Source organism: Neolamprologus multifasciatus, chromosome 5, assembly GCF_963576455.1.
Source record: "Neolamprologus multifasciatus chromosome 5, fNeoMul1.2, whole genome shotgun sequence".
NCBI lineage: Eukaryota > Metazoa > Chordata > Actinopteri > Cichliformes > Cichlidae > Neolamprologus > Neolamprologus multifasciatus.
The window spans coordinates 21,941,843-22,059,429 of record NC_140443.1 but is presented as its reverse complement, the minus strand read 5'-3'; the positions used below and the strand labels follow the sequence as shown (position 1 = coordinate 22,059,429).

The 117,587-nt window shown below is 41.0% G+C and overlaps 7 protein-coding genes, 3 long non-coding RNA genes and 1 pseudogene across 14 annotated transcripts; 9 read left to right on the top strand and 2 right to left on the bottom strand.

Annotated features, from left to right (window-relative positions):
• Positions 1-15,647: 15,647 nt before the first annotated feature.
• LOC146518630 (uncharacterized) lies at positions 15,648-18,694 on the top strand. Its single transcript, XM_085159348.1, has 7 exons — positions 15,648-15,659; positions 16,742-16,798; positions 16,895-17,088; positions 17,211-17,378; positions 17,613-17,708; positions 18,157-18,466; positions 18,663-18,694. Exons 3-7 carry the CDS (start codon positions 16,987-16,989, stop codon positions 18,692-18,694), a joined length of 708 nt encoding a protein of 235 aa, XP_085015474.1. The 5' UTR covers positions 15,648-15,659; positions 16,742-16,798; positions 16,895-16,986.
• A 3,404-nt stretch (positions 18,695-22,098) lies between these two features.
• On the top strand, positions 22,099-25,756 carry LOC146518629 (uncharacterized). Its single transcript, XR_014874180.1, has 3 exons — positions 22,099-22,204; positions 23,167-23,221; positions 25,095-25,756. It is a non-coding gene; the product is annotated as an uncharacterized LOC146518629 (long non-coding RNA).
• A 2,279-nt stretch (positions 25,757-28,035) lies between these two features.
• LOC146518628 (uncharacterized) lies at positions 28,036-33,177 on the bottom strand. Its single transcript, XM_085159347.1, has 3 exons — positions 33,018-33,177; positions 28,180-32,932; positions 28,036-28,130 (listed from the first exon to the last, which is right to left on the bottom strand). Exons 2-3 carry the CDS (start codon positions 32,498-32,500, stop codon positions 28,036-28,038), a joined length of 4,416 nt encoding a protein of 1,471 aa, XP_085015473.1. The 5' UTR covers positions 32,501-32,932; positions 33,018-33,177.
• A 4,291-nt stretch (positions 33,178-37,468) lies between these two features.
• Positions 37,469-44,644, top strand: LOC146518627 (uncharacterized). The gene is made up of 2 exons (XM_085159345.1): positions 37,469-37,864; positions 38,087-44,644. The coding sequence occupies exon 2, from the start codon at positions 38,741-38,743 to the stop codon at positions 44,642-44,644; it is 5,904 nt and encodes a 1,967-aa protein (XP_085015471.1). The 5' UTR covers positions 37,469-37,864; positions 38,087-38,740.
• A 90-nt stretch (positions 44,645-44,734) lies between these two features.
• Positions 44,735-45,540, top strand: LOC146518626 (uncharacterized). The gene is made up of 2 exons (XR_014874193.1): positions 44,735-45,202; positions 45,425-45,540. It is a non-coding gene; the product is annotated as an uncharacterized LOC146518626 (long non-coding RNA).
• A 1,003-nt stretch (positions 45,541-46,543) lies between these two features.
• Positions 46,544-49,770, top strand: LOC146518625 (uncharacterized). 4 transcript variants are annotated; one of them, XM_085160303.1, is made up of 6 exons: positions 46,544-46,617; positions 47,686-47,742; positions 47,844-48,032; positions 48,155-48,322; positions 48,557-48,652; positions 49,101-49,770. In XM_085160303.1, the coding sequence occupies exons 3-6, from the start codon at positions 47,931-47,933 to the stop codon at positions 49,413-49,415; spliced, it is 681 nt and encodes a 226-aa protein (XP_085016429.1). In that variant the 5' UTR covers positions 46,544-46,617; positions 47,686-47,742; positions 47,844-47,930; the 3' UTR covers positions 49,416-49,770. The 4 variants fall into 4 exon arrangements, with proteins under 4 accessions (XP_085016429.1, XP_085016427.1, XP_085016426.1 ...); XM_085160301.1 differs by having other exon boundaries at positions 47,839-48,032; XM_085160300.1 differs by lacking the exon at positions 46,544-46,617 and having other exon boundaries at positions 46,958-47,742; positions 47,839-48,032.
• Positions 49,771-51,314: 1,544 nt separating this feature from the next.
• On the bottom strand, positions 51,315-66,314 carry LOC146518624 (uncharacterized). The gene is made up of 2 exons (XR_014874170.1): positions 66,223-66,314; positions 51,315-61,549 (listed from the first exon to the last, which is right to left on the bottom strand). It is a non-coding gene; the product is annotated as an uncharacterized LOC146518624 (long non-coding RNA).
• endou (endonuclease, polyU-specific) lies at positions 59,534-67,234 on the top strand. Its single transcript, XM_085160174.1, has 7 exons — positions 59,534-59,665; positions 61,059-61,218; positions 61,304-61,509; positions 66,292-66,405; positions 66,496-66,602; positions 66,686-66,828; positions 66,908-67,234. The coding sequence occupies exons 1-7, from the start codon at positions 59,617-59,619 to the stop codon at positions 67,020-67,022; spliced, it is 894 nt and encodes a 297-aa protein (XP_085016300.1). The 5' UTR covers positions 59,534-59,616; the 3' UTR covers positions 67,023-67,234.
• Positions 67,235-71,076: 3,842 nt separating this feature from the next.
• LOC146518622 (neurogenic differentiation factor 4-like) lies at positions 71,077-74,861 on the top strand. Its single transcript, XM_085160173.1, has 2 exons — positions 71,077-71,237; positions 73,064-74,861. Exon 2 carries the CDS (start codon positions 73,070-73,072, stop codon positions 74,057-74,059), a length of 990 nt encoding a protein of 329 aa, XP_085016299.1. The 5' UTR covers positions 71,077-71,237; positions 73,064-73,069; the 3' UTR covers positions 74,060-74,861.
• A 6,425-nt stretch (positions 74,862-81,286) lies between these two features.
• Positions 81,287-111,017, top strand: LOC146518621 (zinc finger protein 385A-like). Of its 2 annotated transcripts, none has more exons than XM_085160095.1 (8): positions 81,287-82,162; positions 96,962-97,107; positions 102,602-102,712; positions 107,634-107,814; positions 107,995-108,324; positions 108,798-108,985; positions 109,076-109,162; positions 109,277-111,017. In XM_085160095.1, the coding sequence occupies exons 1-8, from the start codon at positions 82,150-82,152 to the stop codon at positions 109,508-109,510; spliced, it is 1,290 nt and encodes a 429-aa protein (XP_085016221.1). In that variant the 5' UTR covers positions 81,287-82,149; the 3' UTR covers positions 109,511-111,017. The 2 variants fall into 2 exon arrangements, with proteins under 2 accessions (XP_085016221.1, XP_085016222.1); XM_085160096.1 differs by lacking the exon at positions 81,287-82,162 and adding an exon at positions 82,171-86,220.
• A 448-nt stretch (positions 111,018-111,465) lies between these two features.
• Positions 111,466-113,340, top strand: LOC146518620 (G-protein coupled receptor 84-like; annotated as a pseudogene).
• The last annotated feature ends 4,247 nt before the right edge of the window (positions 113,341-117,587 follow it).

Sequence of the window (117,587 nt, the reverse complement as noted above, 5' to 3'; positions counted from 1 at the left end):
AAAGTCCCCCCATCAAGCAAAGATTTATCAGTAAAACCTGGCTTTTGGCAGCATTTGGGAAAACAATTCATCCAAAATTAAATCAAAGTATTAAGCATGCAAGCAAGCAATTTATTTATATAGCACTTTCAGAAAAACACAGCTGAACACAAAGTGCTGTACACTTGGCATGCCAAAAATGATACATGAATAAGTAAAAAAAAAAAAAAAAAAAAGATTTACCCAAAATAAATAAATAAGAATAAATAATAATAAAATGAGAACAAATAGCGCAAAATAAAAATGTATAAAATGATAATTAGAATTAAAAACAATAAAATCTGTGTCATACAGAGTCATATGCCAAGGATTAGAAATTTTCTCACAATCTCATAAAGAATAGTGTCATTTATAGTACCTCTACTCTCTGCGTTTATGTGGTCATTTATATGGCGTGTCATACAAAACCTAAACTGTTTTAGGTTTTCTACCATCACTTCTGATGCTTTCAATCATTGTTTCCACACAAATTTTGCTTAAATGAATGCATGTGCGCGTCACACTCCTGGTGTTAATGCACAAAACGAGCAGTTCCAGTACTTGCAGATGTTGACTTGTAATACACAACACCCCCAATGGGTTAAATAAAGAAGCATAAGCAGATATTTACTTGATAAACTGTCTCAGCCATGAACAGAGCTCAACAAATGTTGTGTTTGTGAACACTCGAAACATCGTGCACTCTATATATGAAGACGTAGATTCTCTTTTTCACATGTTAGCATGTTGTTTGGCCCACAGCTGTGGCTTACATTACCGCAGCTGTGATAAAATGATCAGGAGTAGTTCTATGTGCACATTAAGCATCTCCTGTAAGTTTCCTTGTACTTCCTTGCAGGTCTATGTGGGAGGAGGCAAATATGTTCACCTTTGTGTTTACGAGAAACTCCCGGCTTATGGAGGAACGCTCAAGCTGACCAGGCTGCAGCATCCCAACAGTCAACATGACAATACTGAGTACTTCTAATGGGACAATGAACCAGCCAAAGAATTAAAGCTATAGCCTGTATTCTCATATTACGTTCAGGGAGTGAGAACGTGTTGCGTTTACATATAATAACATACTGCAGATAATGGAAGTAAGACAAAGTGGATCATGTTTTATACAAAGTGCATAAATAAATGAAGCAGATTTTTTTTCTGAGTTGTGAAATGTCTGCAGCCCCGGGAGTGGACTGTATTTGATTTGTCACATTGAAAGAGGACCAGAAAATTACATAATCGGTGAAGCCAAACACATGTCTCTTTCCTAATATGGGCAATGTCTTTAATAAAACTCAGCTGTAAGCATGTCTCCAGGCTTTGAATTGAAGGATTTTAGCACACAATGTTATGTGTTTTCAAACTCACAAAATCATATTTTACGTTCTTGTAGCAATAACCACGTGAGACTGAAGTTTAAATACAATTCTTCCCCACATCCCGTGTGCAAGAGTCAATTATAGCATCATTTGGAGAGTTATATTTCATTTAGCATGTTATCCTTTTTGAACGCATATCTGAAGGTGACTTAAAATAAAGCACCTTTCAGTCAGAGGGTCTCTTATTGATTGAAATCTACTTTTCCAGCTTTTAGGAGATAACTGAAAGCACACATGAAAGGTGGTCAGTAGGTTGTCAGCATTATTTTATTAGCAAATTTGACCATTAGTCAGTGTTTCTTTTATCTTGTTACTGACACTTGTCTTTTTTAATTACATCAATGTGAATTTTGTGGTTTGTTTTGTTCAACAAAGTATTGAGTCAGGTGTTGTACTTAGTTTTTTATAGGACAGCACAGAGTTCTGTGAAAAGTTTCTTTTTCACATGAGCTAGAGCTAAAGCAAAAATGTCAGCTTCATATATGTTTTAAAAAGTGAATAAATAATATTATACAATAGTCAGGATGAATTGTAGCACATAAGCAGTTGATGATAGACTTTAAATATTTGACTTTTAGTTGATGATTATTATGTTTACCATATAGATCAGACATACTTTGTCATTTGAATGACAAACTAAGGAAAAATAAGAAAGAAGTACTGTGTCAGACTAAAAGAGTTGACTTTAGACTTAACTTGCTGTTGTCTGATCTTCAAGCTTACTGTATACCCATGAGGGTGGTATTTATGTTTTTAATTACATTAAAAACAACAACAAAAATAAATTAAACCACACCACCATATCACACAGTACTCTTCATTGCCCTTAATGATATAAGCAGTAAATGACACTATAAACTGAGTTGATCTTACTTACTGGATATAATATGTGTTGATCATGAGTCATGCTCTGAGTGCGTGCACCGTGATGTCATTAAGAGTGCAAGCCTGGGAATGCTGGGCACCCCGTGACTGGAATAAGACAGCTGCACACTGAAGTGGGAAATGGCAGATATATGCTGTGATGGTGGTGAGGAAAGTCCAGGACTGCCAGTGTGTGTTCATATACCTGTAAGTATATTGATTACTGCAGTGTCAAAGGAGCTTGCAAAGAAAATTACTGCAGTGTGTGTTATTGATGGTAAGAGTTCTGGTGATGTTGATTATGAACGCAACTGCATCTTGGATTTATTTAATCAGTGTTTTGCGTTTATCTTATAAATGTGAACGCATTGTGACATGTACAGCATTTTGGATAAAGTCGCTGCTCTTTGGATGGCCTCAGTGCTGCGTGTGTATAATGTAATTACCGCCATAGCGCTGCGTGCACCAGAATAGTTGCAGCTGTCAACCTTACGGTAAGTTGGTGGCAGAGCAGTGGGGAAGGCTAAAGTAACTGTGCTTGTGTGTGTGTGTATAGATTATATAATTCATATGTTCATTTATATAAACTGTATAATCTATTAACCAATTAATGTATTATTTTAAAATTCCCCTCTCGCCCCTGCGGACTGTCTATCCTTCCAGCTCAGGTCCTCCACCAGAGGCCTGGGATCTTGAGGATCCTGTGCAGTATCCTGCTGTTCAGGACAGAGATCTCGGATGTTGTTCCAGGATTTCCTGGATCCACTCGCCTAGCTTGGGAGTCATTGCACCTAGTGCTCTGATTACAACTGGGACCACTGTTACCTTCACCCTCCACATTTCTCGAGCTCTTCTCTGAGCCCTTGGTACTTCTCAAGCTTCTCGTGTTCCCAGTCATTACAGGATCTAATCTCGATATCTTTCTGCAAAGGGACAAACTCTGCAAAAGCTGTCCTATTGATGCATCAATCAGCATAGCATCTGTGTCTTTTCCAGACTTTGATCCTACAGTCCAGCTGCTGAAGGCAGAGCCTGCATTCATTGCTAAACATAAAATTTCTCCTCAGGCTCATGCTTAGTGCGCATATCGCTGATGTCAGTGCTAACGGGCCTGATGGATTGTCTGGACAGAGCACCATTGGCAAAATCATCCTGCAAACTTTGACTGCAAATCTGTAGCACACTGCTTTCTAAATGCAGACAGTGTGTGGAAACGGTCTTCTTGTAGTGTCATGTTCCTCTGGTGTCAAGTTTGAAGTTGCCCTATAGCACAGGCTCTATCCACATCAGTTAAATGTAGCATGCTTGGAGCATATGATCACTGCACCAGGGTCCATGCTCACAAAGATACTAAGTGGGCACCAATCAGGCACTGAATTGTCAGTACCTGGGGTACCTGAAGCTCAAACAAGAGTCAATAGCAGAATAAGCGATTTGGCTTTGGGAGAGAAGATCTGGCAATTTATTATGGGCATAATCCACATACTCACCTCTGCTGCTCAACGCAGGAATATATTTTCCTTACAAACATGGCCCCATTTAAGGGAAAATAAAGAGACTTTCCAATAACATAAGATTTATTGCCAAGAAGTGTGACAGCAAAGAAATGATTGCTCAAATATAAGTTACCTTACTTTTTCTATGAAGTTTATATGTTTGTAAAAAATAAAGTAAATCATCTGCTCTAAACAGGTTTAAATAGACTCAAGTTTCCTTTTATAATTTTCTTGAAAACATGTTTTTGGGGTGTTTTGCAAAACTGTGAGTTTCCTCAGTTACCCACTTTTTCACTTCACTTAAAAAAACTTGCAGATCTGGCATATTGATCTCAGGTTTGATAGCGTATCTGTGGACAGTCAGCTTAAAGAAGAATTTGCAAAGTTCATTGTATTTATTTAAGATAATTTTTGACAGTCACAGCTGTGGCACATAAATTATTTTTATAAGACATTTATCAGAGACTATAGACTGACAGGACTACGAGAAACACCTTTTAGTTATTGTTCCTTTTTAGTCGTCTAAAAAAATGTTAATATAAAAGCATAGGTTTATCTGTTTTAAAGACACAGATAATTTAAGACACAATTACACAAGTATATTTCAAGAAGACATTGTAAGCAAACATTTAGGGGCTGTCGTTTCACATGTTGCTCCTCCTATCAAGCGTTAGAGTCACCTTCCAGGTTTCCAGGTCACTTACTCAGTATATGTACTTGGACTGTACAATACATTACATTACAATACATTAAAAATCTTTATTTCTAGACATATAGCACTGACTGGAGTTCATAATTTGAAGCATTAAAAGTCGGATTCTGTAACAAAAAAATAAATGATTGTGATTGTTGATTTCTTGCTAGTTATTAACTTTTACCATTGCATTTACAATCATTGCAGCTTCTGATGATTTCTTTGATTTTAATATTTGTCCAGAGCTTCATCTATAATAACTGTAAGGTTAACAGTACTCTTGTCTGAATTATCTCTGTGTTTATGTGTGTGTGAGGGAAGACTCTCTAACAGAGTCCCAAAAGTCCAACACACGTTATCCTGTTTTTAGAGACATAATTTGTGCAGCATATACAGAATCTAACCAAACATTAAAGGATTATTCAGGCTTCTAATCTCTCTAATTTATTGTGTTTTACAATAATGGACATGGTCGTCCATACAGAAGATAATCAGTATTAAGACATCAGTCACAGATGAATTTCTTTTTAATCTTGCATTAGTCCCACTTGTCCAGCAGATGTCCTTGTTATGTCTTTTGCACATCTTGCTTGTTTGTACGTCTCAACCATGCTTTGACCAGATCATTCAGCCTTCCTTCTTTTATTTAAAACTATGAACCATTTAATCCAGTAGACCATCTTGTAGTGGCGTTATTGCAGCCTTCAACGTGTCATTTTCAGATGGTTGTTTGTTCTGCTTTTTTTTCCCCCTTTAGCTTGTGTCACTTTGTGGCTGTATCTTCATCTCCCTGTTTTAATTTTGATGCTGTTTGCAGTCATTAAAATCTCCTTTTTGTTTTTTTTGTTTTTTAAATTTTTTTTTGCATCTAACATTTCCAGCTCTAAATGTTAACTAGAAAAGAGTAATAATTAGGCAGAACCCCTTGAAACTCACTTAAAAGTATGTGAAGACAAGATTCCCCCTGGTGGAAAAAAAACAAAACGAAAAAACAAACAAAAAAAACAACAACAATTAGGGAACAGTAAAATCCAATCTCTACAGCCTTAAACAACAAATAATAGTAATAAAATAATATCTAAACCACAGAGAGGAGTATACACTAGAGCAGGAGTGTCGAACTCCAGACCTTGAGGGCCGGTGTCCTGCAAGTTTTAAATATCACCCTGTGTATCACCAACACACCTGAAACAAATGATTAGTTCATTATCAGGCTTCTGGAGAACTTCAAGACATGTTGGCTGTATCCCAATTCAGGGTCTGCAGCCTTAAAGTACGCAGCCTTAACGGTCCACAAGTGCCGCGTACTCAAAGACCACTAAGGCCGGAAGTGAGAGGCTTGTGAAATGGGACGTCTAGCCTCCGTTGCTAGGCAACCCGATTGCTAGGCAACCCGGTTGCTAGGCGGTTGCTAGGCGGTTGCTAGGCGGTTGCCAGGCTAGGCGGTTGCCAGGCTAGGCGGTTGCCAGGCAACCCGGTCGCTAGGCAACCCGGTTGCTAGGCAACGTTTCATACAGCTTTGTTTGACAGAAATGAAGGACAAAATCTTTTGTTCATTTGTGACTGTGAAATCATGATTATTGGGCTTCACTTCTGTACTGAACAGTCATTTAATGAATAACTGGCTTGGTTCAGAATTAATTGTGCGTGCGTACACTGTAAACCCGAATGTTCAAAGTAATTAAATAGATTAAGTAGTGTATACTCAAAGTCTTTAAAAAGTTCTGTTAACTTAAATATGTCAAGTTCGTGTAACATGTTCTTCTTTTTGAGTAAATGAAACTAATAATTTTTGATTGAATTGAACTATTTCTATATTAAGTAAGCATCACTTAAAATCATAACTTAAGCACAACGTAACACAGTTAAGTTAGGACATATAAGAATGGTAAAGTTCTGTTATTTTTGTTGTTTCAAGTAGGTAGGATTTAATAATAAACTTAATTTATGTAGCACATGCTAAAATACAATAAAATCTCAAAGTGTTTCACCAAATAAGTAAAATCAAATAGTCTTAAATGCATTAGTGGAAGACAAAATGTATTTATTTTAATATTCATTGTCTTATCAATGTATCCTATATATACTTTTTTAATTTTTTCCGTAAGTGTTGAGCAGCTGCAGGAATCAATTTTTATTCCGAGTTAATCTCTGATTCACCCTCCGAAGCGGAAGGCGGCGCTAATGAGCATTATACACTGATCGTTTACCGCTATTTGGAAAAAAATACGAAACACAGAAGTAGTAAAGGTATATGGGCGGGAAACAGCACCAAAGAGGCAACACGGACGACTGGAGAAAGTTGGACCTAACGGCAGTGTTGTGAAAGTTTTCCACTTAAAAAAAGCCTGCAGACGAGCGGTGAGCGGTAGGTAACATTCTTTAATTCAAGCACACAAAGACAACATACAACCAAGCTTGATGAAGTCCCCTATGACCACGGGACAGACGGTCAGCAGAGTTCTCACTGAGCCTAGCATGGCTCTCAGTTAAATACCTTCTCCAGGAACAAAAGGCAGTACACAGCTGTTTCACACCTTAAGGTTCACACTCCCTTGCTACCTCCCAGAGTCCTCGAAGAGACAAAAGACTCTTCCTGTGGAGTTCCTGTTTCCCCCAACAGCCTTACTACACCCCCTACCATTTGTCTTACAGTATGAGTGTCAGACATGTTAATACAATAAAATAATGTCATTAATATCTAGGTGAAAGAAATTCCTATACAATCCCACCCTTTGATTCTAAAATCAAGAATCACATTAAAACCAGAATTTCTTTCCTGACATTCTGTATATCACATCAATATTATTGTACACTTAAAGGAGTTTCACACTGTGTATCCTCACTTCACTGTTCTCCCACCACCCTTTGTTCATCTTTAATCTTCCCCACAATCTAAGCTCTCACATGCAAATGGAAACACCAATGATACAGAGGAAAGGTCTTCTCCAGGGTGTCAAAGTACTTTGCATGGCAAAGTGAAACAGCATTAGGTGGTCATTCTCTGTCACAGTCATGGCTCCTGGTGTCTGTGCCATTTACAGAGTCATAATTCCAATGCTGATCTTCCTTGCGCTGTCACTTTTGGAGCTTAGCACGCTCTCTCCATCCCTCGATTTCTGTTCCAATGCGGCTGTAGATTTAAGGCAGAGCACGTCGTACACCTTAGTTGTCTTCCTCAGCGTCAACGTCGAAATCTCTTTCATTTTATTTTAAGATTTTGCTGTTCAAAATCTCCTCGTGACAATCCTTTGGAAGCCCAGTGGCACGGTCCACTGTCGTTTGTCAGTTGTCCTGGAGATGGTTCCTGCTTCTCACTGGTCCTCTTGAAGCGTTGTCTCCCAGGCATGGTCTGCATCTGCGCTTCAGTCAATCCTTCCATATCCCTCATGTCATGGTTCCTGCGATTTAAAAATGAAAACTTCCTCGGAAAAACCCTCTTTTGCCCTATGTCAGCTTATCACCATTAGACATACACAATAAAGTTGTGCATTGTCTTAAAAATTCTCAGGGCTTCTCCCCTGAAGTAGCTTTACTCCAGGCCCTGTCGTAAGGAAAAACATTAGCCAGTGGTGTGTCCTGCTGTAAATCATGTGATTAGATCATATGATTAACCCTTTGCTGTGGAATAAGTGATGTAGATGTTAGCGCAGCGCATCTGTATGCACACTTTCTCACAGTGACCTCTGCACTGTAAACAATACAAGGTCATGAATAACACACCCCTGGTAAATTCACAAAGACACAGAAAGTGGCAATTAAAAGGTTAAGTCAGCATGGCTCAAAAGCCCATGCAACCTGCTGCTGTCATCTTTCTGCTCCTGTAAAAAGAAACATACATACACCTCCATACTCTGGGTGGAGGTGCAATCTTGCATACTGGTGTCAACTTAGTCAAAGCTTTTGTCAGTCCAGTCAGTCCCCATTTTTATTTGCTGACAGTAGAACCTCTCGTGACGCAATAAGTTTCTACTGCCAGCAATGACGTCATTTCAAAAAAGGAAAAAAAAAAGAATTTAGACTGGATTACCTCGCTGAATCCTTTTTGGCAGGGACTTGTTTTCTGATTGTCCCAAATAAGTGGCTTTCTCCCGAGCCCATTTTAATTTTGGAGAAGCTCACTTGCGATTGATCAACATGTTGTGTAGCGCTTTCGATTCCGATCTTGCAGGCCTGCTTGAAAAAGAGAAAATTGCCAAACAAAAATCTCAGTGCACTGTTAAAAATCAAAAAATATGAAGGCCTCTTTTAGAAGTTGTCCAAGCATACTCCCTTAGAATGATAGATCAAAACAACTAATTGGCAGGTTCAAAGTGGTACCAAAAGAAAATGCATCAGTAAATCTCCAAAACTTTCATCCACCAGTCACACCTCACACAACAGCAATATTCTATCAGATAATGAGTTTTGTTTTCCCCATGTACCCAGATGTGTGTCATGATAAGACCTCCCTCACACATCAGAAACCAGAAACTCAATAATCTATTAGTCCCCACTCATCTGACCCTCCCGCAGCATTCTATTCACCGCTGATTCAATCATCCTTCCCCAAAAATAATACTAGTTCACTAGTCTATGTATCACTTCTTAACCTACTAAGCTAACTGGACAAGATGATGGTAACAGAAATGCATGCTTAAAATGCTATTTGGTCTTCATGAGCTTCATTGCATGTGTGTTTGTGTTAGTAGGATTAATGCATTTTCTGTTTGTGTAATTTTTTGTGTACCTCTCCTCTTTGCAGTGCTCCAGACACTTCTCAATTCTCCACGCAAGGCAGTCGTTTTTTCCTTCCCAGTTTCCTAAACCCAAATTTCATTCCCACACTACAACAGCCTTCCTCCATGTTGTCCCCTTCTCCTTTGACTGTGGTCTCATCTGATCTCTCCCCCTTGCAGCAGTCCAGTGAGAGTCAGTTGTCTTTCAGCTTTGTCCTGTGTCTTTAACACTCTCATTTTGCCATTTTGCACCGAAAGTGGCAAATGTCCAACTCAAGCAGTCTTTTCAAAAGTCCATTCACACACAGTGAAGGTGCAGCTCGTTGGAAATGCACATCCATCCATCCAGTCATGATGATGCCATTTTTCTCCTTGCTGTCGCTGTCTTGCACAGCTGTTGCTGCTGGACCTTTTCTTCACTGCTCAGGATACTGCTGTGAGCTCTCGAGATCCATCTCGTTGTTCTGAAACTGCATTTCTAGTCTTCAGGGAGAGATTTTGGAGCTTGTGTTCTCAGGGTGACAAACACATGGAAGTTAAGCTGTAAAATAATTCAGCCAAAACTTGGCTTGAGTGTTTCTAATCATGTTAACCTATAATTTTCTTCCGACTGCTGCACGTGGAAAATTGATCCAGGTCTGCTCTTCACCTGCAAGTGACACACTGAGACATTTTGATCATTCTTCTCATTGCTTAAAACAAGACATCTCCCCTCTCTGGTTCTGAACTCCCCTTTCTTAAAAACCCAGAGAGATTGTAGTTGTTCTACGTTGAAAAACACCAAACCCTCTTCCTATTTTTTGCTTATTTTTATCAACAATTCTGCTAAAACAGAAATTTTCGTGTGTCCACCCTAGGGGAGCTGGTGGCCTGCAGTACCACCTTCTCCCTCTAGTTGGAAACAACTGTTACACACATTTCTACACTCCTCTCTCTTTTTTTTTTTTTTCTTGTTTTTGTTCCCCATTTCAACATTTTGTAACCCAATTTTTCACTGTTTTTACACACACATCAACGTTTCCCACACAACCATTCTCTGCAATCTTACACACTACACATTTACTCAATTCTTACCATACAGTCACGTATTGAGTTTTGTCTCTGGCCGCCTGGTGAAACGTCCGCTGCTACTGGATCTAGATCCCATATTTGGGACACTTGGTGTTCGCTCGCTCTGTGGTATAGTATCGCTTCCTGTTCCTGCTCAAACACAGTGGTGTTTCTGAGTAGCTTATTTGCTTAGCAGTTTAATTAACAACTTTTAAATACATTCTTTTTTCACAGTATAATCTTCACGTGCTTCATCCGAAGCACACTTTCTCTGTACTCACTACCTAATTTATAGCCAAAGTATTCACTCACTGTCTCTGTACTGTTTCGCTAGCTTAGCTCGTAGCCGACCCGTTAGCACAATGGCTACTTCACCTGTCGCTTCTGCACTTTCTTGCTCATTGTGTCAGATGTTTAGTTACTCCTCGGCCTCCTTTAGCAGTAATGATATCTGTAACAAATGTAGCATATTTGCAGCTCTGGAGGCCAGGATTACTGATCTGGAGACTCGGCTTTGCACCCTGCTCTCACCCTTAGCTAGCCAGGCCCCTGTAGCTGGTGCAGCCGAAGATAGCGTAGGCCCCGCTAGCTGTTCCCCGGCAGACCCCAAGCAGCTGGGGAAAGATGGCTGGGTAACGGTGAGGAGGAAGCGTAGTCCTAAACAGAAGCCCCAGGTACACCACCAACCCGTTCATGTGTCTAACCGTTTTTCCCCACTCGGTGACACACCCGCTGGGGGTCAAACTCTGGTAATTGGTGATTCTGTTCTCAGACATGTGAAGCTAGAGACACCGGCAACCTGAGTGGTGTCCCAGAAATGATGTGGGCTTCATAGATAATTGGCAAACCTTCTGGAGGAAACCTGGTCTTGTTAGGAGAGATGGCATCCATCCCACTTTGGATGGAGCAGCTCTCATTTCTAGAAATATGGACAAATTTATTAAACCCCTCAAAACATGACTATCCAGAGTTGGGACCAGGAAGCAGAGTTGCAGTCTTACACGCCTCTCTGCAGCTTCTCTCCTCCTGCTACCCCCCCAAAAACCCATCTCCATAGAGACTGTGTCTGCTTCCAAAAAGACAAAAAACAAACTAAAAACCAGCAACAAACAACTTAAACATTTACAAAGAAAGAACAATACAGTATCCACATCTGAACCAAAGAGTAAAACAGTGAAATGTGGATTATTAAATATTAGGTCTCTCTCCTCCAAGTCTCTGTTAGTACATGACTTAATAATTGATCAACAAATTGATTTACTCTGCCTTACAGAAACCTGGTTGCAGCAGGATGATTATGTTAGTTTAAATGAATCAACACCCCCGAGTCATTCTAACTACCAGAAATCTCGAAGCACAGGTCGAGGGGGCGGTGTGGCAGCAATTTTTCACACCAGTCTATTAATTAATGAAAGACCAAGACAGACTTTTAATTCATTTGAAAGCCTGATGCTTAGCCTCGTCCACCCCAGCTGTGAAACTCAGAAACCAGTCTTACTTGTTATCATCTATCGTCCACCTGGGCCTTACACAGAGTTTCTGTCTGATTTCTCAGACTTTATATCTAATTTAGTTCTGAGCTCAGATAAAATAATTATTGTGGGTGATTTTAACATCCATGTTGATGCTAAAAATGACAGCCTCAACATGGCATTTAATCTGTTGTTAGACTCAATTGGTTTCTCTCAAAATGTAAAAGAACCCACCCACCACTTTAATCACACTCTAGATCTTGTTTTAACATATGGCATAGAAACTGAACATTTAACAGTGTTTCCTGAAAACCCTCTCCTGTCTGATCATTTCTTGATAACATTTACATTTACAATAATTGATTACGCAGCAGTGGAGAGTGGACTTTATCAAAGTAGATGTCTTTCTGAAAGCGCTGTAACTAAGTTTAAGAATATAATCCAGCCACTGTTATCATCGTCAATGCCCTGTACCAACACAGAGCAGAGCAGCTATCTGAACGCTACCCCAACAGAGGTCGATTATCTTGTTAATAATTTCACCTCCTCACTACGTACGACTCTGGATACTGTAGCTCCTGTGAAAACTAAGGTCTCTAATCAGAAGTACCTGACCCCGTGGTATAATTCTCAAACACGTACCCTAAAGCAGATGACTCGTAATCTGGAGAGGAAATGGCGTGTCACAAATTTAGAGGATCATCATTTAGCCTGGAGAAATAGTTTGTTGCTTTATAAGAAAGCCCTCCGCAAAGCAAGAACAGCTTACTACTCATCACTGATTGAAGAAAATAAGAACAACCCCAGGTTTCTCTTCAGCACTGTAGCCAGGCTGACAAAAAGTCAGAGCTCTTTTGAGCCAACCATCCCTTTAACGTTAACTAGTGATGACTTCATGAACTTCTTCACAAATAAAATTTTTATCATTAGAGAAAAAATTACCAATAATCATCCCACAGATGTAATATTATCTACAGCTACTCTTAGTTTCATTGATGTTAAGTTAGACTCTTTTTCTCCAATTGATCTTTCTGAGTTAACTTCAATAATTACTTCCTCCAAACCATCAACATGTCTTTTAGACCCCATTCCTACAAAACTGCTCAAAGAAGTCCTGCCATTGATTAATTCTCCGATCTTATATATGATCAACCTATCTCTAATAATCGGCTATGTACCACAGGCCTTCAAGGTGGCTGCAGTTAAACCTTTACTCAAAAAGTCATCTCTAGACCCAGCAGTCTTAGCTAATTATAGGCCAATCTCCAACCTTCCTTTCATATCAAAAATCCTTGAAAGAGTAGTTGTCAAACAGCTAACAGATCATCTGCAGAGGAATGGTTTATTTGAAGAGTTTCAGTCAGGTTTCAGAGTTCATCACAGCACAGAAACAGCTTTAGTGAAGGTTACAAATGATCTTCTTATGGCCTCTGACAGTGGACTCATCTCTGTGCTTGTCCTTCTTGACCTTAGTGCAGCATTCGATACTGTTGACCATAATATCCTATTAGAGCGATTAGAACATGCTGTAGGTATTACAGGTATTGCACTGCAGTGGTTTGTATCATATCTATCTAATAGACTCCAATTTGTGCATGTAAATGGAGAGTCCTCTTCACACACTGAGGTTAATTATGGAGTTCCACAGGGTTCAGTGCTAGGACCAATTCTGTTTACATTATACATGCTTCCCCTAGGCAGCATCATTAGAAGACATAGCATACATTTTCACTGCTATGCAGATGACACCCAGCTCTATCTGTCCATGAAGCCAGATAACACACACCAATTAGTTAAACTGCAGGAATGTCTTAAAGACATAAAGACTTGGATGGCCACTAACTTTCTGCTTCTTAACTCAGATAAAACTGAGGTCATTGTACTCGGCGCTGAAAAGCTTAGAAATATGGTATCTAACCAGATTCTTACTCTGGATGGCATTACCTTGGCCTCCAGTAACACTGTGAGGAACCTTGGAGTCATTTTTGACCAGGATATGTCCTTCAACGCACATATTAAACAAATATGTAAGACTGCGTTCTTCCATTTGCGCAACATCTCTAAAATTAGAAATATCCTGTCTCAGAGTGACGCTGAAAAACTAGTTCATGCATTTATTACTTCCAGGCTGGACTACTGCAATTCATTATTATCAGGATGTCCAAAAAACTCACTGAAAAGCCTTCAGTTAATCCAAAATGCTGCAGCAAGAGTACTGACAGGGACTAGAAAGAGAGAGCATATTTCTCCTGTTTTGGCTTCCCTTCATTGGCTTCCTGTTAAATCCAGAATTGAATTCAAAATCCTGCTCCTCACATACAAGGTCTTAAATAATCAGGCCCCATCTTATCTTAATGACCTTGTAGTACCATATCACCCTATTAGAGCACTTCGCTCTCGCTCTGCAGGCCTACTTGTTGTTCCTAGAGTATTTAAAAGTAGAATGGGAGGGAGAGCCTTCAGTTTTCAGGCCCCTCTTCTGTGGAACCAGCTTCCAGTTTGGATTCGGGAGACAGACACTATCTCTACTTTTAAGATTAGGCTTAAAACTTTCCTTTTTGCTAAAGCATATAGTTAGGGCTGGACCAGGTGACCCTGAATCCTCCCTTAGTTATGCTGCAATAGATGTAGGCTGCCGGGGAATCCCATGATGCATTGAGTTTTTCCTTTCCAGTCACCTTTCTCACTCACTATGTGTTAACAGACCTCTCTGTATTGAATCGTATCTGTTATTAATCTCTGTCTCTCTTCCACAGCATGTCTTTTATCCTGTCTTCCTTCTCTCACCCCAACCGGTCGCAGCAGATGGCCGCCCCTCCCTGAGCCTGGTTCTGCCGGAGGTTTCTTCCTGTTAAAAGGGAGTTTTTCCTTCCCACTGTCGCCAAAGTGCTTGCTCATAGGGGGTCATATGATTGTTGGGCTTTTCTCTGTATCTATGAAGCGCCTTGAGGCGACATTTGTTGTGATTTGGCGCTATATAAATAAAATTGAATTGAATTGAATTGAATTGAATATTTACATTCAGAGTGTCCCCTGCAATGGCCTTCTTCCCTTACCGGCAGAAAAGTGCTAAAATACCGTCACTCCACACACTGTATTGTGCAGACGTGATTATCAACAGTGGACTCGAACCACCGTTCCCTGTGATGGGCCGGTGTTTTTGCAATTACTCTGGCAGACGACTGCTTTTCTTTTGCACAACACCGGAACCGAACACAAGCCTAGGGACTCTAACCCCAGGATTTTCCCTCCGGCGACTCGAACTCCGGAGCAGCAAGCACTTCACCACTCGGCCAGACAAAAAACTCCTCATAACTGCATACAAAGTTAGCTACAACTCACCCATCTGCAGCGGTCCCCTCAAAATCGATGATCTCGGTGGTGACTGAAACACACGGCTACGTGAATCCTCCATTTCCTTTGCTTCAAAAGCTGGTAGGACAAAGGTACCTTTTCCCTCAGGGGTGATCAGCCCGTCCACGTAACCGTTGTTCAGCGACCACACGGACCACCCTGCTCACAGCGCCATTTTGTTGTGGAAGTTTTCCACTTAAATAAAGCCTGCAGACGAGCGGTGAGCGGTAGCTAACATTCTTTAATTCAAGCACACAAAGACAACATACAACCAAGCTTGATGAAGTCCCCCATGACCGCGGGAGAGACGGTCAGCAGAGTTCTCACTGAGCCTAGCATGGCTCTCAGTTAAATACCTTCTCCAGGAACAAAAGGCAGTACACAGCTGTTTCACACCTTAAGGTTCACACTCCCTTGCTACCTCCCAGAGTCCTCGAAGAGACAAAAGACTCTTCCTGTGGAGTTCCTGTTTCCCCCAAAAGCCTTACTACACCCCCTACCATTTGTCTTACAGTATGAGTGTCAGACATGTTAATACAATAAAATAATGTCATTAATATCTAGGTGAAAGAAATTCCTATACAGCAGCAACCAGCATCACTGGACTTACAGTAAGTTTTCAATGTTGATATTAGTTTATTGTTAAAATATGAATATTTAGTTGTATTTTGGGTGCGTGTCAAAAAGAATAGCAGAAATGTCCGGTCGGTGTTTTTTATGTGCTTTGCTGCTCTCCCCGAAGGAAACTTTGCGCTTGCAGAGCTAGCATTAAGTTGTTGTAATGAGGGTCGCAGGCTGTTTAAAAAGTTAGATACTACTTGTTCTAGAGGTTGCGCCCGGTGGCCTAGTATGAAACAAAGTGTTTTAATCTCTCTAAATTTTTAAACCCCCTCTCATGACTCAGAATAGTTGGGTCCAAACAAGCCCGTTGTCCCTGCAGTTACACAGCGGAGATACTTGTCTGCAGTGAGAGTGCTTTCAAGCCACTATATTTTAAACTATATGTGCGAATAAGTGGTGCAGGTGTATTAGGCGTTTGAGCGACGGTCTCGATAGGTGTTTTTTTACATATATATCAGTCACTTTACGCAGTAGAATGATCGGGAAACTCATCCTTCTAATACACCTGCTCTGACGAGCCACATTGTTCACAAGCCAGAGTTAGAGGGCCAATGAAAGAGCACTGCACACGCATCGTCTCCTCTCACTTTGCCTAGTTAGTGGAATCACTTGTCAATCAACTTCTGCCAACCAATTGGCACTCTTGGATCACTAAGGTCCTAAAAAACAAACCTGTCAATCAAAACAACCAGAATCGTTCGGAGAGAGAAGCAGTGATGAGGAGCCTGACATTTTTGACATTAACTGTGTATGCACATTAAATAATTTCAAATAACATATGTTTGGGGGAACCTCTCATCAGTAAGGCTTTAGTTTGTAGAAATGGCGTTGTTGTTAATTTAACCATGCCGTTAAAGTTCAAGTGCTGCTGCTTGTCTTCAGTATTGTAATATTTGCTCGATGGCTTTAGTATCTTGACTAGAGATGCATTCACACTTTGGGGATTAAATGAAAAGATCATTAACAGGGAAAAATTATAAATGTATAATTATAATAAGTATTTATAATTTGTCACCGTTTGGATGCTTTTTAATTGTTCATCAGTTTATGCCTTTGGATCTCTCTGTTCCAGCTTCAAGAATTAAGACCGAGTCAAGGAAGAGAACTGGGGATGTGATAAAGATACCAGGTAATTCATTTTGTTTGTGAATTCTTCTACCAATCACCGCTCTCGCTCTCTCTCGAGTTGTCTTAAAAACCCCTAAAAAACCAAACTTTCCCCAAGGAAAGGATCCTTCAAGCCTTGACCAGTTGAGGCAAGCAATTGTTGAAGAAGTCAAGAAGGCTGAGAAGAACCTGCCCCTCATTAGAAAGTTGATGGAGACCACATTTCCCCTGCGCAGACAAACCATAGTGATGTCCTGCCCGCCACTGAAGGAGCTCTTGGACCTCTGGCCTGCTCTAAAAATGGAGTCTGAGGTAATATGGATCAGCTCTCTTTAAAATGAAAATTGTAATTCTTACTCATGTGGCAGCTTTTTGCTGCTTTATAAAGGTGTGCGAGATTCTTCAAATTGAACTGTATTGTCCTTCTGCTGTAGTTGTATGCAGAGTTTCAGCGGATTACAAATCAGAACCTGCCCAATACATTCTACGCTGGACTTGACCGCCATCTTCCTCGACTGATGACCTTATTCAGACAGAATGCATCAAAAACTGGGAAGACAGCAGATGCCCTGGCTGAAATTCTAAGAATTCACGATGAACAGGTAATAATAGATTGTTACACATTTCATAGGTTGAACCAGTGGAACATTGGACAGGTTTAATGATTTAAATGAGCTTTTTGAATTTTGCTATTAGTCCACTTTGTGTTTGCTATTTGTCTGACTGTATTAAAGGTGTGAACAGGTTATTTGTGGACATATGTTCTGATTTGACTGTTGTTGTTGTTGTTGAGTAAACTCACCAGTATATACAATTCTGTTTTTATCTGGCAATAGGAAATCCATGATATCCACACCAAGCACACTACCGTTCTCCACGCCCTTCCTGTCTATCTGCGTGAGGATGTCTCTGGATTTTTCAGAACCTGCACTGTGAGTGTCCTTAAGTATCTAACAGATACTACTGTGTATATAAACAGTGCATCAAAGTACAAACATGTATTTGGATGCACTGTTTGGACTTACCTTTGTTTAGTCTACCCATATGGTTTCCATGTATGGTCTTTTCTGTCTCCTCACTACGAATGAACTGAATTGGTGTTTTGTTGAAAGTGATAAGATGTTTAGTAAAACATTTTCCTGTGTATTTCCTTTAGCTTAGTTTCAGTCTATCTCACACCACTTGATTCTCTGGTGAATTAGCTGATTTATGTGTGCAGAACATGGATCTTCTGTTTTTCACCTCTTACAGTGAGACCCAGGTCTCCCTTGTAAAAGAGGTATTGGATCTCAACGGGAGTTGGTAAAATGAGAAATTATATGTCGTTTGTTGTATTTCTTGGGTTAGATTGTGATTAGTATCTCTTTTTCATTCATTCAGGACGAATCTGATGAGTTGGAGCTTGATGGTGTTGAAGTGGCCCTCTTCACTGTCATCAGTGACCATGACACGACAATTCCAGTTCACTACCAACCTGTGAAAATCTCTGTCGTCATTGAAAGTGATGCCATGGTCAGTCTCCCCAGATTTGGTGAAGCCTTCCTGGTAATGTTTGGACTGATCTATGCACTTCACCTCAGCTACCTCAAAGCCCTGACCAACACTTTAGAATTTACTCAAAAGATTTTACTTGGTCTAGAAAGTGGTAAACTGTCACCCAGGTTACAGACCCTCAAGAATGACGTACAACGTGCCTTTGTTCTCATTAACATAATGCAAAGCAACACTAATGTTTTGTATTTGTATGTTTTAATGTTTTTCGTAATACTATTTCTAAAACATTGTGGGCTGCGCAAGATGACCTAAATTTTACTGTTTGATACTGGTTAATGTAAAACAAATAGCATTGTAATTCACTCAAATTGCTGCCCTGTTGCCTTATTCAGATATTAGCCAGAGAGCCAAAAGCACATTTTGATATTATTTATTATTATTTGGCATTATTTTTTATTACTGACAGTTTTCCTGACTAAACAATTTTTGGTCTACTTATTTTAATTTATAAATGTTTTTGTTAATTATTTTTAATTTATTTAATATTTTTTTAAAAAATGTATTTAATTTCAACATAATGTGCTAAAAGGGAGCAGGCAAGATACTGTTCAATGGCAGATGTTTATGACTTTTGCATATTAAGTTACCGATACTTAGTGTAATTGAGGCAATGAATTGCCTCAAAAATTTTAAGTTTTGGGTCACATGTTTTTAAGTATCAAGTAATCAACATATTTGACTAACGTGTACTTAAAATAATGACAACACAAACTAATAAACATTTGAGTGTTGTTAACATAAAAAATGTTGTGGTTGTGTACTTATTTTTTATAAGTTCTGTGAACTTATTCCTTTGAATTTGTAAACTTGAAACTTTCAGTCATATTAACTGCAAATATTTGAGTTGAAAATTCTCAAAAGATACAAGTACCATGTAATCCAAAATTTTGTGTTCTGGAAAAATTTGACTTTTGAGTTGATCAACTTTAAAAAATTGAGGCAATCGATTGCCTCAATTTTTTTGAGTTCTGGTAACTTATTCAGGTTCACAGTGTACTCAAAGACCACTAAGGCCGGAAGTGAGAGGCTTGTGAAATGGGACGTCTAGCCTCCGTTGCTAGGCAACCCGATTGCTAGGCAACCTGGTTGCTATGCGGTTGGTAGGCAACCTGGTTGCTATGCGGTTGCTAGGCAACCTGGTTGCTAGGCGGTTGCTAGGCTAGGCGGTTGCCAGGCAACCCGGTCCCTAGGCAACGTTTCATACAGCTTTGTTTGACAGAAATGAAGGACAAAATCTTTTGTTCATTTGTGACTGTGAAATCATGATTATTGGGCTTCACTTCTGTGCTGAACAGTCATTTAATGAATAACTGGCTTGGTTCAGAATTAATTGTGCGTGTGTCAAAAAAAATCAACACACTGCTTCAGAAGCACTGTGTCGAAGCTTGATTCGTTTGGCCAGAGTCACGTGATCAGTGATGTCCGAAGCTTCATTTAGAACCTAACTGCTTCGGTGTCTGATTCACTGGTTTATAAGGAAGTGAATCATTTGCGGGATTTGTGGAGTGTTTTGATGGTGACAGATAGCAAACCACTGATATTTATACTGAGAGATTTGGAGCGAGCGAGGAATAGAAGAGTTTCTGTCATGTGGGAGTATTTTGAGTTGATTTTGGTCAATCGGGTAGGTTTTCCAGCTTTGTGTTCTTGTTGTTTGCCTTTGTATTGTGCGTGTTTAATTTATCTGAAAATGGGAAAAACTTAAAATGTCAAAAATCTGCTTTTTAAAATATAAATATAATTAAATAACTTTAGAAAGACTCCCATTTGACTCTTTACATTTAATGTTATAAAAAAAGATTTTTTATTTTTTAAATAATCTTAAACTGTTAGTCTGCAAAATGTGCAGCAATTTAATTTATTTATCCTCTTTAGCTGATAGTTTGTGAGGCCCAGGTCGACTGTATAACTGCATCTCTACCAGTTTTTCTGCACTCCAGGCTCTTCTGTTCCATGTGAGGGGATTTTCCTTAAGGCAGGAGAAATTATCTCCATGAAAAGAAACAGGTTCGGCCATCGCACAGTGGAACAAATTTTCTTCTTAAATAAAGGTTTAAAAGGGTTACCTTAAATGCATCATGTTGTAATTTGCAAGTTCATAAGCATTTTCAAGCATAGGCCTGACCTGTCTCCCCAATGGGATGTTTGTGTATTGTATGTACAGTCGGCAAGGTCTGTCATCTCGGTTGTGGGCAAAAGACCTGCAACTGACAAATAAAGGCTATCTCATCATCTCATTTTCCCTTTCCAGTTCACAATCAATTCTACCCCCAGGTCAAAAATATGTATAGGAAAATTTCCCTAATATAATATTATTTATAAATATACCCCTCTGGCGATTAACTGAAGTACATGGAGGCGGGACCTCACAGCAGAAGCATACTCCATAATGTGTTGTACCAGGGGCGATTCTAGGATCAGAGCTTTGGGGGGGCTGAGCACCCAGAGAGCTGCCCAGCCAGGCAAGATGGCTTTACTCGTCACGATGAGACTTCTTCCCTGTCTCTGTCAGTCCCTGCATCCTTAAATGTCTCCAGTTGTCCCTAGTTCCCTCTGACTGTCTCCTTGGTGCATTTATGATGAATGATGATCATAGTGAGTAAGAAGTAAACTGAGCGCATTTCTTGGACAGAGATTCACTTTTAATGTGTATGTATAATACAATACAGATATATAAAAATACACTCCAAAAATAGAGTCCTTGAAATGTACAAATCTAGAAAATATTGATAAAAAATTATAAAAATGGAGGCAACTTTGCCTATGTGTCATGATTCTGGGTCTTTTGACCCAGCGTTTTAAGTTTGAGTTTATTTTGTTCATTAGGTTATCTAAGTTCATTTGTTTATTAGATTGCCCTTGTGTGTCCAACCCCTGTTAAGTCTCCCTTGTCCTTCATGTGCTTCATGTCTGTGTTTCTTATGTTGTCATGTTTGCGTTTCATTATGTTTCCCATTTTATTTTGAAAGAGGTCCTGTGTTCCTGCATTTTTTTTTACTCTTCCCCTGTGGCGTTGTTATGTTCATGTTGTGTCTACTGTGCCTTTCTGTTCCATGTTTCAGGTCCCTATGTTCTGTCTCTCCAGTCTGTTAAGTTTACATGTCTTGAGTTCCGTCAGTGTGTTTCCTGTTTTACTTTCACAGTCTGTCCTACACTGTAATCCCTAACAGTTGTTCTAGCTCATAACTAATAAGCTCATAACACTCAAATGTCGTTTTGTAGTTGAGCAAACTATAAAGTATTGAGCTCTGTTGGCTTTTATGCAACTTTAATTGAATAGGGCTCAATATTTTTTAGCTAATTTGTTTGGAACGCTCAAAAAGTTTAAGAAGCATATATTAGTGACGTTCTGGTGGGTGGAGTCTTGTCGCTCCCTCAGGAAAGCTGAGTCAGCCATCTTGAATTTACCTTGATGCGGGGAAGATTTGGCCAGCCCGTGTTGATTAAGAGTCCCCAACTTCAACCCACCACGACCACCACCTTATTTTTTTTTCATCAACTGCCCTACATTTGGTAAGTCTAACGTGTTTTTGTTTTGTTTAAATTTAATTTCGATAAACATTCTTTTTTATTTTTTACTGGAAATATAGTCGTACTTTGCACAGTGAATGTTTGTTATAAATAAATTCGAATCCAAGTAATTGTAATTTTAGAAGTTTTCGAATGTGACAAATACGTAATGTTATTTCAAATTAGTACGGTGTAACGTTTTGGCGGTTTTCCGTGGGGGGCAACATTTCCCATAATGCATTGTATTCTCGCCCGGGAAGTTGACGCTGGCAGTTCTAGCTCCGTGCGTTTGAACTTTCTACTAAAACTTTCTACTGTCCGTTTCTACCGGTTGTCGTATCCGCCGGTAATGCACGTGTGTATTGTGAGTATACTTATTTCAATAAGTGTCCCTGTTACACAGTCAGTAGTTTACGCTGTTGAGCTATGTGTGTGTGCTAGCATGAAGCGAACAATAATAAACAACATGAGTGTGTTAGCATGATGGTAATTAGGCACATGTTTGTATTTTTTCGTAGTCTCAAATGTGTGGTTGTGAGATAATCTCGAAATCCTTTTAACAGTTTAGAGGGGTATTCCACTAAGCGAGCTCTACAAGTCAAGGCTTGCGGAAAAATGCATCGCCTGATTCAGCCTAACATTACACACTGGTCGAACTCGGTGCTACGAACGAAGTTCAGCTAAATTGTTCGCGCTAATTCGACAAGGCTCAACCAGCCAGACTGAGGCGCCTCCTTGACACCTTTAAGCCAGACCCTATCGATCTTTGCTAGATAAATTGAAATGAAATGAAAATAAAGAGCCGCGTTCTGCTCCCAGGCTAAGAAAGAATCATTGATGCAGACTGTGCGGATCACAAATACTCCCTAACCTGTAATGAGGATTTTGAAATCCTCGCGACCGTCGTGAGGGTGTCACCGCAGTTTCTCACACTGCGCACGCGCAAACACAAAGCACAGAGAAAAAACAAAGGGGAAAATAGGACGGGTAAATTTCAAGTTTGTTATTTAAGTTATTAAGCTTAGCAACACACCTATTAACATTAGTTTGAAACGGTTAACATTAACAGGCTGAACTGGACTTAATAACAGGAGTGCATATAATCTTAGTAAATTATTGTGGTGAGTATCAGCTGTGCTGGGTATGTAAATCGGGCCATCGAGCTGCTGTGCTGATTCGACGTCACTGGTGCCAAAAATCCGGACAAATGTCACTTGATCAAGGAGCAGATCTGCATCAGATGAGATCAGCTGACTACGTGTGTGTGCTGTGCAAAAAATGTTTTTGAACATTAATAAGTCGTCTTTGTGCACATATTGTTTACAGATATCAGACTGCAAAGAGCGCTACAGAGAGTCAACATTTCACCAGTTGTCAGTGGGTGAGTTTTATAATTTGTGTCCTAATTTAAATAAAAAATAAATACAAAGAAACTAGAGAATTTTGCCCTGAATTATTCAAAATTTTTAGATTTTTTTTGCAACAGAACAGACAAAATTAAATTACTGTGTGAACTTGTTGGCATAATTATGTTCCACCTAATTTAAAAATTTACACGCATTTTAAGTACAATGCGTGTAAACAGTGCATTTTGAAAAGCCAAAAGTGCAAACAAGGCTGAAATGGTTTTGACTTTAATTGCAAATATTTTAATTGCAGGGGTGAAGTTGGCCCAATGGAGTGGAAATGCAAGTTGTGTTCTGCAACTTCTAGGGATGGGTATTGATAAGATTTTCACTATTCCGATTCCATTTTCGATTCTGTTTAACGATTCGATTCTTTATCGATTCTCTTATCGATTCTTTTTAAAAAAGGAGAACACTAAGGTCTAATAGCTTAGAACTTTGTTTTATATCTTCTCTTTGAACAAGATAGAAATTTAGGAGTAACATGGCCTTACATACCCAACAGTGAGATCTTAAGAGATCCACAGCCTACGGCTCTTCAATGGGGTGTCACAGGGTCCCCAGGAAAAAAAATTGTAAATGTAAAATAATAAAATAAATATTCTTCTGTAGCAATAACAAAGTATAACATCAATTATTCTGTAGCAATTACACAAGAATATCCAGTAATGTCCCTGCCTACAATTAAACATATTCACTTACCGAAAATCATCTGCTGTGGCAAATGGGTGCAAACCTTTGACCACAAACTTAGTCACTGCTCGGTGACATTTGTCTATCCTAGCCTGAAAGGAGACGCTAACGGTAGACTGCAGTGAGAACTGCCAGCATCTGAGCCAGACTCTGTCTGTCTCTCTCATCATGGTCATCTAAATGCACAGTAATGGCAGGTTTTGTAATAAGGCAGATCGCGCTAACATAATATGCACTGTTAGTTGATTATTTACTTGCCGCATTAACGGGAGAGGACGTGCAAACCTTACCGCTGCTGCTGGGTTGAGATTCACGAGTCCGGAGCGGAATTAAAAACACGACATTCATTTAAGGTCATCGTGTGTTTTGTGAGCAAATGCTTTTGTATATTTGTAGTGTTTCCTCCCTTAAATGAAATATCTACTTTGCAAGTATTGCAAGTTGCCCTGTTGTCATCCATTCTCGTAAAGCAAAACCAAACTTTTGAGCGTTTGAGCCGCTTAGGCGCCGTGTTTCCTGCCAGGTAAATGACGCTCCGCAACGTGGTGACGTCATTCGGGGCGACTGGAATCGATAAGGGAATCGTTTTCAAAAATGGCAAACAATTCCAAGGAATTGAAACAGTGGGAACCGGTTCTCAACAAGAACCGGTTTTCGATACCCATCCCTAGCAACTTCAAATACTCGGGGACAATTATTTTGGCACTACACTGTATTGCATACCCAATATTCACGAGTGTCCCCCCTGCCATGTCTCTATGACAGTTGCATTTGTACTTTTCCATCATTCGAGGCAATGAAAGCTCATCTGTCAAGATCACATAATGATTCACATAGGGTTGATGCAACTGAAGGAGCATGTGGTTGTTTTATATGTCCTTTGTGTAACTTCACACAGCCAACACACATGGTAAATAACAAAAACAAATATCTTGGCATATATTTATTATTGAAAACATTTATTTAAACATATGTTTTGAAACCAAACCCAAAATAAGATTATTGTAATGCATCATGATGTATCGCCATATCAAATTAAATCGTTGACATTATAATCCTAAAAGAAACGTGCGACTTATGAAGATTCACACCTCTAATCAATAGCATGATTTGTGTCCTTGTGGAACTCATTCTTGTATTATTTTTGTTTTGCAGTCAGCAGATGGTCCAGACTTCACTGACACTCCTGTGGCTCTGCTGACAATTGTCACGGATGACACTACTGATTCGGCCCTCTTCAGTCCCGAAAGCATCTGCGTTGTCGTTGAGGATGAAATACTTGTGAATGGTCCCACAAATCTGGCTGAGTCATTTCTCCTGCTCTTTGGGTACATCTATGCACTAGACCTACAATACCCAAAGAAACTTGAGCTTACATTCACATTTATCCAGAAGGTTATGATGTGCCTTGAGGACAACAAACCACTAAAAGGGCGTCTACTGACGCTGAAGAATGATTTGTTCAATGAGTGAATCACTCAGAATGGACTACTTGTTGAGCTGAGTATTGAGGAAGCTTTTTTTGTTTGTTTTTTTCCCTAATCATTTGGCTTTTCTACCTCACATTTAAGATGAATGACTGTTCAGTTCATGCACTATTCATGTTTAATGTTCTGTTGCCTAATACATAAATGCACTGCCTTGATGTTTGTTCCCTATAAGTACAGCAGTGGAAACCAGTACTGTTTTTTTATGTATTTTTAAAAAAGAAAGTGAGCTGCAGCTGTCAAGGTACAGTAAGTGTTAAATGCCTCAATGTTCTAATAGCTGCAATTGCTGTTAATACTGAAAATGTTATTGAATTTTAGAATTGAGATGGAGACTATGCCGGCTTGTACACATACACGAGAGACACGAGAGTTCTTCTTTACTGATGTTTACTGTGCTTCTTTAACGTACACAGGTACACCGTAGAACTGGTGAATACAAATGTACAAGAAAATTATATTCCAGCATTAAACATATTACAATATAAAATTCACAAAATATAAACAAACATACCACTTTGGCCTGCAAGTAGACAAACCGGTGTAATTGGAACTTAGGACTTATTTCTTCTTTCTTAGCTTGACTTTACACGGCTAGACCGTCACCATGAGCAGCTTTTCTGACCTTACTTCCCAAAACAGGAAGTGACCTCTGCCCTTACCTTATACTTACAAATTAACCGGTTATTTTCCATGTATCAAACTAACTGTACACCAATCCGGTAGGCAAAAAAGGAAAATGTTAACATGCTCAACACAAAAATAAAACATACAAAATAAAATGCGTTAATTACATTATCATTACAAGAGCTCCGCCTAGTGGTCAAATACTAACATAACAACTGTTACACTCCCACCATCACACTATCGCAACAGCATGTGTGATCCTAAAGGAATTTGACCCAACAATGAACTTAGCGAAGGTTAACCAATAAACATTATGTTGAGTCTTTACTCTGCTTCAAGTAAAAGTATAGTCTTATGTATGGGTCTCTCTAAAATCGTCTTAGTTGTGTGCTTCCCTTTATTGTCTCTAGTAGAGTCACCGATGAGAAGCTTAACTTTTCTGACTCTGCCGTCAGCTCCTGGAGTGACTTCCACAACTTTGGCGAGTTTCCATTGATTTCTTGGAAGACAGTCTTCTTGCAATAACACAATGTCATTTATTTTTGCATTTCTTCTGTTTTTATTCCATTTGCTTCTCTGTTGCAGGTTTAACAGATATTCCTTTCTCCACCTTGTCCAAAATACATTCGCCAAATGTTGTACTCGTTTCCATCTTTTCTGGAGGTAGAGATCTTCTTTAGCGAATTCTCCAGGTGGTGGTGAGATCACTGCTGATTTCATCGTCAAAATATGGTTGGGTGTCAACGGCTCCGGTCCTACAGGGTCGTTGATAGACTGTACAGTCAGTGGTCGACTGTTCACTATTGCCATAGCTTCATACATGAACGTTCTCAATGATGAAGTGTCTAATCTTGAAGCTGACTGGTCAAGAATGGATTTCAGAACATTTCTTATTGTCCGAATCTGCCTCTCCCAGACTCCTCCCATGTGGCTAGAAGCAGGTGGGTTGAAAACGAAAGTTATTCCCAGCTCTTTGACCTTCTCTTGAGTTGCTTGCGTTAGAAGCTCGTTTCTTGCACCGATAAAATTGGTGCCTTGATCACAATGCAGCTGACCTACGTTGCCACGTATTGCTATGAAACAACGGAGTGCATTGAGAAAACAGTCTGCACTGAGATCATCTAGAACTTCTATATGTATAGCTCTTGAGCACATACATGTAAACAAGAGTCCATATCTCTTCAAGTCTTTCCTCCCTTCTTTTACACAGAATGGTCCGAAGCAGTCCATACCGCTGTATGTAAATGGAGGGGTAGCTTCCAGTCTTTCTGGTGGCAGGTCGCCCATCCTTTGTTCTTGATTGCCTTTCCTGTACTTTCTACATTTGACACATTTGTATATAAATGACGATACTTCAGTACTGCAGCCAATTACCCATATGCCATTGGACCGTATCTCATTTACTGTCATCCCTCGGCCTTGATGATGCGTCTTATCATGAAAATGTTTGATGAGCAGGTGTGACACATGATATTTCTTTGGCAGAATGGCTGGGTGTTTGATGTTGGGATGGATTGACGCTTTTGTAAGTCTTCCTCCTACCCTCAAGATATTGTGTTGATCAAGGAATGGACTTAACTGAAGTAGCTTTGAGTGAGATGGTCTGACTTCCTCCTTATCCTTTAAGATCTTAATTTCTTTTCCAAATGCTTGTTGTTGAACTGTCCGTATGATGAACTCCTCGGCTTCTTTCCTTTCTTCCAATGTAGTACTTTCATTGGACATTTCCTTTGAGTTCTTTGCATACTTTACACGCCGTCTCAATCTTGCTATTGCTTTCACAACTCTCGTCCAATCTGAGAATTTTTCCAGTCGTTCTAAAATGGATTTCTCTTCTTTTGCCTTAACTGCGAATACTGTTGTGACTTTGAGTTCTGGATCTTCGATACTGATCTCTTTCACTTTAGCATCTTCTTTTGGTAGTTCCTTTTGCCATAAAAAACTTGGTCCTGTGAACCAGTTGGACTGTACTAGTTCTTTTGTCATGACTCCACGTGACGCGTGATCTGCAGGATTTTGTTCAGAGGCAACATATCGCCATTGACTTGGTTCTGTACTTGATCTAATTCTCTGTATTCTGTTAGCAACGAATACATGAAAGCGCCTTGCGTCGTTGTTAATATAACCAAGGACAACTTTGGAATCAGTCCAGTAGTACTCCTGAATATTTTGGATCTCCAATTCTTTCTTTAGAAAGTCAGCTGCTCTCGTAGCTACTACAGCCGCAGAAAGCTCCAATCTTGGGATGGTTGTCACTTTAGTAGGAGCGACTCTTGCTTTACCCATCACAAGAGTGCACTGTACTTCTCCAAACTTGGTCACTGTTCTCAAGTATGAGCACACACCATAACCGGTTACACTGGCATCAGAAAAGCTGTGTAACTCATACTGCTTCACTTGGTCAGATGTTGATGGGACATAACAACGTGAAATCTTTATGGAGGACAGGTTCTGGAGGTCTCTGAGCCAAGCTTCCCATTGAGGCTTGAGATCTTCTGGAAGCGGCTCGTCCCAGTCCAGCTTTTCCTGACACATTCTTTGGAGGAGTTTCTTACCAACTAAAATGAACGGAGCGACAAATCCAAGTGGGTCGAATATTGAGGCCACTGTCGAGAGCACTCCTCTTCTAGTGAAGGGGTTTTTCTTTACAATCACTCTGAATTGAAAGGTGTCTGAGCTTACACACCATTGGACCCCTAGGGCTCTTTCGATCTTTGGCTCTCCTAGTGCCAGATCCAGATCAGTTGCTCCTGCTACACATTCTTCCTTTGGGATAGCAGCAATCACTTCCTTGCTGTTGCTAATGAACTTGTGCAGGTGCAGCTTACCCGTGGCACACAGTTCTCTAGCTTCCTTTACAAGTTGAATAGCTTCTTGCACTGAATCCACACTCACCAAACCATCATCCACGTAGAAGTTGTGTTGCATGAACTTCACCGTGGCTTCACTGAATTTATTTTCACCTTGCGCAGCGACATGCTTGAATCCAAAGTTTGCACATCCTGGTGAAGATGCTGCACCAAACAAGTGGACTCTCATGCGAAACACTGATGTGGACCTTTCCATGTTACCATCCTCCCACCATAGGAATCTGAGGTAATCTTGATCTTTTGGGGCAACATGAAACTGGTGAAACATGCACTCCACGTCACACATGACAGCTACATGTCCCTTCCTGAAACGACACAGAACTCCAACAAGAGTATTTGTGAGATCAGGTCCTGACAGGAGATGCTCGTTGAGCGATGTATTCTGGAACCTTGCAGAGCAATCAAAGACGACGCGGATCTTATTTGGCTTCTGCGGATGGTAGACGCCATGGTGAGGAATGTACCATGCTGGTTGATTATTTAGCTCAGCCTCTGGCACTTTCTCTGCGTCCCCTCTCTTTATGATGTCTTGCATGAAAGTCACGTAGTCCTTGTAGTAGCGCTCGTCTTTTCTGAGACGCCTTTCTAAACACTTCAGTCTGTGTTCTGCACAAAGTTTGTTGTTTGGCAACTCAGGTCTTTCTTGTCTGAAGGGTAGTGGCATTTCAAAGTGCCCATCTTGCTTTTGTCTTATACCTTCTTTTACTTTGGCTAGAAACAATAGATCTTCTTGTGACATTGACTCTTCTTCAACACTTTTTTCAACAAAGTCCATCTCTAGCACATTAAGTATCTCGGCTGGAGTAAGTATTTCTTTGACTTTGTTTCTGCTTACAAAGTGAACTTCTGTTTTGAGCTTGTGAGCTGGTTCTACAGCTGGCAAGACTTGTCTAACAATAACACGATGGCTTACTCCTATTTCATCTTCATAATCACCTTCAGAGTCACTGTAGCCAATGATGCTCCAGCCAAGCAGAGATTTCTGTGCAAATGGCTGGTCTCGATCACCACTGACCACTGCTAGAGGGAGCAATGCTTGAGGACAGTTATATCCGATCAGTAGTCCAACTTCACAGTCAAGCTTGGGAGCCATCTCCTTTGATAAATGTTTCAAATGTGACCAGTTCTCTGCTGTTTTGTTTGTGGGAATATGTGATCTGTTAGCAGGAATGTAGTCTCTGGTATAGCTTGTTGGTAGTTTGATTCTCGTTTCAGAGTAAATGCCTCTTACTTGTAAGTGCTTTAACTTGCTGCTTGAAACAACTTTTGTTTTGGACGTTATAGTGGAAATCTTGAGTTCAACTGGCTCTAACATGGCGTTGAGTGACTGAGCTGTGTCTTTCAAGATGAAAGTGGTGTCACTTTGAGTATCGAGCAAAGCATACACTAACCTTTCATTCTCTGGTTCATCCACAGTTGATACATAAACTGGGATAACTGAGGAAGTACAACCTTTTGACTTTTGTCGCACAACTCTGTTGGATGTAACTTGGTTAGATACTTGCTCTTGTACTTCAGAAACCTCTGTTTCCTGGTTAGTCTTTGATTGTTGTTGGCTATTCTTTCTTTGTTCCTTGTCTCTTTTCTCTCTGTCTTGATGTAGACAAGTTGGGTGAGGCTTTTGGCATTTGTCACACACACTTCTGTAAGTACAGTTCTTAGAGTTATGACCAGTCTTGAGGCAACCAAAGCACAGTTTTTCAGATTGCACAAACTTTACTCTCTCTTCAACTGACTTGTCCATTATCTTGCAACATTTCTGAAGCGTGTGACCAGGTTTCTTACAAAAGAGACATGTGACATTTGTCCTTTCACTAGAGCTTGTACTAAGTGACTTAGCATTCAGCATGTAGTTTCTTTTGGGCTTGTCTTTGAATGCATGCTTGTCTTGTTCAGTTGGCTTTATTGCAGGCAGAGAAGTGATAGGATTACATGCAATTCTTGCTTCTTTATTCAGGAATTTGACAAAATGACTAAAATCTGGGAACATTCTGTGTTCATCTTGAAACTCTGTCACCGTTCTGTTCCATCGTGCACTTAGCCAATCAGGCAGCTTTGCAGCTATCCTCTGATTTTCCACGCAGTCATGCAAAACTTGTAAACCTTGAACATAAGGTATGGCTGACTCAACACTGCTTAGAAAATCTGCAAACTCACGTAGATCTTTAGTGTCTTTATTGTTAATTTTTGGCCATGACTGAATCTTGTCACGATATGATTTGCCTATCACAAAGGGATCTCCAAACCTGTCGTTGAGTATCTCCCAAGCAGCATGATAAGCGGTGTCTGTTCCAACCAGAAAATGTCCTTCAATAGCCTTCTTCGCTGAACCTCCAACATACTTTCTCAGGAAGAATAGCTTTTCTTGTATTGGCAGATTCTTGCGGTCAACTAATGTTTGAAAAGACAACTTCCAGTCGTTATATTGCAGCGGATCACCTGTGAAGACTGGAGGCTCTGGGATTGGGATTCTGTTTGCAGTGATAGCTTCAGCGAGCATCCTTACAAGGTCAGTGGAGGGCGTTTCATTTGCACTACGAATTGCTGTTTTTGGAACAGAGGCTTGGAGAGGTGCAGTTTGTTGCGGAGCTCTAACTTGAGAGGGGATGAATGGTTTTGAGTTCACATTTGGAAAGCTTGATTGCGGGAAGGAACTATCTTGTCTTACTCGGGAATGAACAGGAGATTTGTCTTCATCCTCACTGTTCACACTTTCAGCATACACCTTCAGTCTTGCTTGTGCTGCATTACGCTTTTGCAATTCTCTCAAAAGTTCCACTTCCTTTCTCTTTTCATCTAACCTTGTCTTTATTGAGGTGCTCTCAGTTAGAAATTGAGCTCTTTTCCTTGCATCCTCAACTTCAAGTTCTCTGATTTCTTCCTCACACTGATGCTGTGTTTTTATTATTTTAATGACTTCTTCTGTAGCTGCTACTTCAGCTGCAGCTTCTTGTCTTTGTTGTAGTGTGACCAGAGATGATTGCTTTGACATCCCAGAGATAGACCTTGACTTATATGTGATCCTTGAAGAAGCGCTGGATGAACTGCTGTCATACACGGACTCTGAATCAGGCCATGGTATACTATTTGGATCACCATCTTCTTCTAAAAGGCACCGAGCCTTTGCTCTGGCAGTTTCACTGATAGCCATGCACACATCACATCTTCTGCGCATTTCAATATCAGGACTTTGTATTTTTCTGATCTCATCATGAATGTTGCAGATGTCAGTCATACTAGCGTCTATAACACTTACAGCTTCAGGTATTAACTCAATGTCTTTACTCTTCACCATTCTTTTAAATAAGTTTATGTGGTATTTCCACTTCTTGTAAACTCGCTCAAAATTGTTTGTCAAGTCATTTAACTTGGCTTCTTGTAAGGATTGTCCCTTTTCAGTGAGAGTGCGTGTGCGCTGGCTTCTGCGTAAGCTTTCTGACTGTGTGCCTTCAGTAAATACTGAGGACTGTGGAGTTTCTTCTCCATTTGTCTGCTCTTTACTTTCATCATTTTGAAAATTATCATCGGCACTTTCTTCTTCAGTGGGCTGTATTGCATCTTCATTTTCATCTGCCATGTTGTCTTAATAGTATTTTCACTTGACATTTACTTGATAAATCTTGATTTTAGCTGCTCCTTAATATGAAAGGTCACTTTGAATTTCAAATGGAACTGAGACTTGATAGCAATTTACAAGTGCTTTTGTTACTTCCAAGACACGGACTTTTGTGCTTGCTTGATTATCTTTCACTTGTTAGCTTGCTTCTTTACTTATTCAATGCATTTGCTGGAGCATGTGATACTTCTCTTGCTAGTAGCTTCTCTTGCTAGTAGCGTCTCTTGCTAGTAGCTTATCTTGCTAGTAGCTTCGGTCCAACCATCTCGTTGCCTTCTCCGGGGCAGTGTAGTGTTCTACTATGCCGGCTTGTACACATACACGAGAGACACGAGAGTTCTTCTTTACTGATGTTTACTGTGCTTCTTTAACGTACACAGGTACACCGTAGAACTGGTGAATACAAATGTACAAGAAAATTATATTCCAGCATTAAACATATTACAATATAAAATTCACAAAATATAAACAAACATACCACTTTGGCCTGCAAGTAGACAAACCGGTGTAATTGGAACTTAGGACTTATTTCTTCTTTCTTAGCTTGACTTTACACGGCTAGACCGTCACCATGAGCAGCTTTTCTGACCTTACTTCCCAAAACAGGAAGTGACCTCTGCCCTTACCTTATACTTACAAATTAACCGGTTATTTTCCATGTATCAAACTAACTGTACACCAATCCGGTAGGCAAAAAAGGAAAATGTTAACATGCTCAACACAAAAATAAAACATACAAAATAAAATGCGTTAATTACATTATCATTACAAGAGCTCCGCCTAGTGGTCAAATACTAACATAACAACTGTTACAGAGACCCTTGAAGTCTTTTTCTCTTGTTTTATTTATGAAGCACTTTTTTATGAGTGAGCTCTGTTGTTTGTGCCTTTTTAAAAGCACATCGTGTTTAATAAAAAGTTGTTAAATTGTTAGTGTTGTTACTTTCATGTTTTCTAACACTTTTAGCTGATTATAATTTACTGGGCAAACAGTTTAGAATTATTTGTAAGTGTATTTCCCACAGTATTTTAAAAATATTGAAGATTTTAAGTGTTATTTCCCATATTATAAGTTAGAAAATATAAAAAAGTTTGAGTTTATTTCCCACATCGTATGATTTGCAATATGTAAAATATTTTGAGTGTATTTCACACCTTAATTAAGTTGAATAATATTGAACATTTTGAGTTTATTACTCCCTAATTATAAGTTGAGGAATATCAACATTTATGAGTTAACATTGAGGTAATTTAAGGCAACTGCAAATATAATTTTTATTTTAGTTAAACTTAAAACTTTTAAAAACATCACTCAAAAATTGTTGTGTAATCTGTTACACAACAATTTTTGAGTTCTGTGAACTTATTAGGTTTTACAGTGTATGTTAATGTTTCTAGTTTTGCTTCCCTTGTCTCGTCCTGCCTAATTACTTCCAGCTGTGCTCTCCTCCTGTGGCTCATTCCCCCTCGTTATCCCTCAGTGTATTTAAGCCCCATGTTTCTCTTTGTCAGTGTTGCGTCCTCCCTCATAGCTGTGTGATTTTTCCCTCTGGCGCCTTGTGCTTTAGTTTTCCTGGTTTAGTTTTGTATTGTTTTTCGTGTCCCACTCCACGCCAGCAATAAAGCTGAGTTTACTTTTTGTCTCTGCGAGTTTGCGTTTGGGTCCTACTCTTGCCTGCACACAGCCGTATTGTGACACTATGGTACAATGTACACAATGTATGAAAAGATCTTTACTGCAGATACTACTATGGCTCTGCAGATTTTTTTCTTTTATTTTAACCTATGTTGCCTCACCTTGAGGTTGGCAAATCAGTTTTGGTGAACTATCTCAAGCATTTTAACAGTTTCTGTTGTGCCTGTCACTATTCCCTGTCTGTTTTCTTACCTGGTTCTTCCTGACCTTGTACTTTCTCCTCACGTTCCCCTCTTTCCTCCTCTCTCCCTCTTTGGACTGACAATCATACACAAATAGATTGTATTCAATTAGATGAAAAAATTACATTAATATGAAAAAAATATATTATTAAGATCACTAATAAAAAAAAGTCCTCTTACAGTTTACTTTCAACCAAAAGGCAAATAACCAAACCACATGAACATCTAATAAAAGATATAAACACTGATCCAACATTATCCTTTATTGACGGATCATTTGTTCTTACACTTTTACCTGAATGTTGTTCCTGGGTTTAATATCGGCACATGCACATATGACAAAATAACCAACTTCTCTCATTCCATTTCAAACAGGACAGTGGCAACAACAGTAGGCTACGGACAATTTTAAGTTTTAGATTTTAAATAGGCTGCATAAATTTCAATGGGAGCAACAGGACGGTCAAATGTTGCTGATTTTACTACAGAGCAGGACGGATTGTAGGGTAGCAAACATCGTCGGAAAACACGTTTTCAACACTGCAGGTTACCTGGGTGTAATGTTTCTCAGCTAAAAGGAAACATGGTCTGACTCCTACCTAAATATATAAAGAGCAACTGAAGGTTAAATGCAGTTAACATGTCCTGTTTTAAGCCAGGCACTTACACCTCCGCTCCGCTGCGTCTAAGCTACCTTCGCACTGGCAGCAAGGGGCTAGAGCCAGAGTAGGGGAGAGGCGTGTGACAGCAAAGAAATGATTGCTCAAATATAAGTTACCTTACTTTTTCTATGAAGTTTATATGTTTGTAAAAAATAAAGTAAATCATGTGCTCTAAACAGGTTTAAATAGACTCAAGTTTCCTTTTATAATTTTCTTGAAAACATGTTTTTGGGGTGTTTTGCAAAACTGTGAGTTTCCTCAGTTACCCACTTTTTCACTTCACTTAAAAAAACTTGCAGATCTGGCATATTGATCTCAGGTTTGATAGCGTATCTGTGGACAGTCAGCTTAAAGAAGAATTTGCAAAGTTCATTGTATTTATTTAAGATAATTTTTGACAGTCACAGCTGTGGCACATAAATTATTTTTATAAGACATTTATCACAGACTATAGACTGACAGGACTACGAGAAACACCTTTTAGTTATTGTTCCTTTTTAGTCGTCTAAAAAAATGTTAATATAAAAGCATAGGTTTATCTGTTTTAAAGACACAGATAATTTAAGACACAATTACACAAGTATATTTCAAGAAGACATTGTAAGCAAACATTTAGGGGCTGTCGTTTCACATGTTGCTCCTCCTATCAAGCGTTAGAGTCACCTTCCAGGTTTCCAGGTCACTTACTCAGTATATGTACTTGGACTGTACAATACATTACATTACAATACATTAAAAATCTTTATTTCTAGACATATAGCACTGACTGGAGTTCATAATTTGAAGCATTAAAAGTCGGATTCTGTAACAAAAAAATAAATGATTGTGATTGTTGATTTCTTGCTAGTTATTAACTTTTACCATTGCATTTACAATCATTGCAGCTTCTGATGATTTCTTTGATTTTAATATTTGTCCAGAGCTTCATCTATAATAACTGTAAGGTTAACAGTACTCTTGTCTGAATTATCTCTGTGTTTATGTGTGTGTGAGGGAAGACTCTCTAACAGAGTCCCAAAAGTCCAACACATGTTATCCTGTTTTTAGAGACATAATTTGTGCAGCATATACAGAATCTAACCAAACATTAAAGGATTATTCAGCCTTCTAATCTCTCTAATTTATTGTGTTTTACAATAATGGACATGGTCGTCCATACAGAAGATAATCAGTATTAAGACATCAGTCACAGCTGAATTTCTTTTTAATCTTGCATTAGTCCCACTTGTCCAGCAGATGTCCTTGTTATGTCTTTTGCACATCTTGCTTGTTTGTACGTCTCAACCATGCTTTGACCAGATCATTCAGTCTTCCTTCTTTTATTTAAAACTATGAACCATTTAATCCAGTAGACCATCTTGTAGTGGCGTTATTGCAGCCTTCAACGTGTCATTTTCAGATGGTTGTTTGTTCTGCTTTTTTTCCCCCTTTAGCTTGTGTCACTTTGTGGCTGTATCTTCATCTCCCTGTTTTAATTTTGATGCTGTTTGCAGTCATTAAAATCTCCTTTTTGTTTTTTTGGTTTTTTTATTTTTTTTTGCATCTAACATTTCCAGCTCTAAATGTTAACTAGAAAAGAGTAATAATTAGGCAGAACCCCTTGAAACTCACTTAAAAGTATGTGAAGACAAGATTCCCCCTGGTGGAAAAAAAACAAAACGAAAAAACAAACAAAAAAAACAACAACAATTAGGGAACAGTAAAATCCAATCTCTACAGCCTTAAACAACAAATAATAGTAATAAAATAATATCTAAACCACAGAGAGGAGTATACCCTAGAGCAGGAGTGTCAAACTCCAGACCTTGAGGGCCGGTGTCCTGCAAGTTTTAAATATCACCCTGGGTCAACACACCTGAAACAAATGATTAGTTCATTATCAGGCTTCTGGAGAACTTCAAGACATGTTGGCTGTATCCCAATTCAGGGTCTGCAGCCTTAAAGTACGCAGCCTTAACGGTCCACAAGTGCCGCGTACTCAAAGACCACTAAGGCCGGAAGTGAGAGGCTTGTGAAATGGGACGTCTAGCCTCCGTTGCTAGGCAACCCGATTGCTAGGCAACCCGGTTGCTAGGCAACCCGGTTGCTAGGCGGTTGCTAGGCAACCCGGTTGCTAGGCGGTTGCTAGGCAACCCGGTTGCTAGGCGGTTGCTAGGCAACCCGGTTGCTAGGCGGTTGCTAGGCAACCCGGTTGCTAGGCGGTTGCTAGGCAACCCGGTTGCTAGGCGGTTGCTAGGCAACCCGGTTGCTAGGCGGTTGCTAGGCAACCCGGTTGCTAGGCGGTTGCTAGGCAACCCGGTTGCTAGGCAACGTTTCATACAGCTTTGTTTGACAGAAATGAAGGACAAAATCTTTTGTTCATTTGTGACTGTGAAATCATGATTATTGGGCTTCACTTCTGTAATGAACCGCTGATCTGTACCATAAGTCATCCTTGCGGGGGTTGTCGGAACTATATGCGCAGTCGCACTAAGGACAGATGTGCTCAGAGGCATGCCCCGTAACATGTATGGAGCGGTCTATCGCGGCAGGAATAAATTGTACAAAGTCCATGTAAGTTACGATAATACTTTGATAAGTATGATAAGTGTGTTTCTAATGTAAGGTATGTTGCTGCGTTTGTATTGTGAGCTATCTGAAAACCTTTTATTCTTTACTTACGTTACTTACTTATGTGCTATTTTTTAGCTAGACGTGTGTCATGCAAGCTAGCAGCACCCCATGAGAAACGGGCCAAAGTGTTTAAGTGTTTACCGGAGTTTGCACCCTTGGCAAGCGGACTGAGGTATGTGATGAGAGGTGATCTGTTGCTATATTTTATGTAACTGAACTGTATAACCCCTTGATGCTGTTTGAAGTAACCCCTTTTGTTTTATTTAATCTGTGACTGTATATCTCATAATTACTTGTTTGAACTTACCTGAATTGACTTAAGCTCATTGTTGTTATTACTCATTGTTACAGTTCAAAAGGACTGTACGGTTATCAATTTTTTCTTATTTTATAGTTTTCACGGTGCTCAATGTCCAGAGAATGAGCCGTATGTGGTGAGGAAATAAATGGCTGCACCCGTTAGAGACTCTTCTGTCGTTCTTGATGCCAAGGGCTGCTACAGTGAAAACTCATCGCTGCCTTGCAGCCATCTACACTCGTCTTATTCTTTCGTCGAACTGTGAGTAAAGGAGTGTATCGCATCACCCAGAGACTGCTGGATCAGTAAAGGACTCAAAATATGGACATTATAAATACAATGTCCTGCACATCTGCATCTTGTAAGCTGTGTGAGCAAATGATCTTCAACATGGCAGTCTAAAGTAATGCAAGAAAGAAAGACCTCTTCTGTATTTAACACAGTAGCATGTAAACTTGTGATGCTGAATATCCCACATTTCTTGCATCAGAATGTCTAAGACTGAATCTGGGCTTTATGCTATCAGTTGTACTTCTGTAAAAACTTAAGTGGCAAATTGTCTGATTTGAGGGCATCATCAGTATTATTATGTGTTAAATTATTTGGGTTTTGTTGCCAGTCTGTGAGGTTAAAGGTGTAAATATCTAAGTTGAGTGTTAATAAGTCTGAAACCACCACTCAACCCATTTAAGTTCAGATATATACACTTAAAAGGGCAGGTGCAACAAGCCAAAAATAAAATTAATAATAATGTTGTCCCCTGTTGAAGAAATAGACAAATCTACAGAGGCACAACAGGCCAGGTCCAGCTCCAGAGAGCGAAGACTAACAGAAAAGGGGCAGGAGATGCATGAACAGGAAGCCAAGAAAAATGAAAGGTCATTTAGCAAGGCATATGAGTCCTGGAAGGAGTTAGCAAGAGGAGTTAGAACAAAGCTGAAAGGTTTCTGCTCAAACGAAGACCTTGTTAGAACACAAACAGACATTAAGGCTAAAGAAGCATTAGTGCATGAACTGTATGAGCCTATCCGACGTAATCATACTTCTACTCCAGATGTTGTCAAGAAAATGGATGCATGTGTTGCCCTAACAACAGAAATTTGTGATCTCATTAGTAAACGACTAGAAGATATAGATAAGATTTTTAATGACAGGCTCGAGAAGGAGCGTGTAAGGATGATATTAAGTAAGGAGGAGTATGGATCTGTTTTTGGGAAAACTGAAACAGAAACAGTTATTTCAGAGCATTCAAAGGGCTCAGATTCATACTCCAGAACCACCTCTACGACTTCTAGCAAACGTGTGGATGCCGAAGCTGACCTTGCAGCTAAACTAGAACAGGCGAAGGCAATGCAACGAATACATGAACAGCAAGCCAAGTTGAGTAGCCTAGAGCATGAGTGGAAAATCAAGGAAGCACAAATGATTGCAGAAATGACAGCAAAGCTAGAGGAAGAGAGAACTAAACTGCAACAGCTACAGGCAGAAAATGAGGTAAAAGTAGCAGCAGCCAGAGTGAGAGCTTACAACAACTACGACGGATTGGAAAGCCTTAAGTATGAACCAGATGACAAATCACAACTTGATAGCCAAATCATTGAATCTCAGAATCCATTGAATCCACAGGCTGAATCATTTCGACCTCAGTGTGCACCACCTGAGATTTTGCAAAAGCAACAGGAGGTCAGCTTAACACAGGAGCTTGCAAGCTTGTTTGTCTCCAACCGTCTGCCTGCACCTGAACCCACAGTGTTCACTGGTAACCCTTTAAAGTTTATAGACTGGAAAATATCCTTCATGGCATTGATTGGCCACAAACCCCTCCCCGCAGGTGAAAAAATGTTGTACTTGAAAAGTTATCTTGCAGGTGAGGCACGGAAAGCGGTCGAAGGATTCTTCTATCGTAACTCAGAAGATGCATATCAGGGTGCCTGGGAGATTCTTCAGGAGAGGTATGGAAGTTCATTTGTCGTCCAAAAGGCTTTCAGGGATAAACTGATGAAATGGCCAAAAATAGCTCCCAATGACCCAGTAGCCCTCAGAGAGTTTTCAGATTTCCTTCAAAGTTGCACCGAGGCCATCCCTCATGTTAAAGGGCTGGCAATTCTAAATGATTGCGAAGAAAATCATAAACTTCTCAAAAAACTGCCCGAATGGCTGGTACGCAGATGGGGTCGCGTTGTTGTGGATGAACTAGACAGATGTCAAGAGTATCCACCATTTGCTCATTTCACCAGATTTCTACAAAGGGAAGCTAGAATAGCCTGCAACCCCATTGCTTCTCCCTTCTTATTAACCACTAAAGTAACAGACGAAAGGCTTCCTAAGAGAACCAAGGCACTCAGCACCAATGCTCAAGCTAAGCACTCTGCAGGTAAACCAGGGACCTTAATTTCAAAGCCAAGACCACCATGCTTCGTCTGCAACGATGAAACACACGGTGTCGCAAAGTGCCCAACCTTTGCCACAAGGCTTCCTGATGAAAAGAGAGCTTTCATTCGTGAAAACCGTCTTTGCTTCGGCTGTTTAAGAAAGGGTCACACTAGTAAAGAATGCAAAAGAAGGCACACATGCACTAAATGTGGTCGAAATCATCCAACTTGCTTGCACATAGAGAGAATTGAGGGAGCCAGTGAAATGTTAAACAGTGACTCACCATCTGCAGGAAATGAGACAAAGGAAGTCCGCAATGTCATGTCACACACATTGACAAGATACTCCTCAGCTACGTCTAGCATTGTTCCAGTTTTTGTGTCATTGGCAGAAGACCCCCACAGTGAGATTCTCACATATGCTCTGCTCGACACACAGAGCGATTCAACTTTCATCTTGGGAGATCTGGTTTCTGCACTAGATGTGAAGACTCAGCCTGTGCAATTAAAGCTCAGTACAATGACAGCAGTAGACACAGTCATAGCTAGTAAAGTGGCTTGTGGATTGCAAGTTCGTGGGCTCCAGAGTGAGTCGCATGTTCAGCTACGCCAGGCATACACAAGGGATTTCATCCCAGTCGATAAGTCTCACATTCCTACAAAGGACACCGCACTTCAGTGGCCACATCTGAGGCAATTGGCAAACAAGCTGCAGCCACTTCAAGACTGTGAAGTGGGATTGCTGATTGGCTATGATTGCCCATCAGCACTGGCCCCTCTAGAAGTCATTGTAGGGTCAGAAAACCATCCATTTGCTCAAAGAACCGTGCTTGGCTGGAGCATCATAGGATCAGCAAATCCATATCTTGATAGAAAGGAACATCAGAGCTTTGCGCACAGAGTGGCAGTAAAGGAAATGCCATTGCCTCCGGTCAATGATGTGTTAAAGGTCCTAGAAATGGATTTCAGTGAAAGAAACTATCAAGATAAATATGTTTCTCAAGATGATGTTCATTTTGTAAAACTCCTCGGCAGCACGATCACAAAAAGGAAGGATGGACACTATGAGATGCCACTTCCTTTCAAGGGCAGCTCTCCACCCATGCTGCCAAACAACAAGCGACTGGCTGAAGCTCGTTTGCAACACCTCAAGAGGAAGTTAAGGTCCAACAGGCAGTACCATGACCATTACACAGCATTCATGGAGGAAACCATCAGCAAAGGTGTTGCAGAACCAGCCCCCCCGGCACAGGCGGGAGAGACAATTTGGTACATCCCACATCATGGGGTGTACCATCCTAGGAAACCAGATAAACTTAGGGTGGTCTTCGACTGTTCAGCCAAGTTTCTGGGCATCTCTCTGAATGACACCTTATTGACTGGCCCTGATCTGATAAACTCTCTAGTAGGAGTTCTCTGCCGCTTTAGGAGGGAAGCAGTAGCCATCACCTGCGACATTGAAAAAATGTTCCATCAGTTCTATGTCCCACCCAACATGCGGAACTACCTGAGGTTCCTATGGTGGAAGGGCGGTCAGCTGGAAACAGAACCCCAAGAGTATAGAATGGCGGTGCACCTTTTCGGTGCTGGTTCCTCTCCAGGGTGTGCCAATTTCGGCCTTAAATATCTTGCACAGCAATGCGAAGCGGATTATCCTTCGGCGGCTGCTTTCATTGAAAATAACTTTTACGTTGATGATGGACTAACTAGCGTCCCATCAGTCAGAGAAGCTACAGACCTGATTATCAATGCACAACAGCTGTGTAAGACTGGAGGTTTACACTTACACAAATTTAATTCGAACAAGGTGGAGGCGCTATGTGGTGTTGCGCCTTCAGAAAGGGCAGTAACCACTGGACCTCTCAACCTTAGCCTGGATTCAACAGCGGAGGGTCACGTACTTGGCATTCAGTGGTCAATAGAAAGTGACACCTTCAGCTTCAACATCGACAAAAGGGATCAACCCTCGACTCGTCGTGGTATCCTGTCTGCAGTTTCCTCCCTCTACGACCCTCTTGGTCTTGTAGCTCCCTTTATCCTGAGTGGTAAATGTATTCTCCAGGAGCTGTGTCGCATGGGCATAGGTTGGGATGATCAGCTTCCCGATAGCCTACATGCACGGTGGGAGCAATGGAAAAGGGATCTACACAGGCTAAAGGAAATAGCGATACCCAGATGCTACCATCCTCCAGATTTTGGCAACATAGTGAGGGTGGAACTGCATCACTTTTCAGATGCTAGTAACATAGGTTATGGTGCATGTTCCTACCTCAGATACAAGAATGGAAAGGATGAAGTACACTGTAGCCTTGTGTTAGCCAAAGCAAGAGTTGCACCAACAAAGCTCATGAGCATCCCAAGGCTGGAGCTTTCGGCTGCAGTAATCTCCGCAAGGCTAAGCGTCATGTTAAAAACAGAGCTCAGCATGCAGATTGACGAGGAATTCTTTTGGACTGATTCCCAAGTTGTATTGGCCTACATCAACAATGAGGCACGGCGATTCCATGTGTTTGTCGCAAATCGTGTTCAGCTAATCCGAGAAACCACAGACCCTGCTCAGTGGCACTATGTGGATACGGCAGAAAACCCAGCTGACCACGCTTCGAGAGGTCTATGTGCAGGGGACATTCTGTCAACGAACTGGTTATCGGGTCCTAAATTTCTATGGAAACCTGAGATACACCCAACACTACATTTTTCACCAGATTTGCTAGTCTGTGACCCTGAAGTTAAATCGGTGAAAACCTTTGCCACCCATGCCAATGAGCAAAATGACATTCTGAACCGTCTAAGCCGCTTTTCCAGCTGGACAACGCTCATTAGAGTAGTTGCAAGAATTCAGAGACTAGGCATGAAGGCAGATCGTGTCAGCAGCATTGTGACGGTAGAGGAAAGGAGAAAAGCTTGTGAGCTAGTAATCGGTCTGGTTCAGCGACAGGCCTTTTTGCAAGACATAAAGACACTTCAGAAGGGCAACTCTCTTCCATGCTCTAGCCCCCTAAGCTGTCTTGATCCCATCTTAGATGAAGGACTACTTCATGTTGGTGGAAGACTGACAAAGGCAACGCTCAGTCGAGAACTAAAACACCCGGTTATCCTTCCAAAGGAAAGTCACATTACAAGACTAATACTGTCTCATTACCATGCCACCATCTGTCATCAGGGTCGCAGTCAAACCCTAGCAGAACTCAGAGCAAATGGGTTTTGGGTGCTTGGGGGAAGCAAAGCAGTTGCCAAGTTAATACATAAATGTGTGCAATGTCGAAAACTTCGGCGCCCCACCGAGGAGCAACGCATGGCAGAGCTCCCGAAAGAAAGGACTGAAGCCTCTGCTCCTTTCTCGTACTCTGGTATGGATTGTTTTGGTCCATTTTCCACCAAGCGGGGCCGTAAGGAGTACAAAAGGTATGGGCTTATCTTTACATGCCTGTCTTCACGTGCTGTCCATATCGAGATGCTGGAAGACCTATCAACAGATGCATTCATCAATGCCCTTAGATGCTTCATCAGCCTCAGAGGAGCTGTTTGCCAACTCCGCTGTGACCAAGGCACAAACTTTGTAGGAGCCAGAAATGAGTTCAGAGAGACTCACAAACAATGTGACATACAGGCACTGGAGGCTTTCCTGGCAGACAAACAGTGTGAGTTTGTTTTCAATGCTCCTTCTGCAAGTCATGCTGGTGGCATCTGGGAACGCCAAATTAGGACCATTCGTAATGTGCTAAATGCCACTACCGCTCAGTGTGCAGGAAGACTAGACGATGCCTCTCTTAGAACTTTGTTTTATGAGGCCATGGCTATTGTAAATAGCCGCCCCTTGACTGTGGGCAGTATCTGCAACCCAAAGGCACCTGAACCTCTTACTCCGAACCATCTTATACTGATGAAGTCCAAAGTTGCTCTACCACCACCTGGGAAATTTGTGAGAGAAGACTTGTATGCAGCGAAGAGGTGGCGTAGAGTACAATACTTAACTGAGCAGTTCTGGGGTAGGTGGAAAAGAGAATACCTCATGAATGTCTCCACAAGACAGAAGTGGCACAAAACCCGCCGTAATCTAAAAGTGAATGACATTGTTATCATCAAGGAAGATATGTTACCAAGGTGTCAGTGGCAACTGGGGCGTATCGTTGAAACTATCGAAGGCGATGATGGTTTAGTCCGTCGGGTCAAGGTTCAAATAGGAGTCCAAAGTCAGACCAAGAAACAGGACCGTGCTTTCAAGCCCCCCATTATCGAGCGGCCTATTCAAAAACTGGTGGTTCTTGTTGAAAGAGAATAATAACAACTATGTTATTATCTGAGAGGAACTGACATAAACAATGTAACAGTCCAGGTGGAACCTGCTCTATGATGTTTGTACACTTGTATATTGGTTGAAGTGGTTTCATTTTGTTGTTGTTCAAATCATGTATGATTAGCTAGTTTGTAATTCATAGCATGATTGGTGGGAGTGTAATGAACCGCTGATCTGTACCATAAGTCATCCTTGCGGGGGTTGTCGGAACTATATGCGCAGTCGCACTAAGGACAGATGTGCTCAGAGGCATGCCCCGTAACATGTATGGAGCGGTCTATCGCGGCAGGAATAAATTGTACAAAGTCCATGTAAGTTACGATAATACTTTGATAAGTATGATAAGTGTGTTTCTAATGTAAGGTATGTTGCTGCGTTTGTATTGTGAGCTATCTGAAAACCTTTTATTCTTTACTTACGTTACTTACTTATGTGCTATTTTTTAGCTAGACGTGTGTCATGCAAGCTAGCAGCACCCCATGAGAAACGGGCCAAAGTGTTTAAGTGTTTACCGGAGTTTGCACCCTTGGCAAGCGGACTGAGGTATGTGATGAGAGGTGATCTGTTGCTATATTTTATGTAACTGAACTGTATAACCCCTTGATGCTGTTTGAAGTAACCCCTTTTGTTTTATTTAATCTGTGACTGTATATCTCATAATTACTTGTTTGAACTTACCTGAATTGACTTAAGCTCATTGTTGTTATTACTCATTCTTACAGTTCAAAAGGACTGTACGGTTATCAATTTTTTCTTATTTTATAGTTTTCACGGTGCTCAATGTCCAGAGAATGAGCCGTATGTGGTGAGGAAATAAATGGCTGCACCCGTTAGAGACTCTTCTGTCGTTCTTGATGCCAAGGGCTGCTACAACTTCTGTACTGAACAGTCATTTAATGAATAACTGGCTTGGTTCAGAATTAATTGTGCGTGCGTACACTGTAAACCCGAATGTTCAAAGTAATTAAATAGATTAAGTAGTGTATACTCAAAGTCTTTAAAAAGTTCTGTTAACTTAAATATGTCAAGTTCGTGTAACATGTTCTTCTTTTTGAGTAAATGAAACTAATAATTTTTGATTGAATTGAACTATTTCTATATTAAGTAAGCATCACTTAAAATCATAACTTAAGCACAACGTAACACAGTTAAGTTAGGACATATAAGAATGGTAAAGTTCTGTTATTTTTGTTGTTTCAAGTAGGTAGGATTTAATAATAAACTTAATTTATGTAGCACATGCTAAAATACAATAAAATCTCAAAGTGTTTCACCAAATAAGTAAAATCAAATAGTCTTAAATGCATTAGTGGAAGACAAAATGTATTTATTTTAATATTCATTGTCTTATCAATGTATCCTATATATACTTTTTTAATTTTTTCCGTAAGTGTTGAGCAGCTGCAGGAATCAATTTTTATTCCGAGTTAATCTCTGATTCACCCTCCGAAGCGGAAGGCGGCGCTAATGAGCATTATACACTGATCGTTTACCGCTATTTGGAAAAAAAATACGAAACACAGAAGTAGTAAAGGTATATGGGCGGGAAACAGCACCAAAGACAGTGTTGCCAACTTAGCGATTTTGTCGCTATATTTAGCGAGTTTTCAGACCCCCTAGCGACTTTTTTTCTATAAAAAGTCGCTAAAAAAAAGACGTGAAAGACATTACAAAAAACAATAATTGCTAAAAGAAATGTAATTTGTAGTTCTAAATAAATTCTAACTGCATTTAGGACGTTTTTTGCTCACTTTATGTCTCGTCCACGATGTTATTTCTCTCTCCAGCAGCGTAGGTTACAATTACATTAGCATGACCAATTATGCAAATTAGGTGATGACGTCATTTAGCGACTTCTAGCGACTTACTGAGGAGTTTGCAACACTGACCAAAGAGGCAACACGGACGACTGGAGAAAGTTGGACCTAACGGCAGCAACTAGCATCACTGGACTTACAGTAAGTTTTCAATGTTGATATTAGTTTATTGTTAAAATACGAATATTTAGTTGTATTTTGGGTGCGTGTCGAAAAGAATAGCAGAAATGTCTGGTCGATGTTTTTTATGTGCTTTGCTGCTCTCCCCAAAGGAAACTTTGCGCTTGCAGAGCTAGCATTAAGTTGTTGTAATGAGGGTCGCAGGCTGTTTAAAAAGTTAGATACTACTTGTTCTAGAGGTGGCGCCCGGTGGCCTAGTATGAAACAAAGTGTTTTAATCTCTTTAAATTTTTAAACCCCCTCTCATGACTCAGAATAGTTGGGTCCAAACAAGCCAGTTGTCCCTGCAGTTACTGTCTGCAGTGAGAGTGCTTTCAAGCCACTATATTTTAAACTATATGTGCGAATAAGTGGTGCAGGTGTATTAGGCGTTTGAGCGACGGTCTCGATAGGTGTTTTTTTACATATATATCAGTCACTTTACGCAGTAGAATGATCGGGAAACTCATCCTTCTAATACACCTGCTCTGACGAGCCACATTGTTCACAAGCCAGAGTTAGAGGGCCAATGAAAGAGCACTGCACACGCATCGTCTCCTCTCACTTTGCCTAATTAGTGGAATCACTTGTCAATCAACTTCTGCCAACCAATTGGCACTCTTGGATCACTAAGGTCCTAAAAAACAAACCTGGCAATCAAAACAACCAGAATCGTTCGGAGAGAGAAGCAGTGATGAGGAGCCTGACATTTTTGACATTAACTGTGTATGCACATTAAATAATTTCAAATAACATATGTTTGGGGGAACCTCTCATCAGTAAGGCTTTAGTTTGTAGAAATGGCGTTGTTGTTAATTTAACCATGCCGTTAAAGTTCAAGTGCTGCTGCTTGTCTTCAGTATTGTAATATTTGCTCGATGGCTTTAGTATCTTGACTAGAGATGCATTCACACTTTGGGGATTAAATGAAAAGATCATTAACAGGGAAAAATTATAAATGTATAATTATAATAAGTATTTATAATTTGTCACCGTTTGGATGCTTTTTAATTGTTCATCAGTTTATGCCTTTGGATCTCTCTGTTCCAGCTTCAAGAATTAAGACCGAGTCAAGGAAGAGAACTGGGGATGTGATAAAGATACCAGGTAATTCATTTTGTTTGTGAATTCTTCTACCAATCACCGCTCTCGCTCTCTCTCGAGTTGTCTTAAAAACCCCTAAAACACCAAACTTTCCCCAAGGAAAGGATCCTTCAAGCCTTGACCAGTTGAGGCAAGCAATTGTTGAAGAAGTCAAGAAGGCTGAGAAGAACCTGCCCCTCATTAGAAAGTTGATGGAGACCACATTTCCCCTGCGCAGACAAACCATAGTGATGTCCTGCCCGCCACTGAAGGAGCTCTTGGACCTCTGGCCTGCTCTAAAAATGGAGTCTGAGGTAATATGGATCAGCTCTCTTTAAAATGAAAATTGTAATTCTTACTCATGTGGCAGCTTTTTGCTGCTTTATAAAGGTGTGCGAGATTCTTCAAATTGAACTGTATTGTCCTTCTGCTGTAGTTGTATGCAGAGTTTCAGCGGATTACAAATCAGAACCTGCCCAATACATTCTACGCTGGACTTGACCGCCATCTTCCTCGACTGATGACCTTATTCAGACAGAATGCATCAAAAACTGGGAAGACAGCAGATGCCCTGGCTGAAATTCTAAGAATTCACGATGAACAGGTAATAATAGGTTGTTACACATTTCATAGGTTGAACCAGTGGAACATTGGACAGGTTTAATGATTTAAATGAGCTTTTTGAATTTTGCTATTAGTCCACTTTGTGTTTGCTATTTGTCTGACTGTATTAAAGGTGTGAACAGGTTATTTGTGGACATATGTTCTGATTTGACTGTTGTTGTTGTTGTTGAGTAAACTCACCAGTATATACAATTCTGTTTTTATCTGGCAATAGGAAATCCATGATATCCACACCAAGCACACTACCGTTCTCCACGCCCTTCCTGTCTATCTGCGTGAGGATGTCTCTGGATTTTTCAGAACCTGCACTGTGAGTGTCCTTAAGTATCTAACAGATACTACTGTGTATATAAACAGTGCATCAAAGTACAAACATGTATTTGGATGCACTGTTTGGACTTACCTTTGTTTAGTCTACCCATACGGTTTCCATGTATGGTCTTTTCTGTCTCCTCACTACGAATGAACTGAATTGGTGTTTTGTTGAAAGTGATAAGATGTTTAGTAAAACATTTTCCTGTGTATTTCCTTTAGCTTAGTTTCAGTCTATCTCACACCACTTGATTCTCTGGTGAATTAGCTGATTTATGTGTGCAGAACATGGATCTTCTGTTTTTCACCTCTTACAGTGAGACCCAGGTCTCCCTTGTAAAAGAGGTATTGGATCTCAACGGGAGTTGGTAAAATGAGAAATTATATGTCGTTTGTTGTATTTCTTGGGTTAGATTGTGATTAGTATCTCTTTTTCATTCATTCAGGACGAATCTGATGAGTTGGAGCTTGATGGTGTTGAAGTGGCCCTCTTCACTGTCATCAGTGACCATGACACGACAATTCCAGTTCACTACCAACCTGTGAAAATCTCTGTCGTCATTGAAAGTGATGCCATGGTCAGTCTCCCCAGATTTGGTGAAGCCTTCCTGGTAATGTTTGGACTGATCTATGCACTTCACCTCAGCTACCTCAAAGCCCTGACCAACACTTTAGAATTTACTCAAAAGATTTTACTTGGTCTAGAAAGTGGTAAACTGTCACCCAGGTTACAGACCCTCAAGAATGACTTGGTTATGTAGGAACTCATCTGAAAGAAGGATGCAGGGTGAAGCATTATAAAAGGCTAGTTCAAAGTTCTCTCCTTTTATCTAAATAATGCCTCAAAACGTTATTGCATTACTCTACAGGTGTTCAGCCAATAGGTCCAAACTATACAACGTGCCTTTGTTCTCATTAACATAATGCAAAGCAACACTAATGTTTTGTATTTGTATGTTTTAATGTTTTTCGTAATACTATTTCTAAAACATTGTGGGCTGCGCAAGATGACCTAAATTTCACTGTTTGATACTGGTTAATGTAAAACAAATAGCATTGTAATTCACTCAAATTGCTGCCCTGTTGCCTTATTCAGACATTAGCCAGAGAGCCAAAAGCACATTTTGATATTATTTATTATTATTTGGCATTATTTTTTATTACTGACAGTTTTCCTGACTAAACAATTTTTGGTCTACTTATTTTAATTTATAAATGTTTTTGTTAATTATTTTTAATTTATTTAGTATTTTTTAAAAAAATGTATTTAATTTCAACATAATGTGCTAAAAGGGAGCAGGCAAGATACTGTTCAATGGCAGATGTTTATGACTTTTGCATATTAAGTTACCGATACTTAGTGTAATTGAGGCAATCAATTGCCTCAAAAATTTTAAGTTTTGGGTCACATGTTTTTAAGTATCAAGTAATCAACATATTTGACTAACGTGTACTTAAAATAATGACAACACAAACTAATAAACATTTGAGTGTTGTTAACATAAAAAATGTTGTGGTTGTGTACTTATTTTTTATAAGTTCTGTGAACTTATTCCTTTGAATTTGTAAACTTGAAACTTTCAGTCATATTAACTGCAAATATTTGAATTGACCATTCTCAAAAGATACAAGTGCCATGTAATCCAAACTTTTGTGTTCTGGAAAAATTTGACTTTTGAGTTGATCAACTTTAAAAAATTGAGGCAATCGATTGCCTCAATTTTTTTGAGTTCTGGTAACTTATTCGGGTTTACAGTGTACTCAAAGACCACTAAGGCCGGAAGTGAGAGGCTTGTGAAATGGGACGTCTAGCCTCCGTTGCTAAGCAACCCGATTGCTAGGCAACCCGGTTGCTATGCTGTTGCTAGGCAACCTGGTTGCTAGGCGGTTGCTAGGCTAGGTGGTTGCCAGGCAACCCGGTCGCTAGGCAACCCGGTTGCTAGGCAACGTTTCATACAGCTTTTTTGTTCATTTGTGACTGTGAAATCATGATTATTGGGCTTCACTTCTGTACTGAACAGTCATTTAATGAATAACTGGCTTGGTTCAGAATTAATTGTGCGTGTGTCAAAAAAAATCAACACACTGCTTCAGAAGCACTGTGTCGAAGCTTGATTCGTTTGGCCAGAGTCACGTGATCAGTGACGTCCGAAGCTTCATTTAGAACCTAACTGCTTCGGTGTCTGATTCACTGGTTTATAAGGAAGTGAATCATTTGCGGGATTTGTGGAGTGTTTTGATGGTGACAGATGGCAAACCACTGATATTTATACTGAGAGATTTGGAGCGAGCGAGGAATAGAAGAGTTTCTGTCATGTGGGAGTATTTTGAGTTGATTTTGGTCAATCGGGTAGGTTGTCCAGCTTTGTGTTCTTGTTGTTTGCCTTTGTATTGTGCGTGTTTAATTTATCTGAAAATGGGAAAAACTTAAAATGTCAAAAATCTGCTTTTTAAAATATAAATATAATTAAATAACTTTAGAAAGACTCCCATTTGACTCTTTACATTTAATGTTATAAAAAAAGATTTTTTATTTTTTAAATAATCTTAAACTGTTAGTCTGCAAAATGTGCAGCAATTTAATTTATTTATCCTCTTTAGCTGATAGTTTGTGAGGCCCAGGTAGACTGTATAACTGCATCTCTACCAGTTTTTCTGCACTCCAGGCTCTTCTGTTCCATGTGAGGGGATTTTCCTTAAGGCAGGAGAAATTATCTCCATGAAAAGAAACAGGTTCGGCCATCGCACAGTGGAACAAATTTTCTTCTTAAATAAAGGTTTAAAAGGGTTACCTTAAATGCATCATGTTGTAATTTGCAAGTTCATAAGCATTTTCAAGCATAGGCCTGACCTGTCTCCCCAATGGGATGTTTGTGTATTGTATGTACAGTCGGCAAGGTCTGTCATCTCGGTTGTGGGCAAAAGACCTGCAACTGACAAATAAAGGCTATCTCATCATCTCATTTTCCCTTTCCAGTTCACAATCAATTCTACCCCCAGGTCAAAAATATGTATAGGAAAATTTCCCTAATATAATATTATTTATAAATATACCCCTCCGGCGATTAACTGAAGTACATGGAGGCGGGACCTCACAGCAGAAGCATACTCCATAATGTGTTGTACCAGGGGCGATTCTAGGATCAGAGCTTTGGGGGGGCTGAGCACCCAGAGAGCTGCCCAGCCAGGCAAGATGGCTTTACTCGTCACGATGAGACTTCTTCCCTGTCTCTGTCAGTCCCTGCATCCTTAAATGTCTCCAGTTGTCCCTAGTTCCCTCTGACTGTCTCCTTGGTGCATTTATGATGAATGATGATCATAGTGAGTAAGAAGTAAACTGAGCGCATTTCTTGGACAGAGATTCACTTTTAATGTGTATGTATAATACAATACAGATATATAAAAATACACTCCAAAAATAGAGTCCTTGAAATGTACAAATCTAGAAAATATTGATAAAAAATTATAAAAATGGAGGCAACTTTGCCTATGTGTCATGATTCTGGGTCTTTTGACCCAGCGTTTTAAGTTTGAGTTTATTTTGTTCATTAGGTTATCTAAGTTCATTTGTTTATTAGATTGCCCTTGTGTGTCCAACCCCTGTTAAGTCTCCCTTGTCCTTCATGTGCTTCATGTCTGTGTGTCTTATGTTGTCATGTTTGCATTTTATTATGTTTCCCATTTTATTTTGAAAGAGGTCCTGTGTTCCTGCATTTTTTTTCACTCTTCCCCTGTGGCGTTGTTATGTTCATGTTGTGTCTACTGTGCCTTTCTGCTCCATGTTTCAGGTCCCTATGTTCTGTCTCCCCAGTCTGTTAAGTTTACATGTCTTGAGTTCCGTCAGTGTGTTTCCTGTTTTACTTTCACAGTCTGTCCTATGTTAATGTTTCTAGTTTTGCTTCCCTTGTTTCGTCCTGCCTAATTACTCCCAGCTGTGCTCTCCTCCTGTGGCTCATTCCCCCTCGTTATCCCTCAGTGTATTTAAGCCCCATGTTTCTCTTTGTCAGTGTTGCGTCCTCCCTCATAGCTGTGTGATTTTTCCCTCTGGCGCCTTGTGCTTTAGTTTTCCTGGTTTAGTTTTGTATTGTTTTTCGTGTCCCACTCCACGCCAGCAATAAAGCTGAGTTTACTTTTTGTCTCTGCGAGTTTGCGTTTGGGTCCTACTCTTGCCTGCACACAGCCGTATTGTGACACTATGGTACAATGTACACAATGTATGAAAAGATCTTTACTGCAGATTACTTTACTCTGCAGATTTTTTTCTTTTATTTTAACCTATGTTGCCTCACCTTGAGGTTGGCAAATCAGTTTTGGTGAACTATCTCAAGCATTTTAACAGTTTCTGTTGTGCCTGTCACTATTCCCTGTCTGTTTTCTTACCTGGTTCTTCCTGACCTTGTACTTTCTCCTCACGTTCCCCTCTTTCCTCCTCTCTCCCTCTTTGGACTGACAATCATACACAAATAGATTGTATTCAATTAGATGAAAAAATTACATTAATATGAAAAAAATATATTATTAAGATCACTAATAAAAAAAAAAAGTCCTCTTACAGTTTACTTTCAACCAAAAGGCAAATAACCAAACCACATGAACATCTAATAAAAGATATAAATATTGAAACACTGATCCAACATTATCCTTTATTGACGGATCATTTGTTCTTACACTTTTACCTGAATGTTGTTCCTGGGTTTAATATCGGCACATGCACATATGACAAAATAACCAACTTCTCTCATTCCATTTCAAACAGGACAGTGGCAACAACAGTAGGCTACGGACAATTTTAAGTTTTAGATTTTAAATAGGCTGCATAAATTTCAATGGGAGCAACAGGACGGTCAAATGTTGCTGATTTTACTACAGAGTTGGACGGATTGTAGGGTAGCAAACATCGTTGGAAAACACGTTTTCAACACTGCAGGTTACCTGGGTGTAATGTTTCTCAGCTAAAAGGAAACATGGTCTGACTCCTACCTAAATATATAAAGAGCAACTGAAGGTTAAATGCAGTTAACATGTCCTGTTTTAAGCCAGGCACTTACACCTCCGCTCCGCTGCGTCTAAGCTACCTTCGCTCTGGCAGCAAGGGGCTAGAGCCAGAGTAGGGGAGAGGCGAGCTGGAACAAACCAAAAATGGGCTAAAATCGCCCCTGGGCAGTATCATCAGAAGACATAGCATACATTTTCACTGCTATGCAGATGACACCCAGCTCTATCTATCTATGAAGCCAGATAACACACACCAATTAGTTAAACTGCAGGAATGTCTTAAAGACATAAAGACCTGGATGGCCGCTAACTTTCTGCTTCTTAATTCAGATAAAACTGAGGTTATTGTACTTGGCCCTGAAAATCTCAGAAATACGGTATCTAACCAGCTCTAAAATTAGAAATATCCTGTCTCAGAGTGACGTTGAAAAAACTAGTTTTGCATTGATTACTTCCAGGCTGGACTACTGTAGCTGATTATTATCAGGAAGTCCTAAAACTCCCTGAAAAGCCTTTAATTAATCCAAAATGCTGCAGCAAGATTACTGACAGGGACTAGAAAGAGAGAGCATATTTCTCCTGTGTTGGCTTCCCTTCATTGGCTCTCTGTTAAATCCAGAATTGGATTTAAAATCCTGCTCCTCACATACAAGGTGAAGTGCGCTCATGCACACAGGTACACACACTATCTTGGGCTGCCTCTAAAAATATCTTGTATTATCAGTACTGTGTGCTGTTCAGTAACATTGCCACTGTTATTTATGCATATGTTGGTTTTTGCTATGGTTTCTCTGCTGTTTTCTTTTTCTTTTTTTTCTCAATAGGTGCAGAAGCATTTCTCCTCTTTCAGCCTTTCAGTCATATTCTCTAATGAAATATGACTATCAAGTGGACCATAATAGTACCTTATATACACTTGTTACAATCAAGGTATACAAGGTATAACCAAGACCACAGAGGGTGCCACTTGTGTCTGCTAAAAACAGACAGCTGAGTCTACACTTCCCAAGGGATCAGCAAAATTAGACAGTAGAAGACTGGAAAGTGTTGCCTGGTCTGACATGTCTTCCTGCTGTAAAATTTGGGTAGTAGGGTCAGAATTTGGCATCCTGCCAAGTATAAGCTGTTGTTCACACTAGACAGCAGACAGGTCAGTAGTCACTGTAAAATCTAATTAGTTCGCAGAACTAAAAAAACCTATGCAAACTCGTTGCCTCGAAAAATTGAGTAAAGCTTACTTAAGACGGCTAATTTATGGCAACTTATTGATTTTGAATATGCATTGTGTACTCGGTGACCTTTAGCTTGCCAAATCAAAATATGCTAGCTTCATAAGGAATTTAAATCTAATTGTCCACTATAAAATATTATTGTATTAAAGCAACTCGAAACTGCCTACTTTTTTGTTCCTTGTTTCATCATTTTGAAAATTTTCAATATAAATGTTCAAAATCGTGTTGAAAATTTGTCGATCAAATATAACACTGCAGGGCAGGCTATAACACAGGCTACAACAGTAACACTACAATATTTTATGTGTTTCTCAAAGATTAAAAGCCCAAAGGCTAAACAGCAATTTTGTAGTCCTTTCCAGATTTTAAATTTAAAAAATCTGGTTGATCTGGTTGAGAAAATATGCAAATAGTATGGGCACAAAATATGCACTTATGCAATATAAGTTCTATTTTTTTGGGAGGGGGGGGGGGGCATGAACCCTCATGTGTACTTTTGGGGTAGGAAAATCAAACATTTATATGTCATCAGGCATCCCAAGAAAAATCCAAACCAGTGTTTGTTGCAGAAGTAGTTTTATTTGTAAGTGAACTTCATTTCAAGGCATCAATTTTTCCAGGCTTTAAATCAAGGTTGCACTCTCAGTCAGTGTTGCATTTGAGCATGTGATCTCCACATGATGAGAGATACCATGTGTGAGCTATTCTGGGTTATCTCACATAAACCCTGTGAAATACAGCATCTGGTCATTCAGGTGGAAAAATCAGAGAGGGTCCCATAATAATGCATAAATGTACTTCAGATTACTTTGATGGAAATTACATAATTTCTCAAGGCAAATTCCATATACAAAAACAGCTTATAACATATATGTTATGAGCTTTGATGCTTTTTATGTGTTAAAGCTCTGTGTGATAACCAAATGTAGTTTCCATTGAAGAGAAAAAACTGGAGATGTTTATCCTTAAATAGATTGATGCATATTTTTTTTAAAAAGGGATTAAAATATAACTCCAATCATATAAATACATAATTCATTAAGATAACACCTCAAAAAGAACACTGGTGTGTTTTGCATAAAAGGTGCAATTGTGATGAAGTGACATGACTTATGGGTCTGGGTAATGTGAGTGCTGCTTTCGGATTGTTTGAGTGAATTTGTAATTTATTATTTTCTTTTAACTGCACACACACTTAAACAACATAAAGGCCATGTGCTCCTTTGTGGTATGCCTGGCATTCCTAATAGCACACAACTCACAACAATAACACAAAAGACTGCTTTCAAACAAGGTCTCACGGCTGGTGTGTCGGTGTATGCCGGCATAGACTGGTCCCAGCACCACACTCAGCCACATAGGCCACTCAGCCTCAAGGGAAGAAAACTTTAATAATCAATGCACAGCAGCTGTACTTACCAGCTCCACCTGGCACTGCTCTCTGAACTCCCTCAGCCACCTCTCTTTATGCAGCTGAGGAAAACTACAGCCCACTACCACACAGGCTCACTGGCTGACTTAGGTTGGGGAACCAGCCTGTTTTGTTGTTGCAGTTGCAAGCTTCAAATAACAGCAAAACTCACAAGGTGTGTAATGTGTAATGCACCAGTGTGACTTGAGATAGTGAGCTCCAACTCATCACATGCTGACACTTCTATACACGTCATTTTTCAACGTGCGGGACAAATGTTTCAAAGAAATGTTGGCTTAAGCCAAGGCAATTTTTAAAAAATTTTAACCAAGCAATTTTCTTGCCTTTTTTCAGATACAAAAGTAATCACTGAGTGACAATAAAGTGGAAAGCATCAGCTCTTAATTTGTCATTTAAAACACCATCTCTCACTCTTATTTTTATTGAGTGTCATTTGCTAACATGATAATTTGTTCCAATGTTGCAATAGTTGGTGCTTCAATCCAAAGGACACTTTTTTTGGACTGACATGAATCTACAAAGCCATGAAGCTAAATCCAAGATGAAGCCAGTGGCTGGACTCCTTCATGCAGTGGAGTCACTGCAGTTTGACATGGTCTCAACAGAGGGTGGTACTAGTTTTCATCCTGCACTAGTACTGCAGAACATTGGTCATCAACCAGATTGGCAGGCATACATTTATGTTATCCATCCATCCATCCATCCATCCATCAGAAACAATAGGTCAGGAGGAGTCTGCGAGTGGTTAACCCCAGGAGAGCCTGAAGGCCTCCACTATCATTCCCATCCCCCCAAAAAACTAGTATAGACAGCCTCGATGACTACAGACCTATAGACCTCACATCTGAAGTCATGTAGTGCTTTGAGCAGATAGTGTCAGTGTCAGCACATCAGAGACGATCTACCCTACCCCCTCGACCCCCACCAGTTTGCTTACAGAACAAATCAGTCCACAGAGGATCACCATCACCCTTCACACAGTGCTGAGCCTTCTCGAGAACAGGGAGAGCTATGTGCAGATACTCTTTGTGGACTATAGCTCAGTGTTCAACACCATAATCCCAGACATCATCACCAAAAAACTGGACCATCTTCATATTCCCCCTGTCACCTGCTCCTGGATCAAAGACTTCTTCACCAACCAGCCTCAATCAGGCCTACTCAGTCCCCACCTTTCCCCTCCCCTGATACTCAGTACCAGATCTACTGCACACTTATGAGTGCACACCAACCCACACAACAAATGCTCTTTACATCACTGGGGTTTGGCTCATCTCTGATGGAGATGAGACAGTGACAGGGCGGAGGTAGAACTTGTCCCGCTGGTGCTCAGAAAATAACCTGAAACTGAACGTCCTTAAAACAAAAGAGCTCAGGAGGCACAGGTAGGTCCACTCCCCAATTATTATAAATTGAAAACAGGTGGAATCTGTCTCCAACTTCAGATTTCTGGGCACCCACATGTCCACCAATCTCACCTAGACCCACAACCCCAAGGCACAGCAGTGGCTACACTTCCTCTGTGTCCTGAGAAAGAACAATCTGGACCAGAAGCTGGTGCTGGCCTTCTACACTTCCTCAGTGGAGAGTGTGCTCTCCTACTGCCTGGGTGTTTGATACGCAGGGCCCACAACTGAGAACAGGTTGCACAGAGAGTAATTAACACCAAGTTGTTCACAAGCCAGTCAAGATACAATTGCTCCAGCGACTTATGGGTGTGCCAGAGAAAGGCATCCTAATCAGGTGCCCAAACCACCTCAACCACCACCATGCTGCAGCCCATTAGAATCAACATGAAGTGTGTGGAAAACGTGTCCAGCTTCAAGTTCCTGGATGTGCACATAGACACAGACCTCCAATGAAGCTCAAACACCTCGGCAGTAGTAAAGAAGCCCCGTCAGCGTCTTCATTTTCTGAAAATCCTCAGAAAAATGGACCTGAAGAGGGAGCTGCTGATCGTCTCGATTGAAAGTGTGCTGGCATATGGCATCTCTGTATGGTTCTCTAGCTGCACCGCGGCACACAAAAAGGCACTTCAGCAGGTCATTAATATGGCCCAAAAAATCATTGGTCATCCTCTTCCCTCCCTGAAGGACCTGTACAGCACTCGCTGTCTCAAGAAGGCACACAGCATCCTACGGGACTGTACACACCCAGGACACCGGGTGTTTAAGCTGCTGCCGTCTGGCAGGAGATTCAGGCTGCTGAGGTCCCGAACAAACAGACTCAAGGACAGCTTTTACAACAGGGCAATAGCCCTAATCAATGCTAACAGTTGACCTATTTTTTTTTTTTTTTTTGATATAATAATATTAATGTGCAATAAACATTCACTCATTCTTTCATTCATTAAGCCATTCCTATTTTTTGCTCATACCTTTCTTGCACTTTTTTAAAAAAATAAAAGTTACTGTGTTTTCTTGTGTTTTCTTGCTTTTAGTTGCGCTTAGTGCCAACGTTGGACAGTTTCCAATTTTGTTGTACTATTGTGCTAGGTATGAATGGGCAATGGCAATAAAGAGTTATCTTAACTGCCTACTTTCGATGTGGAGAAGCAATGGCTCTACTCTGCACCAGCATTTAATCTCCCGGTTTAAATTTTTATAAGTCCCACTTTTTTAATGGCGTAGTTAGCATTCATGTGAATTGAATGCAGTTTCTCTCTCAAGTTCAGGACATGGTGCTGAAGTTTCCTTCAAGCACCTTGAGAACTTCTCTATAAGAACAAAAATCCAGTGGAGGCCTGGAGCTCCAGCTGTGGGGAGGTGAGGGTACTTTAGTTTAGGGGGTGCCACAGTCCCCCCTGCCATATCCCCTTAGAGCTCAACCACCTCTAAAGGTGCTGTCAGTTTATTACCGACTGTGTCATCAGCTGCTGACATACATATGGGTGCTGCTACTAGTGAGTTACCATCATCAAGTTAACAACACATTTTTTTTTCTCATTTTAAAAGCTGTGCCCTTCACTGTGGTTGGGTGTATTTAGCACTTGGGATTGCCCAAACAACAATAACCACAGACTCTTCTTTGAAAACGTGATGCAATTGCTGCCATGTTGATGCCTGCTGGAGTGGTCAAAATGTATGTGTGGCCATCATGTTCCAAAAAGTGACTACTTGAGAGAATTAAAGCTGAGTAACCTGTGCATAGGTGCTCTGTCACTTAACTCCACCTCCAATGGTCCCTGAACCAGTATGCCCTACCTCTCTGATGGTAGTTGGGAAAAAACCACACCCCACTTTGACATAAAGGAAAGGCCACAACAGTTAGTTCACCTAGATATCAGGCTGCTGCTAAGCAAAGATGAAGCTCCTTGTTGTCCTTGTATTCTGTGTGACCCTGGTTTTCAGCAGTAAGTCATTTCTTTCTTTTCTTTTTTTTAAACTTTTTTGCTGCTACACTGCATTAAAAGGTAAAGGTACGTGACAGAACCAGACTCTTGATAATAGTTGATACCAAAAACATGTGCATTTGCCATTATTAGAGTTTGTGGAAAGCTATTAGTATCAGTATTTATTTTCTTGTAAGGGCAGGTGTGGTGAGAGTTACAACTCTCAGAACGAGTGTCACGGTAACTCCCTGTGCCCCCAGTACAACAACTGCTGCAACGACTACAACGAACTCTGTTACAGTAAGACCAAAATATGTGTTGTGAGTAGCTGACCCCACCTCACGTGCCGGATGGTGTCTCTACACTACTAGCTGTTCAGTTTGCGTTCTACAAAATCTTCCACTACCAGCCCCTCTGTTGCAGACATCTGGTTGCTTTCACACGGCTAACGAGTTCCAACAAACAGCAAGACAGCGAGCTGTGGGGGTCTGTGTCCCAAAATCTGAATTTCTCAAACTATTCTTTGTGTCAGTAACATCATAGCTAGATCACTAATTACATTTTTGTAATTGTGGGGCTCTTTGAATGCATAAGAGTTCTATCAAAAGTGGGTACTCTGCTACTTTTATTAATTAAATTTATTATCTGTCATAGATAAATAAATAAATAGCAAATTGTATCTCTGAAACTCTCTCATAATTCATCTCAGCGCCCTTTTATTTATCTTGGAGGGCTGACCTTTAGGTTCAGGACCTCTGGACTAAACAACAAACTTTATGTAAATTATTTAAGTGTAACTGTGCTTTGACCACTTATATTTTAGAGTAAATTTTCTTTTATAAATTGACACAGAGTCATGAAGCTTTTCATCGTGATCCAGATGCAGAATGAGAACTAATTTTCTTTATAATTTCTTAATTTCTTTCTTTTGATATATTATAGTTGTAATGTAGTATTTTTATATTGTGCCACACATCCATATTGTGCTTTTGCTACTTTTTTTTTGCCTAAAATAATCTAAACACTTTTTATTGGCTTGTGGTGCCAGCAACTCATGGGCAAAGCTTTTTTTTGTTTTAGTATATGTCCAGCAGGTGTCATTGTTGGGCTAGTCCCTATAATGAACGGAGATTAAAAAGGCTCATTTTGTTCTTTCTCTAACTGCATTTGTTGCCTCTATGTTGAGTATAATCCAGTGGTGGAAGATGTATTTTGATACATAAAAGTAATACTAGAGTACAAATATACTCCAGTTCTCATTGTGGAAAGTTGATGTCTGATGTGATGTCTGACTCAAGCAGAGTTAAGTTGGACTATTTCACACACAGTTTTAACTTAACTTAGACTTATTTACTTTCCTGTTATCTGTACTCTGACGTCTCCAATAACACACATATGTGCATGTATTTTGTAGGTGTGGATGGTGTGGTAACTGATGCAGAGATCAAGTCTATCTCTGAGAGACTTTATTCTCTGGACTCAAACAAGGCTTCAGCCTCAGACTTGGTCATTGACCCTCAGGCTCTGGTGCCCGACTCTCAGACCAGCTCTGAGACAGATCGCTCCTCGAAGCCGTGAGAAAAGCCGTTTTATCAGCACAGCAATCTCTCGCTACATAGCAGTTTTTCTATGTCCTAAATCTTTTTTTCCTGCTTTCAGCTTGTTCAGCTACCTGAATGAGAATGCTCTCTTTTCCAAGCCCACCTACGCTGCTCTGCTGTCTGTGCTGGACAACTACAACAGGATGACTGGACAGGCAGAGAACTTCAGCTCACAGCAGCTGGCTGAGCAGGACAAGTTTGTCAGGGAAACTATGTCCAACACTCAGCTGGGACAGGAGCTGTTTGCTTTTCTCTACAACAAGGGTAAAACATTTCTATGCATGATATTTCACCTTCACGCATCCTCAGCTGTTGGCAGAGGTATGAAAATGCGCAGGAAAATCTGATGTGCATGGCAAACTTCGTCGACGATATTTAGGGAGGAATTAACACACATCAGCCTTCGGCCATTTTGATGAACGCATACGCCCCCTAGAGCGCGCTAACTTTATTAACAGGCACACAAATGTAAACCACACATCAAACATAAATGAACCATTTGACTGTCTCCATAATTGAGAGCATTTTCTCTTCTTATGTCAACACCCCCACTTGCTCTCATATTATGATGTTCTTAAGTAAACAAAAAACAAACAAAGGGTTTCTTCCTCAGTACTGTATACATGTCTGTATACCATGTTAATGCCCAAACATAAACTTCTCAAACTTGAACAGCTTAACTTTTGTTGCAGGTTTTGTCATTACATCTGCAACCATCTCTTCTGTTGAACAATAATCCAGAGTTATTTTTCCTGCACTCACAGTTGACCTCACAAAGTGGTACTTTATGTCAACAGGTTTACATCTCTGTCTCGTCACAGGATTCTTCGCCAACGCAATTGCACCCTGATTATCTTCATGAACTTTTGGCGGTGGATATTTTTGTCCATCGATACCTTGTAACAGTTGCATTAGGTACAAAACTTCTTGTAGGGTTGCAGCTAAAGCCATGTACTCAGCTTCACAGGAAGATAATGCAACAGTAGGTTGTCTTTTGGTTTTCCATGAAATTAAAGGACCATCTACAGACAAGCTTATGCAATAACCAGTTGTACTCCGTCTGTCTGTTACATCAGCTGCCCAATCAGCATCGCTGTATGCCCACAACCTCAGTTCTTTGTTGTCACATTTCCTGTAACACAGTTCTTTCTCGGTTGTCCCTTTCAGATACCTCAGTACATGTTTTACTGTAGTCCATTGGTCTTCAGTTGGCTCAGTAAAGTACTGTGAAAGTTTACTGACTATAAAACTCAAGTCTGGTCTTGTGCATGTAGCCAAATAGATCAGACTACCAACTGCCTCTCTGTACCTTTTGACATCACTCATCCTTTCTGCATCATCAGCATAGTTCAGTTTTTGCTCACAAGGTGTCTGTCTTTCTTTACAATCCTGCATGTTGAATCTTTCAAGTATTTTTTCCACATATTGTTTTTGTGACATTTTTACACAGTTATCACTCTGGTCAAAATCTATACCAATGAAATGTCTCAGTTTACCCAAATCCTTCATTTTGAATTTTGCTGCAAGCATTTTCTTCACAACAGTTAGTTCACTTTCATCACTAGCAGCAATGATCAGGTCATCTACCCATACAATCAGAATCACCTTCTTATTTTCTGTCATTTTTGTGTAAACACAATGGTCAACGGGATTCTGCACAAAGTTGTTCTCACTCAGATATTCATGCAACAACTTGTTCCAATTTCGGCCTGATTGTTTTAGCCCATGTAGCGACTTTTTCGGCTTGCACACCAGTTTTTCATTTGTGTCGGATTTTACCTCATAGCCCTCTGGTTGTTCCATGAATACCTCACAATCTATTGGTGCATGAAGATAGGCAGCTTTAACATCCATCTGATGTAAAAGCATGTTTTCTTGTGCTGCCTTTTGCATCAACACTCTGATACTAGTCAGGTTAGCAGTAGGGGAAAATGTTTCTTCATAATCCACACCTATCCTCTGACTATATCCTTTAGCAACATAACGTGCCTTGTACTTCTCAGATCCATCAACATTGTTTTTGACTGCGTACACCCATCTACCCCCCACTGTCTTCTTACCCTCAGGCAAAGTGGTTAAGGTAAATGTGTCATTTTCTCTTAGTGATTGCATCTCTTCATCCATTGCACTGACCCATTTCTCTGAGTTAGATGAAGTTATTGCTTCCTTGAATGTTTGGGGGATGTTACACATTGCTCTGTAACAATAATCCATGTTTGTGAGTACTTGATCACAATCCTCCTTATCAGTAACATATTCACTTAAGTACCCAGGCCTCTTTCTCACTCTGGAAGGATACCTTGCAGCCTCGCAGTCGAGTTCGTTCTCCTGTGACTGGCTGCTCATCTCAGACATGCTTACCGGGATCTGTTCCTGAGTATCTGTGTGTTCTGTACTCACAGCAGTCTGTTCTCTGGTCTTGGTGAACCTGTTCGGTGTCTCAAAGTCACCCTCATCATCTGGCACCTTGTCAGTCTGTGTTTGTCTCTCCACTCTTGTTTTAGTCTCAAACTTCACCAGTCTATGCTTCTGTACTTTCCCACTGTCTGGGTAGTAGACCATATAAGCTGGACTGTTCTTGTCATATCCAACAAAAATTCCTTTCTCACACCTTGAGTCTAGTTTTCTCTTGTTCTGCCTGTAGGCATAACACACTGACCCAAATGTCTGCATCCTGGAAAGGTTTGGCCTTCTTCCTGTCAGCATTAGATATGGTGTCTGTTCTGTGCGTCTGTTAAAACATCTATTCCTCACTACAGCTGCTGTTTGCACTGCGTAAGTCCACAACTCTTTAGGTAACTGTTTCTCTATTAACATACACCTGGCCATATCAAAAAGAGTGCGCCAATTGCGTTCTGCAGTACCATTTTGGTGTGGTGAGTATGGTGCTGAGGTCTCATGCCTGATTCCATTTTTGCTAAGGAGTGCCTGATACTCATTTCCCATAAACTCTGTTCCATTGTCAGACCTGATACATTTAACTTGCCAAAAACTTCTGTGTTGCTCTTATTTTTCAGAAAATACACAAACACTGCACTGGAATAGTCATCAGTGAATGATAGTGCAAATCTATATCCATCTCTGGACTCTGGGTCTACTGGACCAGCTACATCTGTGTGTACCAACTCTAAGGCGGTTTTGGCTCGTGCATCAGGGTCCCTGTTTCTAGTTTGAACAAACTTTCCCTGTGTGCACACTTCACAATGCAGGACAGATTTATCTGTTTTTCCTTTGATTGCCATACCATCAACAACACCTTGTAATCTCTGAATGTCATCATAATTACAGTGACCAAGAATTTCATGCCATGTTTGCATGTCATAGCAACCCTTACACTGGTCTTTACCGTCAGTGTTTACTGTTTGCAGGTAGTACAGTCTGTTGTACTCATATATTGGGAACCTTGTACCGTCTTTGTGTCGCAGAGTGTCTTTTCCTTGCTTGAAGATCATAGTTGCTCCATTTGAGGTAGCTGCTTTCACAGAGAAGATGTCTTGTGGATACGATGGGATGTACAGTGCCTGTTTCAAGGTTGTTTTGTGGCACTGTCCCCTGCTGTCCATCAAACAAAACTCTGCCTCCCCTCTTTGCTCTGCAACTCCAGTGCACTTAGTGCCGTCAGCCAACTCTACGTAGTGTGACTTGGGCTGGAAACTGTCGTCGAATCTCCTGAACTTCGTTATATCTGTAACAATATGCGAAGTTGCCCCTGTGTCCACCATCAGACCCTTTTTGTTGATGCCATGCTCTGACTGGAACGCTGCATCCTTGCTGCTCACCCGGAATGCGTAGTCTTTGCTACCCGACTCTTCGGAAACTTTCCGTGCGTTGTCTTGTCGCCGTTTCCGTCTGCATGTAGAGTCCCGATGGGTGGTGCTTTTACACTCGCTACACCACTGCTTGCGCTGACACGTCCTGGCTTTGTGTCCCTTTAGTCCGCATTTGAAACACACTATGTCTGCGTTGCCGGCCCCACGGTCATTCAATTTTTCAAACGTGGGATTGTCGCACGGTCTTGCACGTGCTTTCATGATGTTGTCATCTGACGCTGCGGCTGTGTCTTCAAAGCTTCGCAGCTTAGTTTTAAATTCAGCAAAAGTCACTTCGACTTCACTTTGTGTGACATGGATAGCAAACGGTTTGAATGATTCTGGCAGTCCCTTCAAAACCATTGCTACCAATAGCCCATCACTCAATGTTTCTCCAGCATTCCTCAGGGCTGTGATTATTGTCTCTGCTCATATCACATACTCAGTCACACTCTCACTGCTGGACTTTTGGAGCGAAGTGAGTTCTGTATACAGGCTAATTATACGAGGCTTTCCTTTACCTGCATAATAGTTTGTTAGAATCCCCAGCGCCTTCCGTCTATCATCCGCTGCTTCTCGCATAACAAGAGACAAACTTTTGTCATCCAAAAACTGGATCAGCTCCGCGTAGGCCTCTGCATTCTTTGCTCTGTCTTCTTCCTCCGCGTCGGTAGGCTGCTCCAAAATAATGTCTCTTAAACCTTGCAGACAAAGGTGGCCCAAAAATTTCGTCTCCCATAGTTCGTAATTCTTTTCGTCTCCATCAAAAACTAGCCGAGCCCAACGGCTACTTGACTCAGCGGCTCGTCGGCTCATGGCGCTAGCATGGTATGCTAATCCTCACCGAGTGCGCTGTACGTCGCGGCGTTTTCTCTCGGTGGCAAAACCACATGGACTCCTTCGGAAGACTTCTTAGCTTCCTGGGCCCATAACCTGTTGGCAGAGGTATGAAAATGCGCAGGAAAATCTGACGTGCATGGCAAACTTCGTCGACGATATTTAGGGAGGAATAAACACACATCAGCCTTCGGCCATTTTGATGAACGCACACGCCCCCTAGAGTGCGCTAACTTTATTAACAGGCACACAAATGTAAACCACACATCAAACATAAATGAACCATTTGACTGTCTCCATAATTGAGAGCATTTTCTCTTCTTATGTCAACATCAGCAATACTTGAAGGTTGGGTACGGTTATCCTCATGTGTTTTCAATGTCTGTGTTTATATCTTAAGGCATTTACAAATCAGAGGAAGACTTCATTCAGGACCTGAAGATGATGTGGTTTGGTCTGTACTCTCGCAACAACAACCAGCTGGACTCCAGCGGGTTTGAGCACATCTTTGCAGGTTCGGAGAGAGCAGATTTCTTTTGAACATCTCATTTATTTGAAAACATATTCTCTTTTTTTACTATTTTAAAACCACATTCTCTAACAGGAGAGATCAAGAAAGGAAAGGTCTCCGGTTTCCACAACTGGATCCAGTTTTATCTTCTTGAAAAAAGTGGAAAGCTAAACTACTACAGCCACAGCTTCAATGGGCCTGTAAGCACCGGTGATAAAAATCCTAAAATACTCTTTTAATTTACAAAGGGCACTGCATTCATTTTTTTTCTTTCTTGCTTCAGTGGACTACATTTCCTGATGTCTTGGGGATGCAGTTCATGTGGGACGGCTACTACAAGCAGGTTGGCTCTGCGGTCATTGGCTGCAGCCCGGAATTTGACTTTGCCATTTACAGCCTCTGCTACATCACTCGTCCTGGAAAACAGTGAGTAAATGTTCACATCCTGTGACGCCTTATCGAACGTGGATCTGTTCTAATTTCTGCTGTCTATCATCATCCTTAGGTGTCATCTGAGCGTGGGAGGGAACACGCTCATTATTCAGACTTACACCTGGGATAATTCCTCCTATGGAGATGGGAAGAAGTTTATTGGCTCGGCCTATCCTGCATCCCCTTAAGGACTGCCATTTCCCCCTAAACAATAAACAAATTGCAGAGCTGCCTGCAAGTGTTTCATTGCACTCATTATATAATTGTTTTGAAATCATTTTCCCAATAGTAGCATTTAAGTTCAAGTTCCCAAATTGAAAGATGTAATGTGATGTAAATTTGTCACAACATTCCCTACATCCTGTATTAAAACAATACAGAGCAATAAAGAAAAAAAAAACTTTATCTCCTAATGATGGTTTCTTTCTGATTATCTAGTTGCGTAAACAAAACTGTAAACCAGCAATTAATCTGCAGTGAAACCTTTCAGAGAAGTCTCTCGGAGCATGAGAATGTGGCGATCTCCCAGGGGCACGATCAAGCTGTGCCTAATGGGGCAAAAAATGGGCGTTTACACACCGTGAGCGGGCACAACGCTGACACTAACCGTTCAGTCATAAGAGCGTGTGCACACTTGACACAATTGCTTATTGTCTTATGTAAGAGCAAAACAAAAAAACAGAAAACAAAATGCAGTCTTTTGCAGTATGAACTATAGAAACAAAGAGACATTAACAGATCTTGTTCTGCTTGACCTGCTCTGAACAGTAACCACCAGCTAAACCTGTTCTTATCAGCTGTCCATAAAGCTGCCAGTGTGTATAACTCCCCAGTGTGTGGGGTTAAGAATGTGTGTGTGTGTGCGTGTGTGCGAGTGTGTGTGCGTTTCTGCCTTTATAAATGGATGTGTATGTGTGTGTCCAGCTGGTATGGGGGTTGATTTTACTCTTTCACTCATCTAGGGTGACTAACAGGATAAATTCTGGTCTGCCGACAGAACAGGGGGGACACACTTGCTGCCCTGTTTAAAGAAAGTATTACAGGAGGTGGATCTGCCACTGATCCCATTGTCCACCAGTCTGTGTGCATTCATGCAAAACAAGAGCACAAGACCAGTCAGTCCGCAGGAAAACTCAGCCTTCAGCAATTCATCTGATTTAGGCCTCACATGTAGTCAAAGTGCTGCAGCAACATGACAATAAAGTTCGCCCAGGGAAGAATTTCTCTTGCTATTTTGTCAGACCATATTACATTTTCTTTGCTGGTGGCTCTGGAAATTAGAAGAGTAAATCTCCTCTCTTTTCACTCTGCCCTCTTTTTTAAGCCCCAGTGGAATCAAATTAAATCACAGTGGGGCAAATAAAAGGGGGAGAAAAAAAAGATTCAATTGTTTCTTTTGTCACTCACACAACTTCATAATCAAATTATAGCTGGCCACCCGCCAGCGTGTCCTCGTATCTCCCTCAAATGGGCTTCTCCTGGCAGATCTCGTGAGCCACCTGACTTTTGTTTTGTAATTATATTATCCCGCTCTCTCTTTCGCATGTTGCGGCTAATGGCTGAGCGGGCTAGCCCAGCTGCACACGCAGAAACAAAGCTGCTTATGGGGGCCAGACAATGGGCCTGTGGAAAAGGGACGCCTGAAGGCGGTCAGCCAATGAGCACGCTCAACAGGGGGCCAGCAGGGGGTTTAGGAAAGGGTTAAGGGGGTTTAGGGTTCAGCCACAGGGAGAGGAGAGGAGGAGGAGGGGAGGGGCGTGTATTTTACCCAGTGGTGGGGTCCATCAGTGAGATGGTTAGTAGAAAGACACATGGTCACCATCACCCCTGTCTCCCCAGGGTCGATCCTGGGCTGGAGGGAGGTTCAAGTTTGGCTTAGAAGACTGGCCATTTCTAAAGTTGATGGGGGACCATGAAATACAGAACAACATTCATTCTCTGGTGTTGTTTTGTACGTTTTCCAAACAAATTGAAGACCGTATTGTTATTGCGTTACCACTGGTATAGATGTTGAAATGGATACTGACATGTGCAAAGTGAGAGATACAATCTCAGTGCACCGATACAACCTACGGCCATATCAAATTACATGCGAGGCTACTGCTCATATGGAGAAAAAAACTTTTTAAAGGCTACACATGGGCTCTATCCTCATCCCCAAATATGAGAACACACACAAACACACACAAACACACTGTCTTCATGCTGTGGCGCTGGCATCTCTCTAAGGAATTCCAGTATGACAGATGGACAAAACCCACTTTCCCCACTGTCACACACAGAAACTCTGGGGATTCAAAGGAAGGTCATGTTTGTGTGTGTACTGAAGTGAAGTTTTATCTGTCCTTCTTTTTTTTTATTATAACAAATTCCCGTCTCATACCTAGAGAAGGTGAGGAGTCCTCTGAGCATGCAAACATGCTGAGTGGGCTGAGCAGCCAGTTGAGAATAGATGAGCATCTGAGCCACAGACTGTTAAAATATGATATATGTTCAAGCAAAGACCATCTGCAGCAGGACTTCATCATGTGTGGCCAGCACACAGGGATCAGGGGACATCATGGCATACATACGAGCACCACTTGTCGAACATAAAGATCGGATAAAAACTGCAAGTAGGTTGCATTTAAATAGAATTATTAACAGGCTAGAAAAGAGAGAAGTTTTTCAAGTTTGGATCAAAGCTCTTAGAAGAATAATGAATAAAATTTATTCTGCTAGGTTGTTACAAAATGTTTTACAAGCATATGCAACGGGGACACGAGGCCTCAGCTATCATATTCCCCTGCCGGTTCCACTCTGGGGATGTAAGAGACCCAGCTCTGCTATTCCCATCTCAGGCTGCAGGTGTGGAATAGGACAGGAAAAGACGCAGGGGGAGGAGCATGGGGCAAGGTGGTCGACTTGGGAATGAATATAAAGTGAAAGCACATAGTTTGGAATTGCAGATTACCCTGTAAACTATGTTAAGCCCCTCTGTTAGAGCATGTGGTGCTCTTTTCCTAAATCGCATATACAGCATTCCCAATCTCACGCTCTCTCTTTTCTCCAGTTTAAAAAAATGACAATAATCAGCAAGACAATTTGTCATCCTCACTTTTTGGAGAACTTTGGATGGTTATGAGCATGCGCCTATTTACATCTGGATTGCTAACATTTTCTTTCCTTGAAATAATCTGACTTTAAATCATTGTGTGAAATTTGCCACCTACTTGACGTTACCTGTATATTAGTCGAATAAATTGTAAAATGCACAGCCACAAGTGTTTTAGTTGTGATTCTTAGTCAGCTGAAAAGTTAATGTAATCTGTATAATCATTATTAATCTAATCATTAGTGTACCTTTTATACAAGTAGATAATTTATAACAGCTGGTTATTCAAACAAATCTCATCATCATATTCCCTTGTCTTTAAGACTTTCAGCCATGTTTCATGGTCCTCATCACTGAATAGAGTGATGTGGCTGAAGTGCTCCTACAGCAGGTTCTCCTGTCAACACTGAATAGAGCTAGCAACCATATAATTTTTTTGTTTTTTGAGCAAATCCGAGTGAAAACAGTGTTGCAATTTGCTCAAACTACTGACATAAAAGTTAAATGCAATAAAAAATTTTACTGGACTTTTCAAATTCAAGGTTAACTTACAGCTATTGAATAATTCTGATAAGCGAAGACATTCATTCATTGTCAGTGAATGTGGGTTATGGTGTTAAGCCTCAATATTCAGACACCCATGTCCCGCAGAGAGGACGAGGGGGGCTGGAGCGAGTCTCGAAGTCACATTGCTCATTTAAGCGCACACCTCAGGAGACCAAACTTACCCCTTCTGGTCAGAGCGGCCTCTCAGTTGAGGTGAACTTGTTTAACAGCCTCATCTCCACAGCGCAAAGGGCCTATGCCGGACGAGGGGAATGGCTCAAACACCTGCTCACACGCAACTCCGAGCTGTCACATACAGTTAGGCTCACGCGACCGAGCGCGTCTCCCCTCCGTTCACTGACACCGTGCTGCGGATTTGGCGGCCGCCCTCGCGCCTCAACAAAGGCCCGGGCCTCCCCTGTTTGTCTCGACTATTTCAGTGAGCTTATGCACATCTCTTACACGCGCGCTCGCGTGCGCGCAAGTCTTTGAGCTCCAGGGGCTACAGCCACGGGCTGGCCACGCGCGAGCCGAAGCGCGTCAACAAGAATGGATGGGAGTGGGAGGAGCTTTAACGTGAAGGTTAAAACCCGGAGCCCCCTCAGAGTGACCCGCACTGAGAGGCTGAGCAGCTCCGCACAAGGAGACGCCACTGAACTTCAGCGCTGCTTGATGGACTGTGTGACCGAGCTGTGATCCGCGGAGAAAGGACAAATATCATCTGACAGACTTCCTGAGGCGGTCCCGGGACACATCAGCACTGGTATGTTTCATAGCGCAGCCGAGAGAGACTCTGCGGGTCTCACATGTGAGTGAGTCAGTGTGGACACACTGTTTACACGTAATTTACATTTTAATGTATCTTACAGGCAACTTGCTTTCAGTTTAGAGAACCAGATTTTTTGGCATAGGGATTTTATTTTGAACTAAAGCAAGTGCACGTAAAGTCAACAAGAAATTAATATATCTAATGAAAAAAGTACAAAAGGCTTATCTTAATATACTTCAGCAATAGCTGCTTAGGCACGCAATTTGTGGGGAGACATTAATATTTCTGCCTTTGAAAATGTCTATTTGAATTCAGACTGAGCCCTCTGTCAGGCTACTGATCTGCGGGATGTCGATCTTTCATTTAATCCCATGGTCGTTGCTTCATCCACGGAGTAAATCCTGTGATGGCCCAGATTAAAGTCCTGTCGGTGACTTGCTGGGGCATTACCAGTTCACAAGTTGACCGGGATTACCCAAAGAACAAGGGAAGGGGAGAAGACGGGTAAAGGAGATAATACATATGGGGGAAAATTCATGTAGCTATAAAGGCATTAAAAGCCATCACCTCTCTCTGCAGCTGTAATGTTTGGCCAATCAGAAGTACATGAGGCTGAGAAGCGCGCATCAGGAACTGTCCGGTGCTGAAACCATCGGCCCGTTTGAGGACTTATTTGCGCAAAAATAATGGTTTTAATGGTTATTGATGTACTTGTATTCACTAACCCCAGGTTACCACGGGCATCAGACCCCTTAATTCACCCTTAACCTTCCCCAACCTTAACATTGTATAATCTTTCTGGGAAGTAAGTTTAGTTATGTTTCTAGATGAAGAATCTTAAAATGCTGAAACCTACAGCCTATATAAAATACCACTTTGTGTTATTTGTTCTAAAATAAAACTGCCTGCAGGAGGGCAAAACAGAGAAAATGGCTGTAATGGGAAAAAGAACAGGAAAAGTATTTTTTCGCTAATCGAAAGATCTTACAGCAAAGAGAAGCAAACAGAGACAGAAAGACACTAGATTTTTATACTTGCTTAATTTCTTTCATTTAATTTGCAAACTTTTGATTTTTTTATTTCCACTTCCGTTGGTGAAGTTTAGGAACCAAATAGTTTTGGTTAGGTTTAGGAGATGATACTAAAATATCCTTGAACAGTATTAACCAACTACTACATTTTGTAGTCATACATGATTAAAACAACAGTCAGAAAATAGTAACATTAGTGGCAATGTCATTACAAAATTATTTTATGATGCATTAAAAACATGATCCAGAAGAGATTATATGTTCCTTGAAAAACAAACGATAATACTGATGAGCATTTGTAGGAGGTGGGGCTGTTAATTATGGCTAACACACCTTTATTATGAAGCCAGGAAAGATCACCTGCTGATTTATGAAGAGCTGTTTAATCCACTGGAACACTTATAATCTGAGACAGGTCCAGAATCACCAAGTTCAGTCCAAACAAAAGCTGCTAAGTATTCCTCTTTAGTGGTGCTAAAATTTAAAAAAAAAAAAAAAAAAAAAGTTAAAAGGAGCAAATTCACGTGTGAAAAGGCTTTGATCAAAATATTACAGAAATAAATATATTTCAGTGCATTATAAATTATTCAGAATTAAGGTAATACTTATGTAGGATGACCTCACTGACCAATAACCTAAAATATACATTCCAGTTTCCAGAAGCTGGAAACCAACAACAAAGAATTTGACAATGAGGAATCTGAGACCAAGGTCTAATAAACAATACTGTCTGTTATTATTACAGCATGTGTGTCACAAAGATGTCCTTTATTCTCCATTTTTTGGCAGATTGCTATGATGATAAAGCCATATGTTAGACAAGGGGAGGGTGAGGAGGTCGTCAGCCCTCTGCAGTGGATGGACGGAGACATGAGCTCACCTGATGGGGATCCATTGGCCCCATCGCACAGCTACAGAACAGGTGACATGATCCAACAGGCCAGAGAGATGGGGAGTGAGGATGCAGAGGAAGATGAGGAGGACAGAGAGGAAGGACCAGAGGATGAATCAAAACGACGAGGGCCTAAGAGAAAGAGGATGACCAAGGCCCGGCAGGAGCGTTTCCGTGCGAGGCGAATAAAAGCGAATGCCAGGGAGCGCTCGCGTATGCACGGCCTAAATGATGCACTTGAAAACCTGCGCAGCATCATGCCCTGTCACTCCAAAACACAGAAGCTGTCCAAGATCGAGACGTTACGGCTGGCCCGCAACTACATCTGTGCTCTGTCTGAGGCTCTGGAGGGGGGCCTGTCCACAGAAAGCAGGGCTTTCATGGAAACGCTGTGTAAGGGACTGTCACAGCCCACGACCAACCTGGTTGCCGGCTGCTTACAGATAGGACCAGCTCCAGGTCCTGGGATGAGGCCTGAAGACAGACATGGAGGTCGGCCACCACCTACTCTTGGTGGCATGGTGAGCTACTCCTCTCCAGGACTGCCAAGTCCCCCATATGGCACATTTGACTCAGCTCACCTGCTTCACTTGAGGGCGATGAAGGGAAGACCCTATGAGAATCACTCACCAAACGAGTACAACGCTGGTGGCGTGGGAACCCCTCCATATGACGGCCCGCCTACACCACCTCTCAGCATCAGTAGCAACCTGGTGCCCAAACAGGAGCCTTCACCTCACTACCCACCTTCCCACCGCTACTCTCCCACCCCTGTGGAGCAGGTGCTGTATCATACACAGACCGGATATGATGTACACTTAGAGGGGCCATATGACTCCTATCATCCACCGCACATGCCCCCCCGACAGATTACATCTGTCTACAGAGACTGAGAAGGATCGGGAGCGTCGGTTCCACATCAGCCTTTAGTACGACTTGAAGGATGGAGTCCCATCCTTCACAAACACTCAGGCTGATTTAGAGAAGCTGGCTCTCTCTCTCAGTAGACAGACTGGTAGTCAAGCACTGTAGAATAGTTTGTTTTTTAACACTTGTGGAACATTTGCACAGTAGATTAGCACTACTCAGCATTGCTAGTATTAGAAAATACTTGACTTAAACCAATAAATTGTTTTCCAAAACTCATTTACCAAATGATATAAGGACATAGCAGGCTGCTGCTGTCCAGCTGCCCGGGTACTGTAAAATAAGCACTTCTAATTAAGCTTTGGTAACACCAGATATTATTCCACATAAAGTATTTTTAATTTATTCGTTAATTTAAGATGGTGTAAATTAATTTTTTTCTGATGTGTGTGTTTTTGTTTTTTTTGTTTTTATTTGTACATATTTGTAGTCCAAGCTCTTCTTTGTCACTTAGACTCATCCATCTAATCTCTTATCCTTGTTTTGTGTCCAGTTTTTTTGTTCCATTATAAGTTTCGCACTTGAAACCATTCATTTGTGGGGATCAAGCTGATCTTCTGTGGGTAATGACAGAAGAGAGAGAGATTTGTTTGTTTGTCTTTATTTTTAAATTTTCTGTAATGTGAAGGTTTGCAAAGGGGATCGCGGAGAAGCAAAAATTGTAATTCTCAGGTTAAAAGTGTAAAGAAACTGCAACATATGACTGTTTTTCTTTTCAGTCTTGTTTCCTTTGGGACAATTGATGTTATTAAAAAACTGAAAGTTCAATTAAGTCTGTTTTTTTTCTTTTGTTTAATTTACTATTTGATGAAATGTTTTATTTTTAAGCATATATATTCATCAGAATCCATCGTTTAAACACTACCAACATCAACACGCCTTGTTTACTTGCTACTTTGTTTCTCATTTTTCTCTCCAGATCTCTGTGGTTTAGCAGCACTAATCCCCGGTGCCGTCTTTTAATGAAGGCCGAATGTGCGAGGCAGGATTGCAAGATAAAGATTTATGATTAACATGGCTGCCCGCCTGCTTAGGCTTTCTACTTCTCTGACATTGCGTTGGCATAATCCTGCCCTGACATCCACCCAGGCCGCAACTTAACACTTGTATTATACACATGTAATAAATACATTTCCTTACAGTTCTTATATTATTGACGTTTCATGTTCACACACAAACATTCAAAAAACATTTGAAATGCTGGAATCAAATTTTAAAAGCCTGGAAATAAACAGCCAGAGTGAGAAAATGATGAAGATAAAAGCAAAAACAAGAGAGATCTGATCTGAGAGCAGCCAGTCTTGCTTTATAGTCCTTGCTGGTCACTTTAAGGGCCACCCACTGAGAGGTCAGGGAGCGGGGTCAAGAGGTCATGGGTCAGTGGTGGGAATGGTCACTGAAGGAACACTGGTGACCAGTTCCTTCATCACGTTGGCGGTCATCTTTCTGCGCGTTTCTGCCCTGCCTTCATCTTTTCATTCAGAGCAGCGAGCGTTAAGTATGACGTTAGAGGTTATATTATGACTGAAATGCTCCTAATCCCGATAAACACGCTGATGAACATCCCACGCATGACCTGCACTGGGAAAAAATATATCGCTTTGTTTTCACGAGGATTAGCATAAGCCTGTGCGTGTATTTGTAATGCATTTGCACTACTAACCAGGAAAACCAGGGACTAACTTTGAGGGGGCAGGATGAATAACAAATAGCAGGACATCTCTCTGCTTGTTGGAGACACAGACGATCCCCAGACAATTAACTTGCAGAGTGTTCCTACATGATAAATGTTGGACGGCTGATCGATCAGCGTCTTGAAAAAGAAAAAGACAAAAAAAGTTTTGTGATTTAAAAAGGACACTTTTGCACACAGGAGAAAGAAAGGACTGCATTCACCCTTAACCTTTTGACCTTTGACCCCTCTGACATTTAATATCAACGATGCCTTTTATTGAATAAATGCAGAAACTGTTCACAGTGCCTCATTTACATGTAATGTTTTGAATAATTTCCCAATTATGTCAATTTTCCCAAAGGAAACTTGCGGCTTGGCAACATTTATATGAAAAAATTAGACAAATGCAACGATTCAAGCACAGTTTAAATCAAGTCTTAGTAGTTATGGGAATAGAAAAGGGTTTCAGTCATATTTATGAAACCAATAAAGTTTTAAGAACAATAAATGTATATATTTGTGTCACTCTAACATCATATGGAACAGTAGTTTCCTGCTGCCTGAATATAAGTACCAAATTATCTAAAGAATATGTGCTCACTTATGTGAATCGACAGTTTGTGCGTCTGTGAGAGAGCTCACCTCACGTGTGGATGGTGGTTGTGTTATTTGGGATGAAACAGTATTAAGCAGCTGATCAGAGCTCAGTGTCTGAATGGTGTCATTTACTCGTTAATCCAGAGGAGAGAGGGGCAGTCAGTGCAGCAGCTCCTCTTCTCCATTTGATGCGCAACAGTATGCAGCTGCAGCGCTTACTCAGCTCAGCATCTAATGCACAGTTAAAGAGATCCTGTTTTGGAAGAAGTTGGAGAAAAATGAGTCTTCTGTTGTGAATATGCTCATTTTTATTTGTATTTTATTAATTATTATTATGTTAGATGACAATTATAGAACAAAATCTATAATGAAGGAGGGAGGAATCGCACTGCCACCTAGTGGTACAAGTTTATTCCTGCAATATATGTATCAGCTGCATGAGATATAAGCATTTGGCCACTAGGTGTCAACACTACACAACTTCTACAGTCTTGATCTTGACTGAAGTCTGTAAAGCATACTGTATTAATAAAAATACAACAACCGTTTGACAAAGACACATTTGGCATCGAGTGACTGGCATTCGTTTACAATGAAAACCCCTCAGACTAAATACGATGGAGATGAGATAATTTCTCAAATACTTCCTTTGCAATGACTGTGAAGGTAGACACATAACAAAAGAGACATTTGGTGAGAACTCCTCTGTTAAACACAGTGAGCCAGCAGAGTGAACAGGGAGTGGGAATAGAATTAACCTATTTACAAGTAAACTGGTTGATGGAGTGTGTTTGGATGAGAATAATCAGGCTAATGAAGATACCTGGGGACTCTGCTCTATCAGAGAACTGCATGCTGTCCTCTCTATCCAGCAAGTGATCATATCAGAGTCTAATTATTTACCGTGAAAGGACATGAAAAAGGATTAATCAAGGAAATCTGACTGATTAAATCTTCAAAGCCAGCACTGAAGTACATTTGCTATTAGGGAAGAAGGTTGTGGTCGGGGCTTTTATCCTTGAGGGGGGAAAATGAAGGATCAAAAAAAGAAAAAGAAAGAAAGACAGTGCTCTCCAGGACTGTTGGCACACTGAGTAAAGGAGAGGAAAGAAACGCCAAAAAAAATGGCTAGATAAACAACACAGTTGGCACGATTTGAAGTAAAAGTGTTTTTTGATGCTTTTTAAAAATGCTTTTTGGTAAACTTACCTTTGATTTTATGTGATAAGATTTTCAGAGTTAATGAGGCAAACAATGTGTTTTGTTTCTGATGAAAGTGGAAGCTAAATATAGAAACAAACACACTATTTGATTAGTTAGATAATTAAAGCACTCCCAGATGGCAGTAGTCTCTCCTAGCAGGACAATGCACACGTCAAAGAAAAATCTCAGGAACACCAGAAGGAACATCATCGGGAGCCTTACAGAGCTGGTCTCCAAATTCCTGGGAATGTGATATGATTAAGCATATTTAGGACTCAGTGGAATAAGCATGACAGACTGGAGCCCTACAACCCACAACCCACAGCCCACTGGACCTGTATAATGTACTACCAGCATCCTGGTGTCAGACCTGATAGGACGACGCCATGAGGGCTCACAGGTCAGAGCAGATTTAAGAAGATAATGTTAACTTGTACAGCTGACTGGTGTACAAACACATTATAAAGTGTTTTCAACCAGTTTTTAAAGATTTACATTTGCACGTCATACATAAAAATTTCAAGAAATACTTCATATTTGTTTAACAATAAATATGTACAGATACAAATACAGTACTTAACAAATTTGTCAGACCATCTGCCATAAAAACAAGAAAACAAACATTTTTGAAATCTGAAACTCATTTAAAACTAAACATTGTGTTGTTAGTTATATGGTTATGTTGTTATGTTATTCAAAAATATAATTTTAATTAAAACACTCAACTGCATTACTGTAATTATTACAGAAACATAAAAACTGATTTTGATATTTACCAAATCTGTTCATTTAGGGCAGCTGTGGCATTAATTTGTGTGTACATATAAAACTATAATTGAGGTATATATTTATACTAGTATAGTTTACTAATTATAATGTTGCGTTTTTACCTAAGAAAGAATCTTTTTTTTAAAATTAATCTTAAATGGATAACTTCTACTTGTAATTGAGTATTTTTTTACTGTTTCCTGTATTTATTTAAGTTTATAAATATTTTTTAAGCCAAATTAAAATGAATTTGTTTCAGTATAGTTTCAGTGGTCAGTGGTGTGGGAGAGAGGTTAGCCAAACCACATCTTTCTGCTCATGCAAAGGTTTGTGGGTTGAAGAAGAAGTTGCGTCAAACTAACCTGCTGCACACATGAAAGGAGAACAAAGACATGAGCAAACACTGAAAATCCATATATAGATCACTGAGAGAGGAATGCAATGCACTGCATTACTCTGCAGGATGTTATGGTGAGCCATCTTATAAAGGTTTTATGACAGAGAGAGATTAGTTAAAGAGCAAAGGACAGGGCAGTCAGAAAATGTGTGTGTGTGTGTGTGTGTGTGTGTGTGTGTGTGTGTGTGTGTGTGTAACTGTATCCGCTGATGAAATGTGCTTACTGCTCCAGTTTGTCGTCCTTCCTCACTGTCCCTCAGCCTAACCCCTTATCTGGCATGGTGCCAGAAGCTGTTGGTGTGTTGCTTTGTCCATAATAAACATGCAAATGAAATACAAGTGAATATGTCTGCCTTAAATTAAACTGGGATATAAGTTTACATGAGCACATCCTTAGAAGAGTCATAAAGTGACCCTGCCAAGACTGACTGGACACTACCATTAAGGCTTTTACAGCTTGCATTAAACACTTGGTGTTTTTAAACGGCCTGTCTCATTTACACAAGAACACTTCACACACTCAGTGTCTTTAAACTGTTCACATCATTTTAATAGACTGTAGTTAGCCACGCATTTATTCCCCATATTCCTCAGGTGACTACTTCGAGCGCACAAGGCAGACTAGAGCTCAGGCCGTTTAGCGTATCAGAATTAGACTGACATTTACTCGACATTGGGCCATGCGTCAATCTCACCTCAGCCCTTGCCTCCTTCTGCTCCACCTAATACTCCCCTACTTCTCCAAAATGACACTCGCAAGCACATTTAGGACATCCGATCTGAATCTACACCTTAACTGGCAGAAAGCAGGAAGCAACATGGTAGCGCACAGGAGTCCCACAGTATCATGTTTGTAAATTTTGTGTGACTATCTTCATCTTGCAGCCATCCACATTTAATTTCACCATCTCAGCTATACCAGTGCTTCGCTTTAGATGTTTCAGTAGGTGAGAAATGGAACTGGGTGACAGAGAGGCTGAGAGTGTTTTGGATTTGCAGTGGATCAGCATTTTAAAGAAGGCCACCTAGTGTAAAATTTACTTCCTGATGTTCGGTGCGTGATGTGAGTGAAAAAACAGAGTGTGGCACCAGGAGGCTGATGTCCTCAGGAAGTTGCACAAGTGGAGACAATCAGTTCTTTGTCATCCCCACTATACTTCAGTGATTACTGACAAATCCGAACTTTTAATATCCTGATTAAAAGTTTGAAATGATGGAGACGGGAGAAAACAAGAAACATTAAAATTGAAGTGCACCAGTTAAACTGGTCATTATGCAGTATTTAAAGCGGCACCAGTTAATGTTTTGATAAAAATGTTGATATAACCTGATTTTGCAGCTGTTTCTGTTCACTTCTTGCCGCTCTGACTGGATTATTTCCAGTCAGATACTGATGGGTGTTTTCAGCTCTGATGAATTCAGAGTTGAAACCAGGCACCTCCCTGAGCCTGGTTTCTTCCTGTTAAAAGGGCGTTTTTCCTTCCCACTGCCGCCAAGTGCTTGTTCATAGTGAGTTGGCTGGTTGTTTGGGTTTTTCTCTCTACTATAGTAGGCTCTTGAACTGAGCTGAATTGAATTAAACTGAATTAAAAGAGAAACCAAATGAATGAATGTATGAATGCTTATGGTGGTATCGCACAGTCATACACTATATATAAAAGATGGAAGTTGCTATAGTTTTTTTATTATGTTTTTGAAAACTTAACTTGTTTGTTAACTTTTTTCCCCAAACTACATGTTGTAAGTAAAGTTGTTGCACTTTTGTGTCTGTATCATTCTGTTCTGTCTGTTGTTGCACTGCCTCTGTTTTGTTTTGTTTTGGGGGGGGGGGGGGGGGGGGGTTGCGATTTTTGCAATTTTTCCTTGCACTTTATGTAGTGCTGTGTTGATTGTCTGTTACATGTTAAATGTAGCATCATGGTCTTGGAGGAACGTTGTACTGTACCACTTCGCATGGTTGAAATGACAATAAAACCACTTGACGTCACTTAAATTGACAATCACAACACTTTTTGCAGCTAGAGGTGTCGCCCCCTGCTGGCTGTCAGTAAGAATCCAGAATTAAGACAGTACCACACACTTTGGTTTCAGTTTCAGCAGTCTGTCTTTAGAACAGCTTTTTAATGGCCCTTTTAAGTGAACTGACTGTTACTTAATGCAGATTTAAGATAATTTGCACAAAATCATTTATGGATAAAATGGCAACTTAAATGCCTGCTTACTGGCTGAAATAAATATAAAACGAGATTATTTAAAATACTGATCTAAAGCATTTATTTAGGGGTCTCACTTTTGCAAATGTGCCCAAATTGAGGGCTGTTCAAAGATAATGATGTGAAGCTAAAATGTTGTAAATCTTCATAAAGTTTCTAGCAACTTAAATTCTTACATATTGTCCATCTGTAATATATATAAGCCCTTCTGACACATTTGCCAAACTGAAATTCTTCAGCTTGTGCATAACAGGGATTGAACCTATAAGCAGAATCATCAAGCACATGTGGACAGAGCAGGATTTGAGCAAAGGGTTTTGACGATTGTGTAAATAACTCAGGCTTTGCTCATAACTCATTATAACAACCCGGTCATTCAACAAATGAGCAAACAAACCCTGTGGGGCAGGGCCATTTGTGTGGGAGCCTGTTTCGATCTCAAACAAGCAAAAAGAATACACAGTTTATCTGTCCATAAGCCATCTGTTTCATCCACCAATTACACTTCCTTTGCTTCACCTTGTGAACAACTTCTTTCAAGTTTCAGTGACTTTCCACCATCTTCAAAACACACACACAACCACACACACACGCAGACTTCAGTCCTTATTTCCTCTGATCTGCCATCCGTTGCTGGGTCTCCCCTCCTCTCTCCTGCCCCTCCTTTTCCATACACACACTCCCTCTCTGCCTGTATCTCCCTCCTTCCACAGTTGTCCTCACATATTAGGTTCCCCAGTCCTAAGAAGCAGAATTAGCCACTGGAATCTTGTGCACTTGTTTCCTTCACTCCCGGCAAAGAGGTGACAGCATGAAAGAAAAACACAGAGAAAATACAGACAGACACAGAGTATTACAAGCTTTTTGAAACGAAGAGGATAAAGAGAGCGAGAGAACCGAAGATGAAGAAGCTGAACATCAAGATGCTTGTAGTTTGATGCAGCCACACTGTGGGCATGTGGCTGCCTGCACCGAGCATTTCCGTCTTCACTCCCCAGCTGACTGGTGCCAGTTCTGCGCTCACGACGCTGAGTGTTTATTTATTTATATTTCTACAATAATGTGAGCATGCTTTTTTTTATTCCACTCAAAGAGGACGGTATCTCTGTGGTACTTTACGCTGGCTGACACACTGACCTCCGGACTCTCTACTGGTTAAAGGAGCTGGATCGCATTGAGCATCGCGAAGCGCAGAAGCAACCAATGTGGGGCTCAGGTAAGATCATAACAGACTACTGAGCAATGCAAAAACACCCACCAGCCTGAGTTTGCTTCCTTTGATCAGCTTAAGAAGAACTGAGAGGCTGGGTAAGCCGGGATCCCCTCATTACTGCAATATTCTGAGCAGAAATAAAGAGCGAGTGACAGTGGCTACACGAGGCTTTGAAGGTCTATCTCTTTGATGAAAGTTAGGCCAGTCTCCTGCAAACATCAGCACGCAGGGTCAGATAAGACTTTGCACTCACACTTGGTGTGACCCTCAGCCTTTTACACACTTCACTGATATGATGCAGGAAATGGATGATGGAAGGTGGGAAGATGTATAGAAGGAGGAGAAAGAAAGAGAGCAACCTTGGCATGAATAGATAGAACAGAACACTTTTTTGTTTTCCCTGACATCCTTAAACAAATTGATAAGCAGAACGGAAAAGCTTGTGGACACGCAAAAGATATCAGTAATGTTTGTTATTAAAGTGAAGACATTTTGCCCGAGGAAAGGCTAGTCACAGCTAGAGCTGTGTGGGGGTAATTCTTGTGTGCCCAATGTCAGCATATTCTGATTCTGATTCTTTAAATATACAGCAGTAGTAGTAAACAGAATCTAAAGCACTCTGGTATCTCGGTTAATAGCATGTGAAGTATAAGACACCAGTTTTTGGGTGCTTACATAGAGGGAATTGATTGCACATCTGGCCTCTGCTCACATTATCCTTAGTTGAATCCCCATTACCTTCCATCATAGTTATTCCAAGTCTTTGTCTTCACAGATGTGGTTAAAAAATCTGGTTAAAAATTTAGTAAGTGCAAATGAAATTATTTGTTTATGATCAGATAAAAAATGCTTTAATAACACTAAATTATTAACATATATATATTGCCCCTTCCCCATCAGAGGGCACTGTAATGTACAACACACGTGCTGATGAAGTGCCCTCTACCCCTTTACTCTACACAGACCTGTGTTTAGTCCAGTGTGCGTCCTTGTGTGTGCCTGTTTGTGTGTATTTATATACAGTGCATGTTGGTCATTTAGTTAATTCAAGCGACGCCCATTTTAACCTTCACGGTGCAGTAAATTCAGTAGATCTTCTCTCATCACGTCAGAGCAGAAATACACTTTACATTATATAGCTTTATAACTAAGCGTAGCTCAAGTTAGTATGTAGTTCATATGTAGAACAAACAAACAAACAAACAAAGAGACACTTATGCTGAGTGTGACATAATTTGCATTTACTTCATCTGCATTGTCTGTTTGGCACAATAGCCTGTATTGGGTTACCAAGTATATGCTTATGGCTACTCTAATGTTATCAGAGGAGGACTGGCACAACACTTCAGGCCTCACCGCTAAAGATTAAACCTAAATGGGACTTTTTTTGTTAGTTTTTTTGTTAGTTATGGCCTCCCGGGACAGTATGCAGTACAAAGGACTACTGAATGTACAGTATGCAACTAAACACTGATCAAAACTTTAATACTTTATTCTAAACATAATGGGAGCCGTGCGAGTCGTGTAAAAGACTAAGTACACTCTTCCTGCTACCATAGAAATTCCCAGGGTAAGTAGAAGCTGATCAAACTTCATTAACTGATCATCAGCAAGTGTGAGCACCTCTATACAAGTTGGTAATAAGGCAGTTTGCTGGTTTGCCACAATGCTACAATCCCACAATCTTCCCAGGATTGTACATCCCAGGAAACTCACCCCATGGTCAGACTGTGCTATGCTCAGAGAAACAGCACAAAACCCAAGAGCCACACCTCAGACTCTACAGGTTAAAGCTAAAGCTTCACTGAAACTGGTTCATGCAACAGAAGAATGATGTCAAGTACAGCAACAAATGTTACAACACAAAGGCTGAAAAAGAGAAAAATCAAGGAGCTGCAACAGTCCAGTCTCATGCCAGACTTTGAGTCCAACAGGTGCATAAATGAATGCCTGGGAACCTCATTGAAATGATGCAGCACTGTAAAGAAAAGTGGGCCAAAATTCCTCCACAACGACGTGACAGACTGATAAAACAAAGTTATTGCTGCTAAAAGTGGTTCTACAAGCTACTGAATCATGGAGTGACTACATAGTCCTGTGAAAACTTTCTTCAGAAATGTACAAGAAATCTTTGAATAATGATTAAAAATTACTTTAAATAATCCGTTTGAGTTGTCATTAAATCCACTGTATAATTGATCAATTCAGCAAAGATATTCTTTCACACTGACAGAACTTTTTGTTCTCCGAAAACCGGAAAGGCTCTTTATTAAGTAAACAAGGCAAAGACTTAGCATAAATCCCCTAGGACACACACACGCACAGACACACACATACACAGATGGGATGGTTCGTCACATGAGCTCTGAGGTCCGATTTCATTTTCCCATGGTGACATCCATTAAAGTCATGCTGTGTCTGACCCTCCACCCTCAGACAGCCATATTAGCACCTGGCCCATTGGCCACAACAATACACCTGCCTGCATTATTCAGGCTGACTCTACTAATGAGGAAACCTTATCACACACACACACACACACACACACACACACACACACACACACACACACACACACACACACACACACACACACACACACACACACACAAACTCTACCCTGGGTTCAAGCAAACTTAAACACAAACAGACCGACACGCAGCATTATTTGACTTACTTTAGGATGACTGTTTAATTATGTAAAAATGGACCAGATCGTGTTGCCTAAAGCCCAAACAAGAGAGTTCATGTGACAGCCCGATCTTGTGAGAAAGTGTTTGACGAAGGCTCGCACATCCATTAGCACAACATACACTTTAAATTCATTGTTCTGGTAAATGTTGGTATAGGAGTGCGTGCAGTGAGCTTAGTATTTAAGCTCATTCAGCACTCTCTGCCACTGCCTGTCAAACAGCTGTCAGCTCCCTCCTTCATCCTGCTGTTTCACCATATCTTCCACATTTCCTCACCTTACACTTTCATCCCCGAGTCAGTCTGCATTAACCTCAATTTCTCCTCCGCTCCCCACAATGCTTCATCGAGTCTCTCAAGCTGTCAGTCTCTACTGCGCCTCTTCGCCCGCTCTTCTTTTTGTCTCTTCGCACACTTGTCTGCAACAACACCGTGAACTCGGTCAGCATTTTCCAAAATGTACTGCTGATTTTTGCCTGCTGCCTATTTTTGCCTGTTGTCTGTACTGCCTAACAGACAACAGACAGGTAGAGGTAGAGAGCAGAGGAAAATCTCAGGAGGAAATTGTCAGAGCACAAAGACATATTTCAAATTTCAGATGTTGTCGACAAGAGTGAAAGTGAGACGAGGGGAGGTGTGTGTGTGTGTGTGTGCTGGGGGGTCGTCAATAGTAAACAGGAGACAAAGGGAGACGGAGAGAAGGAGAGAGCAGAACCGACAGCAGTATTATCAGTCTGCGTCCTGATTCAAACACCCCAAGAAAATGTTCAGTTCCAGCTGCTCTCATTGGCTAAACCTCCAACCAATCACAGCTTAGAAATGCAAGGTGCCTTTAGGTTATACCCAACCCCAAAAATATGATCGAGAGAGAGAGCGCAAAAGCGGGAGAGAGAGAGAGAGAGAGAGAGAGACAGAGAGAGAGAGAGAGAGAGAGAGGCATGCTGTAGTGCAGAGGTTCCTCCTGTGAGGCAAGCCTCCATCTCTCTGGTGTTCCTCCTGCTGGAGTGAATATATAACAGTGAATAAATTACAGGCTTCATTGCAGTAGATTGAGTGCATGCTGTGTTGCAGTCAAGGCTGCTGTGTTTCTCCTCTGGCAACAGCTGCCTGAGACGTGTACCGAGACCTGAAGGAGAAGAAGAAGGAGAACTATCTAATGTGGATGAGGGACACTGAGCGGGAGGGAAGACACAGTGTAGAGAACCAAAGTGAAGGTTGTGATGTTGGATGTCTTTTCCACATTGAGTTTTGAGAACCAGAGAGGGGGGCGCTTAAGATTTGAGTCGTCCTTGTAGCTGATCAAAGAGGAGAGGAGTCAAGCAGGAAGATAACGTGGGAAAGAGAAGTGGGAGAATACAGCATGATCTTGGGTAAGACAGCATTAGAGGGCTTTTTCCTCCTCCGTGCTCTCATTGATCTGATTGATTTTGTTTTTCTTCTACAGTTAGATTTCTGTTCTGATGAGATGATCTCTTGTGTATGGTGCAAACTTTTTATATGCATTTATGCGATGTTTTCTTTGACATGCGTGATCAATGTGTCACCCTGTGTGAAAGAAATCTGTAGGGTCTTGTGAGCAGGCTCGCTTTGGTCCAGTTCATTTGACTTTGTGTGAGAACTTGACTCTCACGCTCACCACGCTTGTGTACATTAGATGATTTTAGTCAGTTCCAGAGGAAATAAGGACATGCTGTTTTAAAAAAATTTGTGTATCCCACAAAAAACATGAATATTGCAAAATGAATGAGAGAAGAGACCTTTAACCACATTAAGGCGATTAAGGAAATATTCCAAATTCCTATAAAAATGTGTTCATTTTAAGTAGTCTAACATGACCCTAAGCTGAGGTAGTCCTTCATTATAAAATAACTTAGTGCATTATGTGATCAATTATCTCAGTTTCTCTTGGCCTAAGGCATAAAAGCACTCACCACTGACAGGGTGCAAGACTGCATGTCATTCATCAGTCTAATCCTCCGCCTCGCCAGCAAGCTTCATTACGGAACAGATTCTGGAAACTGGAGATCTGGCTTTTAGATTCAGTTATTAAAGGAGAATTTTTAAGATTAACAACAATGCTGGCTCACTTCCCTGTGGTCAGTACATACATTACTCCAACATAATGCTCAAAGGTGTCAGGAGACAAATCAGCATTAAGAAGAAGTATAAAAAGGTCAAGAAAGCAGTGTGCCATAAAGCCACAGAGTGCTATTTTTTGTGGTGCAACAGAATAATGAACTCCAACTTCAGTCTATATAAGGGCTGTTTTGTATGCTTGTACACAAATTGAGTTTGGATTATGTTTGTGAAACGCATTTACTGCAGTCAGTTGAGTTATGCTGATGTTTTGCAATCTGCAGAATATTACAGTAGCTCTTCAATGCCCCATCCAATAATTTCATGCACTGCACTTTTACTTAAAGGCTAAAACAACCATCCTTTAGACACAATCATGTGAGGCAGAGGCGTATAATTTAGAAACATATAATTTAGATGATGTTTTCCAGTTCCAGCTTTTTATCTTGTTCCGTTTATCAACACTAATCCATCTTTCCTCACAGTAGATTTGATTAACCACTGTGACCTTGTCCCATGTACGTGTGCGCTGACTAAATATTTGACTACTTTATTTTTGTTTGCTTGCTCTTACCCCTGCTCGAGTCTTCCTGTGATCTGAGTGTGAGCTTGAGCTTGTGGTAATCCTTTTCCCAGTGCAGAAGCTTTAACTCCGCACGCATTAGACACTAAACGCGCTGACACATGATCACAACAACATGGGCTGATAGGATTTTATAAACTGTATTAGTTTCCTTTTCGAGAGACAGAAGTAGCTCCAGATACTGAAATAGCAACCACGAAAGGCAAAGGCAGGAACAGCAAAGATGGAGGGGATGAACAGGGAAAGCCTCCACCGATCTACAGTCCCATGTCTCCCTTCGCTCTGTCTCTACGTCCATCATTTACACCTAGTTTTAATGTCTTTTGATGAAAGGAGGAAAACCAAACATGTTGACACAGTGAGCCTCGCGGACTAGATGAACTGTGCCGAACCTGGCTCATCTCCCTCGATGCAGAGCAGTGGAGAACACAGTTTAGTAACTCTTGTGTAATTTTTGTGATGAATATTTCAGACCCAAAGGTTTTTATTTATTTAAAAGTGAGCCAAGGCTTCCTCTAGTCTGATGCAAAGACCTCAGTCAGCACTATATAAAAGTTCACGTCTTGCATCACATCTAGACACACATAGACGAATTTTCCCCGCTCATCCGTGGCCTCCAAAAGAATCAGAGGTGCACGTTGACCCCGATAAACAACATGACCTTTAAATCCAGGCAATGCAATGAAGGGTGGAAAGTATTGGCATTTTAAATGGAGACAGAGGGCTGCCACTCTGTGTTCAACAACCTGACACACATTTCATATGCTTAAGAAGCCTGAAACTCTTGCAGAGGAGAGCGGATTGAGAACTGCAGGACTATACGGGGCTATATGCTGACAGTAAATGCAGCAGAGCTCAGACAGGACATCAACAACTACCTTTTATCACACAAGGAGCTCATGCAGTCCAGAAATTACATTTTGTTTATCTAAATTACAGTGTGATAACAGTAAAACCGCTGCAGTAAGTGGCATATTGTTTCTGAATGTATCGCTGTTATTTGTTTATATAAACTGCTCAAGGAGGATTGCGCACAAATGACCCATAACTCTTCCTAACCTTACGCTAGTCCAAACTGGCATAAATGGGTCACTGGACAGTGAAATCAGAGTGTGTCATTTCGGAGGACACCAGCATCTGCGGTATCGTATGATGTCACAGCAAAAATGCTCATCACCACTGCTTTTTGCACGCTGAATCTGACAGCGTGTCATGTGAGGCCACAATAGCCTTGTTTACCCACCTGTAAGTACTGCAAAATGAAAGAGGAGTGATGGTGGAACTGTGAGAGGGGACCAGAAGTGTGGACCCAGGAAACGAGATAGAAAACCGTCATCACAGTTTGGTATATAAACTGTAATTAATGTTACTGAAAATCCCCAAATTGACCAATTTTCATTTTTGCAAAGACGCTTCTCATGCCTAAAGTCTGTAAACCTGCAGCAAAAGTAATGATAGGTGATGTTGCTGTTAGATCAGGAAATCTCATATGTAATTTTGGAAGGCAATAACACATTTGTCATTAAGTTTGGAGCCCTTGTTGACCATAATTATACAGTTAAAAGCTCTGAAATCTACAGCACAAAACAGTAATGTCTATCATTTACTGATTTAAGGACTCCAAAAGTAGCATGAGAACATAGACTGATCATACAGTTGTTTATTGTTTATTGTTCTGAAGTTATGCACACTATGTGCGCCACCCGCCTCACCCTTACCCTTGCGTGTTGCATTATGGCCATGCTATAGCATAAAACCACACTCTCCCTTTTAGACTGCAATCAAATCCCAAAATACAACTGGTCATTTTTGCTTCTGTGGAATAAAACCTGTGCTGTGTATACCACAAAATCCTACTTTGTTCTCTGTGACTTTTCTATGCATTGAAGATCAAGTATTCCTTTCTTTTGTCTGTTTTCTTTTTTTATAAAATGATGATGCATCTGGCTGCTGTTTGTCTGATGCCATTGTTTTGTATGTGTATTTTTACTGAACGTGTTTGCTTTGGATGCTCTTGTGTGTTCTGTGTACTTTTGGTTCTCGGGTTTCTGTATGTTTGTATCTACAGTAGTGTATTATTCCACCACCCAGCAGGTGTTTAAATGATTTGAGGGAAAAAAGGGATAATAATGTGGGGCAGGGCTGCTGTTCATGTTGTCCTGGTGGATCTCTTAATGGCCTTCACTTTGCTCTGTGTAGCTTTGTGCTGCAGAGCCCTGGTAGAGCCTCAATGGTGCCTGCGACACAATGAAAGACAAAGTTGGCAGTTGGACTCGGGCTGTTCCAGCAACTCCCCAAAGAGCTGAAGCCTGACACGAGCTGAAGAACAGGCGGATGTTTAACAGTCTTTTTAGGAAACAAATCTCTTCAGGATGCAGCATGTTGACATCCACACAACCATGCAAAAGACTGAATACACTGATGCAGTTTTAACATTAAAAAGCTTATAGTTTAAAAGGAAATATCTGTATCAGTCAACTTTGTAGGTGGTAAAAGGGAAACCTGTGAAAAGGTCAAGGTGCTGTTAATTGGAGAAGTGGACCTTCTAACTGACATACGGATGCTTTTTTATGTCATCACATAAATAGTAATGCCTCTTCTGTTTCCAGTTTGTTAAGTAGACTTTGGTTTTACTATTACTATTATTATAGCTGTCAGCCAAGGAGTTTCTTGGCTGACAGCTAGCAAACTCAAACACTTCTGGTGAAAAGACTGCAAAAGAAAAGCTTGTCATAATCAGTAGCAAGTGAGACAATGAACATATATTACTAATATTCTTAAGGTTCATTTATTAGTATTTGGTGAGTTGGTTTCTGTGGAAGTTTGTTTCCACCACCACAAAAATCATATTGATCCTGTCGCACTAGTTTCTATCAGATGCCAGCATTTGTTTCTATCAATAATCAATATTTTGACTGATCCACCCTCCTCTAATGGTAAATGGCCTGGGCCATTTGTATAGCGCTTTACTAGTCCCAAAGGACCCTAAAGCGCTTCACACAACCAGTCATCCACCCATTCACACACTGGTGATGGAAAGCTACATTGTAGCCACAGCCACCCTGGGGCGCACTGACAGAGGCGAGGCTGCCGTACACTGGCGCCACCGGGCCCTCTGACCACCACCAGTAGGCAACAGGTGAAGTGTCTTGTCCAAGGACACAACAACCGAGACTATCCAAGCCGGGGCTCGAACCAGCAACCTTCCGATTACAAGGCGAACGCCCAACTCTTGAGCCACAATCGCCCCTAATTTTAATGGTCACATGACAAACAATTGGCTCGCTGTGTGGTTAATTTTACCATCAAAGAGTTCTGACCTCCAGTTTAAGTGAATAAAATTATAGTATTAAGCAGATATCTTTGCTATTAGCTGATCTTGCAGCATTAGCTGATAAATTAGCATCTCACCTTTTTCTCCATATATTGTCACTTCTGGCTCTAAGATAAACATCCGAAAAAGGTTGCCAGTTCGAGCCCCGGCTTGGACAGTCTCGGTCGTTGTGTCCTTGGGCAAGACACTTCACCTGCCGCCTACTGGTGTTGGCCAGAAGGGCCGATGGCGCGATATGGCAGCCTCGCTTCTGTCAGTCTGCCCCAGGGTAGCTGTGGCTACAATGTAGCTTGCCTCCACCAGTGTGTGAATGTGAGAGTGAATGGGTGGATGACTGGGTGTGTAAAGTGCTTTGGGGTCCCTAGGGGGGACTAGTGAAAGCGCTATACAAATACAGGCCATTTACCATTTACATCATATTTACTGTATACTCTTTGGGGTAAGCTTTAAGCAGATTGCACAGACACCTCACAGGAGTGAGGTACTTTGTACTCTGATACACAGTTAAACTGACTTCTACCAAAAGCAAGTCATGGCATGTAGCTGACCCACTAGAAGAGACATAGCATGAAATTGCTCATCCATGTACGCTTTGCATGTGACTTGCAGAGGTTAACCCTTTGCAACAGCTGTAGCCTACTTGACTTGACTCCTTTCAGTATTTTAAAAGCAATGTTTTTAACCAGCATGTTCCACGCTGTGGTTCAGCTGCATGGACTACGACTGCTTCCTTTAGGTAGCAGATGGCCTTTGTTCTGTACATTAACCTGCAGGTCGACATGGCTCTTTACCTCCTCTGGTCACCTTGGACTCACCTCAAAACATGCGGCTCTTTCCCCCCACAACCCCCACCCCCTCCTCTGATGCCTTCCTTTCGCCTCCTTGTCCAGACCTCCTTTTCTCGCTCAATCGACTTGAACCACTCAGCCCAGTGCCATTAGTTCTCAGCTTATCATCTCCAGTTCCTTGATAGTCACTTTTTTTTCTTAACCTCTTCATGGGGAAAGACTGTGAAAAGACTTGAGAAATAATTTACAGGATAATATCCAGACAAAGCAATGTCCTGCATCATTACATAATAATTTTTAATTTTAATGAGAGCAGTGAAAAATCTGCAGAGGAAGAAAAAAAAAGTCTTCGGTAATTACAAACACTGCATCAAATCAGAGACTGGAGCTGCAGAAGGACTAAGGAATCTCAAGAGCACTGCATAACAGGCACACACACACGTTTCCACTGAAAGAGGACTTCAGAGAGTTCTCTAGGAGGCGGCATTTAAGCTTGGCCACTGGGGCGCAAAGCATCTATCATTAAAACAAAGTGCAGAGTGAAATCAAATGTGTTCTCCTTCTCAACCACTTGACTCTCCTCTTCGCTCTGTCCTTTCCAGATCTCACACAGACCAACACAACATTAATCAGAACCCAGCCCATAAATTACCCTTTTTTTAGAGCATCATCTATTCAGACTACAAAGGTTTGTGTGCGAATGCGAATGTGTGCACCGTCGTCTGTCCCCCCGCTTAGGTTGAAATAGCTGCCTTTGACTTGAGGGTAAGCTGAGCCGCAGTAAATTGGATTTCATGCTCAGTCCTTCACAGCAGCAGTATGCGACACTAAGACAGACCCATCTTCCCTCTGCATTCACGACAAAGTTAGCACTGTGGTTCTTTAAAGGTTGGAGCTTTAAACACAGTTGTATGACTTTGTTTTTTTTTCTAGGATTGGTTTTAATGTCAGCTCTGCCAAAGTGTGGCAATTACCAACTCAGCATTTCAGCTACAAAACTGAAAATGTTAGTCGTGAATCACAGACACACCAATGGTGTCATCTGCGACCAAATGTTGGATCAGCTCTGTCTCGCATTCCTTTGTACTTCAACCTGAGGGTGAAAGCCAAACCCAAATGCAGTGAGCCCAGTGGTTTTCTGGTTATTAGACACCCTTCCACCACACGGTTGCCTCTGTCTCTGCTGCAGTGACAGCAAGAGGGTTTTTGTCAGGAGGCAGGCTGGTTAATCCACCACAGACGCTCATTTCAGAATTATCTGTGCACAGCAGGCCATTTAGATGCAGATGTGACGCGGCTGGCATCGTGTGCCGGTCCTCTTGAGCGTGGAGCTAACAGGCCTGGATAAAGGTTTCTTTCTTTGGTGGGAGCCTGCAGTGTCTTTGCCTCTCATCAGACTTCATTCTGGCAGACAGCATGTCACACAGTCTCCTGTCCCCTTCCCTCCCGGTCCCATCATGGAGCGCGAAGATGGAAGCAAGCAGGGAATACAGAGAGACTCCTGCGACGCCACTGACATTGACATTACCTCTATGATCATTAAAACTAAATTGGCTAAATGAATTGCCAATTTGAGAAGCCTTAGTCACAGCATACTGGTGTGTGCACCGCACGGCTGTGTGTGCACCTAACGGGGGAGATAAGATTCCATCTCTGGTTGTCTGTTTTCCTTTTTCTTTTCTTTTTTGTCCCTCCTCTGCTTCTCTTCATTTCTGTCCAACTACCTCTCTCGCACAATCTACACAAAAATTCAATAAGCTATTACACAGACATTGATCTCTTTCTCACACAAACATTTGCATGGGGGGGGGGGGGGGGGAGTAAAGCAGTGAGATGACGGTGCTGTCTGTTCATTTCAGTGGAGAAAAGGAGCTGTAGATGGTGAGAACTGGATTTATGGAGTTTGGCAGCATCTTAACACTTTAATGCTCCTCAGAATGTGTCCAATCAATGCTCTCTCTCCCTGCGTGGTCGTGGCATTCTCTTATCTGATGTCACTGTATATCACTCAGGAGCTGGGTAGGTCAGGGGACGATGCTGCTACGCTCACGCCGAATTGGTTGGTGCAGAACGTGACACTAAAAGCAATGAGCAGCATTGTTTTAATGTAGCACTCTACTGTGTCTGCACTGTAAATACAGATTTATTATAGAAGACGTTCTTTGACCTTTAAATTGTAATATAGCGTAAAATGAGCTGTGGATTTACCAGAAACGTGCCGGGAATACATTTCACCAGCCAAAGAGGAAACACAGTGATGATGTCTCTCCATCGCTCCACACAGCTGAGACACTATTGTCCTATTATTTGCTTGGCAGGGAATTAAACTGTGCTTAATTGCATTCAATTTAGTTTCTACTTTTTTTAATTTACCCTTTTGATCAAATAAAGAACAAACAGAATTTTAAGTGTAATAGGAAGAAGGAGAGTGTAGAACTGATGCTTGAAATAAGTATTATTTACAGTATGCCGCATGTAACCCTAACCCTAGCACCCGCCCACTAAAATAGCTTGGTGGTATGTTCATGAACATTTTTCTCATTTACACAAACACAGTCCTGTGGCTGTGAATACATCCTGCTGCCTCGTGTTAATCCATGTCTGAAAATAGTTCTCAAAAAGCTACTAATGCTACTGCTTCGGGTGCAGCTGCTTGGACACCTCCCACTCGTTTATGAGCTCTTGCTTCAACTCGATGATTTTTTCATTTATCATTTTGTTTTTTTTCTCTTTTCATTAAACCAGATACTACAAGTGGAAGGGGATTCTCACTGAGAAACCAAAGACACCACATGGTCATACAGCAGCAGCTGGTCAATCACCAAGTAGACTTGGCTCAAGGCATTCCCTGATTAATTTTCCATGTGACTAATAAATTGGACCATATTTCACAAACGGAACATCATGCTGTAAACTAGTGAATGAGAACCGAGAGGGTCACACACTCATGGCCACAGACAGTCTCTTTCCTGTGCAGCCACACAACCAGTAATGACTTCGTAATACAGTGACAGGTCTGTCCCATCTACACTCACCAGCCACTTCATTAGGTACACATAACTTTCATGAAAGCATATCTAATCAGATATTCGCATGGTCGAGACATGGTCGAGACAACCTGCTGAAGTGTGAATCGAATGACAATGTGGAAGAAAGGTGATATAAGTCATTTTAAACATGGCATGGTTGTTGGTGTCAGATCCAGTGAGCAGCCTAGGAAGGAAACAGTAACTGATATAACCGCTCTTTGCACATATGCTATGCAGAAGAGCACCACATGTTAAATCTTGAAGAAGATGGGATATAGCAGCAGAAGACCACACCGAATCTTGCTTCCTGTCACCTAAGAACAGGAAACTGAGGCTCACCAAAATTGTAAAATTGAAGACTGGAAAATCATTGTCTGGTCTGATGAGTCTAAAGCTCTGCTGCAATATTCAAATGGCAGCGTCACAATTTAACATAATCGGCTTCAAACCATCAATCCATTGCTGCCCTGGTTAACGTCTAATTGTGCAACTTTTTTGCATATTTGGGCCTCCCAGTACCAGTTGAGCATCATTTAAACAGCCTACTGAGAATTGTTGCTAAGAAAGAAGCAGGAAAGGAAGGAATATAGCTAGCAAGCTAGACATATAGAGAGATAGAGGTTTATATTTCTTCTCTCAGTATCTGTTGTTGGGCAGTCACTCAGGCCTTCCTGATGGTATGTAGTCTGACATGAGATGTGTCACTCCAGTTTTTTTTTTTATCCTTCACAAATCTTGCTGCGTTTGTTTTAAAGAGGTGATAATGGCCACCATTTGAACTGTGGGCTTTATGTCTGAAGGACCTTTAAACTGCAACCTGTAGCCTTACACCTATTTTTTTCCCCATAATATCAAACACTCTCCTTCTCATGCAGCACATGTAAAAGTATTCACACATGATTAACAACAGCTACAGCTGAGCTTTACCTGTCACAGCCTCCCAAGGACGCTGAAACACCCTGAAGAGGAATGCCAAAAAGAAAGACTTTCCCCTCCATCTATTTCTGATCCTGACAGTAAATTATTTATGTCTCCCCTGTTGTCAGAGACGGGAGCCTCCTCTGATACCAAAATAGTCTTTTCTTCCCCTCGTTTTGACAAGTGACCAATTTTCTTTTCAAAACTAACAAAACTGTTAAGGAGCCTAGTCATCACAAAGAGCCAGCAATAAAGGGAGATGACTGCATATAATCTCAAGAGAAAAGATTATACAAATTCTCTCTGGGTAGCTAGATTGGGCCTGAAGTGTCCTGCTGGTTTTACACTGGAGAAGAATAAGTAGTGGTAGGCAAACAGAATAAGAGACCATGAAATAAGGATAGAAAACTGTGCTTGGTGAGAAAGACAGAGACACTGGGAGAAATGGAGAAAAGACAGATATCTGCAGCACCCGAGCTGCGAGGCTTAAGGAGCTTAGCTCTCCTGCCCATCACAGAAAAGTCTTCAAGTGCAGGCATTCAGTGCTGCTGAGCTACTACTGAGAGAAAAGTGAGCAGCAAAAGCAAAGAGAGGAGAGGTTTGGGTGATGAGTGGGGTTCAAATGTGAAAAAAGGCACAGAGGATGACACTGTTTTGATATAGTGAAAGAAAAGATGTGTTAGAACTTGTTGTAGGATTGTTGGATATGTTTTGACATTTCTGTAAAAAAAACAGCTCAGAGTTCAGAGTTATATACAGAGTTCATTCCCTGCTTTGATTTTAATGGCGGCACCCGTCCAACATGATATCATCATCAAAAACTCATTAATGAAGTGTCATAATATTAATTCTTGGCCCAGATCTGGTATTGATGATGACGTCAGACCACTGAAGAGTCCCTTTTTGTTTTGTTTTTTTTCCTGCCTTGACGTTTGAGCAAGCATCAAGAAATTTTAAAGAGCTTTTTCTGTGAATTAACAAAAACTTTCTTTTATAATAAGAGGACAGTGTGGACAATGAGCTACACATTTATTTCTTACACTTTAAGAGTACTACTTACAGTTTTATTTTATACGAGAGCATTTATTTAAAAAATGAGACATACTATTGAGTCTTATCTTAAGACATTACAGGGATTAACTGTGTAGTTAAACTTCCTCACAGTGACAGAAAGGGGGGATTTCACAAGTCCAGCCCACTTAGGATCAAAGTGGGCTGTATGTGGCCCACCATGTGAAATTAGTTTGACATCCCTGGTGTAAGCTCGTTTTCCAAACGGTCAAACTGCTCCTTTAAGAAGAACGCTTTATGGTTGCCGTCTTTTACTAGAATATGTAATTATTTATAGGTTTTTTAATATCATTGTTTGCATATCTACCGCAGGAGGTGTAAACCGCCCAGGGCCTGTCCCTGCCTTCCTCAGGAGCCCACCTGTCATCCCACCTCCACTGGATATGAAGCCGTTCCTCCAGTTCCCCCTGGAATCGCCTCACCCAGCCAGCATCGGCCTCTTCCACAACTTTAACACAGTGAGTGCTCACAGACATTCCTGCGCATATGCACACAGACGGCGCCTGGGATTTGTTATCAGTTTGTTTCACTTAACAGGAGACAGAGTTGGTATTCAGTTGTGGCTCCGGAGCCTCGCGAGTGAAGACAAGTGATAAACTGATAAGGGATTTATAGTGTCTAATACAAAATAATAAGGTGACAGCTGTTTGCTTTTTATTCAGCACAGTGAGTTTCAGTATAATTGAGAAAACGCCCAAGCGAGTGGTTTACAGCAATAAAATGAGTTACAGCTAATCAATCGTATAAGAGGCACGGGCTGTTCTCCACAGTCAGCATTTTCTCCACCTCCCTCACATTTCTAGATTGGGTTTCATGTGAAGGTCATTGTGGTGACAAAAGGGGACGGGCGAGCGCCACCCACAGACACACACACACAATCAGTCAACTCGGGCAGAATGACCCTTGTGCAGGTTTATGATTCATCCTTTATCATCAAGGGCATTGAGTGTGGCCACTAATTCCACAGCACTTTCATGCAAATCATTCTCTGTCTGCACAGTAAAAATTTATACAAGTCTACAATACTAAAACACTCTGTGTGAGTCACGTCAACATCTACTGTCATCATATAAGATAAGAGGCTGCGGGAGCTTAAAGGACACAGTGAAAGGCAAACTGACAAAAACAGTTGATTACAGTGATTATTGCTTCAAACTGAGTTATGGTCCTGTTTGGAGTCAGGTCAACCTCACCAGGTTTACAGGCAATTTCCAAATACTTAACATTCTGCAGAGCCTACAGTAGGTCCAGCCTTCTTGCACTGAGACTGCACAGTACTGCGCTGTGTGGTAAGAGCTCTTTAAACTGCTCTTTAGAGTCCTAGGTCATTAGTCCAAAACAATTCAGGCAGTTTTACAAAAATGAAGACAGCCTTATTTTACACACTTCAGCGGGGGAAAAAAATACACATTTCCATGGTAACAATCTGCCGTTCCCATTCAATTCACATAATTATGGTAATAATAGGGTCCAAACAATGACAAAAAAGAGTTAATTTAGGCATAAAAATGCTACTGTTCATCTGGGTGCCTGCCTTTGAATTTCTCAAACTAGCTGCTGGGACATTTTCAAAAGGAGTGAATAGAGCAGAGTTGCTGAGGCTCTGAAGAGGTGGCACAGCTGGCTTTTTTTTAGTTTTTTGGGAAAAATTAATTCTCAGTAAATTTGTACTACAGTACATATGAAAGTCAAGAGCTACACTGCTCTGCACAAGAAATAGAAACAGATGTTGACATACACTAACTATCAAGCTGTTTTTACACATGCGCTGCACCCTCACACTTCTCTAGACATTACTCTGCACAGGTGCGTGTGAGAACACAAATGTCTAACAGAGCCTTTGTAATGTTTACGTGTGAAAGTGGCTTTAGTTAGATCCAACTCCTTAGTCCTCCTGTTGTTATGGGAGGAAGAGTGCTGCATTCAGAAACATTTTATAACTTAAGCCATAAGCCAGTTTTGTGTTATGCAACGTAGAGGACAAGAGCCACATCCAGGCAATGTACAGTGGGGCAAAAAAGTATTTAGTCAGCCACCGATTGTGCAAGTTCCCCCACTTAAAATGATGACAGAGGTCAGTAATTTGCACCAGAGGTACACTTCAACTGTGAGAGACAGAATGTGAAAAAAAAATCCGTGAATTCACATGGTAGGATTTGTAAAGAATTTATTCGTAAATCAGGGTGGAAAATAAGTATTTGGTCAATAACAAAAATACAACTCAATACTTTGTAACATAACCTTTGTTGGCAATAACAGAGGTCAAACGTTTACTATAGGTCTTTACCAGGTTTGCACACACAGTAGCTGGTATTTTGGTCCATTCCTCCATGCAGATTTTCTCAAGAGCAGTGATGTTTTGGGGCTGTCGCCGAGCAACACGGACTTTCAACTCCCGCCACAGATTTTCTATGGGGTTGAGGTCTGGAGACTGGCTAGGCCACTCCAGGACTTTCAAATGCTTCTTACGGAGCCACTCCTTTGTTGCCCGGGCGGTGTGTTTTGGATCATTGTCATGTTGGAAGACCCAGCCTCGTTTCATCTTCAAAGTTCTCACTGATGGAAGGAGGTTTTGGCTCAAAATCTCACGATACTTGGCCCCATTCATTCTGTCCTTAACACGGATCAGTCGTCCTGTCCCCTTGGCAGAAAAACAGCCCCATAGCATGATGTTTCCACCCCCATGCTTCACAGTAGGTATGGTGTTCTTGGGATGCAACTCAGTATTCTTCTTCCTCCAAACACGACGAGTTGAGTTTATACCAAAAAGTTCTACTTTGGTTTCATCTGACCACATGACATTCTCCCAATCCTCTGCTGTGTCATCCATGTGCTCTCTGGCAAACTTCAGACGGGCCTGGACATGCACTGGCTTCAGCAGCGGAACACGTCTGGCACTGCGGGATTTGATTCCCTGCCGTTGTAGTGTGTTACTGATGGTGACCTTTGTTACTTTGGTCCCAGCTCTCTGCAGGTCATTCACCAGGTCCCCCCGTGTGGTTCTGGGATCTTTGCTCACCGTTCTCATAATCATTTTGACCCCACGGGATGAGATCTTGCGTGGAGCCCCAGATCGAGGGAGATTATCAGTGGTCTTGTATGTCTTCCATTTTCTGATGATTGCTCCCACAGTTGATTTTTTCACACCAAGCTGCTTGCCTATTGTAGATTCACTCTTCCCAGTCTGGTGCAGGTCTACAATTCTTTTCCTGGTGTCCTTCGAAAGCTCTTTGGTCTTGGCCATGGCGGAGTTTGGAGTCTGACTGGTTGAGGCTGTGGACAGGTGTCTTTTATACAGATGATGAGGTCAAACAGGTGCCATTCATACAGGTAACGAGTGGGGGACAGAAAAGCTTCTTACAGAAGACGTTACAGGTCTGTGAGAGCCAGGGATTTTCCTTGTTTGAGGTGACCAAATACTTATTTTCCACCCTGATTTACGAATAAATTCTTTACAAATCCTACCATGTGAATTCATGGATTTTTTTTTCACATTCTGTCTCTCACAGTTGAAGTGTACCTCTGGTGCAAATTACTGACCTCTGTCATCATTTTAAGTGGGGGAACTTGCACAATCGGTGGCTGACTAAATACTTTTTTGCCCCACTGTATTTATATTTTATAAAAGCTTGTTTAATACTGTAGAAAACAACCTTCAGCCAGGAGTTCAGTATTCCCATGTCAGACAGCCTTGTTGACTGCCGGGAGCTCGATAATTAGATTTCAAGTGCAAATTTGGTTTCACTTCATAATTCAGTCTGACATCGTGTTCTTGTTTAACTGCGTTCGGTTTGGAAAGGGACGTTTACACTAAGAAGTCAACAGCAGGTGACATATCTGTTCCTCAATTTCCATCAACATTAAGCTGATGATTTCGGTGTTATCTTCTCTCAATGATGACTTGCAAAAGCCCCTGTAGCAGAAATTAAATTTTTTGCTGCACTGATGAGCAAAGCAGAAATGCAGGACACAATCTGGAGGACAAGAATGTACCTAGCTGTCTTCTTTAGTTTTCTTGATTAATGCAACAAAACACCAGGGATCCACAGACAAAATCTAAAAACCTTTGCACGGCTACTTAACCAGTTTTGGTGAAGTTGCTTCCTAAAGTGTTTTTGATGCTCCCATTAGATACTGGAGATATATTTTTGAATAGAACTCTGTGTCCTATAATGTAAAACATCACCTCTTTCAACAAAGATGCTTTGCAATCCTATCATGAAACGCTTCCAGCCTTTTATTATGAAATATTATCTAAATCAACTTTAATGGGCATGTTTCTACCAATCTACTTGCTGTTGATTGCAATTAAAGATTCTTTAAGCTCTCTGTCAGCTAAGCTATATGGTTATGTGGTGCATCCAAAGCAAAGGTTTATATGCAGCCAGATATGTGGGAACCATCTATAAAGTGTGAATTACTGGTGCAGAAAAAGCTCGACTACACGAGGAGAGTCAGAGTGAAAGAGAAGATGAAAAGTGGAGCAATAGGTTAATGAGGTCATAAGAGCTGGGACAGAGAAAAAGATCCTGATGAGAACAGGTGGTCAAAGAAAGGCAGCGAATGACACGCAGTGATGGGAGACTACAGAGAAAGACACAACACACACGCACACATTAAAAGGCCCCAGATACATACCCACATGCACAACAGACAGGTTGAGCGCTGAGCTCACCCAGACGCAGCGCTGGCACACGGACAACTGAGCAGATGAAAACCAAACAAATTTGGAGGTGCTGCAGGTCTCCACATGAAAAGCACAAAACAGTCGAAAGATAAACCGAAGAGCTGACGTCACAGGCAAGAGGGGGAAAGACGTTTAAGTCTGTAAATATTTCTAACAATAGATTTACACCCAGTTTAAGTCCTCAGACCAATTACACCATTTCCCCTGGTGCCTGCAGCTTCACAGTGTAAACAGTCTCTCATTTGGCAGCATGCATCCAGTCTGAGAAGGAGATGAGAGGTGGAGTAAAACCACAGTGGAGTTTTGGCTGCTTAATGAGGGCAACACCCAGCACTGCGGTTTCCAAACCCTGCCAAAGGGTCAGAGAGCTCACACGAGTCCAATGCAGTTGTCTAAAAATGAGGCAGTAAAGAGTATGACATGGCATATTTTTCCTTGATCTGGAAATGACAAACATGGGTATTATATATATATATATGCATGTCTTGATGCATGCTCAATCATCCAGGTAAGTAAATCTCCAAAAGTTGGAGAAATAGTCGATGACTTGGATAAGTGACGAAACGTTTCTCCCACTGAAAACACTACGTCCAGATGAACAGAATAAACTTTTGGATATATATATATTCATTTTTTTTTTTAAGTTAAGAGTCCTATTTTTATTACTTTGGAACTCATCACATGTCTGCCTGTAGCTATGATATTAATGTCTCATCTTGTGGTAACCCCTTAACCCTTTTACTCTGCTGTTATTTGCTTAAAAAACAATCAACTAAAATGCAGCAAAATCTTTTCAGAGTACTGCATGGAGAAATTACTGCTTCTTGTAATACACTGGTATGTAGGTTTAAAAAAAGGAGCTTTTTTTCTGCACACATAGCAGTGTAAAATTCTTGGAGATTGCGAGTCTGTAATTAGGCCCCTCTAACCCTAACATGAATTAAAGCGTTTGAACGGCACCCAAGAACTCAGGCACAGACAGCAGCACCAGCTGCTGCAGAGAAAACACACACCTTCCTGTCCGCATCAATCACTGCTCCCTCTTCACTTCCCTCTTCCCCAACTCTATTTTATCTCCCAGCCTTTCTTCCCCTTCAGAGGCTGTCATTCACCTGCACTTTTTCTTCAGCACCTCTCTCTCTCTCTCTCATCCACATTCACTTGGCTGAACCTTTGAGTGCACTGCAGTTAGGAGAAGCACTGGCCTCTGAATTTCTCCTGTGGTGCTGAATTTTTGATGTGACCTCTGGGCTGTCTCTCCTCAGATGGACCCTGTCCAAAAGGCTGTGATGACACACACCTTTGGGCCACCTATGATGAAGACAAAGCGGCCAATCATCTCCTGCAACGTCTGTCAAATACGCTTCAACTCAGAGGTATGGCAGCTTAAGCAGTTCCAGAACAGGGTTTGCTTTCAAACCATAAAAATCCCATAAAAATCCTACTTACTGACCACTTGCAAAATTCACAACACAAACAGCAGCTATTTTTATTCTAATAGCTTAGCTTAGGTGAGCAGGATGCTGGGGAAAGGTGACACTCAAACGCAAAAGCATCCTAGTTTTACCTGGATTATTAATCAAGCACACATGTGATTGTTCCTCAACCTGCTACATCAGCACCTGTGTGTCCTTTTATGCAGAGACCTTTAGATTAAATAGCTAAAAGTTTAAGTCTGTGGTGGCTGTTCAAGATTTGCACATCCACTGTAGAGTGCTTTACCACACTGTGGAAACCAGTGCTGAATGCTTCTATAATAAAATGTAGTCTTATGTTAACACCTCTGCTTCTAGTTTTTATTGGATTTGGGAAAGTTTTGAGTGCCAGGCTTGTTAGCCCATTGTTTCAGAAAGTTTGCTTCAAGAATTTTGAGTAGTGTTGCTGCAGGATTTTAAAGTTTGGTGGGTGTAGCAGTTAATAAAAGGATGGGGTTAATAGAAACTTAGTTGGTTTAAGACATCATGTTAAAATAATGAATATTGGAATTACTTCAATCCAGAATTGAACTTGTACTCACTGCACATGACCTAAAAAGTCTGCAGTCTGGACTTGAAGTTGGTTGGTGATTGACTGCACAGCTGGAGAAGGTGAAAACTTAGTTCACACTTTAGCAGCTCCATTTTTAGCTTGTCCACCAAAAGTGTGGGGGGAGGAAGGGAGAGAAATACCTGCTTGCTTCACTTCTGCTGGAATTCTCACACACATAGTAGTATTAAAGTTTCAAAGGAATGTTGTCTCAGATAAGTTCCCGATTATCCAAAAACTTGTCTTTTTAACTTGTGCAAACAGAAGTCTGAAAAACATTTCTTAGTTGTTGACAGCAAGCTTGTGACTATAACTGTTCTTTACCCCACTCTGACGAGGCTGTAACTGACATTTGTACGACGTGTTTGCTGGTTACAGTAAAGCAGGAGGATGGAGTCCTAGAAGTTTCTGTATTGCTGATGGGGCACATTTGTGGCACGTTATGACTAACAGTCGGTGCCTATGCCAACGCAAGGAAAGGGGGGCTGAAATAAAAGAGGCCTGAAGTGATGAAACTTTAGAGGAAAGATTGGAGTGTCCCCCATTAAGGAGGCAGTAGTGTTAACTGAAGTTGAAAAGCAAATCATTCATAATGTGGGCAGCTACTGGATGACATGACCGACGAGTCTGCGCCTGTCTACTGCTGGGTCTGTTACAGTGAGTGCGTACAGGGAATACATTTTAATGATATAGGACTTTCTTTGCATGGAAAAATATGTATTTGGACAGACCATTTCTTGGTGAGCACACTTCTCCTCAAGCTGTATCTCTACATTTTTGTATTTATTTAACACCAATATATGTGCTTTCAAGGATGGAAAAATCCTGGTGTTTATGACATGCCGCTGTAACCTCTAACCTAAAACATGAGCAGAAATCAAACAAAAGCCTGATATACAAGCCTGGCTAAAAATATGATTGGATTGCAGGGACCAAGTGCTAAATACTTTCACTCTAAATGCAGTGATGTGTAAAGGACACAGGCAGGGAGGGAGTCATGTGAAACTTGTGTAACACTGCCCCGTTCTCTCTGCGAGGGGCCGCTTAATTATATCTCCCCTGCTCAAACCTTGCGTGTTCTCACATGGTCGACATTATCATTATTATTATGGGGGTGGGGTACATGTAATAGGGGAGTGTTTTAATTCTCTTCACCATGTTCTCATTTGCATACCTGTGTGTTCACTGAAATGTGCATGTATGAAAATGCTCGTGCAGGTGTGTGTGCGTGGCTCATCGTGTGCCCGGGACTTCCAATTCTGAGCCACCTGTTTGTCCAGCCTGCTGCTTTACTCATGAGCTGGCAGCGTGCATCTGCTCTGCTGCAGCTCTACAACACTTTCCAGAGTAACCTGAGAGTCTGGGAGCTTAAAGCATAGTGGACATTCTTTAATAATGAAGGAATACTCTACTTACAGTGCCGTACTTGGCTTACTCATGCTGTCTGGTCTGTACCATGGCTCTTAAGGGAATACGAAGCGAAAGCAAATTGTTGATGGTGGTCACTGGGAGTCAGGTGCCTATCACTGCTGCTCCACTGTAGTCCCACATGCTGTAATTATAACACCGCAATTCATTTGAGGCCACAGAGGACAGATTAGCCTGCCAGTGTGTTCAGCTCTGCTCTGCTGCAAGGTTGACGTCACACCATGCTGCATTAGCCATCGTCACCACTGCTGTAACATGCTGGACACCTCTCTCCCTTTCCCCATCTCTCCTTGTCCTCCTCGGGCAAATACAAAATCATGTTTCATTACTGTCTCCCATCCGTCTGGCAACTTTTGTCTTTTCTTTTTCCTCATCGGTTTTCATGTTTCCACTTCTCCCTCTGTGGGGGTATACTCTATACCGTGTCTTTCTCTTCACCTCTCAAGCCTCTTTCCACCCCCTCTTCCTGTCACTGCTGTCTGTCCTCAGTAGATTTGGCTGCTTGACCAGCTCTATCTGCTTTCAGTGCCTTTTGTCGGTTTATAGATAAAACATCAAAGCACATCCTGCTTAGAGAGAAAAAGGATTTTAGGGACATTCACTTGCTCTCATTTTCTCCTTAAATCCCATTCCCACTTCTTCATTCATCTAAATTCTCCTTTCCGTTGGCTCTCACTCAGCTTCTCTCCATCCATTTCACCTGCTAAAACATAGTTTCTGTTTTATCATATGCTGTATTATTTACCTTTCTTCTTACATAAAAAACTCTCATTGACATTAATTGCTTTGGATCCTGTAATGTACTGTGCCCCCACTTCTGATGCTGTCAGGATTTTTTTATGCATGAATGGATGGCAGCCCTTCATTGATTTCTTGAAATTGAAGGTCATTAGGACAGTGAAAATATCAAAGCACAAGCAGCAAGAAAACTGTTGGGTTGCATAAAAAGATAAAAAAAAAAACAAAACAAAACAAAACATGAAGGCCAGCAGCACAGAGCCTGGGTTACAACAAGAGAGTCCGCTGGCTATTTCAGCTCTCTACTGTCCTTTGTTTGTCGAGTTGTAGGCCCCTCATCTCCTGCCTAATTGCAGGGAAGCACCAGCTGGGGGAGTAGAGTTACACAAGCAGAGCTATATCTGCCTTTCTGTCATCACCAATCAGGATGAGGGCTATATGGGTAACTATCATTGGCAGTTAATACCACAGGCTTACAGAGGCACGCTGGACAAGTCCCAGTCGACCCTTTGCCTCAGAGCCCCAACATGTACCTGGCACATGCCTCATGTAGGTTTCTCAGCCTTTCTATTGACATAATGAAACAGATCTAATTCCAGAACGTGTTTGCATGAGCATACACATGCACATAGAGTCACACAGACAGTGTCATATTACTGTATTAATAAGGAGCTTACAGGAACTATATTTGTACCCTAACACCTCACCCTTTCCTTTGATTTCACTTGATGGTGACATGGACATTAATATCTGAACTTGGAGGCTTACACTGATTTCCGTATCAGCGGGGAATATTTTCGGATGTAAATCATGCACCACATGATTTACATCAAATGCCAAAGTTAAATACCAGCACAGCAAACCTTTTGTGTAATGAGGCAGAAAGTAAGGGCATTGAGGTTAGTGCCCAGCGGACATATTTGTAATAATTGTAACCGCAAACCTTAACCTCTACCAAAAAAAAAAAGATAGTGTTTATGAATATGCAGAATCTGTAGAGGTTTCTAGTACAGGAACTTGTACAGTTGGAAGACAGAACAGGAAGTTATGGTCTGAATAGCTGCCGGTTACACTGAAAGCTCAAAAGAATAAGCTGTGACTTCAATGCTCTAAAAAATAAACAGTTACAACTAAAATAAGTACGGCTAATGTAGAAAGTGTTAAGCTCATGAAATATTGTCTTTTCTGTGACCTTTTAGCAATAAAAGCCTCAGTGATGAAGCCATATAACTGACATATAAAATGTCTGTAAAAGGAAACTTAATGCAGCTGTGATATGGCTGTGAAAGTGCACACATTACACGTTAAATCCGTGTGTTTTCCAGGGAATCCTTCAGGAAGTGAGGAAGTGAGGAAATGGCAGACTTATAATAGATAACTTGTCTCCTGTTGCATCCTGAAAACTGAAATGTAAAATCCGACATCCCCACAGTAGATCTTTAAATGCCCATACCTCTTTATGCTCCCTTGGAGGATCAGCTTGGAACTGATCCTCTTAAGTGCACACTCGTGGATGCAAACTTTTCGCCCAGCAACTGACTGTCAACTGTCACACCTCACCCACATCCCCCCAGCCCATTTCAGATTATTCCGCCGCTCAATAATCATCATCAGCTCAGCAGGCCAGTGCTGTGATTACAGCAGTGCTGAAGGAAGACTGAATATTCTGGAGACTAATCTTTGCTGACTGCCTCATCAGTGGTGCACCATCACCCGTCACAAAAAACAGCTCAACAGACGTTGCATTACTCCTTCGGCCTCAAACTATGCATGTTTCTGCACTTATACAGAAACTTGAAAGAAGATCGAGACAAACATGTTTCTAGTCTCCATACCAAAGATTTAAATGGGGTACAAGATTGCAAGATGGTAAATAACATTTAATAAGCCTATGTGAAGATGTCAAATACATGCAACACATTCTTATTTTGTTTGATTAGGGTTTATTATGTGTGTGTGTTACTATTTGTAGACACCTCATTTGATGATCTATTAGAGTCTGCTTGGTTCAATATGGAGAAAAGACAACCAAGGTGGTGGGCATTTGGAAATAAGGACTTGAACATGCCATGTTAAAGTGCCATGTGCTTTACTCTTGTTTTTCAGAGCCAGGCAGAAGCCCACTATAAAGGGAACCGTCATGCTCGAAGGGTGAAGGGTATCGAGACTTCCAAAACAACCCGTCTCCAAGATGGTGACAAGCAACACCATCCCCCTCCTGCTTCACCCTCCCCTCCAGGCCCTTTACCATCCAGCCCTGAGCCTGATCCTAACAACAATAAACAGGGTGAGCATCGCCTCTCAAATACAGGAACCTGTCATGAAATGTAAAGTGAAAGTATTGGCAAACTGGTTTATCTAAAAAAAAAAATATTTTCACATCAGGAGAGTCAGAAGGTTCATTTTATTGTGGATTTTGTTTTTTCCTAAATTATTCACTAACAAGAGATCTTTGTGCTGTTTTCAGATGACAATCAGTCCTGTCCCAACTCTAAAGACTCACCGTCAACCCCCAGCTGCCTTCCTACTTCCACACCAAGCTCAGCAGATACAGAGTGCCCCCTCTTTCTTTCTGTCAACACGCCTTTGCCACCGTCTCCTTCCCCTTCTGCAGCCCTCAGTACACCCTCTGCGGATTCAGCAGCACCAGCAGCAGCTGGTCTTCTTGACACCCCGTCCCCAGCACCCAGCCCATCTTCAGGAGAGTCGGAGGAAGAGAAAGCCAAAAAGCTTCTCTACTGCTCCCTTTGCAAAGTGGCTGTTAATTCCCTCTCACAACTGGAGGCACACAACAAAGGTTAGTCCCAGGGGAAGTGGACAAATTGTGCAGCTTTCAGAAGCGTCTTCAGAAACACTGAAGCGTGCCTCTTTAGACGTTATTCTTCACTTGTTCTGAGTGTCATGTTTGAAGACGTGAAGCAGCTGCGTTACTGCCACTTAGTGGTGAGAATGTCAGGTTAAAACATGGTAAATGGCAATTGATAAAAACCTTAACACACAGCACCTACACTTAATATTTTCTCACTCAATTCTCTATCATAAAGTCCATTTACTGGCTGTTCTGGAGTTTTTAGTCTTGTTACATAATCCTCTGGAAGTTTAAAAAGCTTATTTATTTATTTCAACCACTTGAACAACTTCTTATCCATATGGGAGACTCTTGCTCTTGGAAACATCAGACAAACAACAACAAAGACGCAACAGAGAAAAACATTGGAGGGGAAAAATCCTGGAAGATGTTCACTCTAGTATTCTTTTTGTTGTTCCCAGGTACCAAACACAAAACTATTCTGGAGGCTCGAAGTGGACTGGGACCGATTAAAGCTTACCCACGCTTGGGTCCTAAACCCAGCCCTGAGCAGGGAGGGGAGCTCTCCTCTGACCCTAACACTCAGGAACGCACCTTCCACTGTGAGATCTGCAACGTCAGAGTCAACTCTGAGCTGCAGCTTAAACAGGTGAGGAAGAAAACCTCAAAATAGACCCTGAGTGAATTATATGACGAGAAATCCCATATCTGATTTTTCTTTTTTAATTTAATGTTCCAGCATATATCTAGCCGGAGGCACCGCGATGGAGTCGCAGGGAAACCTAATCCTCTTCTCAGTCGGCACAAGAAGCGCACAGACTTTATGGTACGTGCTCATTTTTATTTACATGCAGCACTTCTCCCTCATAAATTCATCCTCATTTAGGTTTAATCTTAAAAGGATCAACAAGTCGTTTCTCTATTTGTTTGTTTTTTAAAGGAACTTCCAAAAACCCTAGGGGCTGGACTTTTACCAAATCCTCTGGCTGTTGCTGCAGCAATGGCAGCAGCAGCGTCCTCAAATCAGCTGGCACTACGTCCTCCCGGCCCAGCCTCCCATCCTCATCCTCACCCTCATCACCACCTCCTACAGGGAACACCCCTCAGCCTGCTGAGGCCAGCCCCAGGACCCATCCGCACCACACACGGGCCAATCCTCTTCACTCCTTATTAATACTGAAAGAGCGAGGACAAATCAGGAAGAAGCACACTGTGAATCGGAGGCTGGCAACCGTGTGCCATCAAGAGCCAAACCAGCTGGTGTTTCTCCAGCTGGTTTTTCAGGATGATAAAAACATGAACATGGCTCTTAATGGCGCATCGTGTAGCAAAATATATGTTTCCATCCTCTCCAGTTTCCATCAAGCATGGACTTCTTTCAGCATCCTCCAGCCTGCAGCTGACTAAATACCTGCATCTGTCATAAGAGCCACTACATTGGACTGAAAACCCTACCTCTCTTAAGTTTATGGTTCATCTGCAAGGATTCATTACATATCCAAACGTTAACAAACATGCCTGCTGCAGTTAGGTGTAGTAGTTGCCTCTGATGTTAGCTGGTATCCATACTGTAGCTGTAAAAGTATAGTGGATTGTACCACTGTAATTTTTCTATTTTTATTTTTTGCTTTTGTAGCCTATGAAAAGAAAAAGGTGCCCACAGTGTTGATACAATGTCTGCAGTTTCTGGCAAACATTTTCACAGCTGGCTTTTGTCTGTATTGTGTCAGGTTTACAGAAATAAGGAGTGATAAGAAGAAAAGGAAATACATAGTTCTTACAGGAAGTCTTAAAGCAGAAGTGATTATGAAGTAATGGTAATCATAGATCATTGGCTACCGATGCACTATGCAGCTCTTGGTGTTTATTCTTAGCGTTTTAAGAGGAAACACAAGCTTAGACTTTATAAGAAACAGAGAACAAGAGGAAATACCCATGCTAAGTCTCTTAAATCCCCTAAACTGTTTTTCTGATGTTCCTCTGATTATCCCCAAGTCATCACAGATCGTGTATATAAAAGTCTCACAAAGCACACAAGCGGTGAGAAATATAAGTGAAAATGTCTTCATTATTTTATCATCTACACAACACTGTGCAAAACAGAAAATTTTCAGTGTCTTAATGGACTGACTTTCACATGCCGAGCACAGCAGGACAGTCGTTGACTCATGGCTTCTATTGCAGTTTGTGCACATTAAAAAGACTGCATTTCACCACTATCTGAATGAAGTGGAAACAGTGTGATGAAAGACACCAGCATTGAAGCAAAAAGGACCACATGCACAGATGAGAAGTTGTATGCAAAAAAAAATTATTTTGACAGTGTTGCAGGTTTGTGTTGGGATAAAAAATGTTTTGTTTGTCTGCTCTGCCTCGTGTGCTCCAATCTGCATCACCCAAAGTATCCCAGTGAAAACTGTTGGCTTGCGAAACTTTAGAGGGAAGCTTTAGGAAATGGAAACTGTAGCAATACTTTAAGCACTCCTGCTAACTTTTCTTGTCAACTGCAATAAAAAATGTCTTCAAATGTGATAAATGTTATTTAGGATTAGGATACTGAAACGTTGCTGTAAACGTAGATTAATAAAAAAAATGGTTCAAGTCTGGGATTCCTAAATGTTGAGTCTAAGTAAAATTATATATATTAAAAAAAAATCATTAAACTGAATTCATGGTTGTAACGAGTGGTGACTGGTGTTTTGTTTTCCAGTTATTTTAAGTCTGCTGCAACACATAAACAGGAAATCTCACTATCAGAAGGCAAGAAAACTAAAGAGAATAACACCCCCCCCCCCTCTCCCCAATCACCATATGAAAAGAAAGGTGGAAGTCATCAACTTAAGGTGAGAAAATTTAACTGCTTTTCATTAGAAATGTTTAAAAGTCTGAATTTTGAAAATATCACCTATAGATTTCTTATAAAACTAAACCTTAATTAGTTTATCAACTCTCTGTTAAGTTAAAATGAAAGTAAACGCTGATTGTTGGTTTTGTCTATTTTGTTAATGCATTTTGTTGAGGGAGATATTCCTTTAATAGCCTATTATTAATAATAATTAATAAATAAAGTATTATTACAATATTTAACCATCTGTTCCTGAATAAGCTGGTAACTAGTCATTTCCTCTGGCAAAAACAGAAGATTTTTTTTAGTTGAGAACTTTGTTTGAAAGCCAGAACAGTTTCACTGCAGATAGTGGAACTGTTTACAATTGTTCATAATTATTTTTCTTTCTAACCATCAAAAACCAAATGATTACATTTGTTCACTTCACTGCACTGCCTGAAACCTCGAGGATTAGCTGACATTGAAAATTTTTGAGGTGAGGGCAGGCAACAAGATTTTGTTTACTTATATTCTGATTCCTATCCTCTGTTTATATTAGTTGACAGAATGCTGATGAATCAAACAAACCACACCAAGGACGTTCTCTCCTGCTACAGTCCTTCTGTTGAAATCTACCAGTACTTTGCTGTGCTGTGGGGATGTGCTGTAACCATCACGGGTACGGTGGGGAACCTGATGACTATTCTGGCTTTTGCCTTTGTCTCACGTCTGAGGACTCGCTTCAACGTGCTCATTGTCAACTTGGCTGCATCTGATCTCTTGTACTGCACCATCCTGCAGCCCTTCTCCATCGACTCCTATCTACACCTCAGGTGGCGCAGCAGTGAGCTGTGGTGCAGAGTCTTCGGCCTGCTCCTCTGCCTCTCCAACTCTGTTTCCATTTTCACTCTCTGCCTGATTGCGTTGAGCAGATATCTCCTAGTTGCAAAGAGAGTTATGTTTGACCGTGTTTTTTCTAAATGTGGTCTTGTTTTACTCCTCGTCTCTGCGTGGACATTCAGCCTGGTCAGCTTTGTTCCACTCTGGTCTGCCTATGTGTTTGTGCCACAGGTGTGTACATGCAGCTTCCATCGTACCCGGGGTCGTCCTTACACCACCGTCCTGCTAGTTTTCAGCTTTCTTGTTGGCCTGAGCTGTGTTGGTGCATTCTACCTGCTCATTTACAAACATGTCCTGGTTGCATCACAAGCTCTGCTCCGTTACAGGTTCAGCCAACAGTCATCCAGGAGGAAACCAACACCAGCTCAAGAGACTGACGATAGTAGTGTAAATTCTGTCATAACAAACACGTGCGGCCAGGCAAAACTTGTTCAGGGTATAGAGGCAGCTGGCGAAAAGTCCTGCCAGTCTGCTCAAAGTTCACTTAAGACCTTAAAAACTGAGCCCCCATCTGAAGCTGACCTTGCACCACCTACTCCCAGAAATGCAATGCTGGCATCACACTCGACAGTTGCAGTGGATGAAAAGGAAAAACAGTTAAGCACATAACACGGATGTGCTTAACTGTTTTTCTGTGCTTTGTGTTCTGCTATGTCCCCTTTGTGCTGCTGAACACAGCCGACAAACCGAACCACGCCCCTCAGGTACTATACATGTTCTTCACCAACCTCACCTGGCTAAACAGCTGCATCAACCCCGTGCTCTATGCTGTCATGAATCACAGGTTTCGACAGGCCTATCACATGCTGCTCACCAAGGCTGCTGAACCTTTCACCCACCTGTGTATCCGTCACACAGATCAGCATTGATAAAACTTAAAGCAGACATTATAAGATGGGACACGTGCTAATAATGTTGAGCCGAAATAAATGGAAGAATTTCAAAACAGCAAAAATATCAACATTAATTTCTCTTCTGGGTGGGAAAAAACTTTTTAAAACTTTATTTTGGGGAGGTGACAGCATTTTTTTGAAATCTTGTTTCTATTCTGGACATAAGGTTTTTGACAGGGTATTTTCACTGTCTTGCAGGACAAAAATATGTGTAGTTCAAATTTTCCTCATTTTAAATGCCACAAAATGTTGAAAATTTAAATAAACAATTTGCTCTAAATGGACTTGACTTCATTTTGAAATGTTAAAAACTTTATACCAAATCTCACAATCGCCCCGTTGTGTGATTGTCTCAGCCATAGTTTAATAGCTATGTCTGTTATAATAACAGGCAGAGAATTATTCCAGTAAAAGATAATAATTTCTTTCTATACATATAATTCTAAAAATTTGGAAATGTAATATTATTTGTAAAAATAAAAGTCTGTCAATGGTGTGACAATTTTAAATTGGGTAATTCCAATTGGACAGCTATATTTAGCTAAAGGGCCCCATTCAAGGTCATGTAGCTGAGGGGCCACATGAATCCCATGACACTCATACAGATTAAGTTTTGTTGACCTTATGTTTAAAATGTATATTTCTCAACATAATTACAAAACGTTGTGTAAATGACATTTAAGTTATTAGTGCCATGGTTATAAACAGTGCACAAGTGTGATGAGTGCGTAACTTATTTGGAGAAGAAAGAACTGAAGGAGAAATGAGTAGAAGAGACTATAAAGAAGTGAAAGAGAGCAAATTAGGATCCAAGCAGAATATAAGAGAAGGTAAATCAACTGAAAATGCTGCGTTAAAATAGAAATTAAAAATATCACTCAGGTATCTTGATGACTTTAGTTTGAGTACCAGCTCTACTGAATGTCTACCCACTACTAAGTATTAGAATAGGCTGATGCTGGGCTTACCTATTAAAACTATTATTATTACTACTTGTTTAAAAGAATAATAACTCAGTAATTTAAAAAAAACCAATAATAATCCTTAATCATCTTTACTTTGGTAATTTATTACATTGACATTAACCTATTGTCTACCCTCCAAAGAAGTATCATGAAAAGAAGGCTGAAGGAAACTGGAAAGTGTGTTAACTGTTTAATTAATAACAGCTCTAAAAGTGCATTTTTAACTAAAATTATATTCATTAATGTTTTGCATATTTCTTAAAGTAAAATTAAAATGCATTTTTCAAAGACGTGAATGTAATCAAGAGACTGAGTGCATGAGCATGAGCTACGAAGAATCAAAGTTCTTTCCGAAAATTAGGCATCCTTTAATAAGTAAAAGTTTATTTGTTGCGATCAGTACATTTGATTGATGTATTGTTGATGCAAAGAATGACTTTCTCTATCAACGTTTAAATAAATACTTCACATATTTGGGCCATCAGCACCATTTCTGTCCCTTAGTGTGACATAATGTCCTCTGGTGTGACTTTAATAAAATTACCAAAAAAAATAAAAAATGCTTGTATTTTTACTTCTTTTTTTTTCTATCATTATCTCATCTGTTAAGAAGAAGGTACATACAGACTTATACATTATAGATGTACATACATACGCTCCAATCATTATAGTAAGATGCTTGAACTGCTCAAATAACGCCTGCAGTTAAATCTGAAATATTGGTTTTTAGCTGTAAAGTTTCCTCACTTTGATGGCAAGCTTTATAAAGCCCATATATCAGTATTTTTTAATGTTTTTTATGTGTTTTATTGGCACAAAAGGAAGGCATATGTGAAATGGAAACTAGTATTAGATTTTCAGTGCTACAGGCCAAATCTGCTCTTCGGCATCGTGACGTGGTGGGTCACGTCCAACAGGGCAGAGGAGGATTCAGTCTTGGAGCAGTAACACCTCGGTGGCAACAGGCATCTGTAACCGAACGTCAAAAAGTGGTAGTGGAGGAGGTGTGACGACAGGAGGAAACAGCCAGACATGCTAGAGCCCCTCAATCCCAGACCTGGGCACGCTGAAGGTCGCCAAGGATTGGCAGATGCAAGTGGACTTGGATCAGAGGCTAATTTTCCCACAGAGATCATAACAACTACTGTGCAACCAGACCTCGTCCTCTGGTCTAACTCCCCAAAACTTGCGTACGCCATTGAGCTGATGGTACCATGGGAGGGAAACAACTGAGGAAGCATTTGAGCGTAAGAAGCTGCGGTATGCCAGAGGCTGGAAGATCAAGGTGCGGAAAGTGGGGTGCAGGGGCATTGTTGCCAGTACAACAACAAAACTGCTTAAAGAGATTGTGATCAGAGAACAGGCACAATGGCAGGCTATAAGAGAATTAGCTAACACTGCTGAGAGGACCAGTCACTGGCTATGGCGAGTGGAGGTAGAGCGTACAGCCCGATCCGGCGAGGAGGTGTGGGAAGCCAGATCAGGCGACCCCTTCCAGCTCTCCTCTCTGCTCTCTCCTATCTTATCTTACTTACTTCTCTCTATCACCTTTTCGGTCCCTTTGAAGAAATGAGGCTCCATAAATGTTAAAGAGGTAGGTATTTCTCAGTTGCAGTGAATAGATAGAATAAACTGTAGAAAACTAAACAGCAGAAAGAAGAAGAAAAATAACAATTTTAACATAAACCATTGACACACTCTGGGGCCTGATCAACCCTGGCAGGGCCTCCTTGGATGAGGGTATCTAGTGATAATGGCCGAAACACCCTATGAATCCAAGGTCCACTACTGACGATGTCTCCCAAATTTTAATATAATCATTTACATCAGATCTCTAATCCCTAAACCTAACCAAGGAAAAAGGGCAGATTAGCCTGGGTAAAAGAACAAAAGTTGAGGCACACAACGATGTGTGCCGCTGGTAAAGTTTCTGGGCTGCTTTTCCTCATAACAGCCATCCCCCAAGATTTTCTCCATTTAAAGCTATGCATTGTCAGGGAATGTAACATCTAGTCCTTTTACTGAATTCTAACTTTCGTTTTAATGATTTGGGACAGAATTTCAAAATCATCTTGTAGGTTACAAAACTAGATAAATGTTATTAAACGTTCATCAATCAGAATATCATCTCTGTCTCATCCTTTATTTCATTTCACTAGCTGGGCCCACGTCGTCATTTATGTTTGACAGCGTTTTAGTAGGAAGACGTGAATGCTCTGACATGAATTGAGCTGCGATTTGAGGAAGGCCTCGAAGGGGACTGGCGATGGCTCCCGGGCCAGGCAGATCCCCATGTACTAAATAGAAGTGAAGAAGCTGAAGAATGGAGAAGAAGGAGGGAGGGAGGGAGGGGCATGTAAACGAGAATGATCAGCTTGCAGAACTAGGGGAACCTATATAGATGGCAGCCGGAAGGAGTGTGTTTGGAGGCGTGGTCCTGCTTCTGAAATTCTGATACATAATCTCCAATAAATAAAAGATGGCAATATTTCCAAGGTGGAAAAAAAGTTATATTTCTTTTTAGTTTCCCCTAATTCATTTTAACAACTTTGGTATTCGCTTACTTTTATTCACACTGAAGTAATGAGAGACCTAACAATTCTTGCCCTTGTTAAATTTGAACATTCAAAGCCAGTAAACAATGTCTCCCATTTCATGGGTTGGCATTTGGATTTGCTTGTCGTCTTGTCACAGGTTTGGGACATGCTCAGAGAGCAGTTCTGCTGTTCCCACCTGTTAGTGAAGCCTCCACCTCCCCCTGGTGGTCATCTTCAAGAAGATGTCAACTGTGCTGATGAGCTTTGCGACAAGTCGTGTTACTTAGCAGACTGTTTGTAAAAGCTTTTCACATCTACAGCAGAAAATGCAGAGTAGTGGACTTTTGTGACACCGAAAAAAATCATAAAGTCTTTATACAACTTAGTTTTACTTCATATATTTTCCTTTGTAGTCCACACCCCACATGTAGTACTTTCCTACCCACCAGTGGGGCCTGCCCCTAAGTCTGAGAACGACCGTTGTAGTGGTTTCTGCTCCTAATTTTACCCACTTTCACCTTGCTTAGTCTTCTGGGAGAGGTGGTGGGCACACTGGGTTTCATTTGATTCTGGTTTTTAACTTAGGGAGGTTTTTTTCTACACTTCTCCAAAAACTGAAATGAACAACATTCGGTTGCTTCCGTCTCTTCCATCTTGTTTAAATGTATGACTCAAAGTAGGTTTAGGTCAACAGAACCTGCAACCCTTAAAAATATTTTCACAGAGCAGAAAATGTCAGAAAACAGCAACAGAACCAAGTGCTCACTGTCAAAATGCACATCCGTGACTTTGATCAACTAATGAATAGAATTTTATTTGAAACTAAAGGTTTTATTAATCAGTCATGTGTCTTTGGTCAGGTTTCAAACAATCAACACAACACACCAAACGTGATTTCACGTGTGCTTTACACATTGTTTTCACTCAAGAATTTTTTTTATTTATTTTTTGGGGGGATCCTGCTGCAGTAGCATGAGACAGACACAAGCTCAGATACAAACTCAGGTCAGTGAATCAGAGGCTTCTGGAGCATGCAGTGCTTCTAAAGTGTTAACTTCTACATGTGCTGCCACACTGAGCCAGAAATTCACACACTTTGCACACTCATCACACGTCTATTTTCTCGTGT

Bases quoted from the DNA above. Each gene is read 5' to 3' on its own strand.
- LOC146518621 (XM_085160095.1), top strand. The intron at 97,108-102,601 runs GTGAGTGCTCAC...GTCTCTCCTCAG, and splicing joins TCTTCCACAACTTTAACACA to ATGGACCCTGTCCAAAAGGC. The intron at 108,986-109,075 runs GTGAGGAAGAAA...TTAATGTTCCAG, and splicing joins CTGAGCTGCAGCTTAAACAG to CATATATCTAGCCGGAGGCA.
- LOC146518630 (XM_085159348.1), top strand. From the start codon at position 16,987: ATGGAGACCACATTTCCCCTGCGCAGACAAACCATAGTGATGTCCTGC. The intron at 17,089-17,210 runs GTAATATGGATC...CTTCTGCTGTAG, and splicing joins CTCTAAAAATGGAGTCTGAG to TTGTATGCAGAGTTTCAGCG. The intron at 18,467-18,662 runs GTGCCTTTGTTC...TGCCTTATTCAG, and splicing joins CCTCAAGAATGACGTACAAC to ATATTAGCCAGAGAGCCAAA.
- LOC146518625 (XM_085160300.1), top strand. From the start codon at position 47,562: ATGAAAAGATCATTAACAGGGAAAAATTATAAATGTATAATTATAATA. The intron at 47,743-47,838 runs GTAATTCATTTT...ACTTTCCCCAAG, and splicing joins GGATGTGATAAAGATACCAG to GAAAGGATCCTTCAAGCCTT. The intron at 48,323-48,556 runs GTAATAATAGGT...ATCTGGCAATAG, and splicing joins TAAGAATTCACGATGAACAG to GAAATCCATGATATCCACAC.
- endou (XM_085160174.1), top strand. From the start codon at position 59,617: ATGAAGCTCCTTGTTGTCCTTGTATTCTGTGTGACCCTGGTTTTCAGC. The intron at 61,219-61,303 runs GTGAGAAAAGCC...TCCTGCTTTCAG, and splicing joins ACAGATCGCTCCTCGAAGCC to CTTGTTCAGCTACCTGAATG. The intron at 66,829-66,907 runs GTGAGTAAATGT...CATCATCCTTAG, and splicing joins ATCACTCGTCCTGGAAAACA to GTGTCATCTGAGCGTGGGAG.
- LOC146518628 (XM_085159347.1), bottom strand. From the start codon at position 32,500: ATGGCAGATGAAAATGAAGATGCAATACAGCCCACTGAAGAAGAAAGT. The intron at 28,131-28,179 runs GTTATATTAACA...CGTTGCTAACAG, and splicing joins TGATTCCAAAGTTGTCCTTG to AATACAGAGAATTAGATCAA.
- LOC146518622 (XM_085160173.1), top strand. From the start codon at position 73,070: ATGATGATAAAGCCATATGTTAGACAAGGGGAGGGTGAGGAGGTCGTC.
- LOC146518627 (XM_085159345.1), top strand. From the start codon at position 38,741: ATGTTGTCCCCTGTTGAAGAAATAGACAAATCTACAGAGGCACAACAG.